General features: G+C 35.9%; 1 pseudogene; it reads right to left on the bottom strand.

Moving 5' to 3' along the window:
* Window positions 1–25,939: 25,939 nt before the first annotated feature.
* Window positions 25,940–99,808, bottom strand: LOC132680328 (histone-lysine N-methyltransferase SETD2-like; annotated as a pseudogene).
* Window positions 99,809–119,801: the final 19,993 nt, after the last annotated feature.

Below are 119,801 nucleotides of genomic sequence, written 5' to 3'. Positions count from 1 at the left end.
CCATTTTTTTTCCTAGTAGCATTTGCTCACTTTGTATCTTTGCCACATTTTGGTAATTCTTGCAATATTTCAAACTTTTTTATTGTCATTATATTTATCATGGTGATCTGTGATCAGTGTTTGTGACTTGCTGAAAACTCAGATGATGGTTAGCATTTTTTAGTTCAGTATTTTTAAATTAAGGTATATACCTTGTTTTAGGCATAAGGCTATTGTACATGTAAGAGACTACAGTATGGTATAAACATTACTTTCATATGTACTAGGAAACTAAAAATTTATTTGATTATCTTGATTGCAGTGGTCTTGGAACCAAACCCACAATATCTCTGAGGAATGCCTTTAAGTAAGTTTTGGATTACAACCCAAAGCATAAAATAAATATTCATGAGTCCATATGGATATAAGTAAACAATTAAGTAAATAAGTAAATGGGAATGCATAGACAACTCACCTTCCCAGAAGAATCCCAAGTAATGAATGTGTATAGTCCAAGCTCTAGGAAGTGGAGCATAGCTCCCCATTCCCTGAAAATGAGCTGCAGATGATGATTTCCTTCTGAGGAGTACATAAGAATGGAAAAATAAAGGGGCACCTGGGTGGTTCAGTCGGTTGGGTGTCCAACTTCAGTTCAGGTCATGATCTTGCAGTTCGTGGGTTTGAGCCCCGCATCGGGCTCTGTGCTGACAGCTCAGAACCTGGAGCTGCTTCGGATTCTGTGTCTCCCTCTCTCTCTCTCTGCCCCTCCCCCACGACTGCTCTGTCTCTCTCTGTCTTTCAAAAATAAATAAATGTTAAAAAAAAAATTAAAAGAAAAAAGAATGGAAAAATATAACAGTAAGTTTACAGTCGAAAAATCTGAGAGACTCTTAACACAGCCAGGTCAACATCAGCAGTGATAGGTCATGCTGATAGATCATATCTATCCTTGCTATGATGTGATGAGAATAGCACTGTACCTCTGTGGTCTTCCTCCCCCAAACTCCTATCCCCAGACTGATCATGATAAAAATATCAGATGAATCTTAATTGAGAAAAATTCTAAAAAATACCTAACTACTCCTCCTCAAAACTATCAAGGGCATCAAAAATAAGGGAAGTCTGGAAAATTATCACAGCCAAGAAGAGCCTAAGGAGACATGAAAGCTAATATAATGTGGATAAAACTTGGGCACAGAAAAAGGACCTTAGGTAAAAACAAAGAAATTGGAATAAAATACAAACTTTAGTTAATAAAAATGTATCAATATTTGTTCATTAATTATGATAACAGTACCATACTAGCATAAGATGTTTAAAATGTGTTATGAATTTGTCATATTAACACTTGTTAAATGGAATGCAGGGTGTTGGATGTTGAGCAGTTCAATAACAGATAACAAAGGAAATAGAGAAGTTTATTATTCACAGGTCCTAGATGAAGTATACACTGTGTCTTGAGGGACCACATGGGGAGGTCAAGGCAGAGTGCAGATATAGAGGCTGGATCTGGGGCATATGATTTTATTGGAGCTGTGGGTAGAGTGCTTTGGGGTTCTCAGGCTAAGGCCAGATTGGTCAATTCAAACTAAAAAGCTGGTTATGGTAAGACACAGAGGAATCTTATCTAAGGGCCATAATGGGAAGGTGCTGGACGCAGGGGAGGCTTAATTACAAGAGCTATTGGAGAGATCATATCAGAAACTTAGGTTGCTTGTGACTCTCTGTGGGCTGCTGTCTAGGGTACATGCTTGTATGAGGAAGGTAGTGTCAGTTTAGGTTCATTACAGCCTGCTTGGCAAGACAAAATGGTCACAAAGCCTAAGTACCGTGCAGTAATTTAGCTAAACTCTAGGCATAAGGGAAACCGGGACTGGGAACTCTCTGTATTATCTCCACAATTTTTCTGTTACTCTAATACTGTTTTTAAAATTATTTTAAAGTAGTTATCAAGAAGGAAATAAAATTGGCATCTGCAAACTGTAAATCTTCAACTATCTTAAAAATAATTTGAAATGTACAGTTCTTTCAAGAGTGAGAGAATAATAGGCATATTTGAGAACAAAGAGAGTCCCAGAAAGTTTAGTGCATATGGACATTTTAAGTGTTTTTTAAAAAAAACAGTTTACTATTTATTTATCTATTTATTTATATTTTTATTTATTGAGAGGGGGAGAGAGAGAGGGTGCAAATGAGTGAGGGCAGAGAGAGAGAGAGAGAAAGAGAGAGAGAGAGGGAAAGAGAAAGAGAGAGAGAAGCAGGGCTCACCGGATGCAGGGCTCAAGTTCACCTGATGTGGGACTCCAACTCATGAGCCAAGAGATCATGACCTGAGCTGAAATCAGATGCTTAAGTGACAGAGCCACTCAGGTGCCCTAAATATATTTTAATTGAAGATGTTGTCAGTAAAATTTAATTTAAAAAATCCACAATAGACAAGATTTTGATGTAAAGAATCAGTGCTATTTGAGGAAACAAGTAAACTTATACCTGAGACTAAATAATTTTTTAAGATAATGTAAAAGAAATTATCGAAATATAAGATGTTCCAAGGTGCTGTGTTGCAGCTTCTGATGTATTCAAGGGATTTAATTCTATGTGTTAAATATTAAAGGTTACCAGTAATAGAAAAGTAAAAGTGTATGTAACTTCCGAATAAAAAGACATGAACAAACAACAACAGAACACTACTGGGTCAGTCAAATGAAGGGTGAGAGAGAAAGAGAATAGATTTTAAAAAATAATGAAAAGAATATACAAAGTAAAATGGCCAGACTACCTATAAGCACTCATTAATATAAAAGTATTAATGAATGAACTCCACTATTAAAATACAGATATTCTTAGAATATGTTAAAAATATGTTAGAATATGTTAAAAATTCCCAAACCAAAATTCGCTTGCTCTACAAGAGCCATGCTTGAAATTAAAATACATAAAAAAGATTGAATGCAAAAAGATAGAATTATGTATTACCAGCAAATATTAATCAAAAGCAAGGAGATGAAGAAATGTTATTATCAGACAAAATAGAATTCAAAGTGAATGACTTATATGGGGCAAAGGGAAATATTTCATAGCAGTACAGCAAGGTGATATGACAGTCATGAACTTTTCTGTGTACATAGTTAGAAAATACATAAAGCAAAGCTTCTGTGTGTATGAGTATATCACATGTGTATGCATAGATGTATAGATATATTTTCAAAAAGGATAATAAACATTTCTTTTCAAACATACATGGAATATTCAGAAACATTCATTATGTATCAGAGCATGTAGAAGACAATTCTGGTTGCTCATCTAACAAATTTAAACTTTCCTCACCCATTCTTTTTTCCTGGCTAATTAAAACAACAAGGACTTTAATTCCAAAAAAGAAAGCATGAGAAACTTAAAGTGGACTTCCATATAGAATGTTCTTTTTGTCATTTTAATACGCCATGGAGAACAGGAATATAAACCAGTAGTTTAAAGAGAGTGTGGGGTTATGGAAGGTGTTTCTTTCAGTTGGAAGATAATATAGATTTTTATGCTAATGGAATAACCAATTAGAGAAATAGAAATTGGTGAGCCAGGCTATACAAGAGAGGTGTTGAAGTGGGGTCTATCAGAAGGCAAGATAGTAAGGTCTCAAGAGTATAAGAGGAAGGAAGCTGAGGCTTTTGATAGAAATGGACTTATATTTTGAACAGTGACTATAGGATGCAGATTGTTTAAGACAAATTTCTGTCACAGGATTGTAATACCAGTTAAAGTAGCCATGCAGCAAAATTGTAATGTTGGCAAGTTGGAAGTTGCTGAATTAGGAAGAAAAATATATATATATATGTGTGTGTGTGTGTGTATGTGTATATATATATATATATATATATATATATATATATATATATTTAGTATTTTCCTTGAATCAAGGAATTTATGACAAGACTGTATTCTTACCTATTATTTGCTTTATTCACTTGATAAATATTACCAAAGGATGTATTTTTACCACATGACTGTGGGAAAGAGAGAATCTTCCAGCAAGGATTATGAAACATTTTATTAGAGCTGAATACAAAACATCTAGTTGTAGATTAATTGAAAAATAGAGAATTGATAATGAGCTAGGGACTTTAAAAGATTGTTATGCTGAAGACTATTTCTGAAAAAAAAGTAGATAGATCAGATAGTGCTAAGGAGGAGGGAAACATGGATTACAATTTAAAGCTTGTAGGTTGTGGAAATATCCTTTGACTTCGTTTTCCCAGTGGTACTTTCTCCACCTGGACAATGACATTGAATGGGATCACAATTCTTATGTCTTCATGGCTGTTTTTCCTTTTTCTTTCAAATGAATGTGGGGAGGAGATGCCTTTGTGGAAATGAAAGAGAATGAAGAAAATGTCCAGAGAGATGAATTTGATACGCTATCTTTGGCAGTTTTCTTGGAAGATGTTACTCTTTTTTGCTCTTTTTATATTTCCTCTTCATTCATTTTCTTCTCCTGTGTTAGATACTGGTTATAAAGCTTAGACATATATAAAATGCTAGACCTGGATGTTCTTCAAAATGTTAACTGCTGAGTTCAGCAACTTGAGTTGTTGTCACTGAATTACTTCTTTACGGAGAAAAGAAGAGGGCAAAGGAAAACAAGGAGATTGACAGACTGCCCTGAAATACAAATTTGCCTTCTGAAGTCACCAGGAGAGAAACTAATCATTCATTGTAATTAAACAATAGCTGAGTCGCCTCTAGCAGTTTTACCTTGCCTAGTTTTGATTTCTGAAGAACTCACATAAAGGTGGAATGCTTTCCAGAATTAGCTCAACAACCGTACACATGGTTCAAATGAATGAACCATGACTTTGCTGGAGCTTCCTTCTGTCTTTCCCACATTGTCTTACTTTTCTCTGATGTAGAAATTCTCATTTTTCACAAAAATCTATGAGTCTTTTTTCTTTGAAGTAAAGCTTAGGCTCACAATGCCCATCTCTTAACGTTTCATCTGGTAATATCAAACTATCTACAATCTATAGATGACTCTTCTCTTGAAGTCTTTCAGGGATGGACAGCAAGGATGAAAGTGCAGCTAAAAAGGGGAAATGTTTCAATGCTAGAAGTGAAATTTGAATTGAATGTGAATTGAGGTATAGAACAAATAGCTGTGTGTGGGAAGGTTGACACCACCACGGTTTTAGAGATTCTAAATACGCATCCGGAAGAACTCAGTGAAGACAAACATTGACCCTAAAGAAGAAAGTGATTGTGACAAACAGGGTGAAGATGGCCTAGAGGAAGGTGACACTAGCAAAAATATGTTTCTTTCTTTCTTTTTTAATATTTATTTATTTTTGGGAGAGACACAGAGAGAGCATGAGCAGGGGAGGGGCAGAGAGAGAGAGAGGGAGACACAGAATCTGAAGCAGGCTCCAGGCTCTGAACTGTCCCCACAGAGCCTGATGCGGAACTCGAACTCACAAACTGTGGGATCATGACGTGAGCCAAAGTCGGACGCCCAAACGACTGAGCCACCCAGGGGCCCCGCAAAAATATGTTTCTGAGACATTTCACAACATTGGAAGTGCAAAGGATAAAATGTTGAAAGCTGACCCAAACTTAGTTAGAATTATGCAAATTCACCAAGGCATGGAGAAGATGCTGATTCCACATGGTAAATTGTAAGTTGAAAACAAAAGCCAAATACTCTTCAAACTCATCTTGATAATTTTTTTAGCAAGACATAAAACACTTTAAGTCTCAATGGTATAAGTTATAGTGCGTAAAATAAATATTATTTATATATATTTTCCTGTCCCTGTACATTCATAAATGACACCAAGAGTTTTCAAGGTTTTGAAACAGGTTTTACAGGTCACAGCACAATCGTAATTTTTCCCATTAATTATTTAAGATCGCTTTGTCTGGTTTGGACGTTCATTTTTATGCTCTCACACTACTGTGCTAAGTGAGGGCTGCCTGTATAAGGAAATAAAGCCTCCTATTTCAGGGTCTTTGTGTAATAAAGATTATTTTATCTGGTGTTTTTGAAGTGTACAGGTGTCAGAAAATGCCAATTGACTTCCCTTCACTTGAAGGAAATCATTCAGGGATATGATGAGCTATGGGTGGTTCCAAACCAAAACTGAAAGTCTAGCGCAATTAAAGTATGACACCCAGGGACCAGATTTCTCAAACCAATTTTTGCCTTAACCGTTCTTCTCAGGGCCCACCACAAAAATCAAGCTTATTTTGTTGATTAAACCTAATTGGGATAAGTAAGTGGGAGCTGGCAGACTTATTTTAGTGATGCATAGCACGAAACCAAAAATTTTTTTCAAATCCCACTTTTAAGTTACTTCTAAAAAATTAAAAGTAACATATTTTTGAACATTAAAGCACGATTTAAAAAAATCTCGGATTGAGTATGTAAACATTATAAATTAACATGAACAAAATAACTTTCGCACTTTTCTCAGTTCTTAAAGTGTCCCTGTATCTAATACAATGCCAGTCTTTTTAATAAAGAATACAATCTCTGGCATATGGAATATAGTCAATACCATTGTGATAAATGTTTATGGTGACATAGGATTGCTAGGCTTATCATGACGATCATTTCATGATGTATATAAATGTCTACTCTCTATGTTGTACACCTGAAACTAATATAATATTGTATGTCAAATATACTTCAATAAAAAAAATATAATCTGTAATAAGTCTTAGTTTTTTTCATAAAATCAATAATCTTGAAAGTTAAATTTTTTGAATAATGTATTTAAAATTGTAAATAGTCAATTCACTCATATAGGTCAATTACAATATTTTATATTTTATTTTATATATTTTGTAAATATTTTATAATATTTTAATTGAAAAAAATACACTATAGTTAAAGTTCCTGGTAAATTCAGAGAATATGCTGCTAAATGGAGATTATTACAAATATTACCTTTTTAATTTAAACATCTGAACATCTGAAATAAGTTCACATGTACCTTTTTTTCTTTGTTTAGAGGAATTTCTTTGGCAAACAAGGCAAATACATTTTGAAATAGGTTCTTTTATGATTCTTCACTGTCTATTGTCAAATTCCTATAAGGATCATAGGGCTTTCCCATTTCATTCAATTTTTATATAGATTATAATATTATCCAATTAAAAATAGTGAGAGGGAGAGAAAGAAAAGGAATTTTGACAGCTGTAGGGCCCATTTATATTGGTAGGATATTGTAGCTTTGGGGAACAATTATGGATTATATCGTATCTACCAAAATTAATTCCAAGAGCATCCCTGCTGTAAAGCTTTATAATTTACAAAGAGCACTGCTTTAACAATGTGTTCCGTCAGAATTTGGGTTATTATTTCAGCAAAATATAATAATGAAAATACTTTTAACTTTAATGTTGAACTTTTGAACCAAATTTACAGTAGCGTTTATAATAATGTCAAATGTTTTTTCTTTAACTGAAAACAATTGCAAATCTTTATATTATATACAGAAATATCAAAACACTATGTGAATGAACTGATTTCTAGACAAAGACATCTATGTCTTTGATAAAAATCTGGTATTCTTCAATTCTTTGTGGAATTCTTATACTGATAGAACCAGCCTGTTAATAGTTTTATTTTTTGTCTATGTACAAAACATGTCAAACAAAATAAAAAATTGATTTAGAAGAGTTATTTGATCTAAACAAAAAGTTATGCTTTATAGAGTGATAAGTAAACACACTTTTGAAAATACATATATTCAATTGTTATTTTTCATCCCAGACTTCTTAAGTAAAATAGTTACTATCTTTTGAAATAACAAATGTATCATTCTTTAGCATATTTGTCTCTTCTGGCTTTTATATCCCTGTATCACTACCACTGTAAGAGGAGAGAGTGTCAGTAAACATTTTGTGCATATTACATGTTCAAAAAGATATTTCAGGGGCACCTGGGTGGCTCAGTTGGTTAAGTGTCTGACTTTGGCTCCGGTCATGATCTCCTGGTTTGTTGAGTTCAAGCCCCCGTGTAGGGCTCTGTGTGGACGGTTCAGAGTCTGGAGCCTGCTTCAGATTCTGTGTCTCCCTCTCTCTCTGCCCCTCCCCCACTCATGCGCTGTCTCTCTCTCTCTCTCTCTCTCTCTCAAAAATAAATAAGCATTAAAATTTTTAAAAAACCCAAAATGATATTTCATGAGCAATGAAAATTTTGTACTTAGTTCTTTACTAGCTTGTACTTTCATTTTCTTAGAGTTCATTGCTGCTCAGGCTCATTAGAGCTCACTGAATTTCATTGCAAAATGAAAATGTGGGACTAAAAAGTAGTTTTAGATAGTTTTGGACTCACACCATCTAATAAATGAAAAGTTTGACAAGGGGTTTGAAATGTTCTTTCTGAACTGTGCAGCAGTGCAGTTTGGTCTCAACTTGCAGGCATATATTCCATGCATCACTAATCTACTACCTTTCACTGAACACTGGTAGCCCCAGTGGCTCTAGGCATTACAGATTTCAGGACTTTTCCCACCATCACCTGAGACTGGATGGGGTTACTTGTGTCTAACTGCTCAGACCCTAACTCAACCTCATTTTATCAGCAGCCTGGGTTCTGTCCTGAAGGAAGGTATTAATTATCTTGCGCCTGGAATGGGTCAGGGAAAAAGAGTTGGTTTATCACTTCTTTCAGATACAGCAACATGTTCTATTTGAAGCAGTTTACCAAAATAATATGTAATTAAAATTGTGGTGGGTTTATAAAAGAGAAGGACAGGGTGTTAGGAGAAAGACTAGCAGGGGGATGATTCAGAATAAAGATCAGAGTACCGGAATCAAGCGTGCTTTAAAAAAAATAACATAAAATGTTCCCAATTTCAGAATTGAAATTTTTTTAAAAAAATGAGAGAGACAGAGAAGGATATTTTTAACGTTTATTTATTTTTGAGACAGAGAGAGACAGAGCATGAACGGGGGAGGGTCAGAGAGAGAGACACAGAATCCGAAACAGGCTCCAGGCTCTGAGCTGTCAGCACAGAGCCTGACGCGGGGCTCGAACTCACGGAGTGTGAGATAATGACCTGAGCCGAAGTCGGCCGCTCAACCGACTGAGCCACCCAGGCGCCCCAAGAGAAGGATATTTTTATGAAAAATGTTACATTACACAATGAAGGTCTGCTGTGACTCTCTATATTTCAGAGAGAATAATTTCAAAATAATTTTTTTCAATTGTAGGAATTTTTTTTTTAAATTTTTTTTTAATGTTTATTTATTTTTGAGACAGAGAGAGACAGAGCATGAACAGGGGAGGGTCAGAGAGAGAGGGAGACACAGAATCCAAAGCAGGCTCCAGGCTCTGAGCTGTCAGCACAGAGCCCGACGCGGGGCTCGAACTCACGGACCGTGGGATCATGACCTGAGTCGAAGTCGTATGCTTAACCGACTGAGCCACCCAGGTGCCCCACAATTGTAGGAATTATAATAAAATATTCTGAAATATTGAAAGACTTGAAATGACCTCTCAGGCCTTAAAAATCAAGTTGGCAAAAACATATAGACAGACAATAATAGAAGAATGATAATGAAGGCTTAAATTCACATAAGCTGTGAACAAGCCATTAAATGTTTTAATAATTTTTAATGATGGTTCAGTGTTCATGATATTAAATGAAAAAAGCAGGACATGAAGCTATACATATGGTGTCAACTTAACTATGTAAATGTTTGTGGATCTGTATCAAATAAAGAAAACAGAATCATATTACTCTGGCAATTTGTTTTGTGGGGTTTTTTTGTTTTTTTTTTTTTAGTAGGAAGGATCACAACAGTTAGTTCTTATAATAAAGTACAGACATCAGGAAAAAGATACCAAAGTTCTGTTTACCTGTATGGTAGATGGACTATAAAACTGAACCCAATTCTCACTCCTCTCTTTATTAGCATGCTTTACAATTTGTGTTTGCAACTTTTCTCATTAAGCAATGGTGTCTCCTCACCTTAAAACTAGCCTGGACTTTGACTAATTTTTAAAAAAAAATTTTTTTTTAACGTTTATTTATTTTTGAGACAGGGAGAGACAGAGCATGAACAGGGGAGGGTCAGAGAGAGGGAGACACAGAATATGAAGCAGGCTCCAGGCTCTGAGCTGTCAGCACAGAGCCCGACGCGGGGCTAGAACTCACGGACCACAAGATCATGACCTGAGCCGAAGTCGGCCGCCTAACCGACTGAGCCACCCAGGTGCCCTGGACTTTGACTAATTTTAAGAAGCAGAAGTGACTGTGCACTATTTATGACCCTGGGGCTCACAAATGCTTCTGTTTTTCTTTTTCTTTTCTTGTTTGTTTTTTGACTTTGGCTTTGCCATGAGAACGTGCTTGGGCTGGCACATTGGTGGGATGTGAGAGGTACATGGAGAAGAGTAGCCAAAAATCAACCAACTGCACAGATCTGAGAAGGCCCAGTGAAGATCAGCAGAACCTTCAACCCAACTCATAGCTCACTGCAGACTTATTAGTCAAGACCAGAAGGACCACACAACCTATCTATAGCTTTGTGAGCAAATGATAAATCTTTATTGTTTTAAGACATTAAGTTTAGGGGTAGTTTATTATAAAATCGAATGTGACAGCAGATAGCTGAGATAGAAATTGATACTTGACAGAGGGTGCTATCATAACAGAAATTTGAAATAGGTGGCATTAACTTTGAGACAGGATGCAGGTGGGGGTTGGAAAATGGTAAGTAAACTGTTAACAAGGACTGGGGACATGGTAAGGAATTGTAACTGGAGTCTGGAAGAATGATGATCCAGGTAATGTCATCACAAAATAATTGACAAAACTGTTGCCTGCAGTAACTTGGAAGATGGAAAATATATCTAATGAACTTTTGGATTTGCCTAAGGATATCTCCAGGCAGAATGTTGATAGTGTCAGCTAGATTTTCTTAATTGTGTGTGGTACAGCAAGAAAGTGATGAACTAAGAAAAACCTGACTAGCTCCTAAGTAGAATTTAGAAGGGAATACAAGAGATAGACTTATGGGCTACAGAATAAAACAGTTTCTCATCTCTGGTCCTCCAGCCAGGAAAAGATTATCAAAGTAAAATATAGCCTCTGGGCTTAGATCAAATCATCAATATGGCTTAAGACACTTTGTTAAGACCTCTGAAGGAATTAAGGAAGTGCTTAGCTGGTCCACTCAGGTAGACAAAAGGGCTGGTAGGGAGCGTCTCCCACAATTATCTGATATTCCCCCAATGAGTGTGATTAAAAAGAATTTGTTGAGTGCAATAGACACAAATCACATTATTTGAAAGCCCATAAGAATGTTCTCAGGAGTTGTGTAGGCAAAAGTGGCTTCTTCATCCTGGCTTCAAAGATACAGGGATTGTTCACAATGCAAAAAAAACTTCTGAGTCCCCATCCTCCTAAGAAGAGAAGGCCCATGGGGGGCAGAGGATATAAGTCTCCCTGATTTATTCAGAATGGATGACGTGAGAGATGGAATAGGAAGGAGGTCCCAGTGGCTGTGAAGAATGGACGAGGAAGCCTCTCCTAGGGGCAGAATGGAGGCCAAATCTGGGAACATTCTTTTCTCTCGTATCAGGGCACCTGGCAACATTTACCCAGTTAGATTTCAGGGAGTTCTGTATGCCTCCCATTCTTGCCTTTTGAATGACCGTGCAGTTTAATGCAATTTTTCTGTCCTTGTCACTATTGTATTTTTCCTGTTCTTCTCACTACTATAGGCTGGATGGAAATGGTTAAAAATAAATAACTTGTCTTTCTGGTTCAGAAGTCTCTAATCAAAATGTGCCACGTCTGGAGAGCCTTATGTAGACTTGATATAGACCATAAGATGCTGGACTTTGAGGACAATACGGTAATTGGAAGAAACTTGGGGGCACTGTGGGAGGGGGAGGGGCAAGTGTGGTTTGCATGTGAGAAGCATATGGAATTGAGGCCAAAGGATGGAAGACCAGTAGCTATTAGTAACCATGGCCCCAATCCTTCACCCCTCCCTGAAACCACACTCTTTCAATATGACTTTGAGATCCTCTCATCAAGAGGTGGAGTTGATTTCACTGTTGCTTGAATGTTGGTAGGCTTTCTAATTTTGTTTTGCAAGTAAAATACAGCATAAATAATTGTGAGTCAGTTCTTAGCCTAGCCTTAAAGAGGGCTTGCCCACTTCTACTTTCTTTTTCTTTTACCTCTGTCTCATCATATGAACATCCTGGGCTAATTTGCTGGAAGGATGTGACAAATATATAAAGAGCTAAACCGGCCAAGACCTAGCAGCCACCAAACATTTGATCAGCCAACATTAGAAGAATGACCTACTCCAATACAGCTAATAGTAGGTCTGTACGTGAGCCTAGGAGAAGTCAGCACTGCCCAGCTGATCCACACAGATCTGTGATTAGTAAGGTATACTTACTGTTTTAAGGTTCTGAGTTGTGGGGTGGTATGATACACATTAACATAACAATAGGTAACTGATACAACCTGCTGTAGTAATTCTGAGTTCCCTTGAACCTAGTATTGCAGATTTCAAGTTAATGATCACTAATGGAGTGACTGGAAATTAGATAAATTACTTTTCTAAAGGAGAAAGAATTACTCTCCTCTGATTAGAAAAAGACAATCAATGGGATCCCTATTGTTGTGGTATAGATGCAGGTGACACTGAATTTTCTTCCTGTTCTGAATTCTGTCATGTCAGTTGGAAGTGAGAAGAATATAAGAGAGGTAGACACCTCTGGGGAATTACTTCGGTAGCCAAGCAAGGAAGACACTGAGGTAGCAGGCAGCTGCCACTGTGATGGAGGCTACAGGGACTTAACCAGATTCTGAAAATCTGTTTACAAGATCAGGGACTGTTGACAGTTGAGAGCAGTGTTTTCACTCTTTGTCTCATAATAGAAAAACAAAAAATAGAAGAATTAAAAGTTATAATAATAAGGCAACTTTTCCCAAAGAGGAATATTCATTGATTTTATTTGAAAGCAGGGTTCTATGTTCAGGAAGGTTTGGAAAACACTGGGTCAAACAAAGTGAAACACATTTTTTTTAACTGCAGGACTTCCCAGACTCTTTACTATACCATTTGTATTGTGAATTCCCCAAAGGAACATAGGATATGCAATATTCTCCAAGTTTATTTGACCATAGGACTCCTTTTTTCACAGGGTATTTTGTAGGATTATATTTTCACCAAGTACACTTTGGGGAATGCTGAGTTCATGGTTTGTAGAGTGTGTAATTTTTACTTCCTTTTTTAAAGTTTTAAAATCTGTTCTATGAAGCTAACCTTTTCACCAGTGTTTTAATGTTCATACTTACTTGATGAAAAAAAAAAAAAAAAAAAAAACCTCCAGAAGCACAACCTAGTGAAAAATCATGGCATTATATTCATAATTTCTTTTTGGTTCTAAGGTTCTATATTATGATGTCACATCTTTTAACACTTGCTTTAATTATAGGTCAAAATAATGATAATAATTTATAAACATTCACATGTTGAGAAACTTACCATATGTCAGGTACTGCGTGAATTGCTTTACATATGTCATCACAAGTACTCTCAAGAAAAACTCTGAGTTCAGTACACTTATACTGTGTTTAAAAATGATGAAATTGAAGCTTAGAGAAGTATGGCCAGGCCGCAAATCATCTTGTTTAAAAGAGACAAACTAAGATTCATAGAGTTCTACCTTATGCCACATCTGCTCACTTGATGACTGGGCACCATTAACCAGTAGGCATACCGCTGGGTTTTAGAGGAACACAGATGTACCGAGAAGACCACACTTGTTAGAGGACAATCAAAATGCATCCAGGTTAAGGAGGTAAGTGGGTTAGTGAAGCTGATGAAAAAGAGCATATCTGAAGACTATTTTGAGACTCAGCAGAGTTTAGTGTTGATTAAACATAGACCCTGAGGTTACAGACCTAGTGTTAAATGTGGAAATATAACAAATGCTTTGACTCTACTGGAATGTGTTATTTTCCCAAACTCAAAGTTTATATAATTTCTTTTTTGGTGATTTTTTTAAATTAGAATACAAAGTTTTGAGTAAATTATCAGTCAGTTATTACTATGAGTAAACTTTGGACACAGAAGCAAACATTTGAAAAGAAAGAAAACAGTTGTTGTACTTAAAATATTTTGGCAGATGTGAGTACTAGTTGAGGTATAACCAGTAATTTTTTAACAGCTTTGTAAACATAATTGTGACATGCAATAAACCACACATATTTATAGTGCACCATCTGATAAATTTTGCTATGTTTACATCCACAAAACTATCATTATAATAATCAGTATGTATTGCCTCAAAAACTTGCTTATGTTCTTTTGCAATTTCTCTCTGCCTCCTCTCCCCATTTCCTAAGTACTGGGGCAACCACTGATCAGCTACCACTATAGATTAGTTTAGTTTGCATATTATAGAAACTTACATAACTAGAAACATAATACACCATCATTATGTACTTTGTCTTTTTTCATTCAGCATAATTATTTTGAAATTCATACGTACTGTTCTATGTGTTAATAGTCCACTACTTTTTTTAAAATTATTTTTTAATGCTTATTTATTTTTGAGAGAGAGAGAGGGGAACACAGCGCAAGCAGGGGAGGGGCAGAGAGAGAGGGAGACACAGAATCGGAAGCAGGCTCAAGGCTCTGAGCTGTCAGCACAGAGCCTGATGTGGCGCTTGAACCCACAAACTGTGAGATCATGACCTGAGCTGAAGTCTGGAGCTTAACTGACTGAGCCACCCCCAGGTGCCCCAATAGTCCACTACTTTTTAAAAAAATGTTTGTTCATTTTGAGAGAGAAGGAGAGGGACAGAGAGAGGAAGAGAGAGGATCCCAAGCAAGCTCCCCACTTTTATCACTGAGCCTGACGCGGGGCTTGATCTCACTAACTGTGAGATCATGACCTGAGCCGAATCCAAGAGTTAGCCGCTTAACTCACTGAGCCACCCAGGTGTCCCTTGTCCATTGCTTTTTATTGCCAAGTAGTATTCCATTATAAACTCATCATAGTGTGTTCATTCACCTATCAATGGATGTTAATGTGTTGTTTCCAGTTCTTGGCTATTAAAAACAGAATTGTGACAAAGATTCATGTACAAGTCCCATATGGACATATGCTTTCTTTCATCTTGCTTAAAACTTTGCAGTGCAGTGTGAGGATAATATGATAGATGCACGTTTAACTTTTTAAGACACTGTACAAGGTTCCCAAAGTGGTTTCATCCTTTTACATTCCCATGAGCAATATATGAGAGTTCTTCCATATCCTGCCAATGCTTGGTATGGTCTAGCTTTTTAATATTCACAGTCTAGTAAGTCTCTAGTATTATTTCATTGTGGTTTTAATTTGCATTTTGACTAATGATGTTGGGCATCTTTCACATGCTGATTTGCCATTCATGTATCTTTTTTGATGACGTATCTGTTCAAATATTTGTCCATTGTTTTGTCGGATTGTTTGTTTTCTTATGTTTTGAGAATTCTTTATATATTCAGAATATCTGGTTTGCTTGGTCATTTTTCTTACAATGAAATAAGGATTTTGTTTAATTTTAAATATTGATTCATTTACATGGTCTTTCTAGTCAGAGAGTTCAGGCAGGAATCTGACTTGCTTCATTTTTCCTTTCTATTTATTAAAGTGTTCCTCAGGTCCTCACCGTCTGGGCATCCAGGCATGTTTCCAGTATGGGACCCTGGCACCTCTAATACTTTAGGGTGTTCTTTTTTTCTCCTTCTGTAGCCTCAAGGAGTTTCCTTACATGCCAAACAGTATTCAGTTGAATAATCAAGGGAAGGAGGGAGTGTCTTCTGCCGATCTCTGGAATCCTTTCTTTGTGCAATTCTCTCATCTCTGGCACTCTGTCCAGCAATTTTTAGCTCCTGTTATGTCCCCAGACCCTCAGTTCCATCTCTTTAACTTGGAGAGTTAAGAGAGTTAAGCCTTTAGGGCTTCACTTAAATTCCTTTTTCCGAAACATGGTCTAAAAAGTCTCTCAAGGTAGTAAGTGGTGCTAATGTAGGGTCACCTCATTTATGTTCTGCTGATCAGGGATCATTGCCCTTTATTGGGTGATGCCCAGTGTTCTGAAATTGTTTTCACATATTTTGTTATATTTATTTGTGCTAGGTCAGAGGGTAAAACAGGCCCCTATTACTCCATTTTGACTTGAAGAAGATGCCTTATTAACAGTTTCATTTTTATTTATGACCATGATACTTATTTTTAAGCCTACTGATTTCTCTATTTTCATGTATTATTTTCCCTTCATTGGGGTAGGCTTTGTGTTTGCCTTTGTTTTATTCCCTTGGATTGTTTTTCATTCATCATGTGGTCTCTTAGCTATTTTTAGAAAATATATTTCCATATTTATTCTGTAACTGATGCCGTGCTAAAAGCTGTACTTATAGACATATGAATGACTTCTCTGCTTCTCTTATGGTTTAGGTTAGAAGGAGAGGCAAAAATACATAATTAAAAATTACAAAGTATCAAGTACTTGCTTTGATTCCTTTGTGATTCTTAATGATTGGTTTTTATTTAATGTATTCAAGGGCAGGGACTGCCTTATTCAGTGTTAAAATTCTAGTGCCCAGCCCAGCATCTGGAACCCATTAGATGATCAAGACAAATATATAATTACAAACCAAGGGGATAAGTGTATCAATTTCAATAAGTATCAATTTCTTTTCGATTCTTAACAATTGGTGTTTATTCTGTGTTTGTGTGCAGAGACCTTAATTTACTGTTGAATCAATGAATTAGATGGATATTCATTGTATTATCTAGTGGAGTTAAGGACACCAGTCTGGGAATTTAGAAAAAAACATGGAGGAAGTCTTTTGAAATGAGACCTGAGAGATGAGTATAACTTCTCCACAAGGAGAAAGGTAGAAAGGGTTTTCAACAAAGCCTTAGAAGATAGAAAGAGGATTATTCATTGAGGAACATTGAGCAGCTCAGAGTGAACAGAATAGAGGTGTTTTATATCACATGTGTGTGTGTGTATGTGAATAGAGGTGTTATATATATACATATATGTTTGTATGTGTGTGTGTATGTGAATAGAGGTGTTATACATACACACACACACATATATATACACACACATGTGTATACATATATATATACACATATATATACATATACACATATACATATATATATATGTGTGTGTGTGTGTGTGTATGTTATGTATATACTACATGTTTGTGTGTGGTGTGGTATGTGTATGTGCATGTGCATGAATGCACAAAGGGACTTTGCAGCATGGAAGAAGGGGGATAGAAGGAGTAGGGAATAAGATTGGAAAGAAAATAGGTACTGTATTGTTAAGGGTCTTGATATCATGATAACTTTGACCTGTAGTATGTAAGGTCAACTTGAATCCTAAATTAGGATGTACTGTTTCTATATAATGGGCAGTAGAACAGTGGGTGTGTTGATAATCAGAAGACATGAGGCAAGAAGATTAAGTAGGAGGCTATTGTATAGGAAATATATATATCAATAGAACTTATAACCAAAATCTACCTAGGATAATATGTTGAATATTCCAGATTAGCATTAAGCAGGGCATTAATCATAGTGTTGGAGGAAACTTTAATAGGTCAGGCAATTGGAAAACTCATTCAGAGAGGAAAGAGTATAATTTATATAATCTGAGCAGCGGAATGACTTGACCTTGTAAATATGTTTTTCTTTACATTTAAGATTTTTTAAAGTATGTATTTCAAAACTGTGCGATACCTGGCTACTATAGATCCATTCAAGATTATCTGGTAGAACTCTTTCATTTTATCTCTTCCCCACACTGACAAATGGTAGACCTCAGTAGTATCCTCTTATCCTGTTACATATGAAAATGTATGCATATATGAACACATGCATGTATATAGAAACATATTAAGCTGATATTCTCTGCTCTCTTCATCTTTGGCAATATAATATGGCAATTTTTATTTATTTTTATGTTACAAATTATCAGAGAAGAGCATCTGCTTAAAACTTATGGACTATTATTTGATGGATATCATATTTCTGAAGATAGTTTGATTCTTTACTTTGACTTTCTAAAGATTCTCATAAATGTTTTCAATTCACAGTTACTTACAATTTTCATATTGAGATACATACACTTTATATACATAAAAACTATTACTATTCAAATATTTAGCTGGTCATTTGAAATTGTAGTGCATCTTTTCTAGACTATCACTCAAGTAGTGCAGTTTCTAATAATTTGAAATTAGAGAACAACTTCATACAAAATTATTCTTCTAAATGTTATGGTAATAATATTAATTTATGCTACACTTTAAAAGTTACAGATGTTTCCTTAACGTTGGTAAGATTTTTAGTTACTTAACAATCATAACTTTTCATAAATAATTATGATGAATGAAATAATCCCCAAACCCTCTGTAACCTAGTGTTATTTATACATACTCAAACAATTTATCATATGATTTTATTCTTGCATTTTGAAAAGCCCTGAATTTTTGTAGCAGGTTGACTTTATCAGTTTTTTATAATAAAATGAGGCTTTTGTTGAACTTTTAATATTGATTCATGTGCATGGTCTTTCTACTCAGAGAGAGAAAGCAAGCCCTAGAGATCCAGCTTGCTTCCTTTGTTCTTGCTATTTACCAAAATATTCCTCAGGCCCTCACCATATGGGTTTGGGGCATGTTGATGATCTGTAGGAGTTACCTCAGAGATTAAAGATTACAGTGGAAATCCTGAAGAGTTCCAGCTTCAGACCAAGCCTTTAGCTTTTGTCTTAGAATGGTCAAGCCAGGGGCGCCTGGGTGGCTCAGTCGCTTAAACACCCAACTTCAGTTCAGGTCATGATCTCACAGTCTGTGGGTTCAAGCCCCGTGTTGGGCTCTGTGCTGACAGCTCAGAGCCTGGAGCCTGCTTCAGATTCTGTGTCTCCCTCTCTCTCTGCCCCTCCCCTGCTCATGCTCTGTCTCTCTCTGTCTCAAAAATAAATAAAAACATTAAAAAAATTACAAAAAAAGAATGGCCAAGCCAAATATTATTACCGAGAATCAAAATTTTGTTTAAAGTATAAGATGAAAACCTAAAACTAATGCTATTTTGTCCAAGGTAATCATCTTTAGATAGCCTTAAAATTTGTCTCCGACTTATTTAGTAAATAAAAATATGTTTCTCTTTTATATATGTCAGACACTTTGATAGCTGCTAGGAACAAAAAATATATAAATTATTTGTAGGAATTCAAGAATAAAAATATCAGATATTTCACTCCAAAATAAGAGATATTTTCTTTTAAAACATTATAATTTTTTTAACGATTTATTTATTTTTGAGAGACCGAGAGAGACAGAATGTGAGCAAGGGAGGGGTAGAGAGAGACAGAGACAGAGTCCGAAACAGGCTTCAGTCTCTGAGCTGTCAGCACTTAGCACAACACAGGGCTCAAACCCATGAACTGTGAGATCATGACCTGATCCACCACCAAAGTCGGACACATAACTGACTGAGCCACCCAGATGCCCCAGGGCATTTTAATTATAAAGAATATACATTCTATATATAAATAAGGAAAATTTGATAATTCCAAGCAAAACAACAATATTAAGAAATAGCTCTTTTTCATGGTTAAAAAAAATTTTTTTAATGTTTATTTTATTTTTGAGAGAGAGAGCAGTGGAGAGCAGCGAGAAGGGACACAGGATCTGAAGCAGGTTCTGTGCAGACAACAGAGAGCCTGGTGTGGGTCTTGAAGTCATGAACTATGAAATCATGGCCCCAGTCAAAGTTGGATGCTTAATGGACTAAGCTACCTAGGCACCCCCAAGAAATAGATCTTTAAACACAATTGGTTTCCTAAATTCACATAATCTTTTTCTTTGTTCATAAATTTTATGTATTTTTCAGCAGAAAACCTGAAAGAGTAGCTTATCGCTTTCCCTGTCTTACTAAGCCACTGCCTCTGTGCTTGCTGTTTTTGCCTTGATGTTTTTCTTTCTTGTTACACTTGATCTCTGCAATTTATTGCAGCTGTGGTGGTAGTGGTGGTGGTGGTGGTGGTGGTGGTGGGGTGTGTGTGTGTGTGTGTGTGTGTGTGTGTGTGTTTGTGTGTTTATGAGGTGGTGATGGGGGTATTAATAACAATTCTCAGGTTATTTTCATTTCCAATTCAATTCTCAGTACTGCTTGTTGGGTATAGGACCAGAGTTAGTATATAAGCTTCACCATGCAATAACTTTCTGTTTCTTTCCTTGGCTAGTAGTTTCTAAGGTTTATGGCATGAGCTTGAATGGTTGTGTGGTTGTTAATGTTGAATTATGGGTTCTTTTCCCTCCACTGCCTCTGTTCTTATTCACTTGATAACAGTTGAAGAAGGGAAACTATTTGCTTCAGCTTTACTTTTCCATCTTTACCTAAAAATCTGGCCTTGCTTAAGAAATAACTATTACAGGGACGCCTGGGTGGCTCAGTCGGTTAAGTGTCTCTGACTTCAGCTCAGGTCATGATCTCGCGGTCCGTGAGTTCGAGCCCCGCGTCGGGCTCTGGGCTGATGGCTCAGAGCCTGGAGCCTGCTTCCGATTCTGTGTCTCCCTCTCTCTCTGCCCCACCCCTGTTCATGCTCTGTCTCTCTCTGTCTCAAAAATAAATAAACGTTAAAAAAAAGAAAGAACCATTACATTTTTGAACAACTTAAAGCTTAAGTTGAATGTAATGAAACATTTAAAAAAACAGACTTTTTCTTTTGTTTTTTCTACATAATGAGTCCTTTAAGAAAGCATGTGTTCCAAGAGAGGGCAAAAGTGAAAAAAGCTAAATTTCTTTTCACCATATTGTGACGTGAAAGTACAAATATCACACACTTAATCAATCTATCAAGCCGAATCAGACTACCAACACTGAATTAGATTATATAATAACCTATATATAAGACATGGCATTTTTCAAAATGAATTTTCCTTTTACTTAAATTTTTATACAAGTGATGCGTAATTCAATTAAAAAATTGTCAGTGGGCAGGGGTGCCTGGGTGGCTCAGTAAGTTAAGAGTCCGTCTTGGGCTCAGGTCATGATCTTGCGGTTTGTGAGTTTGAGCCCTGTGTCGGCCTCTGTGCTAACAGCTCAGAGCCTGGAGCCTGCTTCAGATTTCGTGTCTCCTCCTCTTTCTGCCCCTCCCATGCTCATGCTCTGTCTCTTTCTGTCTCTCAATAATAAGTAAACGTTTAAAAAAAAAAAAAAATGTCAGTGGGCAGCCCAGAGCCTGCTTGGGATTCTCGTCTCCCTCTCTATCTCTGCCCATCCCCTGCTCTCATTCTCTCTCTCCTTGTCTCTCTCAAAAATAAATAAATAAACATTTTTTGAAAAGTTGTCAGTGGGGAGAATCTTTACCAAGTCAATGAAATGGATGAGAATGAATTCTAGGGGTTGTTCCTTTGTTTTCCCTGCTTTCCCTGCTTTCCCTTTTCAAAGGTTTTCTCTGCTTTTAAAGCTGATGGACATTGGCTTAGAATTCCCTGTTGTTTTGGGTGGCCATTCATTCAATACTGCCATCAAGACTAAATTAACTCAGCCAGAGATCTAAAAAGGAAATGATAATAACAAGGAAGAGAAGTGGAAATGAATGTCTGCAGGACTTATATTTCAAATGCCTATGAAATACACATATTTTAAAGTGTTCTGAAAATGCATTTTAGATAGACTTGTTCATGAATGAGTTTCTGGTTATATTTTATATTTAAAATAATTTCTGGGTATTATGCCATTAAAAATAGTTTTTGTGGTTGGCATAAGAAGATATTTCAGTTATGCTTCTTGCTTTATTTTTCTCTAAATTGTTGGAAGTGAATCTCCAGAACTCAATACTTTGAAGAAGAAATAAATTCCTTTCTTTTCATCAACACTTTTATCATTATATATACTTTTTTTTTTTTTTTCCAGGAAAACATTTGTTTCTTAGGCATAGGATTGGATTTATCCTTTCAATTATGTAACTATTGGGCAAATATTAATGAGTATTACGTGCACAGCATTGTGTTGGACATTTTAGAAGGAATTTTTAATCTAGTTGAGCAAACCAGATTACATTTATAACGAGATGTTGTTACATTGTCGGTGTAAATTTCAGAGAAGGAGGCTATCACTATCGTATGGAGCAGTCTAAGGAATGAAATGTATTTGGAATAGCCAAATGGAAATGACCATTTGATAAAAAACGGGATGGTGGTGGGAAAGCAAAGGTACTGACATATACAAAAAAGCCAGACATGTTGAGGGGCTGGATGAGATTTGACTAAAAAAAATGAACCTTTCAGGTGAATGACAAGAAATACTATTCTATGTGTGGTCGATTGTGCTTATAGTTAATTTCAGGCTGCAGAGTTTCAGCTTGAGGCAAGAAGAAGTAGACGATAACTAAAGAGTTAGTGAAATTAAATTATGAAAGGCTAGAATACTTTTCAAATAATTTGGGTGGAGTTTAGATTTAAGAAGATCAGCCAGGATTATGGTTTAAATATGTCATCCTGACCGAAGAAAGGCTTTCATTGGGGTGGTGGTGGAGAGAATTAAAAAGTTTAGACTTTGATGGACCTGAGATGAATCATTACTCTCATTAGGGTATTTCTAAGCATGGAGATATAAATAATGGTGAAAAACAGGAAGGAAGAGCAGACTTTTCCTCAACATTTGAAAAACAAATATCTTTGAGGGGAAAGAGAGTCTTAGGAGTTATGAGTATTTAGGAATAGCCTAATTATTATTATGGGATATTTGCTATGACTATGTAATAATTACTCTGCTAAATATTTTATATTCATTATTTAAATTAAAGACCATGAGTGGTTTTATAGTGTTTTGCTATCAATCAAACATGGATATTTTCTCTCATTTTAAAAAGATATTACCTACTGTTCATTTTTTGTTTAAGTATTTAGTAAATTGTCTCAACAACACATATTATATAATTCATTTGTTATCTTTGACTTAAAATATTCTTCCTAACATATACTAATTAATGTTTTAAGCCAAAGTTAGTTTATGAGCTTTTCATCTTGTTCCTATGATTAATCTTTCTGTCCTATTTGTATATTCATTTATTATTTAAGGTTTATTAAAACTTATTATGATTTTTATTTTTATTTATTTATTTTTTTAGTGTTTATTTTTGTGAGAGAAAGACAGAGCATGAAGGGGGGGGGGGGGAAGAGCAGAGAGAGAGGGAGACACAGAATCTAAAGCAGGCTCCAGGCTCTGAGCTGTCAGCAGAGAGCCTGATGCAAGGGCTGGAACTCATGAACCATGAGATCATGACCTGAACGGAAGTTGGGTGCTTAACCGACTGAGCTACCCAGGAGCCCCTTTTTAAAATTTATTTATTTATTTTAGTTTTAAATTTTTTAGATGATTTCTAAATCATAGTAGAAATATTATTTAAAACATTTCATAATCATAAATAGAAAACCTATTGACTTATTGATGTGTTCTACCTTCTCTAGTGAGCTCACAAAACTTTCAGTAATTATGATCATTTCTAGTTGATTTTCTTGTTTTCAAATCAGCAAATCTGTTTTTTACAAATAATGATACAGTAATCTCTTCCTTTGAAAAATGTAAACTTTATTTATTTTTGTCTCACTAGCTTGGCTATGACTTCTAAAACTATACTGAATATATTAATAGGCATTCTTTTATTAGAAGTATATGTACATTAGGAGTTAAGCATACTCATAGTTATTGATTTGAGATATGTATGGTAAGTAGTATATATACATTTAATAATAATTTCTGAGACGTTGGACTTTTTTATTTAAAAAGGATATTTACTTTTATTATACGACTTTCTGACAGTTAACAAGATGATTATGTTTTTCTTTTTTTTACCTGCTGAGATAGTTAATAATAGTAAGTGTATTGCATTTCAAACAACCTTCAAATAAAGTCAAGTTAGTCATGGTGTGTATTAATTTAATGTATTACTTGGATGGGCTGTCTAGGGCTGAGATTTCCTGTCATTGAGTTCTCTTTTTAGATGATAACGTCAAAAGTCACACTAGTGAAGTGAATCTCAAAGCTTACATTCCTATAAGGTCTAGCACTCTTGAAATACAGTTTTTTGAAGATTTTCAAAGAAGTAATTGATAGAAGTTTTTTGTTTCTAGCAACATTTTTGGAGCAAATTCATTGGTCAAAAGTTGCTTAATGTCTTTCAGATTTTTGTTTTCTTATTGAGTTACTTTTGGTTATTTATATTTTCCAGAGAAACATCCATTTCGTGTTATTTTTTCCAATGTTAGTATGGTATTCTCTTCTTTCTGTCTGTATACAGAAGGTTTAGTTTAATATCTCTGTGTGTTTATATTGTCTTTCTTTATTAGATTTTCCAAAGGGTACTCTGTTTTATTGGTGCCTTCTATAATTGCATTTTTAATTGTTTTCTAATTCATTAATTCTACTTTTAATTCATGCTATTCTTGGAATTATTTTGTTGTTCTTATTTTAAATACTGTATTTGAGTTAAAAGTTTAGTTCAATTATTAATTTCTTTCTGGTCTAATAACAACAATGTTGATAGATATAACTATTAATTTAAATATGGTTTGTTTGCATTCCATAAGTTTTAATGTACAGTATAGTTCTTATTAGAGTCTATAATTGCAACTTTGGTTTCCTCGTTAAAATTTACATAGTACATTTGAATTATCAAATGATTTGATTTTTACATTGGGTAATTTTTTATTTAATTCGATACTATTTAATTGTGAACAGAGGATATAGTTTATGTAGTTAGAAGTTTTCATTTTGAAAAAAAAATTCATTCATGTGGATATTCACTAACAAACAAATAGCTGGGAAAAGTAACCAAAGGTTGCCAAACTTTATTGAATGTCAGAATTATGGGAGAGTTTATTAAAACACAATTTGCTGTCTCCACTCTTAGGGTGGCCACCAACCATGGGCAGCTGGGGCAAGCAGGCACACACAATGGCAGGCAGGAGGAAGTTAGCTTCACACAGATCAGACAGCCTGTGGCAAGGTCTCACCATTAACTGTGCCTCAGGCAAATGTTGGTCCACGGGGAGAGGTCTGGCAGGGAGAGAGCAGTGTGTGCTGTTGTAGGATAGGAGGAAGAGAGAGGCCACTTCCCCAGAAATAAGGGACCAACCAGCCTACATGCCCAAAGGAACCATAAGGTTTGCTTTATCAGAAAAAACAAAGCAGTACAAGATAATTTACTTAAACATGCATACTGCCTTCAGCACCAACTTAACCATTTTCACAAAAGCCCAAAGGGAGGGGCAGTCGCCAAGATAGAAAAGCTGTTTTCTGAATCCTATTTAGTAAATCATTCCTTCAAACATAATAATAAAGGAAAGCTACATCAATGAAAAGAAGGTAAATGTTGTTATCAAAGGATGTGCATGCCATGTGTTTTATGTCTGTGGATTAAATTCTTCCCAGCATACTACCATTTGTGTTGATATTATCCCTTAGAAATCTTTTACTTCTGAAAATGTACATCTGGTAAGAAAAACTGAGTCAGTGACTTGTGCATACATAAATCACTTCTTTCTTCCTCTTGGAGGCAGTTTCAGTCTGAAGACCTCCCTTGGAAAAAATAAATAAAAAGTAAATGAAATTAAAATAAAAAGGGAAAGTAGAAAAGTTAGAAAACACAGCCCAAATGACAGTAAATGTTAATGGTCTGATCACACACGCCAAAATTGTCCTTCAAACTGAAGTGTGTATTAAATAGTAATGGATAGATATACTTCTCTGTGAGATCTGATTTGTCTAGCAAATCCTTACTGACATATACTCTCATTTACTACTATATAGCCTTTTGAAAATGCCATTCCAGCAGAGCATAAAAAAGGTTATTTAGATTAAGTATAGTTACAAGATAAGCAGTATACTGAGTTCATTGGGCTTCATGCACGCTCATTTAATATCCACCGCTCCATTACTCTGAATCAAACTGTCCCTGAAAGAACAAGAAGAAGGAAAAGGGCATTAAAAAACACAAATCACAAGGTAGAGAACATTCTTCTTAAAAACGAAATGGTCTCCATGTGTTACCATTTAATACCATGGAAATACTTTCCTGACTTTTATAGCATGCAAAGAAATTGCACCAATCTATTAAAGAATGCAATAAAAAAAAAAAAAGACTTTGAGGTGGGTTAACATTTTCCAGGTCTTTATCATTCTAGATGGGCTTGGAACTTCAAAACACTGTAAAATATTATAAATGGTATCCATTTGCATCTGTGTGCAGCTTATGGCATAATGAATGCATGACCACTTAACCATTTATTGAATACAGAAAGAAATACGATAAGACCTTCACTGATATCTTTTAAAACAAGGCCCAAAGCCAAGTTTTAAAGAAAGACAGAGTGCCAAAACAGTTTTTCTTTTTCTTTTCCCCTTAACTTTAGTGCCATTAAATGGCTTTTTGGACTTTGTTTGAAATTCAGGTAATTAATATAACTGGAGAAAATAATTTTTAGAGGGATAAGGTATTGTGATAAAATATAAACAAGAAAAGCCTAAAGTTTAGAGGACAAAATGACAGTGCTAATACCAAAGTTATACGGGGTGATTTAAGTCATTGTTAAGGCCTTTCACATGTTCAGTTTGCATTTGACAGTGGCTGAACTTTATTAGCCTTTAATGGCCTTCATTAAATTATATTTGGTATCTAAGAGGCTATGCATTGAATGGGGATCATGAGGACATTCTCCTTTAGAAATATATATACCTCAACTAAGGAGGTACCACCCTGAGCATCTTGTTTTAGGGAATAGTGTCCTATCTTATTTCAGACTGTGGACAAATGACAATTTTTACAGATTTTCTTTCAGTGGGCTCCTTCCCAGTAGCATTTAAACAGTCTCTCTCTTAAATTAAAAAAAAAAAAAATCCCTTATGGATACTTCATCTTCCCACGGTTATTGCTCTAGCTGCTATTGTTCTTTGTCTCCTCCTCGCAAATAGGAAAACATTCCGTGCATCTTCTCACCTCCAAACCTGTCCCCAACAGACTGTAATCTAGCTTCTTCACTGACCTTCCCCTGCTCAGCTCACACCAAGGTCGCTAGTACTGACGTGTAGATAAATCACATTTGAACTTTCAGTCACTGTCTTCCTCTTATCAGTTGCTACTACATCACCATATTTTGTAAAGGAAAAAAAAAACCTTCCTTTTTAAATGATTTTTGCACATTGGTCATAAATATGTAGGCTCATCCGGGCTCTTTCGTAAATCTGATTCTCTTCTAAACCAGGACTTATTTCTAGGCAACTCATTCCCTCTCCAGCTTTGTTAAAGACCCCGAAATATGTACCAATAGCCAGACTATAAATAGTAGGCTGTCAGTAAACATCGATTTCCTGGCTGGCTGACCCACCATCCTTCTGTTCCCTAAGCCCACACAGCAAACTCACTAGAGGGCATTTTTAATTGGAGGTCTCTCTGTTACCTAGAACTCAGAATTTCCTAAAATGAATGTATCATCTCCACAAACTACTCCCATCCTATCTTCCCCTTTAAGAGGTGGGGAGACAGACCTTGCTTCTTCAGTGTGCTTCCTAATTTACTTCATGGTGTCAGCTGCCACCTGGTTGCCCACGTGAGTACCCTGGGAGTCCTTCTTAACTCCTTTCTCTCCCTCATTTATTTCCCAGTGAGTCACAATATCCTACCATTCTAATGCTGCCTTATGTCCATTTTCACCGTCACCATCATGTATCAAGGAACAATTACTATTTTATATTTAGACTCCTTCCGCAGCCCGCCAACTTCTTTCCCAATCTCCAGTTTTAATCCAAGATTTTTTCCTACTGGGTAAATTTCTTCTCCAAAATCAAGGCTAACTCCACTAGTGGAATCCCTTCAATTTCTTTTTACTGCCCTTCGAGAGGAAAAGAAGCGCCTGCTTTGTTAGGATGATTTAAAAGGCCCCAACTTACACCTTTCCCACCTTCATTCATACCAGTCCCCGTTGCAATAATAAACCCCAGTCACAGTAAACTTTGTTCACTTCTTCAAATCTCATATCTGGTTTGGAATATACATACACCTTTTCCATCCATTGTATTACTCATTATTGTTTATGTTTCAGTCAAATTTCACTTGGACCAGAGAGTCAGCCCTGATCCATGGCCCCCACTGCCCACCTCCTCTATGCTATTTACTCCCGTTCAGTTCTGTAGCATGATGTGCCTTTCTTTTAAGGCAGTATTGCTGTAAGAGCAATATAATAAAAACAGGCATTGCCATTTCCTCCTGATTATCTTTCTTACACACCATAAGCTCAGTGAGTACAGAAATCGTGTGTGTCTTGCTCACTGTATCTGATACAGAAGTAATACATTGCATATGCTCAATAAAGATTTAGAGCATAGGAAAATAGTGCATGCCTTAGCAGTATTGGGAATCCCTGAGGTCATCATGGTGGACCCTATCAGAAATTTCAGCAGGGTGCTGATCCTTTTTTATAAAGCTCAGTCTTTAAAAAAGAGGAATCCTCTTTTTAATCCTAAAAGGAGGAATCCTCATTTGTTGACTGTTTATAGAGGCATGGGAATTGCTATATGTGTTAACATTAATCCTCTCCATAGTTTTCTTGTCAAAAATGATTTATAAATTACTCCTAGTCGTGCCCTGCCTGGGGAGGCTGCAGTTGTCTCAAGGTTCTGTATACTTAACTGGCAGTTTATCATTTAAACACTCATTAATTTGCCCAAATTATTTGGTTTTCATTTTTATTTCTGACTATAACACTTCTTTCTTATGATAATAAATCCTTTTGTTTATCTTGATTCTCTCTTATTCTAATTCTAAGGAGCTGTGTCTTTTATTTGTATTTTGGTGTTTGATGAAGGAAAAGATGATTTTCTTAAACAGTAATACACAAATTTACAGAGCAGTTAACGTGGTCCCTCTTCATTTTCCAGAACTGAAGAATCCAGTTATTTGTTTTGTCTTCATATCAAAGTCCACAGTCATCCCACTCTTGCAGTTATTTAAGTCATCTTAATCTCTGTATTTGAGTAACTATCAGCTCCATTCAAATTGATTTTTCACACATTATCCGTGTCTGGATTTTGTCATCATGTTAAATCTTAAATGTGGCCAACCAGTGTCTATGTACCCTGATGGTCTTTTTTTTTTTTTTTTTGGTGTAGGGCAATAACTTGACTATTTCATTGTTGTGTCTTCTTTTTTATTCCTATGGTATTTGAAGTTTAACAGAATCCTCACAGAGGACTATGATGAATACAAACAAATAACTCTTTATTCTTAAGCATTTTGGCACACAGATGGTGAAAATTGTATTTTGCCAGTACGATTTTCCTTGGAAGATTCCAACCAACACAACAGGAAATCTCCTCTTGCTTACATATAAACATGGCTTTCCTCAGAATTTGTGTTAGTAAAAGACAATGTGGTGGCATAGCTAGGAAGCATCTGAGCTTTTAAAAACTGGTAATATCCTTCTAAAGAGTTGCTGGTTTATTGTATAATAGTGAGGATTCAGGCAAAATTTCCCATGGGTAAGCATTTAAAAAAGACATAATTTTAAGGCGAAGACATATTTAATATAAGAAATACCATAACTGAGGCATGAGCCACCTAGCTATCCCCCAAGTCTTTGGCTCACTTGAGTAGATGGAACTTGTAAGATACGCATAAAATTGTCTTGCATACCCATTTCCCCAAAGGTGGAAGCCTGGCTTAGCTCCCAGTATCTCCAGGGATTTGGGGTGGGGGCTTGAATTTCCTGGCCCCAATAACTTTTTCCGACCAAGCTGATCTCCAGACGGTCTGTCACCAATGCATATACTATTCCATTTCCACAATAGATCACCTTGCTGCACACCACCCAATAACTCCTGAGAAGAACTGCCACTATAGGCAGCAGGTGGAGAAGGGTTACTATATAATAAAGAATCCAGAGCATTATTGAGCAAGCTTGGGAGTCATTGATTAGGAAGTGATACATCCCTAATACAACTAAGCATGTCTGTTTGTATAACCATGAAAATAGAGTTTTTAATGTTCAAATCTCCTATTTTTTCCCCTCAACTGACAACATCTGAAATTTCCTAGATCTTGAGATTCAAAATTAAGAAGTTGCTTGTCATTATAGTGGATATGGGGTCATCTATAATGTTGTCTAAATAGCCTTTACCAATATGTGAAGTATTTGGGGGATATTACTGAATATGGGCATGATTTGGGAATAGATAGAATTGTTATTATTAAAGATAGCTACATACACATTTGTGGAGTATATCTTTCTTTATTCAGTAGTTGATACATAACATGATGTTCAGGATCACATTTCACGCTTTCTGGATAGTCGTTTTCAAAATAGTGACAGAACATGAAAATTTCCATGATGTAACACATTTAGGAAGAAATTTAAAAATTCTTATAAACCTGTAAGTTCTCTTTTGAATATATATGAATAAAGTGTAAAAATGATTTGGGGAACATTTAGGAATCCCAAGATAATCTGATCTTTGTGTGTGTCCAATTTACCAGCTGTGTAATGCATACAGCTAACAAGTCCTCAAATGAAATATATACAGCTGAATGACAAAGAAAAATCTCAATATGTATAGAATAAGATATCTATGCAGCATCTCAACAACAGTATTATTAAAAAAATGTTTAAAACTGTCAGTATGCTCATTGTTCAGAAAAATAAAAAGAGATGCAATGAAGTCATTTTTATCTAAAATCATTTTAATTTTTTTTAAGTTTATTTATTTATTTTGAGAGAGAGAGCACGTGGGGAAAGGGCAGAGAGAGAGTGAGAGAGAGGATCCCAAGCAGGTTCCATGCTGTCAGCACAGAGCCCGAAGTGGGGCTCTATCTCATGAACCTTGAGATCATAACCTAAGCCAAAATCAAGAGTTGGATGCTTAACTGAATGAGCCATCCAGATGCTGACAGCATTTTAATTTTTAAATTTTAGTGGTTTTGGTATTCAAAAATTTTAGTCATTCCTTTGCTGTTTCTACAGCTCCAGTTTCTTTTTTTCCTTAAAAATCACCACCCCCCTCCCCACACACACACAGCCTCAGTCTTATCTGAATCTTATAGTCATGAGGAATTTAACTTCATTTTCAAATTAGGATTTGTTCTTAAACCTGGTAGAAAAATAACAGCAACATCGGTTGTTTATAATTACTAGTTATTATTCTTCATTTAATTTGGAGACTCCAAAATTTGCAAATAGTGGAAGTAGTGATTTAGTAGAGAATCTTTGAACAGTCATATTTCATTTTTTGAAATAAAAAACTAGAGAGGTGTACTTACTCTGGAATCGTTCCCTTGAGTTTTACTTGGAGATTTAAAGCATATAGAAAATAACAAAGATAATATGGCATACAGCCATTTGCTCACCACCCTGCCATTTTGTTTCCAATTTTATACAGTAATTATTAAAAGTAAACTTGGATTTTCTGTCCTTTTCTAGTCCCCATTAGCCTCTTTCACTGTCAAGAAGTAGCTATTATATTTTTAATTAATACAACTTCATAAACTATATGTATTGCATGTGTTTCATAAAATACATGTAAATGTCATAATAATTTTTGCATTCTGCTTAGTTTTTACTCAATGTAATGTTCCTGAGATTACATTTTATAGCTGTAAATTAATCCATCATATAGATATGTTTAGATGTTTTGAATTTTCCTCACTTCCTTGTTTTCTTGAATTTCATTTTAGATTTACTCTTATACCACAGAGTTCATACAGTTTGTTCTATGATGAAGATATTTGGCTTTGGTCTTCATTTTGGATAAATGCTGATTTCAACATTTAGCCCTTAGATATTCAACTAAAATGTTTATATTGCTTATCTGTTGATACATATGTATATTGACTTAAATTAATATTCTTACACATAAATATGTATATTGAAATAGATCTTAAAAGGGAGCTATCAATCCTACTCTCTGAGAATTTAAAAATAGACAGTTGTGATGCTATTCATCCATTTGTTCATTCATTTCTTTCCCCTTTGGTTTCTCTTTTGTATTCAATAACATTCATATCCCATGATGATCACCAATAAAATAGAACCTTGCATCAGGAGATATAATGCAAATTGCAGACAATTCTCCATTCCTCTTTCTGCAGTTACCTAAAGATCATTTTGAATTTCGTGTGTTTAAGTGCTTTTCAAAAGAAATGTGCTTTTCTTTGATTACATCTTGAAAACGCTGGTGATAGCCACTCACCATAAAATAGTATTTAACTTCTCATGTCAGTTAAGTGTCATTTTCTGATGAGAATTTTTATTTAACAGCATCATTCTATAGAGTAGCGTCTATAAGGACTGTTCCATTTTCCCACATCCCTATCCGTAGGGACAAAGGAACAGAGAGAAGTAAGCAACAACATACTTGTTTCTATGACCCCAAAATTAGTCTGAATTGGAAATTGTATTCCAAATACTCGAGATGGAATTGAACCTTGGCTTTTTATAAATTCCAAATGCTGCTGCAGGTTATTTAAAAACACTTCACTTTTGACTCATCACCAACTGAACTCAGGAATTGGTTGAAGGATGACTTTTTATTTTCTATAGTCAAACAAAAATGTCAAGAATTTAGATATGTGCCCAATGAGAAATGTGCAAAATATTCTGAGTAGTATAAAAATAACAAATAATAATAAAAAAACCCCAACATTTATTAAGTAGTATTTCTACGGCAGGCACTGTAGTTATCTCCTGTATTCACTGTATTCATTGCAACAACTCTTCATGAGTTACATGATATTGCTATTTGACCATCACCATTATGCAGAAGAGGAAACTGCTTCTTTGTACCAGTTTATACAGTTACTTGAATGATAGATCTACGATATAGATTTATGTGACCTTAAAGCCAACTACCTATCTATCTTCTTCTACTGCTTCTCTTTAAATTGATAATATCCAGGAAACATGCCTGTTAATTTATTAAAAGCTAAAATGTTTTGAATCTAGTGGACACCATAAAGATAGGTTCAGTCCCCTAGTTTTATAATTGAGGATACTAAGTTATAGAGAATGTCAGCGATTTGAACAAAGTCCTGAACAAAGTTAACAAGGGGTTTTTAAACTGCAGTGCATAACATATTGTGCAAAACGTATTATTTTATGTAATATTTTCTGCAATTCCATGTCTTCTTTACAGATCTTCCTTGACTTACGATAGGGTTATGTCCCAATAACCCATTGTAAGTTGAAAATATTGTAAGTTGAAAATGCATTTAATACAACTAACCTACCAAACATCATTCCTTAGCCTAGCTTCCACTAAACATGCTAAGAACACTTACTTTATAAAGCCGACAGCTGGGCAAAATAATCTAACACAAAGCCTACTTTATAATAAAGTGTTGAATATCCCATGTAATTTATTGAATACTATACAGAAAGTGAAAAACAGAAAGATTGTATAGGGATGGAAAGGATGTAAGCAAACAAGTTGTTTACCCTCATAATCACATGCCTGATGGGCAGCTGCTGCTTGCTGCCCTGGTCTCATCACCACATGTGCTAGCCCAGGAAAAGATCCAAATTCAAAATTCAAAGTGCAGTTTCTACTGAATGCATATTGCTCTAGTATCATCATAAAGTAAAAAAAAAAATCATAGGTTAAACCATCATAAATTGGAGACCATCTCTATTTAATGGGATCTTATCAAAGTTGACATAGCTGCTCATTTTGTCTGCACATTGTTCCTCTTTCCATTCTTCTGGCCACAGTACTCCTTTCACTTTGAAGCTTGTCTCTTCTCTGTGAGTAGGGTTCTGGTTTATGTGGTTTAGTCATCAGTTTTCCAGCTCCTGCCAACACATGGGTGGGCGTGTGACACATACCTAGCAGCCAAAACTCCACTATTCTGGTCAGAGTAATGAGCCCAGAAATGGACACAAAACCCAACACAAGTAGATCCCAAAGGTTTGTATAAAGGCACCGGGAAATAAAGTTTCTCTCTTTATTCAGTAGTTCTCCAACTGAATTCATGCAAGTTTGAAGCTTTTTTCAGCCATTTCCTTCAATTCTTTAATAAGAAACAATAAGATCAACACACAGATAAGACACAGATAACAGTGCAAAAAAATGCGCAGAAATGAAACAGATAAAAGAAACACTTGTGCACGCATACGTGCGCTCGCGCACACGCGCACGCACACACACACACACACACACACACACACACAGATTCAGTAAACTCTAAAATAACTCCATCTCCTGGGTTTCCCATTTACTGGGGCTAATGAAATGCATTTTTGTTTAAACGAATTAGAATATTGACTTAAAATAAAACATTTGGGTGTGGACTTTAAACTGATAAAGACAGATTGCATATTTTGTTTGTTTCTTTTTTTTTTCCTTTTGGAAAACTGTGGTACCCTATATGTTTTTATTTATTTTTAATTTTAATTCCAGTATATTTTGCTTATTTCTTAAACAATTTCTATCACTTTTCCTTTAAAGGCACTTTAGGAGGAAAGGGTAATGACAATGTTAAATTTATTGCATAGTATTGTTTACCTATTTACATCACTTATTTCATCTAGTAAGTTTTCTAAGATATTTTTCAAAAGTTAGTTTTCTTTAATGTATTTCATTTAATATTAAAATCAAGTGCCATGTGTGATTATAGAATTGAATTATTATCACATTGTTACATAGGAAACAATAGTTAAGTATAATAAATACAGTAATGAAATTTATTCAAGTAATATGAGATATTTAAATTTTATTTTTTAAGCTGTCACATAATTTTAGGAATATGTATTTGCCAACCCAAGTATACTTTGCTTTTTAAAAACAAAAGAGACAATTTCTGAACGTGTATTAAAGATTCACTGAAGTTTTATGTAGGTTTAATACTTAATACCATTTTTAACACTATCTTCAAAATTAAAAAAATGATAGAACTCTTTGTAAAATGGATCATTATACAAATACAAGTAGGTCAAAATTTATATCAAGAAATATACGTGTAACAGAAAAATTTAGCATAATAAATATGTAAGGTTTAGATGGTTGTTTCATATTCTGATATTGCTAAAGGATGATAGCATTTTCTGAACATTACTTTCCATTATTGCTGGTTCATATGTCAATACTTGGGATCAAAGAGCATTAAATTAAGAGTGTTAATGGGTAATATAATCATTTATATTTATGGAGAATTTACTGTCTGTGTTAAGCATTCTACATGCTTTATCTTATTTATTGTTCAAAATCCCTGTAGTATAATATGGTTTGTTTCTCTGCCTTACAGTTAGAAGATGAGTTTACAGAGGATATATAACTTGACAGTGGTGGAGTCTGGTTTGCACTGAGGTCTAATGACCATGCTCTTAACTCCTAAACAGTATTGTAGCCCAAACATAATCTTTGCCTTTAGACCATGATAGATCCACGTTTTAATCACAACTTCTTGTCAGATTTAGAATAGAAAGAAGCAGCTATTTTCAATTCAAGCACTTTACCTAATTAAAAAAAATTATTCTCTAATATTTGTATAGGTGCAAATGTACGTGATTGTGTAATGGTGAATACATATCCTTAATATACATGTTTAACATTTAAAAATGCATATCAAAGCGTTCATCTCTTGTATAAGAAATAAGAATTGTGACACTGGCCATTATAAGGTATTAAAAAATTCATGGCAACTTTTGAAAAAGGAGGAATGTTATTAACCTTGGTGTCTTGACCAAATTACAATTCGGGTAATTACATTTGTCTTCCCTAATCTCCTTTTCAACTTTCAATTGGGTAGTGTATTCTTAATGGATTTCATTACCAAGCTTCCCTTAGGATTTAAAATAGGACTTATCTTCCAAGACTGGGTTCACTCCAAATTTATGTTCTCTAACTTCAATTGATCTGTCACTGAAACTTCAGTGTGCGTGCATATGTCTTCAATTCATTCCTCTTTTTTTTCCTGTTACTTGTTTTTTGTTTTTTACTTTTTCATTTGGCTTTTCCAAACCATTTCCATTCTCTTCAAGACCCAAACATACATTTCAGCTCAGCAATTATTTTTGAATGCCATGTATCCAACTACTTTCCTATTTGCTAAAATACTGAGACCAATTAAGTGTTGTTCTACTTTCCATGAACTTCCATAGCAGAAAACATTGCTCTTTTAACCCTTTGGAGATGAATTTACTGGCTACTTCACTGAAGAAGCTTAGTCATCCAGGGAGTATTTCTGTAGCCTGTCTCTTCCTTGTGAAAATATCTTTTTGTGACCACATCCTTGACTCATGAAAACTCCACCATATCATTCTGCCATTTCTTTTTTCCTCATTTCTTGTTGTTTTGAAGAAAGATATGTGCCTTTTTTCCTAAATGGCTCCCTTCACCTATGTTCTTGATCCCTCCTTTTGCCTTCTCTCACTCTTAATCACTTTCACTAACCATATTCCAAAAACATGCAAAACATCTTTTTTCTTATTAAGGGAAAAAAGCCCATTTCATGTTGGTTTCTCCAACCCTCAGGCAACTACACACTCCTCCCCCATTCTTTTATCACTATGTCCTTGGTTCCCATTTTTTCATTAATTCCCCACAATATGATTTCCGCTCCTGCCATTCTGTTAAAACTGTTCTTTGAAGAAACCAGCAAATTTCAAATTGCAAAATCAATACCTTTTTCTTAGCACTCAAAATTTGTATTTCTCTGTTGGCTTTAACATTGTTGACTGCCCCTTATTTATAAACTCTATGTACTTTGCACTTCCCATACATTTTTCTCATCTGATTTTCTCCTCCTGCCTTTGTGAATTCTTTGCTCTCTTGCTTGTTCTCTTCATTTGTCCAATGTTTTGCTGTTGGCCTTCTTTTCTTTCTGTAATTTCTTTATTAGTGATCAATTTAACTAGTTCAGCTGAGGGAGAAAGGAAAAAAAGGTAACAACATAGCATTTGTATACTTACTATATACTAGCCACTGGACTGAATACATAAATAATTTAATTTATTCACTAAAACAAAACCAGGGATATTGTTTATCAGCATTTTATAGGTAAAAAGATCAAAGTTGAATATGACCCAAACATATTTTAAAAAGTACCTCTTATATACCTAGCTTTGTATTTTTCTTGCTGAATTCAATTTATTCAGTGATCTCAGACTTAGTATTACTATCTCTAGTGGATAGTTGCAGTATTTCAGACAAAAGACGATGAGTAAGCTATCCATTGTTTCATAGTCAAATTTTATAGTAGGTTCATGATACAAATTCATGTATATCCAAATCTAAAGTTTATGTTCAGTCCTTTACAGCATTTTGCTTTGAAATGATTATTTTGTCATATACTTTCACTTATGAAATGTCTTTGGAATAGCCATTTCACTTTTCTGAATAAGCATTAGTCACATTTACATGGGCATCCTACTATCATTATATATTCCACACATGTAAATAGCTTAATCCTATTTTTTCTAAAAACACACTTTTCTGTTTGATATCACTGACTTGCTTTTTCTTTCAAGGAGGGCATGCTTTTTATATCAACATTTGTGTTTCCATTTGCAGTTCTTAACCCTATAACTTCATTTAGGAACTCATGTGACCACATATCAGTGACACACAGGCCCAGAAAAGGAGTTGGGGGAAGAGTGAGCTAAGAATTATGGAATATTTACTTAATGGTTTAAAGATACACATCTGCATAATATATTGTGTCAAGTAGATGGGTGTGTCAAATTGATGTCCAATGATGCATACTAGTGTCTTACACATTAATAGATTGTCAGGGAATTTATTGCAGCCTGAATGGCTTAAATTTTCATTTCTAAGAGTCTTCATACTTTGCACAAAGAAACAGGGTGCTATGGACTGAATCATTTTCTCAGAATTCTTATGTTGAAGTCCTAACCCCCCATATGTCTATATCTGGACATAGTCTTTAAATGATAATTAAGGTTAAATGAGGCCATAAGGTCCTAACCTGACAGGACCATAGTCTTATAAGAACAGGAAGATTTCTATCCTCATTCCTCTTCCCCCACCACATGAGGAAATAGCAGATGGCCATCTTCAAGCCAGGAAGAGAGCATTGATCAGGACCTGACCAGGCTGGCACATACTGGCAGTACTGTGAATATATTTCATCTTCCTTATGATATCCTTAATAATATATTCTTTTTTTTTTTTTGTAAAATTTTTTTTCTTAATGTCTTTATTTATTTTTGACACAGAGAGAGACAGAGCATGAGCAGGGGAGGGGCAGAAAGAGAGGGAGACACAGAATCTGAAGCAGGCTCCAAGCTCCGAGGTGTCAGCACAGAGCCTTATGCAGGGCTCGATCTCACAGACCGTGAGAACATGACCTGAGCCGAAGTCGGACGCTTAACTGACTGAGCCACCCAGGCGCCCCAATAATATATTCTTTTATTTAGCTTACTTTATTGTAAGAATACAGTGTATAATACATATAACATAAAAAATATGTTAACCAGCTGTTTATGTTATTGATAAGGCTTCCAATCAATGGTAGGCTATTTATAGTTAAGTTTGGGGGGAGTCAAAAGTTTTGACCTTGCAGGGGATACTGCACCTAGCCACCCCCCGCCCCACCCCCACAGCATTGTCCAAGGGTCAGCTGTGTATCAAAACTCTCTGAATGAATTTTTAAAAGATACATGTATATATAGCGATCCTTTTATAGATTGAAATAAGCATTTTCATTTTATAGTTATTTACAGCTTTTTCTTGAAGTATATTTGAACCCACATCATTCCCTTTGATGCTATATACAAATTTTCTTCAAGTTCTATTTGTGATTATCTAGACTTGTGGCAATGAGTAAAACAGGGAAGCAGGTCTCTGTGAGTGAGAAATTTCCCACAGAAAACTGTTATGCTTATCTCTCCTCAGAAAATAGGAATGAAATCATATTGAAGATATTTGTGTTCATTTTGAATTTGTTACAGTTTGAAAATTTTAGATGAGTCAGGAAGGAATAAATGTTTTGATTTTGAGGTAGTATTTAATTTCGTATCACTAATTATTTTCTAAAAATTGATCCAGTAAGTAAAACAAAACATTTCAATTTTTCTTTCTTTCTTTTGAAGGGGGTCCATTTATCGTCTACTATTACTCATAGGTTTCTAGTAAAATCGTGAATCGTTATTTATTTTGGTAATTGTCTGCCAGCCTTTCTTGAGTACAAGCTCCACCAGGGAAAGTGTCTTGGTGTGTTCTGTTCCCCCATGGAACAACTCATGGTCAGTGTCAACATGTACTGAATGAACAAATAAATGATTAGCTCCATTCTCCCTTGCCAAGGTCTAGGGAGAAATAAGCCCTGGCCAATGTGCTTGGAGAGGTAGAGAAATGAGAACGTCTGGTTCTGAAGATCCAAGAACTCATGAGAGGATAGAAGAGGAGAAATCGAAACTTGAGAAGACTTGTCACAGCCAGTGATTTCTGTGATACCTGCTTCTATTACACTGATTCTGTTATTATGAAAGTCCTTAGGAGTAAGCAGAAGATTAAAATACTGCAGGATGGAGTAAATTATGACCCCAAAAGGGTTAGCAATCCTTTATTCAAAATCATCAACATCCATCCTTAAGATTCTTAGAACAGAAAGGGAAAGGGGAATGTTTAACTGTTGCTTTGTCTCTTTTTATTGATTGCGGTATCAGCAACAACACCCCCCCTTATCCCCCCTTACAGGGCTCTATCCTTTTTTAAAAGAGCTCCCTTGAGTTGAATGGTAAGTGAAATATAAGGAGGCAGAAGCTGGTCCTTACTTTCTGATTCTATTCCTAAAGCCTTTCTGCACTTTGTCCTTATAAAACATCAGCAGAGGGGACACATATTATTTCCCTGAAACTGAGCTGAGCTATGTTAAGGGATGTACACAAGTTTAGATGGCTTGGAAATTTGGTGGTGGGTCCACAAATCCCGAATCCTGACTTTACCATCTCTCCTGTATTCTTTTTTCAGATCTGTCTCATAACTTACTAATTCTTTGAGTTGGGTTCTATCCTTTCATTCACCCTGTATTCTTTTATTTATAAAAATAGTTGAACAGGGGATTTAATCATAGAATTTGGGAATCAGTGTTCCTGGGTTCAAATTTGGGTCTTCCATATGAAATATAGACATTGAGATAATTATTCAAGATCTCTGTCACTCTCTTTCTACATCTGTAAAATATGGATAATAATAGACCAGCAGACATTATTATTGTTTCAAGTCAGTTGTTTTAAATTTTATTCATATCTTTATCATTTTCTGTGTTCATTATTATCTCTTGAATATCTACTCTTCCTTCTCAGATCAGTTTGCTTCTGTCTGAAGCATATACTGTAAAATTTATTTTGTTATGAATGTGCTGATGGCAACATTAGTCTTTATTTGCCTGTTCTTGTTCTTGAAATAAATTTTCACTGCTTACAGTATATTGAATTGAGAGATATTTTCTTTTAGCACATTGAAGATATGATGCCACTGTCTTCTGGTTTTCACTGTCACGTAGGTGAAGACAGCTGTCAGTTCAGTCATTGTACCATTAGAGCAAAACAGCTTCATTCTGCCTGCTCTTATGATCTCGTTTTTTGGATATTCTGTTTAACTATATGTATATGGGGATAGATATTTTTTTGTTTATCTTGCTTGAGCTTTGTTGGGCTTCTTGAATTAGTGGTTTTCTGATTTCATCAGTTCTGGAATTTTTTTAACATTATATTTTCAAATATCTTCTCTGTCATAGTCTCTTCTCTACTTCTAGAACTAATATTACATACTTTTTAAACCTTTTTACTTCTTCATTTATCAACATCTTTCTTATTTTATCTTTTTAATCTTTATTTTTTGTTGTACTCTTTCCTTATAGCATAATCTAGTTCAATAATTCCATACTTAATCTATGTAAAATTTTCCCATTGCTATCTCATTTCAGTTATTCAGATTTTAATTTCTAAAAGTTTTATTGAGATGTTTTTCAAATATCTTTGATTATTCTTTGTTGTTTATTGCTTGCTGTATATATTTCAAGCTTAGATTTTATGTCACTAAGCAAAATCACTAGTTATTTTAAAATCTCTGTGTGTAATCCAATTATCTAAAATTTTCTGGATAGGTTTCTTTTATCAGTTGCTGGCTTTTGTTCATGGTGCCTTATTTCCTTCTAAGTTAATTTTTTCTACTCTTCTTTCCAAGACACAGGGAGAGAGAAACATAGAGACAGGGAAAAAGATTGCAGTGTAATGGAGAGTTTTCCAGAGAGGATTTGGTTTTGGTTTTTAGGACTAGAGTGTCAATTGATGCAGCAGATCTTCATGGGGTCACGTGTGGTTTCAAATCCTTGGCAATATTCCTTATTCATACTCTCCTGCTTTGAGTCAACCTGGCTGTTTTTTACGTAATCCTTTGCAAGGACAGGAAGCAGATTTGATATGATCCACCTTGAGAGGGTGGATCTCAGATTATTGGATTATTGAAAGGATTATCTCCCAATGTATTCTTTGGGAATGAATCAAGACCATGAAATCGAAAGCTCATATCCATCAGGTGTGCAAATACCTAAGGACAAAAGCAAGTAGCCTTGCCCCACTGACCCTCAAATTTAACGATAAATAGCCTACTATTGACTGGAAGCCTTACCAATAACATAAACAGTTGATTAATGGTTGATTAACAGTTGATTATATGTATATATATACATACATATGTATATATATAAAATACTGTATTCTTACAATCAGTTAAATAAAAGAATATGTTATTAAGAAAATCGTAAGGAAGGTAAAATACATTTACAGTATTGTACTATATTTATCAAAAACAATCTGCATATAAGTAGACCCACAAAGTTCAAACCCATGTTGTTCAAGGGACAATTATACACACACACACACACACACACACACACACATACATGTACACATACATGTTTGGAAGATGTATTATTGTTTTGTGACTGCTGTAAAAAAATCACACAAACTGGGTCAATAAAACAAAATTTATTCTTTCACCATTCTGGAGGCCATATATCTAAAAACAAGATGTTAGAGGGACAGTACTCCTTCTAGAGGCGCTAGAGAAGAATCCTTCCTTGCCTCTTCCAAGTTCTCCTGGCTGTCAGTATTTCTTGACTTCCTTGGTTTGTGACCACATCACTCCAATCTCTGCCGGTTTTCACATTGCCTTTCTACAGGGTGTGTCTTTCCCTTTTCTGTCTATGTGTTTCTTTTTTTTTTTTAATTTATTTTTATTTTTTGAGAGAGAATGTGAATGTGCCATCAAGCAGAGGAGGGGCAGAGGGAGAGGGGGAGAGGGGGAGAGGGAGGATAGAATGAGAGGCTTCAGGCTCAGGATGGAGCCTGGTGCTGGGCTGATCTCAGGACCATGAGATCATGACCTGAGTAGAAATTAAGAGTTGGACACTTAACCGACTGAACCACCCAGATGCCCCCTGTCTATGTGTATCTTATAAAGACACTTGCCATTGTATTTAGGGTTGTTACTGATGGGAGAGTCTGTGTTGTGTGAATGGAAGTCCCGGTTCTTGGATTCCTCACATAAGATTTATGTGAGGATCTGTGCTTCAATAAAGACAGCCAGAAAGAAGATAGCAAGCACAAAGCAGTTTATTAAGACATTACACTCTCTGGGTTCCTGGGTGGTGCAGTCGGTTGGGCATCTGACTTCAGTTCAGGTCAGGATCTCATGGTTCGTGAGTTAGAGCCCTGTGTCGGGCTCTGTGCTGACAGGTCAGAGCCTGGAGTCTGCTTCGGATTCTGTGTCTCCCTCTCTCTATGCCCCTCCCCCATTCTCTCTCTCTCTCTCTCTCTCTCTCTCAAAAGTAAAGATTAAAAAAAAAAGAAATCTAAAGACATTACACTCTCAAGGTGGGAGAGTGGGCAGGCCCAGAGATGGCCACCGCCCAAGCCTACAGGGCTCTTTTCTTTTTATGTGAGTAGGGTCTTAGGTCATGGACCTGGACAAGCACTGAGTGGTCCCTGATGGAGACTGCTTCTGATCATTTGGGGACTCCTCCCACTGGTCTGGAAGGGTTTTTTGACCCTACAAGGTTTGTACCTGAACTATCATGGCAACCTTTCTCCCTGGGGGGGAGGGGCTGAAACTGCAATGCAAATACATTATAATGAACCTAAGGGTCACCCTGGGGCAGAAGTTGAAGAGAAGAGTGCAAGTTTCACACCTGTGGCTCTTAGTCTGTCAGCCTAGGGTGTTAGAAGTCACAAAGCCAAGATGTTGAAAGCCACAAAGTCAGGATGTTGTACCCTCAGGCTTCTAAGGTGTAACCTATTTATCAATGCCTTTGCCTCCAGCTCAAGTCTAGCTAACTGCCTATTCTATCAGGCCTACCCAGATAATCCTGTAAAATCTTTTCATCCAGGTTCTTAATTTAATTACATCTGGAAAGATTCTTTTTCCAAAATAGCTAACATTAATAAAGTCTGTGATTAGCATCTGAGCATATCGTTTGGATGTCTACTATTCAATCCATTAAAGGGGGCTTTGACTTTTATTTTGGTAATTGCATTTTTAATTTCAGTGGTTTTATAGCTTAAAATCTTTGCCATGGTTCCTAATTATGCTCTATCATATATGCAATGAAAATATTTAAGAAAGTAAAATACAGAATAACAATGCAATTTTATAAACTGTAACAGGCACCATCTGGAAATATTGGCTGAATTTTATATTTGGGGGGGATAATTGAGTTAATTTTGATGGAAACAGAAACATATCTTATGCTATCAACTTGATTTTCTTCACTCCTGCCATGAATCCCATTAGTTACTTAGACAACCTTCTGTTTCTGCATAAAATTAAATGTTACATAAAATATCAGTAAGAAGTAAAAGGTCAAAGTGATACCTTTTTTTTCTTTTTTTGTCACAAAGGACAAAATTAAAAGGAAAAGGTCTAGAAATATTGAAGCATTGATAAAAGAAAATAGGAATGAAAAAATAAAGATTTTTAATAAAAGAAAAAAGAAGCCTTTATGCAAAACAGCAGACATTAAACAAAAACATGATGTTGAAAAGGGATAAGGCATAAGTGAAATAGGTATTCGAAAACCTGATGAATATATAGGGCTGTATGTATCTCAGATTTGCTGGTATTTGCTGCTTCTATCCTGACATCCATGTTTCTGGCCTACCTGTCTCAGAGAATTCTGGGTCTTGGAAAACTCTTCTGCCACTCTGAATATTTCAAGCCTCTTCTCAACTCCAGGACAGTGATCTATTATATACCAATGGCAAGTCAAAATGGCCATTAGTAAGAATACAGAAGACCCTCTGACAACATTTACTTACTAGCTGCTACACTGTTCTGAGCTGATCATTTCCTTCACTCTTAAAACTTGCCTTTCAGTGCTGCACTGAGGCCCATTTTCCTCTCTAAGGAAGCTGTAACGCATTTGATTGAGCCTCCCTTTCTCTGAGAGTGACCAGTGTAGATTTATCTGTTTCCTCTCTTCTTTCCCCTGTGTAAGGTTGTACAACTTTTCTGCTCCAAGTACAAAACTGCACTTGGGTCCTTTGGTTCTCTCTGTTCTTGAACGATAAAGAAAGATATTACCTCGATTCAATAACAGATTAAAAACAGAAAAGCAAAAGCAAATTTGTTGACTTAAAAGTCATCATTTATCCATGTCCTTTTTTTATGTCTTTCAAAAGAGAAGGAAAGTTTTCTGGCAGAAGAAAATAGGTGATCCCAAGGGGATTTGGGGCATGTTTAATAAAACCAGCACTGTTTGATCAGTTGGCTTCTGCATAATTGAGAGGAAAAGCTTTGCTGTCAGTCTCATCCAGGTTTTATGATGGCTCCAAAATATCTTCATAAAAATCAACCTTTTAAAATTATATAGCCAAAGCCATTGCATCCTACTTCATTGTCTGTATTCAATAAAGGTTTAAAAGACAAATGAAAAGATCATTATTCAGTTTTCATTCTCACCTGAAATCATTTGCTGGGGGTAAAATCGGTCAATGTGACAGGGATGAGTTCTAACAGAGACTGACATTAACTCACTGTGAGGCCACTAAATCAGAAGTAACCAATCAATTGTATTCTGCATCTCGAGTTCGATTTTTCCAACTTATATGCTACATCTGATTGTCATTCTTTCCTTTGTAGTGAGTACTGGATTGGAATTTAGTAATAGAATATAAAATATTAGGTAATCTCTGAGTGGCCAGAGAAAGCTAGTGTAACTTGATATTCTATTTCTAGGATAATTTTTCCCCCCTGCCTGGGAGTTTAGGGAGTTTGGGACAAAGCATGTGAGAAGATGCTATAACCTTTGGAGGAAAAACCCAATCAAAATTTAAGGGGGTGTTATCTTGGGCTTGAAGCTCTTTGCAAATCTACTTTAAATATTTAGCTATTTTGTTAGGTAATAAGAGTATTACAGTTTTAATCTCTGCTGTGATTTAGAAAGGAATAAAGAAGTAGTGATCTGTTTACAGTACATATTAACTAAATGCATTCATTTGCATAATACCTCTTTAGGGATGGACTACATCATTCAGAGATTTCTATATGTGGAACTACAGGGATATTTTAGGCTTCAGTGACACTGAGGTCTTAACTTAAAGTCTATTAGATTAGCCCGACAACATTTCCTGATTAAAAATTCCCATTAGTGGTGAGACAGCTTCTGAGAAGCACTTTTCACCTTATGGTGCCAGCCACTGGGGAGAATAAATATTCTTGTTTGAAAGTGAATTCCATACAGAAAGGCATGTGGTTGTTTTTAGAGATATGAAAAGAAACAGTTTTTGATGTGGAGGAATTCAAATGTTCTGGAGGAAAAAAGTCCATCATGCAACTCCATGCTTTTTAAAATATTTGAATTCCAAAGTTTTAATTGAAAATCTGAAGGCAGTGATGTAAAAAAAAAAATGAATTCTGTGGCAGATTTCAATTTTGATACCTTCATTAAAAAACAAAAATTGTTGATAGCTGTTGATTGTAAACTCATAGTCTAGTAATTGTGTAGATATTGTGGTAGATTACCTTCCAGTTTCCAAATGTTTCTTTCCTTTCCCTGTGAAAACACCCTCCCCCTCCATAATCAGGCTTGGTCATATGATTTTTATTAGTTTCCCTTATGAGAAGATTTTTTTTTCTATCCATTGACTGAAATCTTACCATGTGACTTGGTTTAGCCAACGAGTTGTGAGTAGCAGTGATGAATGTTCCTTTCAAGAAAAAAGTTTAAGAACCACCAGCAATCTGCCATATCTTTTTCTCTGCCATGGAAATGGCAATATCCTAGACTGTAGTAACTTTCCATCTAAAATGTAGCAGAACACAACTTAAATTTTACCTCATAAACAATAGTGTTCCTCATATGTATTACTTTCAATGCAATCAATACATGACTAGTACTGATCTCTCGACCTAATTCATTACTGTCCACTAGCCAAAGCATAGTACTTCCTTAAGGCCAGTGTTAACATATGGCCAAGGATGGTGACATTAGGGGACAGAGCAAGCATTTTGTATTTATTAAAGAATGGAGTTGCTTCCCATGCCTTCCTGACTGCTTTGAATTTTCAATTATTTATAATATATGTGTATTTACTTGATGTATTTGTTTAAAGTTTTGGCTCTTATTTATAGGCTATACCATATTAAAGTAAAGGCATTCATAGCATCTAAATTATGTTGCTCCAAAGTGAAATAAAAATGAAGAAAGTCTGCTATGAGGAAGAATTAGAATCAGTTATATTAGACAGAATGAGAAATGAGAATTGAAAGAGAATGTAAAATCAAAGAAAACAAGAAGGAAATAAGAAGGCCATGCGAAAAGAAAAAGGAAATGATTTTAGTCATTAGAATTTTCTAGTGATATGATTTTAAAACAATGGCCAAGTGTTCAGCAGATGCATAATTCTGAGAACATAAAGAAAAGAAGCTCAGAGAAATGCAAATTAAAAATATCTCAATGAATATGGAGACAATTGAGAAAATGAGAAAAAAACAAGAAACTACATTTCCCTCTCTCCCATTTAGGTCTACTCTTTCAAAGCAAGGTCTTTGAAAAATTTGAAGGTGATGTAAAATCTTTGAATGATTCTCTGTTCTCTGAAATCTTCAAATTATGCTTTCCAATGTTATGGAATTCAAGGTCTTTCCTAGAGAGGAAGTTGTAGTCATTCTGTAGCTTGGATAAGATAAAATTTCTGAAGACAACATTCATAGACATCTCTAAATAAGTGAAAACGAGCACATTCGTATTCATATTGTACTGTCATATTCTGCATTTTGTTTTTCTGCTTAGACAATATAGCCCATTTTACTTTGTCCATTTTGAGTAATCAAAAACATATTGCAATTCTCTCACCTCTGCTTCTGACTGTAATCTGCTGCCCTCCTACAAGTGTGGGATACGGAAAGTGAGAAATGAAGAAATATGTTGAAAAATATTAGCACCTTGACAAGGGGTGAACGTTTTAACTGGCATGGAACAGGCAGTGACCAGTCAAAATGGGATAGTGCACAAATTAACACTAAGAGCTGTATCAGCACTTATCAGTAGAAAATCAGTTCTGAACTTGTCAATAAGACCTCTGAGATGGAAACTGGCTTACTGAGAAGCTGAGAGAGTTCATCAATATGGCCACAAAGTTCTCATATAATTTGCTTTAACTTTTTCTTCTTATAATTCCAGAGTAAAAATATCTTTGTGTCCTTTCTCATCAGCTCACTTTCTCAGTTGAGTTAAAATAAGAACGAGTATGGAGTAGAACGAGTATAAATAAATAAAATCAGTCATTTATATGTTAGTGGGACTTCACATCTGAACTGGGTCTAGCTCATCTAGTAGTCCATTTCCAGGAACCTCAGAGGCCAGAAGAATGTCAGTAAGAGGAGGATTTGGCAACTTGTCTGAGTCAAAGCCAAAACCTAAGACTGTCCTTCTGAGGTCAAAGTGTTTTCATTCTCCTGGGAAGCAAAACATTGTTGTGGTTAAGAGCATGATCTATGCAAACTAGAGTGCTTGAATTTGAATCTGCCCATCTGTATGACCTTGCCAAGCTACTTAAATGTTCTGTATCTCAGTTTCCTCATCTGTAAAATGGGAAATATAGTATTATCTACTTCATAGTGTTTGGGCAAGAATTAACTAAATTAAATATGTAAACAATTTTTAGAAGTGCCTGGCACATACCAAGTACTACATACATGTGAGTTACTAATGTGTTAATGGTAAAGGTCTAGAGCTTTTTTTCCTCTGCGTTTTCCCCTGCAGTCTCTTGGCTCTGGCTTTAATGTCCATTCTTAGTTGTGATGAAAATATTCTCACCTGTAGATTGGCCATCTTCAACTCCTCTCACCAACTGTTCTTAGCCTGAGTTCTTCTAGCAACTAGGTGAAGGCAGAAAGCAAGCATATGTGCTATTTAACTCTCCTTCAGAAAAAGGAATTAGAGAGAGGACTCAGGGAGACATTTCAGGTCTTGGACATTCTGGGGACAAGAGAGTAAAAAATCCAGGTGAAGCTGGATATTATTAGAGTATATATGTATGCATTGCAGCCATTAAGATGAAAGTTAAATATCACATAGAATGAGGAAAATTATCAACAGCAGTGTTTATTTTAGAAACTACAAACTAAAATAGCATAAGAAAGCTGTAGAAACTTACATAAATTTTTTTAAAGTATTTTTTTTGTAAACTTCTTACATCTATTTTGATTATATCACGACTGAAAAGATTGTGTCGTGCTATAAATTGGTTAATAAGACAGATTTTCATGGTTGTTCAATTTCCAATTTATAACACACCTTTCATTAAATGACACTATTTACTACATTGGTCATTATTTTGCCAGGATGTTGCCAATTTCCATCCAAAAACACATAGCACCCAGAGTGACTTGTCCTGTTACTTCTTTTAGAGACTGGTTTCCCACTTTGGCAGGAAATATAGTCAAATCCATATGACACTAAAATATATTTCAAGAAAGCTATTTTTGAAAAGGGGAGGCATATGACTTAGTGAATTTTCCTTTCTCTCCGGGATGTCACTCCTTCTTCTCCTTACAAGTCTACGTTGCTGGTTATTTTTTATTTCTCTTTTTTGGATTCTTCTACTGCCCCTTTTAACATTGATGCTATTTTCAAATGTCCCCATTGTCACCTATTCTCTTAAACATACTTTCTCCATGTTGTTTTGTCCAACAATGCTTCCACTCCTGTTTTGTTAATAAAATAGACAGATGCTTTCTGAAGAACCATTCCAAAATATTTGAAATGTACCAAAATGACTTTGAGTCATTTCTATGGGCAACAGAATGTTGACCTTCATAATCCATAGCAATAGAGACCCAAATATTTGAGTAAAATTCTCACCCCTGAAATAGTATGAGGAAACTCAGTTGAATCTTGTTATAGAAAATTTTGGAAATATTTTTCCTATTATTGTTAAAAGTAGATTTTTTAAAAAATCGGTTATCAGTTTTCGATGAGTTATCCAATTGAGTAGGTTTATCTTAAAAACTTTTGTCTGTGAGTGATGGAATTTTTAAGGTTTTAAATTTTAGTGGCACCAGTGTCTATAGATATTTGAGATAAAAGAGATAAATGAATTTTTTTTTTATAAAGAAAAAGAAAAATGCAAAGAACAGGGGATAGGAAGGGACAACTTTGTAGAATTTCTGAGAAAAGGCACAAGGCACTGTCAGAAGCTTCATGTTGTTTAGTAAAGTATTTCCTTGAAGTTGATGAAGCTATATGGGGGAATGTGTGAAAAGTAATTTGGAGAGAAAGGGGACACACAGCTTCTAATTGATCCAAAGTCTGTACAGACATATATGCTGTCCCTTAAATTATATCTTAGTAACTAAGCAGGTTGAAGAGATAGAATCAATCATCAGAGAGAATGCTATGAGATGAGAGTCCAGAGAATAAACTTTCTCTGTCATCTACCCTGAGGTCCTAGACATGTTAGTTGTCCATGGGGATATGTTCTATGCAATAGTTCCAATGTGCTTTAGAAAGGCTATTATGCCTAAAGTTTGGGGGATGTACTAAACTCAACAGTAGTTAAGAATGGTTTTAAATATATCCAATAATATCTAGGCATATGTTTCTTTCTATCATGATAAAAGCATGTGAATATTTGTACCACCATTTTTTCAACTTAAATAGGTTGTTTTGTTCTCGTGAAAGCAACCCAAGACCTTAACTAACTTACGTAAACATGGCTGACTCCACACAGGGAAACTTATTTACAAAATGGCCTGATTTTACAGGTGTGCTTCAATAAAGAAATATATATTAATAATGACAATGGAATAGAATGGGAAACGGAAATAAAATCCATGAAGATAAAAAAAGAAAACAGGGTTTTTCTGTCCTATTATAACAATACTTTCTTCATTCAAGTCATAATACTCCCTGCCCTCCTCATTGGCAACCAGTAAAATATGTACAATCTGAGGCACATAGGCAAGAAACTTCCAATGTAAACCAGCTGCAAATGCAATTTTGAGAATCACTGAGAAAGATCCAACCCCCTTCCATCATTAATCATTTAACAACTATGCAAATAACCATTTTCTTTATAAATACGAATCAGGAAGAGATTGAACAGATTTATATTTGTATATGCAGTCTATATACATATATGTACAAATTCAGTCACCTCATATGATATTAAAGCTTTCTAGGTACAAGTATTATATTCTTAAGAATAACGAAAACATAAGAATGTAAGTGTAATAAGATCTAACACCTGAAAGAGGAGATTTGGCACAAATGCAAATACCTAGGATACACTATAATATGTAGCTAACATAAGAAACTATAATTAATTGAGGGAGGTAGGGTTAGTAAAGGTTTTTGAGTCAATACTTAGCAGTGAAGGACATTTAGTTAGTATATGTGCTGCCGAAGCGAGCACGACGGACATTTAGTTAAATACAATGACTGGCTAAATAATTCTAGGCAAAGGAATAATATAAATAAAGGCGTAATGGAAAATGGATGAATGAATATATGGAGAATTTTAGCTTTATTTATAGAAACTCAACACGATTGATCATGGTTAAGTAAGGAGAAAATAAGAATGGGTATGGGGTGCTGAGGAAAAGGCATGTACAGAGATGTTCTCCAGAAACATTAATATGCCTACTATGAGTTGAATGAGAGAGGAGAAGGTGAAATAGTGCTCCTAAGTTTTTGACCAGCTTTGTTGGAAAGAGAAAGATCTTTAACAGAAATCTTGGGAATTATTGAAGATATGGATTTGGAAATCATGTATACAGTAGTAACATCAGAAGCAATGGGAGGTAATCAGAGCATCATTTATGATAAAATTAACTGTCATTTGTTAAATTGTATTTATGTTCCACTTTGCTTTGTGCTTCACATGTTATTAATTCTCACAACCCCTGGAAACAGGTATTAACATTTGCATCCCTACCCCATTTACAGAGGTGGAAGTGGTGCTCACAAAACATAAATAACTCATTAAAATTTATTCAGTTCATAGGTGGTAGACTGGAGATTGAATAAATGTCTGTCTAGCCCAAGACTTGAATGCTTTTTGCTACCGCTGTGTGCTTCTCTCTCAGAGCAAATAGTTTAGCAAGATAAGGAAAAAGACAAAAACATGGGGATTCTCATAATTAAGTGGGATGCAGGAATTTAGATGGGATAGGGAGGAGGCAACTTAAAGCTAAGAACCTAGTAGGAGACATGAGAAAAAACCCACACATTTTGTTTCATTATTTCATGGGAGGAGGGAGAGAAGCTCCACTCTGCTTGAATGGAGTGAAGTGAATAATAGATATAGATAGAAATGTCAAGAGATATAGGTGAAGTGAGGGAAGATATAGTAATATGATTCATGAAAGCAGTCGTTCCTAAATGGCCTTAGATGTTTTCATAGAGCTGTTAGAAACCTGTTGAGGTATTGTCACTTTCAAAGACAGTTCTTCGGGGGGCACCTGGGTGGCTCAGTCTGTTAAGCATCCAACTCTTGATTTCAGCTTAGGTCATGATGTCACAGTCCATGCTGACAATGTGGAGCCTGCTTGGGATTCTTTTTTCCTGTCTCTCTGTCCCTCCCCCACTCACAGGCTCTCATGCGCATGCTCTTTCTCTCTTTGTCTCTCTCAAAATAAATAAACATAAAAAAAAAGACAAAGATGGTTTTTGGTAATACAGATACCAATTTTAAAATTTCCTCATAGAAAAAAACAGAAAAAGACTACAAAACATATGGATAATATGATCTTGAAATCTTGATGGTGATTACATTTAAAAGCAGATAAACGATGAGCATTTTGCAATTTAAGTAGGTTGTTTTTGTTATTTTCCAGCAAGAAATCTAAGATTCTAAATAATTTATCCAAATAGAGATAGCAAGCTTATTTATAAAATGTACACAGCAAACTTATTTATAAAATGGTCGGTTTTGAAATGTGTGCACCAGTAACAACAGATAGGCACACACACAGTTTTTAAACTATAATAAATACATAAGTTTCAGTGATATTCCAAATATCCATGGTATTAGCAAAAGCTGAGCTGTGTTGAAATTATGGCTGATGTATAATCAGTTATACTCTTGCCTCGTCTTGCAAACTGATCTTGGAGAGTTTGAAGCCAGACAACAGATAGGATTATAACAATGGTAGCAACTATGTGGTTTTAGAGAAAGACTGAGGCTTGACCTGGCTTTGCTCTTTAGTAGCTAGTGACTGCAGGCACCCACTTAAATTCTCCATTGCTCAATAGATTCTTCTGTAAAATGGGAATGACAGTGCCAAGAATAAAATTGTGTGGTAGTATTTGTGAAAGTGCTTTGTAAATTGGGGATTATTTAAAAAATACTTTATAATATTAAAAAAATATATTAAAACAATTTTTTGTTACTGTCTCTACATAACGGTTTCTCTCTACTTTGTTTTTGTTGTTCTTTATGTAATCAAACCATGGTCTTAAAGCGAAAATTTGAAAAATAAGACCGGCTATAAAAGATCCTCTTTCATATTTTAATTTTATTTTTCTTATGTAGTAGCTAAAATGTCCACCAGAGGAAAAATGGGTCAGTTAGAGAACATAGATTTTTTATTAAAGCAATAATACATTATAGGAAAAAAAATCTTCAGGGTTATAGGATCATTTTTCATTGTCAATAGAATTTTAATTTAAGGGTTTTGTGTGTGTGCGTGTGTGTGCATGTGTGTGTGTGTGTGTGTGTGTATGTGTGTGTTTCTTATTTTCTGAATCAGCTACTCAAACAGTAAGACTAAAGCTGACACATTACCCAAAGTTATAAATAAAGAGTATAATTTAGTGTGATTTTTCTTCTAAACTATTCATGAATTCTATAAAGTTTTTTTTTTTTTTTTAAATCACCCCAATCAATGTTTTCCTTATGTCAGGGAAAGAAAGAAGCCCTTGTAAAGTGCAGCTAGCATTTTACAATTTCCTTCTGCCTCCCTGACACTCGTGTGGCTGTTAATGTTGCTATTGAATGTTTCCCCCCCTGCGAAATGCAGAATCACGATGGGAAGTTTCATTGTTTGACTTTCTATAGCACCCTACTGAAGACAGTACACTTAATCATTGTATTTTGCAGATTAGATAAAGCTTCATCCTTGCTTTCTCTTTTCCTCCAGCAATTTAATATTGTAGTTGGCTTGCACACTTGTAATTAAAAAGTGACTTATGAAAGTGCACTGCGAACAAGGCACCCACACCCCTTAGCAACCAGTGCTGGTGACTAGTTGTAATAATAATACCATGTCAAAATAGTATGATTGTTCCAATGATTACACATGTTTTTCTTTCAAAAGGTGGATAAACATGCAGTTATGTTTGATATTCTAAGAAAAGTGGTAGTTGGAGCGGAAGGGTGAAAGAATGTTAATGTGCTCTGCAACTTTATGAAGAAAGGTCAGAAAGTATATCTTCCTATCCTTATGTCTTCATTTATCTCTTGGTGTGTGTCGCCATTTTGTTCACATGGCTTTTTAAGGTAAAGGACTTCTCTTAATAAATTTCATTTCCTATATTCTGTGGAACTTCACTAAACTCCACAGTAGGGATCCCTCCTAAATGAGGATCATATTCACAAATAGCAGGGCTGCCCTGACCTAGTCGGTATTGTTGGTTAGATGAAGTTGTTCTTCAGCATGCTCAGTATTCCATATATGAGATTCTTAGCTTTGTGGACTTCTTCCACAGGCAGTAAAATTTCTTGCAGTCTCTTTATATCTCCTTGCCTTTCTCACTTTCATTTTATGGAATCACACATAAATAAAATTCATTCCAGCCTGGAAGTCATTATTATACAACTGTACCTCCGCCATGCATGGAATTGGATACGGAGGAGAACTGATGATAACAATGGGGAAACAAACATGTGAACAGCCACAAGACAATCAGAGGAGGGGAGGTCCTGACAGTTGAGGAATATATGGTTCTACTGGGGCCCAGAAAGGACGGGATTGGAATAAATTCATGTGAGTATCTTAACAAGTGTTTTCAAATTAAACTCTATTATTGTAATCAAAGTCCTTGGTAAACAACACCAAAAATTAATAGGTATGTCCAGTAAATTTTAGACGGCTTGGAAACCGAGGTTTCTACTCTGCTATGGAGTGTAGTGGTCAGTCAGAGCGCATGAAAAGAAGGCATGATGTGGAGTGTGAGTCCCAAGGACTAGGTCAGGAATCAGGACCAAGGACATGAGTTCTGACGTGCTTTCAGTTTATAGTTCTGCGGTTCAAACTGGACAGGTAGGTTTGCCCAAAGATACAAACAAGTTGGAAAATTTTAGAAATGGTCTATAAAAGTCTTTTCAATGTGGCAAAGTTTGGGTGATGGTAGTATTTAGATACTGAACTGGAACACCCTTCCGGAGTAAAAGGGTATGCTATTAGTAATTACACCAGACGAGTAGCAATAAACAGGAAATGACCCTGGGCAAATTGGGACAAAACCAAGGGCCCAATGTCAAGCTGTTTGACATTGGCTTTTCCACTGCCTTGTTTTACTCTCCTTTCTGCCTCCCCTCAGTGATGATAGAGGCCATTTCTACATCAGATATACCTCTGATCCCCCGGGGAGGCACAGAACAATGAGCTAGGGCTTGAGCAGCTGGCTGGTCTTTGCCTTTCCACTTCAGGAGATACTGCCCTCTGCTTCTCCACTTTGTCCTCAAGCATGGGATCTTCTACATTTTCCACAGTTGACCTAATAACAGCAATTCATGTTTTTATATTTAACTAACTATATTGAGCTGTAATTTGCTTACAATTAAATCTTGTGATTTTAAGTTCAAGGTTCTGTGAGTTTTGAGAAACACACACACCAACATATGTACACACCAGAAGATACAGAACATTTCCAACACCTCAAAAGCTTCACTCATCTTTACAGCCCCTGTCCTGTTTTCTAAAATTACACATTTACCCTTAAACAACACAGGTTTTGAACTGCATGGGTCCACTTATACACATATTGAAAAAAAATTTTTTTAATGTTTATTTATTTTCGAGAGAGAAAGAGAGACAGAGTGTGAACAGGGGAGGGGCAGAGAGAGGGGGAGACACAGAATCCAAAGCAGGCTCCAGGCTCCCAGCTGTCAGCTCAGAGCCCACTCTGGGGCTCGAAGTCACGAACTGTGAGATCATGACCTGAGCTGAAGTTGGATGCTTAACACTGAGTCACCCAGGTGCTCCCCCCCGCCCCTTTTTTAATAAATACAGTACAGTACTATAAATGTATTTTATCTTCCTTATGATTTTCTTAACAGTTTCTTTTCTCTAGCTTATATACTATTACAAGAATACACTAGGTAATGTACATAACACACAAAGTATTTGTTAATCTACTGTTTATGTTATTGGTAAGACTTTCAGCAGCAAGGTCTTAGTAAATTTTTTGGGGAGTCAAAGTTATGGGTGGATTTTCAACTGCATGTGGGGGCTTGGTGCTTGTAACCCCCATGTTGTTCAATGGTTAACTCTACATTAGTTTGCTATTCTATGCTTTAATATAAATGTACTCTTTTGACTTTTGACTTCTTTGTTCAGCAAAATGATTTTGGATTCATCTATGATATTGATCATATCAGTAATTCACTCCATATTATTTGCTCAGTAATACTCAATTGTATGGATGTATCACAATATTTATTCACTGGTGGTTAGACATTTGGTTTGTTTCTAGTTTTTGGATATCGTGAATAAAGTTATTATTAAGATTCATGCACAGGCCTTTATGTGGATATATGTTTTCATTTTTCTTGGTTAAATACTTTGAAAAGAGATTTTGGAGTTTTATTGTATAAGAAACTGCCAAATTGCTATCCAAAGTGGTTGACAATTTTATATTCTTTCTATCATAGTATGAAATTTTCTGTTATTCCAAAACCTCATCAACACTTTCTATCATCAGTCTTTAATTTTAGCCATTCTTGTAGCTGTGTAGTGGTATCTCACTGTGTTGTTTAAAAAAAAAAAATTAACGTTTATTTATTATTGAGAGACAGACACAGAGCATGAGCAGGGGAGGGGCAGAGAGAGGAGGAGACACAGAATCTGAGGCAGGTTCCAGGCTCTGAGCTGTCAGCACAGAGCCCGACGTGGGGCTCGAACTCATAAACCACGAGATCATGACCTGAGCTGTAGTCGGACACTTAACTGACTGAGCCACTCAGGCGCCCCTCACTGTGTTTTAATTAACCTTTTTCTGACGACTAATGATGCTGAACATCTTTACATATGCTTATTTTATCTTCTTTTGCAAAGTCTGTTCCAGATCTTTATTCATTTTTCCAAAGTCTTTATTATAAGAGCTCCAAAAATACAGCAAGTTTTAAAGAACTTTACAGTTAATATGTGTATATATGCCACCTACAGCCAGTCATTACATTTCACTGCAAGTTTTAGAAATCATGTTCATCTAATCATCCTTCTATCTATCCATCAAGGAGTATTATTATTATTTTTATTCGAGAGTACGTTGTTTCCCCCAATACCTGAATATGAAATTCATTAACTGTATTGTAATATGTTCACAGTTTTGATGTGACTTTTGCAAGAAAAATGCATATACTTATATGACACACCCATATAAATACATAGATTTTTACCTTCATCCTAGAATATTCCTTCATGCCATTTTCCAGTCATTTCCAACTGCAATCACCTTTCTTATTTATTTATTTTTTTTGCCATTGACTCATTTTTTTCTTTTCTGGAATATGATTTATAAATTTTAGAATACTCACAATTTTATATTTAGATTTTTAACTCAGCATAATTTTTTTGAGATTTATTCATGTTGTTATATTAATTCCTTTTCTATTACTGAGTAACATTCCACTGAATATTTATCAATCCATTCTCCCACTGATGGATTTTTTTCCCATTTGAGCCTTTTAGGAATAAAACTACTGTAAATATTCTTGTACAACGATTTGTTTGAACATATGTTGGCATTTTTCTTTAGTAAATCTCTAAGAGTGGGATTATTGGTTATAGGGTATGTTTACATTTAGCTTTATAAGAAACTGTCATAAAATTTTCCAGTTCCACTTTCCACTTCAATCAACAATGTAGAAGATCTCCAGGTGCTCCATATCCTTGCCAACATTTGATGTCAGCCTTTTTATTTGTAGTTATTCTGAGGTATGTGGAATGGAATCTCTGTCATTTTATTTTACTTTTCCCTGATCACACTGGCACTGGGCACTTTTCCATGTGATTACTGGACAACTGCGCATTTTTTTTTTTTTTTTTTTTTTAAATATCAGCTCGAAGTTTGTTTTCCATTTGAAAAAATTGGTTGTTGTCTTTATTATCGATTTTTACTTCTTTGTAAAAGAAGTCCTAGCAGTCCTTGTCAGATGTTTTCTTTCAATTTGTGGCTTGTTTTTCTTTTCCTCTTTTCTCTTCCAGGCTAGATTTTGCTTTGGATGGAGTCCAATTTATGATTTTTTTTTCTTTTGTGATATATGTTTTTTGTGTTCAATATAGGAAATTTCTGACTATTTCAAAGTCAAAAAAATCTTCTCCAATATTCTGTTCTTAAATTTTTGGTTTTAATTTGTAAAGTTAGGTCTAAGATCTATTTCAGGTTCATTTTGTGTATGAGGTAAGTGGGTCAACATTCATTTTTTTCCTTTTTTTTTTTTTTTTTTTGAGTATGGTTATTCTGTCATTTCAGTAAAGAATTCATGATTAGAACTCTTTAAAAACTTGGAGGATTAAATAAGAGAATTATACCTAAACAACAATTTATGCCTCAGAAGTAAAGACTAAGTTAACTCACCATTTAAAAAAAAATAGGGGTCCTGGGTGGCTCAGTTGGTTAAGTGTCCAACTCTTGATTTTGGCTTAAGTCATGATGTCACGGGTTGGTGAGTTAGAGCCCTGCATCAGGCTATGTCTTGGCAGTGTGGAGCCTGCTTGGGATTTTCTCTCTTCTTTCTCTCTGCCCTTCCCCCACTTGCATGCTCTCTCTCTCTCTCTCTCTCTCTCTCTCTCTCTCTTTTAAAATAAATAAAAACTTAAAAAAAGACTTTAAAAGAAATAGAGTAAAAAAAAGCCTCTATGACTAGACTTGCTAATAGTGTGAGGCAATATTTGGTATAGGACTTGTTTTAAAGTGCAGGTGTCCTTAAGCAAGCCTGTTGAGCAAGCTTCAAGGTGTCTTCTATATGATATCTACCATCATATCAGCATGGCTGCCATGTACCAGATTTGAGACTTTCTCCCCGTGTAGGTCTCAATCCATCTTCCAGTTCCAGAGATTGCTTTCTCTCTACCTGCTGACAGCACTCATTAATAATAACTAGAATCCTCAGAGTTCTAGTCCAAGATAGCAAAACCCAGAGGTAGTAAGGAGGTTCTCTCTTTCCCCAGTCTCAGTCTACTTTGCAGTGACTCAGACTTCTTGCCCTTTTCCTGCCTGTATCTCAAATTTTTCCAGGTGATTGACAAAAGGGCTGTACATTTCCTGTAAAGGATTCCTCCACATCCTAGCTACATGGGTGCGGTCTGTTTGTTGATTCAAACAAAGCAATCATTTCAGATTACAGTGGTTCAGTTTACATACAGGAGATATATATTGGTGGAAGAGGGTTATTTTCTTACCTTTCTTCCTTGTAAATTTTGTAATAAAAGAGCAGCTCCTTCACTGATAAGAATTTACTGGACTCTGGGTTATTTACTCTGAATTTGTCAAATGTAACAACAGCAGTGGTACAGACCAGGTTGTTCCATGCCAGGCCAAGAGAGTTTCTTTTATAATAATACTGCAGTATGAAGGAACGACCACTCTTTGGCCATTATTTTGACAGCCTTCTCTAGCTCAACTCCTTATTTCCTTTGTGCAGGAACTTAAATAAGTGCACACATTTTCCAATAGCACACAAATACTTTGAGCACAAAGAACACTGTAAACCTACATGTAAATAACATTTTTTTAGTATGGTATGCCAACTCCATCAATGTTTTAAAGACCCCTTCGTCAACTTATGCCAAAGTTTCAGCTCTCAGTATCTTTATGATATCACATAATGTGATCCCAGGTCACATTTTTTTATGATGCCCTGAAGTCTCGGCAAGAACACTTTTCCCAAACATGTGACTTGGGGATGAGATCTTAGCCCTAAGCTGATAATTGAAAATACTTTCATCTTCTTCCTATAAATTGAGGAATTATTGCTTTTTCCCTCTGCAATGGAAAACCTGAGATTTCAGCCAAGTCAGTATCCAGTCTTTTTTCAGATACCATTCATAACTCTGACCATATGCACTTATTTCTGCTATCCAGTGATGACAAAGAAGTTATGCTTAATGTAGTCTTTATTCCTAATCAGTGAGTAATTACTGAAAGAAAGGACAATCTCTAAGAAATATAAATTTTGATTTGTTTTGTCATTGAATGTTGCTTCATTCAGACTGATTCATTACAGCTTAAGAAATAAAGAATATTAATGTTTAGTGATGCTGAGCATCATGATTTAATGAAACCATATTGGGTTTATATTTCACACAAATTCCTGGAGAGGGGCATACAGGGCACTTACCCATTTGCTTTAAAGAAATAAAAGTAAACATATAAGTACTTGTGTTTTCCACTCTGTCTCTTATATTAGCCATCTGTGAATTCATACCACTTCACTTCAGCAGATAGGTAGATATTGCATACATTATACAGATATATAGTATATACAGATACAGTGATGTATAAGTCTCTATCTATGTATCTATCTATCTATCATGCTTGACCCTGATCTGGAAGCCATATTTGTGCTCTTATGTCAGGAGGACACAGGCAATGTAGGAGTCTGGTCCTAAAAAACAAAATCCGCAAAGAGTTCTTTAGAAAATGTAATAATTTCAAAGTTTCTAGGCCCACGGGTTATTGTTTATTATTATTATTATTTTTTGCTTGTTTTTAGGAGAAAGAATAGCTTGGGGAAATTGTTACACTTAGATTGAATAAAAAGGCCAGGTATTCCAACCCAAATGTCCAGGTGTATCTGGTTATTTATTTTCCTTGGTGCAACTTGTCTTAGCATGGCACAGGGAACATATCCATCTGAATATTCTTGGGTACTTTGCTGAAATGTAGATTTCTTAGCCACATTCAGACCCTCTAACAATCTCTGGGTAGAGATATTAGTATCTGTATTTTTCTAGCAAGCAATCATGATAATTTATAGTTTGGTGGATATAAAAGATTTTGCTAAGCTCTTAATCCTAGGCAAACAGAACCACAAAGAGGTTAGGAGTTTACTTGGCATAGGGTATTTCAGCTGAGGTTAAGGATTCCCAGTTATAAGAAAGATTTTAGGAGTTAAACATTTTAAGAGTTGGTGGGGTAAAGGAAGTTCATTTAGGGACAGTAAAAATCATTAGCTGATCAATCGGCGTAATCCTGTTTGTCTCTGAAAGAAGTAAAGAGGTTGTTCAGGACAGCCTTTATCTTCCCTCAGATGGAGATGGGTCCCATGCTATTCCTGAAGGAAATAAATATCTCTGCAGAGAAATAAGAGAGATAGGAGCACATTTGCCCTTTAATTTTGTATCAGTCAGGTCTATTCATAAAATAGAAAATATTCTACATATATAAATCTCAGGTAATTTAAGCAAATGATTTTTAAAAAAACTGAGAAGGTGGGCAGGACAATGGGACAACTAAAATTCACAATAATGGGACATTGGCAATCCTAAACTAGAGGAACAAAGGAGGGAGATGATATGAACAGAGCCTAAGGGCTTGGGGTCACTCAGAAGAAGCAGAAATACTGGTGAGCCTTCTCAGGGGAAGTTGCAGCCATTTAGAAATACAGACATTGCCAAAGATACTTCCAGGGACAGAAAAGTGCTACCTTCCAATCCCAAAGACTCAACTGGCCAAATTGTAACTTAACTGGGTCAGTCCCTCGGTGGCACAGAGCAGAGGAAAGATGAAGTGGACCTGAAGGTAAGAAGGCTGAAGACTGGTGCCTCTGCATTTTACCTGGTCTAGAGAACATAGACTCATTATTCAAGACCTGTTTTATTTCTCATCATCATTCTCCTCTTCATTTAGAATTGCCTCTCCTTTCTATAAATAGAACCCATGTGAAATTGCTGATCTTCAACTACTCTTGAATTACAAAACCACAGTGTCATATGATTCAGCTTGACATCTTCCCCTAATAATACCTACTCACAACATTTAGGGTTTAAAAGGTATAAAACAAGATTGTCGGGGTGCCTGGGTGGCTCAGCTGGTTAAGCCTCCGACTCAGCTCAGGTCATGATCTGATGATTCGTGGGTTTGAGCCCTGCATCAGGGGCTCTGTGCTGACAGCTCAGAGCCTGGAGCCTGCTTCGGATTCTGTGTCTCCATCTCTCTCTGTCTGTCCCCTCTTTGTGCTCTATCTCTGTATCTCTCTCTCTTATTCAAAAGTAAAAAAAAAAAAAAAAATTAAAAAATTGAAAACACACCAAGATTGTCCTCATATATTTACATATATCTCCCTCTGCTAAGCTTTAAGAGCTTTGATGTCTGGATTGTGCCTTACTTAATTTTGTATCTCCAGTGCCAAGCACAGAATCTGGTATAAAATGGGAATTTAAATGTTTATTGTATGAATGAGGGGAGGAAAAATAGTTTTCCAGTACAACCTAAGTTATCAAATTAGACAATGTTACATAAGCAAAAGGTCAGCATTCAGTAAAAAACATATTTAAAAATAATGTATTTTTTCATGTTAGAAGACTCAAATTCAGAACTCTGAATATGCTAAATGGTTAAGCTACAAAGTTGGCCTTTACTGATAGATTTGTTTTATGTACTCAAGGAAGTTTTGAAATAATGTAGGTATTGACACTGAAATGAATCTAAACTTATATATGTTATACATATCATATTGTGCAAGCCTTTTTACTGCATACTTTCCAGATTTTTAATTTTTAATTTTTAATTCTTTCATACAATTTTTCATTCTTTGTACAAAAAAAGATGAAATAAGCCATCTCAGAGTTTGAAACTTATTGTCATATGGGTAAAATATGAATATCGTATTACAGTGGAAGGTGAAAAGAAAATACAAAGTTTTAGTAAAATGGGTTTCTCTTACTTTAATATGAGACTAAATAGCTAATAAACACATCTTTAGAATGACTGATAAAGCTGTATACTCACCCATAAAATAATTCACTCAGCAAAGTTGTAAATAATGAGCTCTTTCCTTTAAAAATATGAAGCATGAGGCAACTAAGACAATGATAAAAATTAACTGGAGATTTTTTTCTTCCCAAAAGTTCATAATTTTTATGCTAAAGAAAAAAAGCATGAGATGGGAGTTTTCTGTGAAAAAGACAAGAAAATTAAAAGGTAGAAGCAGTACTTCATGACTTTTTTGTTTGTTTTTGAGAGTGCATTCTGTAAAATGCCTTTACCACAGTGTAATTACCATATTAACTGAGGCCACAATCATTATTTATCTACTATAGAAAGTCACTGAACCCATAAAGATTTCACGATTTGTAAACAATGACTCTCTAATCAGAGAAGGAAAATAACGGAGCTAGAACTGTATAGAATAGCACAGGACAAATAGAATAAAGATCTTTGCTTCATGGTTATTAAAACATAGGGATCCATGAAAAAAATGGTCATCTAATTATTTTTTTCTGAGTCTGGAAAATTTGGGAGCTTATATTATATATCCCAAAAGATTCCAAAGGATCAATTGGGGGGTGAATAAAAAGCTATCTCTTGATTTGATTCACTCACTCATTAAAGATTTATTGAAAGATTCTTTTTTTATGTTTATTTATTTTGAGAGAGAGTGCAGGCAGGGGAGGGGTACAGAGAGAGGGAGAGAGAATCCCAAGCAGGCTTTGCACACTGTACATGGGGCTTTATACGGGGCTTGCCAGGGGGCTTGATGCAGGGCTGGAACCCAAGAACTGTGAGATCGTGACCTGAGCCAAAATCAAGAGTTGGAGTCTTAACTGGCTGAGTCACCCAGGCATCCCTATTGAAAACTTCTTATGTGCAGAGCTCAGTGGGAGATGCCCTATAAAAAGGTAAAACAAACAAATGAACAAACAAACAAATCTGAGCCCCATATAGATAGTCCAATTACTCAAGGAGATTGCTATCTTGATAGGGAAGAAAGACTAAGTGGTACCTATATGAGTAAATGATGCAGAAGATGCTGATGGGCCATGTTTTATGTACATAGAAATAGTTAACTCAAAGTCCAAATTTCTCATTAGCTACAGCAATGAGATAAGCATAGACTGGTACCTGAAGATCAGTAAAAATCGAATCTTAGTAGATGTGCTGTGGAAAAGAATAATATATTAGTTCATGACTGGAAAGGGATGAGACTGGTGGTCTGGAGTATACAATCATGGAAGGGAATAGGGAGAGAGAAAGCTGGAAATGTGAATGGACTGCAGATGGCTACAAGTTTCCATGATAAGATCAAATGTTTGAACTTAATTTAAGTTAAGGAAAGTAAGGGAGAATTTTGAGCCAGGTGTAAAGTGAGATACAATCTGAGCTTGGATTTAGGCAAATACAATAAGAACCCTGGATTAAATATCTTAGACCCCTTGAAGCTTTAAAACTGCATTTTCCTATGATTCTGTGTGTTTTGGGTAGAGATTATAGAAGAGTTTGAAGAAGGTCTGTCTGCTAGAGGTTTTCTGGGTGTTACTCAATGGGCATAGGAGTGGAGGCAGAAGTGTGTGTGCTTTGTTCAGGGAGAATGGGCACAAAGAGGTTTTGTAGCAAAATTGAGGGGAACTGAAAACTGCTAGCACGGGAATGAAGGAGAGGGAGAAGTTAAAGCAGTTTTGAGTTCTGTTGGCTTGATTGTGTCACTATGGAGAATTGAAAGCTTGAAAGAAATGGAGTAAAGGAAGGCACATTTTGAAATTTTAAATTTAGATATGTTAATTTTTAGGCATTGACAAGACATGTACTTTTTTTTTTTTTTTATTAAGGCATGTACTTTTGAAACCACATGACTCAAGTTCTAAAATGTGCACACAGCCAGCATCAAATCATTGATAAGACATGCAGAACACAGAGGGAGGGGTCCAATCATCTTAAACAATAAAGTTGAGAGGCAAGCCTGATAATGAATCAAGTGCCAAGAAGTAGTTGTTAACTCTGAGTGAGAATCAGAATCCAAAACTCAAGCTGTCTTTATCACTGGCAGAGCATGGTGCAAAAAAGCAAAGGAAATGAATTTTAATACATAATTGTGCAAAGAAGTTTGAAGGCATTATTCCTATGTGGTCCCTTTAAAGCCATATGTCCTATCCCAACATGCATCTGCTATTCTTAAAGAATCATTAGCAGAATTATGGAAGATCACAACATGGTGTTATGATTATAGAAGTTGTTAGTAAAGTGAAGAGTCAGATTCAAACCATTTTGATAAAAAAAGTGGTCTCTTATCAGAAAGGAAAACAATTGTCCATTCCAACCATTTCCATAGTTTATGATAAATGCTAGTTTTAATTTTGTGATGATCAAATGGAAAAATGCATGGAACACCTTTGTATATTACATGGAAATATACAGCTTAAAATAATTAGAAATAAAATGAACCATTGGGACTTCATCAAGATAAAATCGTCTGCACAGTGAAGGAAATAACCAACAAAACTAAAAGGCAACTGATGGAATGGGAGGTGATATGTACAAATGACATATCAGTTAAGGGTTAGTGTCCAAAATCTATAAAGAACTTACCAAACTCAATACCCAAAAACAAATAATCCAATTAAAAAATGGGCAGAAGGCCCGAATAGACATTTTTCCGAAGAAGACACCCAGATGGCTAACAGATACATGAAAAGATGCTCAACATCACTCATCATCAGGGAAGTACAAATTAAAACCACAAAGAAATAGCACCTCACGCCTGTCAGAATGGCTAAAATTAGCAACACAAGACACAATAGATGTTGGCGAGGATGTGGACAAAGGGGAACCCTCTTACACTGTTGGCGGAAATGCAAACTGGTATAGCCACTCTGGAAAACAGTATGGATATTCCTCAAAAAGTTAAAAATAAAACTTCCCTATGATCCACCAATTGCCCTACTAGGTATTTACCGAAAGGATACAAAAATACTGATTCAAAGGGACACATGCACCCAGATTTTTATAGAGTGTAATCAACAATAGCCAAATTATGGAAACAGCCCAAATGTCCATCGACCAATGAATGGCTAAAGAAGAAGTGGTATACATATACAATGGAATATTGTTCACCCATCAAAAAGAATGAAATCTTGCCATTTACAATGACGTGGATGGAACTAGAGTGTATTATGCTACGCAAGCTAAGTCAGAGAAAGACAAATAACATATGATTTCACTCACATGTGGATGTAGGAAACAAAAACAGATGAACATGGAGTGGGGAAGAGAGAGAGACAGACCGTAAAACAGACTGTTAACTATAGAGAACAAACTGAGGGTTGCTGGAGGGGAGGAGTGTGGGGGATGGGCTAAATGGGGGATGGGTATTAAGGAGGACACTTGTGATGAGCACAAGTGATATGTAGGTGATGAATCACTAAATTCTACCCTAATATTCTACTAATAATACAGTGCATGTTAACTAATCAGAATGTAAGTAAAAACTCGAAACAAAGGAAATCAAAACAAAGTGAATTTGTTTCCTTACTGCACCTCTTCCAATAGTCACTAATTTCTATCAGTAATATATTTTTATATATCTTATAGTACTAGTACACATTCTTTCATCTAGATCTAGATTGTTTAGATCATCTAGAAATAGATCAGCAAATTTTTTTCTATAAAGGGCCAATTATTAAATACTGTAGGCTTTGCAAGTCAGTGTCTTGTCATATCTACTCAGTTTTGCTTGGAGCAAGAAAACAACCGTAAACAATATACAATCAAATGGGTGCAATCTTATGAACAACACAGTATTTTTTTTTTTTTACTCTAGCTACTCATCATTATTTAATCACTATAACACTAGAAAATGTCAGGAACATGTAGGAAAAATTATATATATAATTATATGTGTATATAATTTATATAATTACACATATCATTTTGAACTAGGAGAAAGGACAACTTCATGGGCTCTAAATAACATTTTTTCAACTTCTGCTTCAATGGTTGCTTCTATTACAATTCATATGTATTCCAAAGGTATTTTCAGACAGGTAGGAGAGGCAACTGAAAGCTGATTAATAGTATAATGGTCCATAGCAAACTTTCAATATATGCTAGCTACCTACCATAATCATTATCAATATTATTTTTGTTATTTTTATGTTCACACAAAATCCAGAAACAAGTGATAGGGAAAAGGACATGTTTAAATATAAGGAAATGATTAAGAAGAGATCTTTCTGCAACATTGAAGAATCTTACTTATGACTTTATTCACTTTCCTTGCTATAGTCTTGTGAATCTTATTTATTTAAATGGATATATTTTAAAAGATGGAAACTTTAAATCCAAATTACTGTTTTCTAATCAAAACATCCATATTACCTATAGTTCAATATGTAGTAATAGAGAAACTAGGGGAGTGACATTAGCAAGATGGCAGAGTAGGAAGTCCTGGACTCTTTTTCTTTCCATAAACAGAAATATTCAGCAGTAATTCACAGAAAAATTCTTTCTGTGAGAAACCTAGTAATGAATTGAAAGGCTCTTACACCCTGGAAAAATGTGAAACCAGACTCACTGAAGCCAGTAGAGAGATTCAGGATATTCTCCAGAATCCCTATCCCTGATACAGAACCTTACAGTCAAGAGACCCACTAGTTCTCAGCTTCTCCCAGGGATGGGAAGGGGTTGGTTTCTGCATATAACACTCCAGCTTTTCTGAGGGGGCTTCTCAGAGGACTGGCTTCTCTTGTTCCAGTCTTGGAACTTAAGTGGTACCGGCATATTTTAGCTACCTGGAGGAGAAAGGAGACAGTTCCTTTGGGTGGTAGATGCCATAGGTCCTTCCCCCTGCTCAGCAGAGTGAGTGGATGAAAAATTCAGCTCTCAGATTGTTCTGGAGAATAAAAGAATTGATCCACATCCCAACACCCCAACTTTTCTGGGGCTGACCAAATAGCTAGATTGATCTTGTCAGTCTTGGAGCTTTGATGGGTCTGGAGAATAGCCATCTCAAGGGTTCAAAGTAGACATCTACATGATTGTGAATAATTTTGTGCTATTTAAAAAATTTGTTATGTTTTCCAAATGCACTATGTTAGAATATGGATTGCTTTATAGATAAAAATAGCACAATAAATTTTATTAACAAGAATGCAATACATCATGTTCTGGTGAAAAGGAGAAATTTTGTTTTGTACTTTTATGCATTTATTATTTCAGTTTTTTAAATTCTATTGGTACATGTGTACTTCAAAATAATCTGAGCACAGTATTTTGCTTTACCAGTATTTTCTTATTTCACTGTGAATATCATTTGTGAAATTGTAAAGATTACGTGTATAACTACTTAATGTATAATATAGTTGAAATCCAGTTAAATTATTTCTTTTTTTAAAATAATGTTTATTTATTTTTGAGATAGAGAGAGACAAAGCATGAGTGAGGGAGGGGCAGACAGAGAGGGAGACACAGAATCTGAAGCAGGCTCCAGGCTCTGAGCTGTCAGCACAGAGCCCGACGTGGGGCTCAAATTTGTCAACCGCCAGATCGTGACCTGAGCCAAAGTCGATGCTCAACTGACTGAGCCACCTAGGCGCCCCTAGTTAAAAGATTTCTGGTATAATATGATCATTGAATTAAGTATTAAAAGTACAATGATATTGAGTTCTGGTCTTGCTACAAAGAGGATGTTCTTCATTATCCCAAACAAATTGATCCATGAAAAAGCCCATTTGATGTGAATCTAATTAAGAGTGTCCAAATTTTATGTAAGTAATATTTAGGCTCTATTTCCAAAAATAAAACTAAGGATCTGAAAATAATGTTGTTTTTAATAAGATTTGTATTATAATAAAAATTATGAATAAATACAATGAGTAAATGATAAATCTTATGTGTAGTAAGATTTTCCCATTTTTAAGCCCCCCATTTCTTGAACAAATCAGGAGACTATAGATGCTGGAGAGGATGTGGAGAAACAGGAACTCTCTTGCACTGTTGGTGGGAATGCAAATTGGTGCAGCCACTCTGGAAAACAGTGTGGAGGTTCCTCAAAAAATTAAAAATAGACCTACCCTATGACCCAGCAGTAGCACTGCTAGAAATTTATCCAAGGGATACAGGAGTACTGATGCATAGGGGCACTTGTACCCCAGTGTTTATAGCAGCACTCTCAACAATAGCCAAATTATGGAAAGAGCCTAAATGTCCATCAACTGATGAATGGATAAAGAAATTGTGGTTTATATACACAATGGAGTACTACGTGGCAGTGAGAAAGAATGAAATATGGCCCTTTGTAGCAACATGGATGGAACTGGAGAGTGTTATGCTAAGTGAAATAAGCCATACAGAGAAAGACAGATACCATATGTTTTCACTCTTATGTGGATCGTGAGAAACTTAACAGAAGGGGAGGGGAGGGGAAGGAAAAAAAAAAAAAGAGGTTAGAGTGGGAGAGAGCCAAAGCATAAGAGACTGTTAACAACTGAGAACAAACTGAGGGTTGATGGGGGGTGGGAGGGAGGGGAGGGTGGGTGATGGGTATTGAGGAGGGCACCTTTTGGGATGAGCACTGGGTGTTGTATGGAAACCAATTTGACAATAAACTTCATATATTGAAAAAAAAAGAAGCTCCCCTTTTTTTCAGTTAGTGATAAAGACTATCGTTAACTTTACTTTTGACTTTTTAAAAAATATATGTTTTTTTAATCTTTATTTCTAAGAGAGAGAGAGAGACAGACAGACAGAGTGTGAGTGGGGGAGAGGCAGAGAGAGAGGGAGACACAGAACCTGAAGCAGGCTCCAGCTCTGAGCTGTCAGCACAGAGCTGGAGGTGGGACTTGAACTGGTGAACTGGGAGATCATGACCTGAGTCAAAGTCAGACGCCCAGCTGACTGAGCCACCCAGGCGCCCCAACTTTACTTTTGACTTTTGCAGAGAGTGTCACCATGCTGATAGAACTTGGCCACCAAAATTAACATGTCATGGAGGGAAATCTACAGTGCACCAATGGGATATCTTATAAAATTGATTAGGTGACATTAGAGACTTGACATTCATTGGCATACTTGGAACTCTGTTCTCTTTGCATCTGCATACCCAGTTTTGTTTCCAGCACTGACTGAGTTCAAGGCCCTTATTTGCATTCTGAGAGCTCTTATGGTATGAGAATTATATTCTATATCACTCCCAAGTTACTGCTTGATCATCAATGCAGAGATGGACAGCTGCCCAAGGAAGATTTCTGCATGATCATTCAAATTATTATTGATTTTGTCATTTTAGAATAATAGAGTGTTTGTTTCTGCTTTCCTATGCTATTTTGAAAACTATTCAACGGCTTACACTAATGGCAAACCAAATGCTACTGGGGATCATTATCCAAAAACACTCTGTTATTATAGTATGGTTGAAGTTGGTCAAACATAGACATAACCTCAATTTTTCACGCCTCCAACAGACTTGAGAACATGGTAGGCAGATAGTTTAATGATAAAGCAAAACTTTAGATGAGTATATGGTGAGCAAAAGGGGACCTTGAATGCAACATGTTGCAACAGTCTTATATTAATAGAGTCATAAAATTTCCTTAGAAGACAGGCATTTATTATAAATGGATTAATTTGAGGCACATAATTAAGTTCCTTTCCAAATGGCAATTAGCCAATCAGAGGTAGAGCATTTCTGACCTTCTTTTCTCCTTTGTCTTTGACTTTCCAACTGGTTATGAGTCTCACAATTTCCTATTTTATTAGCACTATGTCTGGGAACAACTAAATCACAGAGATTATAGATTCCAGTTACAGTTTTCCTGTATTTTAAACCCAATTTATTTAATTAAAAAAAGATAATGATGTTTGCATGTTGAAATCCTATCTTTAAAAACAGTGTTCATTAGTAAGAATCAAAAGATTTCAGTTTGTATCAGTTGGGTAAAAGTAAATTTTTAAGTTTCCATAATTTTCATGATTTGAAAAATACTTTTTCTGCTAATTGTGCAATTATTTGTCTTGACCTACATAATCCCAGTACTTATGTTTCTCACATTACTTGCCCTAATCTTTACTTTTGTTGCAAAGATTCTGAGTCCTAAAGAATCAAATGTTTGCATATTCAAAGATCATTGATTGTCTGAAGACAAAGTCATCCTCACTCACCTCATTTTTGTGACTCACCTTTACCACACTTAGAAATATGGACCACTTAAAAAAAAAGCCTTTAGTAAATCTGGAAAATTCCAAATTTATAGGCGAAACTGAACTCTTTATATACATAACTTATTTTGCTCATAAGTGCAGAGTATAAAATCCAAAAGGTAATTATGATATCATCAGTCATAAGTATATATACTGTTTCCCAAGGACCATTTATGGCCTAAAATTAAACAAGATGCTGATTTCATAACATGTAGGAATACTTTTTCATGATACTTATCTATTTTTAAACTTTTGTTAGAAAATATATAAATGCATTATTAATAACTCAAATGTATATGTTAAAATAATTGTCTAACTGTGGACTAGACCTGAATAGGAGAAATCTTGAAAAGGTTTTAGACTTTGGAGCTCTAACTAGTGAGGCCTTATATAAGCCTAATGAAACTCCTGCACATGGCAATACATAGCAGGCAAACTGCCTTTCTCTAGGGAATGTTACAAAGGACATTCATTATCTGTTAATGGTGTCAGATTCATGGTGAGGACTGTAGATATTTCCCTGAAACAAGGAAACTGTTTCAAAATTACATAATTTGGATTTAGAATAAAATGTCCTATTCTGTTCCCTGAGTACCTATTTTAAATATCTCTTTCAAAAACAAAACATTTATAAAATAACTGAAGAGAATTTTAAAATAGATATGATTGCATGTCAAAACAATTTGGTAACTTTGTTTAAACCAGAATAAGTTTTCCCCTTATTTCCAAACAACGGCCAAAAGTTTGAATAGCACTTTTATTGCTACCAAATTATTTCAAGGATGAATGCAGGTGTTTCTCAGTTGGTATTCCAGGGAACATTGGTTCTGGTGAATGCTGCTAGTTTATTGGTTTGTTTGTATCGTGTATCCTGTAATAAGTATCCTGTAATAAATTTGAAGAATGTAAACGGAAAAGGGTTTGGATTCAGAATGTACCAGTATTGTGATTATGTATCCTCTTCAGAAAGTCATTAATAGTTTTGGGGTTTTTTTTTTTGTTGTTGTTGTTTTGAACTAGATAGAGAGGAGAGAGTGTTGTAGGGGAAACAGAGTGAGGTGAGAAGTAAAAGCAAAGAGAATCTGTGTCCTAGCTCCTTGAAAGTTCAGCAGAAAAATGCTTCTCACATGACTACAACCAGCACAGACCCAGCAGTGAGAGCCATTAACAGGACATAATGAACCAGTGATGGGGGGGTCCTGCATGGCCTCATCATTGAACATCAGAAACAAAAAAGAACACCTCAGAAGATGCCACCTTTGGTAGACAGTGACAACTTAGACAGGATTCCTCCTGTCCCCTAGGGGCCTTGAGTAATTGAAATTGTATTTTTACAATCAGATGGAATGGAGACTCAAATTAGAAATTATGCTTAGTAAAAGAAAAGTATAGAAAATTGTATTCCTTGCACATCTAAGTCTGTGGCTTGAAATTTATTTTCACTGTAGGAACATTTTTTTTTTTTTGAACTAAGATTCCTAGGAATATACTTTAGAAAACAGTAATCAAGTTAATTAATTCCTGGCAGTACATATATTTCATACTTACTGAGTTGAACAAATTTATCTTCAAAACACAAATTATTTAATAGGTCTGATCTACTTAAGTATCATACTAGATGTATGAGGTATGGAATATTGATAATTATCTTAATCAATGAGGAAAAAGAAACAAGGCATGTCTAAATGATCTGTGACATTTTCAGTCTTGACCTTGGCTTATCTTAGCCCTCGTTCATACTGTTTCAGCCTGTGGATCTTTGGTGCGGCTATAATTTATGAAGAATAATTATTTTTCATTTAAGAATGTATTTTTTTCAGTCTAAGTTGTCCTTTAAAAACAATTCTTTTTGGGGGCACCTGGGTGGCTCAGTCGGTTAAGCATCCGACTTTGGCTCAGGTCATGATCTTATGGTTCGTGGCTTCGAGCCCTGCATCGGGGGCTCTGTGCTGACAGCTCAGAGCCTGGAGCCTGCTTGGGATTCTGTGTCTCCCTCTCTCCCTGTCTCTGCCCCTCCCCCACTCACACTCTGTCTCTGTCTCTGTCTCTGTCTCTGTCTCTGTCTCTCAAAAATAAATGAAACATTAGAAGGCACACATTGAAAGAAAAAAGAAAAAGCAATTCTCTTTTTCTTCTAAAAATTACTGCAACCAAACAAGACAAAGTAGCACCTTAAAAAATTTCTTTAGATTTCTTTTATAAGCTACAATCAAAACTCTGTTGTATTACTTTAAATTTACATGTACTTTTAGATCAAACATAGTATTACCTAAACTCATCACTATGTAGAATTTAGTGATTTTGGAAAGTTTAACGAACCATATCTAGTCTTAAAAGTTGAAAATTGGTTACTATTAAAAACATCTCTTGTTCATAGTAGGCATGAACTGGTTGAATAAATGTACTTGGTGAATAAGTGAAAAAATTATCCCGAAGAATATACTCCAGGTCCTTTATGCCTTTTCAAAGCCTAGTGTATCCAGTTTAATTGTTGCCTACTTATAAGGCATTGCTCATCAACGTTCTTCTTTGCTTTCTTCTATTATATTAAAGCTAGCTATAAATTAAAATCAATATAGAACATTTATTTATACTTTTATTTATTTTATTCTAGTTATTTTTGAGGTAAAGTTATATAGGTAAGGTTAAGATATTATTATTAAATTTTAATCCTACACAGTATTTACTTAGGTGTGTCAATAATAGTTAATGTATTTGGCAAAACTTTTTATCATTACCATTGTACTTGAATTGTCTTTTTTGATTTTCCCTCAAACTTAATCAAGAGAGATTTTTTCAGTTACACGAAAAAAGTGTGGGCTAAAACATATTTACATTGAAAGATACTATAGAGGATCATGTCAGTTATATGTGCCAAATGGCTGAAAATATCAATAGGTTGTTGTATGATTATTTGCCAAGTAAGTAATAAAAGAATTCCCAGCAGGAAATGTGTTCTACATATAGCAGTGCTATATATCTATTTATATTGTTTCCTAAGGCAATTATTGGTCTTATTTGATGTCTGCAAAATTGTAGAGCATTTATATTTTTATTCATTTGTGTAGCCATGAATCTTAAGTGGGGATTGCAAGGTTATGTTAAAGGTTCTGCGAATGCTGCCGAAGTATATGCTCATTAAGGGTGTAAATGTATCTGTGCAGTTAGTTGCGTAGAAAGCTGGGCTTTTATCATATGTTCATTGATTACTAACAAAGTTAGATCGAGATTATTGTCAATTTCTGTATCATCTAAAGTCTCCATAATTACAATTCAGGTTTTATATATCCTGTGATTAATATTTTGGCTTAAAAACAACCATCTTGATTCCGACTTTTACATTCATATCAATCAACAAACATCTTTGGTGATTATAATGGGTTGTTCACTAGGTAGTGCCAAGCTTTAAGAAATCACAGTTTAAAGAAGGAGGATAAGAAGATAAACATTGAGCCAATAAATAATAAAACAATAGAAAATCACCACAATCAAGTGCTAAATTGTGTGGCAAAAGTTACAGATATTATAAGAGTTCAGAAAAGTGATTTCTCCATAAATGTGCATAAGCTGAGAAGGGCTTCAGTTTCTCAAAATAAGGAAACTGAAATAAGGAGAGAAGCTTAGAATGAATTCTTTGTTTCCCAGCCTTGGAAAGCTACCTTTTATTTAAAGATTTTAGTTTCAGGTTTTAAAGCCCAGCATTGAATTTCATATTGGAATATACAATATTTTTAGGAATCTCAATCAATATACTATGAGTTGAAAATGCCAAGAAAATCAGTATTCTATTATTATTTAAACTGTTCATACAATGTTTTTTGGAGGGCTTTTATTGCCTTGCTTTCCTATAAGCATCAGAACAATTGGGTCATCTCTGTTAACGTATTAAGTACTGTTTGGCACAATGGCCAAGAATGTTTATCAGGGCCTAAACCTTTGACTTCATTTGTAAGAAGATGTCTTAATGTTTTACTAATTGTTTTTCTTTTTCTTTTTTATGAGATTTATTGTCAATTTGCTTTCCATACAACACTCAGTGCTCATCCCAACAGGTACCCTCCTCAATGCCCATCACCCACTTTCCCCTCCCTCCCACCCCCCATCAACCCTCAGTTTATTCTTAGTTTTTAAGAGTCTCTTATGGTATGGCTCACTCCCTAACTTTTTTTTCCCTCCCCTCCCCCATGGTCTTCTGTTAAGTTTCTCAGGATCCACATAAGAGTGAAAATACATGGTATCTGTCTTTCTCTGTATGACTTATTTCTCTTAGCATAACGCTCTCCAGTCCCATCCACATTGCTACAAAAGGCCATATTTCATTCTTTCTCATTGCCAAGTAGTATTCCATTGTGTATATAAACCACAATTTCTTTATCCATTCATCAGTTGATGGACATTTAGGCTCCTTCCATAATTTGGCTATTGTTGAAAGTGCTGCTATAAACATTGGGGTACAAGTGCCCCTATGCATCAACACTCCTGTATCCCTTGGGTAAATTCCTAGCAGCGCTATTGCTGGGTCATAGGGTAGATCTATTTTTAACTTTTTGAGGAATCTCCACACTGTTTTCCAGAGAGGCTGTACCAGTTTGCATTCTCACCAACAGTGCAAGAGGATTCCCATTTCTCCACATCCTCTACAGCATCTATAGTCTCCTGTTTTGTTTATTTTAGCCACTCTGACTGGCATGAGGTGATATCTCAGTGTGGTTTTGATTTGTATTTCCCTGATGAGGAGTGACGTTGAGCATCTTTTCATGTGCCTGTTGGCCATCTGGATGTCTTCTTTAGAGAAATGCCTATTCATGTTTTCTGCCCATTTCTTCACTGGATTATTTGTTTTTCGGATGTGGAGTTTGGTGAGTTCTTTATAGATTTTGGATACTAGCCCTTTGTCTGATATGTCATTTGCAAGTATCTTTTCCCATTCCGTTGGTTGCCTTTTAGTGTGGTTGCATGTTTCCTTTGCAGTGCAGAAGCTTTTTATCTTCGTGAGGTCCCAATAGTTCATTTTTGCTTTGAATTCCCTTGCCTTTGGGATGTGTCAAGTAAGAAATTGCTGCAGCTGAGGTCAGAGAGGTCTTTTCCTGCTTTCTCCTCTCGGGTTTTGATGGTTTCCTGTTTCACATTTAAGTCCTTTATCCATTTTGAGTTAATTTTTGTGAATGGTGTAAGAAAGTGGTCTAGTTTCAATCTTCTGCATGTTGCTGTCCAGTTCTCCCAACACCATTTGTTAAAGAGACTGTCTTTTTTCCATTGGGTATTCTTTCCTTCTTTGTCAAAGATAGGTGGCCATACTTTTGTGGGTCCAATTCTGGAGTTTCTATTCTATTCCATTGGTCTATGTGTCTGTTTTTGTGCCAATACCATGCTGTCTTGATGATTACAGCTTTGTAGTAGAGGTTACAGTCTGGGATTGTGATGCCTCCCGCTTTGGTCTTCTTCTTTAATATTACTTTGGCTATTCGGGGTCTTTTGTGGTTCCATGCAAATTTTAGGATTGCTTGTTCTAGCTTCAAGAAGAATGCTGGTGCAATTTTGATTGTAGATTGCTTTTGGTAGTATTGACATTTTGACAATATTTATTCTTCCAATCCATGAGCACGGAATGTTTTTCCATTTCTTTGTATCTTCTTCAATTTCCTTCATAAGTTTTCTATAGTTTTCAGCATACAGATCTTTTACATCTGTGGTTAGGTTTATCCCTAGGTATTTTATGCTTCTTGGTGCAATTGTGAATGGGATCAGTTTCTTTATTTGTCTTTCTGCTGCTTCATTATGAATGTATAAGAATGCAACTGATTTCTGTACATTGATTTTGTATCCTGCAACTTTGCTGAATTCATGTATCAGTTCTAGCAGACTTTTAGTGGAGTCTGTTGGGTTTTCCATGTATAATATCATGTCATCTGCAAAAAGCGAAAGCTTGACTTCATCTTTGCCAATTTTGATGCCTTTGATTTCCTTTTATTGTCTGCTGATGCTAGAACTTCCAACACTATGTTAAACAACAGCAGTGAGAGTGAACATTCCTGTCGTGTTCCTGATCTCAGGGGGAGAGCTCTCAGTTTTTCCCCATTGAGGATGATATTAGCTGTGGGCTTTTCATAAATGGCTTTTATGATGTTTAAGTATGTTCCTTCTAGCCCGACTTTCTCAAGGGTTTTTATTAAGAAAGAATGCCGAATTTTGTCAAAGGCCTTTTCTGCATCAATTGACAGGATATGGTTCTTATCTTTTCTTTTATTAATGTGATGTATCACATTGATTTGTGAATGCCGAACCAGCCCTGCAGCCCAAGAATGAATCCCATTTGATCAAGGTGAATAATTCTTTTTATATGCTGTTGAATTCGATTTGCTAGTATCTTATTGAGAATTTTTGCATCCATATTCATCAGGGATATTGGCCTATAGTTCTCTTTTTTTGCTGGGTCTCGGTCTGGTTTAAGAATCAAAGTAATGCTGGCTTCATAGAATGAGTCTGGAAGTTTTCCTTCCCTTTCTACTTTTTGGAATAGCTTGAGAAGGATAGGTATTATCTCTGCTTTAAATGTCTGGTAGAATTCCCCAGGGAAGCCATCTGGTCCTGGACTCTTATTTGTTGGGAGATTTTTGATGACTGATTCAATTTCTTTGCTGGTTATGGGTCTGTTCAAGTTTTCTATTTCTTCCTGTTTGAGTTTTGGAAGTATGTGGGTGCTTAGGAATATGTCTGTTTCTTCCAGGTTGTCCAGTTTGTTGGCATATAATTTTTCATAGTACTCTCTGATAATTGCTTGTATTTCTGAGGGATTGGTTGTATAATTCCATTTTCATTCATGATTTTATCTATTTGGGTCATCTCCCTTTTCTGTTTGAGAAGACTGGCTAGAGGTTGATCAATTTTGTTTATTTTTTCAAAAAAACAACTCTTGGTTTAATTGATCTACTCTACAGTTTTTTTAGATTCTATATTGTTTATTTCTGCTCTGATCTTTATTATTTCTCTTCTTCTGCCGGGTTTGGGGTATCTTTGTTGTTCTGCTTCTATTTCCTTTAGGTGTGCTGTTAGATTTTGTATTTGGGATTTTTCTTGTTTCTTGAGATAGGCCTGGATTGCAATGTATTTTCCTCTCAGGACTGCCTTTGCTGCATCCCAAAGCGTTTGGATTGTTGTATTTTCATTTTCATTTGTTTCCATATATTTTTTAATGTCTTCTCTAACTGCCTTGTTGACCCGTTCATTCTTTAGTAGGTTGTTCTTTAACCTCCATGCTTTTGGAGGTTTTCCAGACTTTTTTCCTGTGGTTGATTTCAAGCTTCATAGCATTGTGGTCTGAAAGTGTGCATGGTATGATCTCAATTCTTGTATACTTATGAAGGGCTGTTTTGTGACCCAGTATGTGATCTATCTTGGAGAATGTTCCATGTGCACTTGAGAAGAAAGTATATTCTGTTGCTTTCGGATGCAGAGTTCTAAATATATCTGTCAAGTCCATCTGATCCAATGTATCATTCAGGGCCCTTGTTTCTTTATTTATCCTGTGTCTAGATGATCTATCCATTGTTGTAAGTGGGGTATTAAAGCCCCCTGCAATTACCACATTTTTATCAATAAGGTTGCTTATGTTTGTGATTAATTATTTTATACATTTGGGGGTTCTCGTATTCGGTGCACAATTTATAATTGTTAGCTCTTCCTGATGGATAGACCCTGTAATTATTATATAATGCCCTTCTTCGTCTTTTGTTACAGCCTTTAATTTAAAGTCTAGTTTGTCTCGTATAAGTATGACTGCTCCAGCTTTCTTTTGACTTCCAGTAGCATGATAGGTAGTTCTCCATCCCCTCACTTTCAGTATGAAGGCGTCCTCATGTCTAAAATAAGTCTCTTGTAGACAGCAAATAGATGGGTCTTTTTTTTTTTTTTTTTTTTTTTTTTTATCCATTCTGATACCTGTCTTTTGATTGGAGCATTTAGTCCATTTACATTCAGAGTTATTATTGAAAGATATGGGTTTAGAGTCATTGTGATGTCTGTAGGTTTCATGCTTGTAGTGATGTCTCTGGTATTTTGTGGTCCTTGCAATATTTCAGTCACAGAATCCCCCTTAGGATCTCTTGTAGGGCTGGTTTAGTGGTGATGAATTCCTTCAGTTTTTGTTTGTTTGGGAAAACCTTTATCTCTCCTATTCTGAATGATAGACTTGTTGGATAAAGGATTCTCGGCTGCATATTTTTTTTCTGTTCATCACATTGAAGATTTCCTGCCATTCCTTTCTGGCCTGCCAAGTTTCAGTAGATAGGTCTGCCACTACTCTTATATGTCTTTCTTTGTAAGTTAGAGCCTATTTATCCCTAGCTGCTTTCAGAATTTTCTCTTTATCCTTGTATTTTGCCAGTTTCACTATGATATGTCATGCAGAAGATTGATTCAAGTTATGTCTGAAGGGAGTTCTCTGTGCCTCTTGGATTTCAATGCCTTTTTCCTTCCCCAGATCAGGGAAGTTCTCAGCTATGATTTGTTCAAGTATACTTTCAGCCCCTTTCTCTCTCTCTTCTTTTTCTGGAATTCCTATGATATGGATACTGTTCCGTTTGATTGCATCACTTAGCTCTCTAATCCTCCCCTCATACTCCTGTTTTTTTTTAATCTTTTTCTCAGCTTCCTCTTTTTCCATAATTTTATCTTCTAATTCACCTATTCTCTCCTCTGCCTCTTCAATCTGTACTATGGCCGCCTCCATTTTATTTTGCATTTTATTTTATTTTTTTATTTTAATTTTATGACTATTAGAATATTAGAGTAATTTTAATATTATTCTAAATTCTTGTTCTGTTATATTGCTTAAATCATTTTTGATCAATTCATTAGCTGTTGCTACTTCCTGGAGTTTCTTGTGAGGAGAATTTTTCCATCTCATCATTTTGGATAGTCCCTGCGGTGGCTCCCAACTGCAGGGCACTTCTCCTATGCCCTCCGGAGTAACTCCTGTTGGTGGGCGGGGCCGCAGTCAGACCAGATGTCTGCCCCCAGCCCGCTGCTGGGGCCAGGGTCAGACTGGTGTGTACCTTATCTTCCCTTCTCCCAGGGGCAGGACTCACTGTGCAGTGGTGAGGCCCCTGCCTGGGCTCTTGCACACTGCCAGGCCTGTGGTGCTGCTTTGATGGGATCTGGCGTATTAGCTAGGGTGGATCCGCAAGGTGCACAGGGGCGGGAGGGGCAGGGTTAGCCTGCTTTGCCCTGTGTGGTTCCCTGTGGGAGGGGCCCCTCAGCACTAGGAGGGAGGCATGCCCATCGAAGGGATGGATCCACAGAAGCACAGTGTTGGGTGTTTATTGGGGCAAGCAAGTTCAGTGACGGTAACTGGTTCCCTTTGGAATTTTGGCTGGGGGATGGGAGAGGGAGATGGCGCTGGCCAGTGCCTCTATTCCCTGCTGAACTGACCTCTGTCTTCCAGGGCTCAGCAACTCTCCCTCCCGGTGTCCTCTCGCCCTCCTCCTGTCTGAGCAGAGCTGTTGACTTTTAACATTCCAGATGTTAAGTCCCACTAGCTGTCAGAACTCACACAGTCTGGCCCCTCCACTTCTGCAAGCCAGACTCAGGGGCTCTGCCTTGCTGGGCAGGCCACCCTTCCACCGCCCTGGCTCCCTCCCGCCAGTCCCTGTAGCATACACCACCTCTCCGCCCTTCCTACCCTCTTTTGTGGGCCTCCTGTCTACGCTTGGCTCCAGAGAGTCCATTCTGCTAGTCTTCTGGTGGTTTTCTTGGTTATTTAGGCAGATGTGGGTGTAATCTAAGCGATCAGCAGGACGAGGTGAGCCCATTTTCCTCCTACGACACCATCTTTAGCAGTCCCCTCTGTTTTACTAATGTTAACCAAAAATTAACTTCATTCATGATGGCTTTCCTTTTTATCAAAATACTTCTGTCAATTGATTCTTTTTGCAGGTCTTTTTTTTAAAGATTTTATTTATTTATTTATTTATTTATTTATTTATTATTTTTAATAAATAAAACTCGAACTCACAGACCGTGAGATCATGACCTGAGCTGAAGGCAGACGCTCAACCGACTGTGCCACCCAGTTACCCCAAAAATAAAGGAGGTTTTAAAGTGTAGCAGTAGCACAGCGGAAGGCGTATAGAAGAAGAATGATGGAGGAGAGGAATTGCAGCTGGAATATGGAGTCTGCTTAGCAAAATCCACATGGGCTCCTGATTCAATGGGTAATGGAAGGTAGCAGTGAGAAGATAGGCGAGAAATAGGAGACTAAGGGAGGATACCAACACAAAATAGTTGACTCTCCAAGCACTACATGTGAAAAGAATATAGCTAGATATTTACAGGCAAATAATAATAAAAATTCAAATGTGCATATATTAAAAAGATATTTCTGATAAAAAATATAAGCATTGAACTGAAACTAATATTACAATTAACTGGAATTTAAATTAAAAAAAAAACAAGCAATTATGACATGACACTTTGCCCGTGTGGGTATTTGTGCTATAAATTAAAACCTCTGTATTCCATTTGGGATCAGCTGCCTAACACCTGTCCCGATGCACTTTCTGCCAGTCAACAACGCCCACTCAGACACTGAAATATACCAGGAGCCTTTCTGTTGCCTCATTCTTAAATTTGAATGAATTTTAAAAATCTAAAAAATATTTGAAGAAAAAATAAAAGATCAGCATAATCTGAAAACCAGCCCTAGTGCAGACAGAGATAATTAAGAGAACAGAAATAAACTTAAAAAAAATATCTCATGATCTCAGTGAAATTTGAGATGCTATTTTTTTGGAGAAACACAAATATTAAAAATAATCCATATAAAATGTAGTATAACTAAGTTATTAACTCATTATATGTATGATAATACCAGAAATACAAAATACTAAACAAATTTTTCAAGAAAGGAAATGTAATCATAACACATTGCCTGACAGTACATTAAACAATAATTATAAAGTCACAAGAATGCATATTCTGGCTTACTGAGTTTTCAACATTTAAAACCAACAAAAGAACAAGGAGACATTCTAATTATGATTATGCAGCAGAGTATAAGTTCTGCCGCTGATGTAAAATGATAACAGAAAAGATATATTTCCTAACACCTTAATTTTATCAAGGGTCTATTAAAATGGAACATCCAGACAGGGCTATATCAGCATATTATTTAGATATTCAAAAATAGCTATCAGAAAAATGAAAACATGTAAACAGTTAATAGTAATTCTTCAAGTGAGAGTAACAGAGGGTGAGCAGTGGAGAAGGAGGGAGACCATTGGCTTTTGAGCCCATAGGATTTTAAATTATGAGAATGTATTATTTTAATAAGAATAATAAATCAAACTTAGATTAAAATATGGATCATCTCTCAAAAGACTTTGGAAAGATATATAAGAAGTCTTCATATATTTTCCTTTTAGAGGTTGAAATTATTTAATTCCATCCTTCTAATTTCAAATTTAGGAAGGTTCATACACTGTGAATTTTGAGTACAGATATACTCCCTAACTATTTTTTTGTATCCTCAGCCTCTAGTACATACTTTGTATAGCACAGGTACTCAAATGTTGGTACTTCCCATAGAAACAAGCACTCAAATGTTGGTAATGCATCAGAAAGACATGATTAATTGAGATCACATTAATATTCATTAAAATCTATTTACTAAATTAATAATAAGATAGTTGGAGAAAGATGACTGAAGTGTGTACTATGTTCTTCTGTGTAAAGTTCTCTCCTTGCAAACAGGCATATGCACCATACACATATTTATTCACACTGAAATATGTATTATGTGTGGATATTAATTTAAATCTTTTATATTTTCTTTATGTATTAACATCAGTCATTGATTTTTTTTAATTCAAAAGATAATTGAGCTTTCTATAGAAAATATGTGGAATTTCATGAGCTCTCAATCATTCAAGTTAAAACTGTTATCTGAAGTTTACCTAAATCAATTATTGGCATTGATACCTTACTTTAAGTAGAGACAAATGAATGTATCAGTAATGATTCCAAACAAGAAGTCTTAAACATAGCCTGGGTCTTCTCAGAAAATTTGGTTATTTTTATTTTTTGCATGCTTAATAATGCACACTAATCAGATTTTTTTCCAGCTTTGAAAAGAGTAAACATACGCTTATTCTTTTATTTTTCTCTTTTTCAGGGTATGCTTATCTTAGTCACAATTAACCTGGATCACTGGTTTATTTCCTTGTGAATCCTGAAGAGGAATGATCATAGTCTTCCTGGACTATTATCTTTGTATTGTCTATTATTAGAGGTCCAGACTTGCCAAATATTAAGCCATCCTTTATTAGGATGGTAAGCAGATTTCCATATGTGAAATGAATCATAGGTACTTCTGTCTTTTAATGAAAATACTGTATTTGCCCAGGATCCCACCAGTAGAACATGTTTTAACATGCGAGATTAGGAAAGAAGCAAGAACATACTGTCAAGATTTAAGGGAAAAATAATTTTCTCACTAAGCCATCAAACCTAGGAGAGTATTGTTTGATAGAATGTGCATGCAAATAAGGTCACTTGCTCATAACTTTTATTTTTCCTGAGGGCTGCTTGCTTGACTTCTAATTCTGTATCCCTACAAGACTGTGACTTTCTGAGGGGAATTTCTGCCTCTTGTTTCATGGAAAGATTGAGGTAGCAAAATAGTTTGTAATAAGAAAGAATTCAACCTTTGCCCTGAACACAAAATAAACCTTCCGCATACTTTCCAAAGCTCAGCAAAACTTGGATACATTGTTTAAAAGTGTGTGTATAGGTGAAACTCCATAACTTTTAATTCTGTCAGCGTCTGGAGACAATCAATGTGAAAAATGTGCAGAAAACGATTCTAGAAGAAATTTTTAATCTCTCTAGATGTAAGAATGAATGCACGAACAGTGTCTGAGCTCCTGTTTGGATTAAATAATATTCTTCTGATTTGTTCCATATTTAATAAGAGAGGTAAATAACTCAGAACACAATGCCAACTTTTCCTTTCAACCCCAAGATCCTTTGAGGATATGTGCAAAGTGGTTACATTCTTTTAAATTTCTATTTATTAAACAAACTTAAATTGAAGTATTCACGTCTATTCTTATTAAAAGCTACGAATAGAAAAAAAATGTCCAGGGGTGCCTGAGTGGCTCAGGCCTATTATTATTATTTCCAATTTCTTGTCTCCCTCTCTCTCTGCCCCTCTTCCGCTCATGCTCGCTCTCTCTCTCTCTCTCTCTCTCAAAAATAAACATTAAAAATATTTACAGAAGAAATCATATGTCATTTTCCGAAATCTAGTTATCATGTAAGCAAATATGACATCTGACAATAATTGCAAATGGGCAGAAAAATAATATATATGGGAAAAGCTTTATTTAAATTTTTAAAAATAATTTTATCCTTATCACACACGTAGGTAGATGTATACACAGTATAAAGACATATGGGATTAAAATCTAAGTCATTGCTTAATTAAAGATGAATAATCAAGTTATTTCTTATCATTCAATATACTGTAAAACCTTGGTTTGGGAGCATAAATCGTTCAGAAACATGCTTGTAATCCAAAGCACTTGTATATCAAGGTGAATTTCAAGAACCATTGGCTCAGTTGTGATCATGTGACCTTTGGCATCATGTACTACTTGTACTGCAAGACATCACTCGTTTATCAGGTTAGAATTTATTAGAAATGTTTGCTACAGGGGCACCTGGGTGGCTCAGTCGGTTAAGCATCTGACTTTGGCTCAGGTCATGATCTCACAGTTTGTGAGTTCAAGCCCTGTGTCAGCCTCTATGCTGACAGCTCAGGGCCTGGAGCCTGCTTCTGATTCTGTGTCTCCCTCCCCTCAGCTCCTCCCCTCTCACACCCTGTCTCTCTCTCAAAATAAATAAAGATTAAAAAAAAATTAAAAAAAAAAAAAAGAAATGTTTGCTCCTGTTGCAGAATACTTAACAGAACAAGTTACTCACAGTCCAAGGTTTTACTGTATTTGTTTCCATGTATGTGATAATGCTTTAACTTATTAAAAATAGGTCAATTTCTGTAGCTAGAACTTTATAGAAAGAGAAAGAAAAAAAGACAATCACTAGTTGGGAATGGAATGGCATAATAAGAATAGCAGGGATATTTAAAATTTTTTTTAAGTTTGTTTATTGATTTTGAGAAAGACAGATAGCAGAAGTGGGGTAGGGGCAGAAAAAGAGGGAGAAAGAATACCAAGCAGGCTCTGCACAGGCAGTTTGGAGCCTGATGTGGGGCTCAAACTCACAAAATTGTGAGCTGAAACCAAGAGTTGGGTGCTTAACCAACTGAGCCACCCAGGTGCTCCTGATAGCAGGGATATTTTAATGTAAATAAGTAGATCTTATTAACAAATAAAAAATGTAAATAGATGGAGAATTAATACAATTTCCATCAATTCGCAGATTTTTTAAAATTTTAAGTGAATTGCTAATTATCAAGTTCTATTTTTCTTTCTGTCTTATTTCTAGGGTTTCATATATAAAATCATAGTATATTCTCCTTTGGGTCTGACTTCTTTCACTCTACAATACTTTTTTTTTTTTTACTTTTATTTTTTTTAAGTTTTATTTATTTATTTTGAAAGAGGAAGAGAGCATGAGCATGGGAGGGGCAGAGATAGAAAGGAAGAGAGAGAATCTTAAGCAGGCTTCGTGCAGTCAGCATGAAGCCTGATGCGGGGCTTGAACTCACAAACTGTGAGATCATGCCCTGCGCCAAAATCAAGAGTCTGATGCTTAAGTGACTTAGCCACCCAGACTCCCCTCACTCTATAATACTTGTATATGCATCCATCTTTTTGCATGATTAATAGTTGTTCATTTTTTTTAATGTTTATTTATTTTTGATAGAGACAGGGAGAGAATCCCAAGCAAGCCCCACGCTGTCGGCACAGAGCCAAATACAGGGCTTGAACCCACAAATGGTGAGATCATGACCTGAGCCAAAACCAACGAAATCTGGAGATGAACACTTAACCCACTGAGCCACCCAGGTGCCCCAGTAGTATGTTCATTTTCCTTGCTGAGTAGTATTCTGGATTGTTATTGAGCTATGGGATTTATATTATTTATTCTTAACAGTGTTTTACAGAATTCATAAAGGTATGGGATTTTCTTTATATGCAGTTTTTCATTACAAAATCAATTTTGTTGATAAATTGTACAGCCATTTAGATTTCCTATTTTATTTTCGAGTCAGTTTTGGTAATTTGTGTCTTGCAAGTAGTTTGTCAGTTTCCTTTAGATTGCTGGATTTATTGGCATGATTTATTATATTCTTTCATTATCCTGGTAATGTCTGTTGGATCTGTAAATCTCTCCTATTCCTGATATTAGTAAGTTGTGTCTTTTTTTTTTTTGATGATTTTTAACTACAGACGTATAAATGTTTTTAATCTTTTCAGAGAACTACATTTTGGTTTTATTGTTTTCCCCCTATTTTTCTTTGTATTTTCTGTTTTCTCTTTCATTAGCTTCTCTTATTTATTTATTTTCTTTTTTCTACTTATTTGGATTTAATTTGCTCAAATTCTTCTAAAAAAACTAGAAAAACAATGGATTCTTAAATCACTGATTTTAATTTTTTTCTTATTTTCTGATAGGAGTATTTAAAACAAAACATTAATCACTGTTGTAACTGTCTCCCACAGACTTTGATATGTTGTGTTTTTATTTTTTACTCAATTCAACATATTTTTAAAAAAATGTTTTTAATGTTTATTTTATTTTTTAGAGAGAGAGACAGAGTATGAGTGGGGGAGGGGCAGAGAGCGAGGGAGACAGAATCTGAAGCAGGTTCCAGGCTCTGAGCTGCCAGTACAGAACCTGATGTGGGACTTGAACCTATGAAACATGAGATCATGACCTGAGCCAAAGTCAGATGCTTAACCAACTGAGCCACCCACGCACCCCTAAGATATTTTCTAATTAACCATATGATTTCTTCCTTGATCTATGATTAATTTACTTTTCTGTTTAAATTTTAAAATATTTATAATTTTCAAGATATCTTTCCGTAACTGATTTCCGATTTAATATTATAGTCTGAGCACATTCCTACACAATTGAATAATTTTGGAACTATCCAGACTTTTCAATTTTGTCAAAAAGTCTGTATGCTACTTGGAAAAAAATGTGTATTACCCTGTCATTAGACAGGTATATTAGTTTTTTCAGGCAGTTGTAACAAATTACCACAAACTAGGTGACTTAACAGAAATTTATTTTCTCACCATTCAGGAGACCAGAACTCTAAATCAAGTGTGACAGGATTTGCTTCTTCTGAAGGCACTGTGGGAGAAGCCATTCCATGCCTCTCTTCTAGTTTTGGGTGGTTGCCAACTGTTGTTGGTATTCTTTGGTTTATAGAAGTAGCTTTAACCTTATGCCTCTATCTTTACATCATCTTATTCTCTTTATCTTCCTCTTATAGTCTTTATAAGGACAATGTCATTGGACCAAGGCCCTGTCCTGATCCAGGATGATCTCATCTTAAGATCCTTATCTTAATTACATGTGCACAAGCTCTTATTCCAAATAAGTTTACATTTTGAGGTTCTAGGTGGACGTGAATTTGGTGGGGACACTATACCACAGACTATAGTGAGTGGGTGCTTCATAAAGGCCAGTTAGGTTCAGTTGGTGGATGGTATAGTTCATGTTATTTATGGTTAGGTTCAGTTAGGTTCAGTTGGTGGATGGTATAGTTCTCCTTATTTATGTGTCTACTTATTTTACCAGTATTAGCTAGTGAGAGAAGTGTTAATATCTCCAACCACAACTGTAGATTTATTTCTTCTGTCAGTTCTTTCAGTTTTTGCTTCATGCATTTTGAACATTTAGGTTTATAATGTCTATCCCTGTTATTACTCCTTGTCCTGGAGTCTACTTTCTGATATTAATCTTACCACTCATATTTCTTTTGATTAGTATGTGCATGATATGTCTCTTTCTATTATTTTACTTTTATCTACTCCTTGTCTTTTTTGCTTAAGATGTATCTCTGTTTAGATGACAAAGAGTTCTGTCTTGCCTGTATCCAATCTTACAAGGGCTACCTTTTAATGGATTTATTTAATTATTTTCATTGTAATCATTGGAATTTAGAGGTTGAAATCTACCCTCTTAGTCTTTGTTTTCTATCTGTCTCATTTATTATTTAATTCTTATTTCCTCTTTGCCTTCATTCATTTTTTGTCATTTCTGGATCTGTCTGGTATTTTCCCCCTTGATGATTATGGGTCATGTTTGTTTTTTTGTTTTTGTTCATCTGGTATTTTTTATTGGCGTATTGCCATTATGTACTTTATATTGTTGAATGTGCACGGTTTTGTTGTTGTTGTTGTTGTTTTGTTTTGTTTTCCTTTAAAGAGTCTTAGACTTTGTTCTTGCGTTTAGTTAGGTTATTTGTAGCAAGTCTGATCCTTTTAACATTTTTTTAAGCCATTAAAAGATGGTCTGTTATAACCTTTACGCTAGGTTAATTTAGCCCCAGAACTAAGGCCTGGCCTTTCTGTCATCTTGCAGTCAACAAGGTTTCTAGTTGAAGCCTTGGCTAGTGAGAATTTAAAGACTCATTGGCTTTTAGGGTAGTCCTGTAAATTATTCAACTTATAGCTCTCCTATAATTGTTCTTTCCTTGAAAGTTGTTCAATATTCAGCATAATGGGATTTTACTCGAATGTACAGATTGTTACTCAACGAAAGATTCAAGGAAGCTCCTGTGAATATTTTAGAGGGCTCTCCCTGAAAACTCCTCCTTTGCACTCTTACAGTCCTACAAATTCTGCACATTGAATATTATTGTCTTAAGTGACTATTTAAACATTTTCCTTTTTCTCCATGCCTTTTGTCAATTATCTTCTCTTCATTACCAGCTGCTGTCTTTGTTTTCTAGATTATTGAGAAAACTTGAACAATAAGAAGGTAACTTTGGTAAGCTTTTATGACCACAATTGCCTATACTTAGGCATCTGAACACATGTGCATTGTCTTCTGTCTTATTACCTTGAATGAGTGGTCTATGCTATTCACAATGATATATGGCTGCACGTGTGCAGTAGGAGTCATCTACTCGCACTTACTCAAGGACATTGCTCCAGTAACTGTTCCGTCTTTCTTTTGATTCAGCAGTGCCTTTTTTCCCAGCATACAATATCCTACACTTAAAAACAAAGCAACCCATGCCCCTCCCATCAGTCCACGACCATCTCCATCAATTGCTCCCATTTCCCTGCTTCTCTGTATAAGTAAATTCCTCAAAAGATAATCTGTATTCCTCTTTATTTCCTCCTGTCTCACTTTCCTTTGAATTTAGTCTAATCAACCTTTTGTCTTTACCATTCCATTGAAACTGTTTTTGTCAAGTCACCAGTAACCTCGAAATTGCCACAATGAATCTAATGCAGGTGAGGGTAGCCTAAACCCTGAGCCCACGGTATTCATCAGTTATCAGAATTTGCAGTAATTGATCAGCCTCTTTTTTCTTGATACACTTCTTTCACTTGGCCCCCAAGACAGTTTTCTATAGGCCTTTACCCTACCTCACCACCTGCTCCTACTGGGTCTCCTTTGCTGATCTCTCCCCTACAACTCTTCACCCTTAGAATGCTCCACGGCTTATTTCTTGAAGCTCTTCTCTATATTTACTCTCTAAATTGTATCATCCTATTTCATGGCTATGTATTCTATTTATGAGCTGATGGCTCCCAAATTTATATCTCAAAGCCAGACTACTCACTAAGTTCCAGGCTTATATGAAGCTGACTATCCAAAAGATTTATTTGGATGTATAATAAATATCTCATAATTAACATGTTTGAAATCAAAGTCCTGATGTTGCTTCCAGACCTCCTTCTCTCTTCTTATCACCTCAACATTCAACACTCCCAGCTCCTGAGACCAAGAGCCTGGAAGCAGCCTTGACTTTCCTCTTTTCCTCACTACGTATCCAGTTCATCTACAAATTCTGATGCTTCTGCCTTCAGAATATACCTCAAGTCTATCTCTTTTCTGCTGCTTGTGCTGCCACTTCTCTGGAAAGGCTACCACAATTTCTTCTACTCCACTGAAATAGAGCCTAGCCAGTTTCCATGCCTCTTTGTCTCACTCCTCCTTTGCTGCTACTTTCCACATTACAACCAGAGATGCACCTTGTAAATGAGGCCATCTTTCTGTTGTATCGGTCCAATATCTTTCCTCCGTATTGAGAGTAAAAACCCAATTTAGTGTACGTGTTACCTCCTGTTCTTTTCTCCTGTCACTTCTCTTTGATTGTTCCTTTCTATCCACAAGCTCACGTCCTTGATGTTTACCAAACATACACTCCTGTCAGCACCGGATATTCTCTCTGCTGGACTTATTAGGCACACAGTAAATATTGACTAATTGAAAGAACTAAAGTAGGTGGAGTATATAACTTGGCTAATAAAGCACCCCAAGTTTAGGGCAGAATAAGGACTAGTAATCTCTTTCTACAGTATTTTTCTCTAGATACCCCAAATTTAAAATTCAAACAATGAATGTATTTTCACAGTAGAAACATGTTATATATTCAGACAGACATGGGTTTTATATTTTGACTTTCTGATTAATTCTGCCTTACAACCTATTTATTCTCAAATCCTATCTGTATAGTTTTAGTATTTTCGAAAAAATGTCTTATGTGATCATGGATGCTACTAAAGATCTTTCCATAGATTCCTCTTGATTGTAGGGAGAAATTTAAATTGTGCTAGTTTCTTATTAAAATAAGAAACAATAAAACAATCTGGCTATCTAAAGTTTTACTCAGAAAAATACGCTAAAAGGAAGTATATGTAGATGATTTACAACATAGGATTAAATTCTAAAGAAACACATTCAACATGACTAGCATAATTTTGGCACATAAGAAGGTGGTGTTTTATTCTTTAACTTCTGTAAAGAGTTAGCAATGAATTTCTGTTCATTTGGATGGTACCACAATTATATCATTGAGCAGTTCTTCCTAATTCCATATCACCAGCTGAAAAGAACAAATTGTATTTCAGTGAGAAAGAAATAGCTACACCCTTTCTCAATTCTGCCATAATTCAATTTCCTCTGCTGGCTGCTCTAGTCCACTCCTGACTGATGGTAGGCAGCAACATATGGCGACATTGAGAGAATTTATAAAATAACTCTGCTAATGGTAACAAACAAATAAACAATCAGGAAGACCCAACAGTCAGGGAGAATTAATAAAGCTGGCAAATGCTTGGTTAGTAGAGCTTCTCACAGGGAACAAAGCCAAGTGTCTGCACATATCTTGGTTGAGCTTTCTCTCATCAGGCAGAGCATATTAATTTCCAGGGCTGCACTCAATTTAATATAGTTGGAAATATAAGCACTTATTACTAAGGCCTCCATATTTCTTTTGCTCTGAGTGATTTCCCAAAATTGAACTCCAAAAACCAAATACATAAACTATGATACTCTTAGCAGAATGCAAAATCTAATTATTTCGTATTGCAATGCAACAAACAACTAACAATAACAAAAAATGGACAATCCTTGCCCAAACATTTTGAGGTTGAATGACTAGAATGTGCCTTCTATGTCTTATTAACAGTAAGTCATTTTAGACTTCTAATGGTTCTATTATACAGTAAAAATAAGTGTATGCTTTGAAAATTAATTTGCTTATACCAAACTAGTTTCTACGTTCCTCTCTCTGTCTTTTTAGTGACAAGTACTCCTTTAAGTTTTTTTTTCAATTTCTGTTATCATAATACTTAGGAAAAAGATTAAAATTTTCCTAATCAAAAAATACAAGAAAACAAAGGAAAATATCATTATTTTAGAAGAATAGATTTTCCTTCTTTGGTTATGTGCCTTCACTTTTAACTTTGTCTACTTCTTCTAGACTTTACAGGTTAAGAAAACGTCTTATCTTTTTGTCTCAAACTAGAATTTTCAGCTCAGACACACCATATAGATCTATTTCCTTTTCCAAATTGTGATGCTTATTCTCATGTGGTTCTTTGCAATGTGGAGTTGTTTGTTCTGGGTTTCTAGGTTTTTAATGTAGTTTGAGTCTATTTAAAATTATCAAAGTTTCAGATTTTATACTTCAATGAATATCTTCATGTTTTTTCTTTGTAAGATATGAACTTACTTCCTCCTTCTATGATGAGGGAAAGGATTATCAATTGTTCTCAAACTTAAGTTCAGATGCTGATCACCAAAGGGAATTTATTTTTTTATTTTTATTTATTTATTTTTTAACAAGGGGAATTTAAAACAACAGCAATAACAACATCAGCAGCAAAACAAACTAAAATTGAACTCTAGATAAATAGTAGTAGACTTCAGACAAGTGAAAATTGTAATCTTTGAGACTGACATCCAGGTAGCAGCATTTATTTTGAAGTTTATAGGTGACTCAAGGGTTAAAGCACAGCGAGGGTTAAAACCACTGAGTGGGAGGTTGTGTGATGTTACAGCCTAAGCTTACCATCCCTTTGTGTGTCACCTATGAGGTGACAGAGTTTGGGGCTTCTCAAACTTCAAGCTTCTCACAATACAAGTTGTGAAACCCAAAGCTTCCTAGCTTCCAGCTTGGATTTCCTCGTTAGTTTTTCCCCATTTCCTTCTAGCTGGGGAGGAGTGTGTTAAGGCAAACCAAATAAATTCACCAACATTCAAAGGGATCGCTGGATGAATGTTCCAAAGTTTTAGTCTTAGCACATCTGGAGCTTTGAGCTGAATGATTTGAATCTTGGAAGGAATTTAATCCTGGGTAGCATTCCACCTCAATTATCTCTCTTATGTATTATACTTCAGGCTCCTCTGTTCAACAACAATCTCCTCTAGTCTTATATTGACTTGTCTTTCATTATCAGCAGGATAAACTATAAGGGCAAGAGTTTTGAGGAAAGAAAGACCTGTTGTGATTTCTTTTTTTCCCCCTGAAATGTGCTTTCTAGCTTTGTAGAAGAGGTAGCAGTACCTTTTCCTGGGATCGCTTCAAGGACAACACAAAGCCATGCATGTGAGATGCCTGGTATAGAGTTTGATACATAAAAATGACTATCCTTTCTAACCTGCTGCACACTCATGCATCCCCAAGAATATAGGCCCTTTTGTAAGCTGACTTCCCCATCCTGAACCTTTTTTGTCTCCACCCCCCAACCCCCATCATAGACTCTTCATAATCCTGGCTGCCACTAAAATCAGATTCTTCTCTAAAATCGCAGTATCCCTGTGGTCTTCCTAAGTGGTGATGCTCAAGTTCCCATATCCCCTCTATTATTTTCATATTACATCTCCTTGAATAAATATGTAAGCATATTAGAAAATTTATGATACTTCAAAACAATGCAATTGAAATTACTAAACGTATTTGGATAACTAACTCTTTTTCTAGGCACTTGTTCTGTGCCCAGAGGTGATGCTTGCAATCTAGAAGTTGGCCCAAGGACTAAAGCACTGTAAATGGTCAGCACTCAGATACAGCTGGTGGTTGCAGTGTTACTGATTATATTCTGCCTAAAACCTAAATGTGCTTTTGTCCATGCCTAGATTTAAGTGGATTTCCTAACCAGCCAGAAAGACCCTTACTGATGCTGTGGATTTATGTACTAATAGGATTTACCACTTCCCCCAAATTAAAAACAAAACAAAACAAAACAAAACAAAACAAAACAAAAAACTGATTCATTCTCAGATCATTAAAGCTGTTATGGGTTGAGATAGCATGTTCTACTTCATGGTATATCCCGTGCAGAAAGGTGGGCCAAAGGACAGCTGAGGGTGCCCAGGGCGAATCTCTCTAGGAAGTAATTCTGCAATGAAGAGAAAAGCTGACTGTACCCTGAGTCGGAAACCTTACAATTAGGTCTGGTATGTCCATTACCTGGCTATGATGACTCAAATCTGTTTGTTAACTCTGAAGGCCAGACAGTTCTCATCTGTAAGCATTCATGTAATGTGTGCCTTGTGCCCTAAATTCCATTAAACACTAGAAAGTATAGCTATAAAGTTTAAGGAGTTTATGATTTAACTGGAGGGAGGCCTTCAGGCATGACAAAGGACAAAATAAAATGGTATACTTTCATTCTACTTATTTGCTTATAAACTAAGTATTATTGAAAAAGCACAAAGAGAGCAACATCGTTGCTAGCAGCTGTCGTCAGTGACGACCCACATACCACTACAAAAGATTGTTGGGAGAATTAAGTTGAACAAAGGGTTGCTACGGATTTTAAAGTGTAGATGTTCAAAATGAAGTGTAAGATATCTTTGTAAACATAGTTATATGATTAAATGCTGTTTTTCTATGAAACCAGAAATCTATTGCTGAGATTTTTATGTTAGAGCCACAGTTATTTCCTTTGAATTGAAAACATATAAGAGTAAATTCACCAATGAGTCAGTCTGCCTTTTGTTCTCTGAAATAATCACCTAGAAAGCAGGTGGCCTTTATGGGGCTTTATGGTTTCTTCCAGTGTTATGTGATGTGCTTTCATCATTCACTGTCTATTGCCACAAATCCATTCAGATTTAGTTTCTTTGGTATAAAATTTTTTATCTTTTCCATTAAACAGCAAAGGTCATTTGACAACAAAATTTTGGACAACGTCCAAATATAATTCCAGGCAAATTACCAACATTATGGGCGAGGCACTGAGGGTCTGCAGATCCTTCATAAATGGTCAAAGTCAGATCTGTGATGGAATTGATTAATAGTTTGCATTTGCATAGGATCTTCAAGGCTGTGAATGCACAGAGTTTGCAAACTTTGCCTGTCATGAAGGTGAAGAACAGACCTGAAACATAACAACCATATGCTGGCACATAGGGATTTGTTAGACTGAAGTGTTACATTTAATTGAAAATATAAGAGAATGTTAAGTAAGAAGAGTGCAATTATGTGAATTGGAATAGTGTCAGTGCTGAGGCTTACATGTGAAGGACACCACGGGAGCAACTAGTCACAGGGGACAGTTATAAAGCGAGAGTGGGGATTTTATTTCTTACAGTGAGATGGCCCTTCATCTAGATGACAATACAATCATAGGGTGGAGTGACCTAGAGAAAAGATCCCTGTGTGAGCACTCTTTCCATTTTATTCTTTCATTCGAAATCTCAGAACTGACTATGAAATTTGGCTTAAAGTTTACAAACTGAAGTATTGCCCAAATAAAAATAATATAATGTAGGATTAAGGAGAGAATTCTGGAGTACTAACCACTTCCAATGAACTATACATATTTCCAACTAGCTGCATATATTTTAGAGGCGAATTACTCAGGAGACAGGACAGATAAGTTCACTTTATATTTTGGAGCTGAAGAAAATACATATGAAAGAGTAAAGGAAAAGGGTACGGCTATAAAGAAATACTTCATGTAGACCATGATCCCAAAGGCAGCTTTACTGTTAATATTTTCATAGCATTTTTCTATTTTAACATTTATTTTTACATACTAATGTTTCCTTTCTCAGCTCTTTGATATGGCAGCTTGACATGAGTGTACATGTACTGCTGAAAATGATGGCACTGATATAGTTTTATATTTTATTTCCATTCCAATCATAAAGAAGCAATGGAAGCAAGAAATGAACTGACTGGACAGTGGCAGTGCTATGTCGAGAACCTTAGGCTTGGATGAGAACCCTAGGGTCGGACTAGGGTACCTTTTTTCCTGCACATTCCTTTTCAAATGTTGTTGTATTGAGAGCTGCTTTCTCCTTTCAGAATTCTTTACATCTCAGGTGTACCTTCAAGACACAGCTTCTCATCTCCCAACTTTTTATCTTTATGCTAGTGCACTGATTGGAGTCCTTCATGAATACTCTTCTTATTTCTTGCTTATGCCTTATTGCATAAGCAAGAAATTGGGTTGCAGCCCTAACCCGCATTTGGGTTGCAGCCCTAACCCGCATTTTGACTTTATTCTGAGATAAGGTGTTTAGGAAGTAAATAAGGTTAAATAAAATCATAAGGTGGGGTCCTAATTCCATAGGACAGTAGAGTACTCAGAGGAAAAATCATTTGGAGATAAAGAGGCCATCTGCAAGCCAGGAAGAGAGCTCTTACCAGAAGGTGATCCCTTGCCAGAATATCAATCTTGGACTTTCCATCCTCCAGAATTATGAAAAAGTAAATGTCTGTTGTGGAAGCCACAGTCTGTGGTGTTTTGTTATGGTGGTTCGAGCAGACTAGGACACTTGTGTCACACACATTTTCCTTCTCCACCTTATCCTCAACCCCAACTGTGCCTATTTCCAAAATCAGAGATTGCATTATCCTGGAAAATTGATAATTAGAAGCAAAAATCCCAATCAAGATGCGAACTCTTAGAGACAGAATTTTCACCACAGTGTTTACTTCTTGGTCGAATTTATATGACCCAAAAAACTTAGCATTTTTCTGCGTATTGGGTCATAGGATTTCAGTGTTGGGAAAGAAATAGAATGCAGGTGGGTTCTAGAAACTGCAAGAAATCTAAGAAGAGCGTAGTCCATACTGTGACAGAAATCGTGTGTGGTGCTTTGCATTATCCACCCCCACTGTTTCTGGGACTTGCTACGGGAAGTATATCTCCTACCTCCCTGTCCCCTGGTCATGTTGACCTTTGTCCTTCACTTGTTTGATCAGTGAAACATGAGCAGAAGTAACAGTGTGCAGTTTTCGCAGAAACTTTAATAGCCACTGTTGGTTTTTCCAGTTTTCTTGTTCCTTTCTCTATGACAAGAGAATGTTATGTCCTGAGTAGGGTTGTTTTTCAGACTGGATCCTGAAGTGAGAGGCTGTATATAAAAGAACCAAAACTAACCCATCGCTACTGACGTTTGCTGGAAGCCACTGAGACTTAGGACTTTGTTACCACAGCCTCGCTTACCAAAAGATAACTGATATTGTGTATTATGAAGTGTCTGGACAGCTAGATCAGATCATGGAGGGTCTTGCAAACTAGTATTTAGATTTGATTTGACTGGCAAGAGAAAAAGCACAGAAACATTTTAAGGAGGGAAGTATGAGTTTTATTTTACTTTTCTTTAGTTTACTTGGTCATTTTTGTTGAGTTATATTGAAGGTACAAAGGTAGATGACTCAAAAAATTAAATAGTACTAAAAGCCTTATAATGAAAAAGAGTGGTACCCTTTCCAGAATGTAGGTCCGATTTCCCAGTGGCAAAGAAGTTTAATGATTTATTTTGCACATCACATCATATATCCTCCATATTTCTTAAATGTTTGTTCGTAATGTCTTCTTTACTCATACATTTTAAATATTATTATTACTTTTACTTAGATAGATGTGGCAGTTATGTTTTTTAAATGGCTGAAAAATCTTTGACATTCTTCCCATTGAAAATCGGGGTCTATGTTTCCTCAGGAAATCTGGGTAAACTTACAGCTTGCTTGTAAAGAATGCCATGTAACAGAAGGTGCATGACTTCGGACGCTAGGTATGGCCACATGAAAGTGAGTTTCAGATCTCTTGCTGTGGGGAGCGGAACTGAAAGCCGGGCTCAGCCTCTGCTGGATGCACCTCAGTGTTCTCCCTGAGATGATGCTTCCCATTTGCTGCTCTCAGCCAGTGACTGAAGGCAGTAGGGATAGTATTGACGGCTGCTTCCTGTCAGAGGTGGGGCTCCTTTGATAGGCAATTTTGGCTGAAAGACTTCCCATCAGCTTGCTCTAAAGCTTCTTCAAATTGTCCTGCAGTCAGAGATTCTGCCTATCTGCCTTCCTTCTTTCCCTCCTTTATAGAAGTCAGACCTGCATTGCCATCTGAAACTCACTGTGTCATTGGCTTCCTCCACGTTCCACCCCCACCACAGATATTATCATCCAATAAATAAATGTCTTGCACATCTAATCCTCATCTTGATGTCTGTTCCTTAAAAGCTGCAAATTAACCACTGGGTCAGAAAAGGCAGTGTGGCTTTCTCCTTGTGTACAGGGCCCCTCTTTGGGAGCTCTGATCCACCATGTGTGAAGTGTGGCTATTCTCACACTGCTATGCTGGGTAGCAGAAAATGTAAAACATGGAGAGACAATGTGAAGGTTCTTCATTGACTGCCCCAAGTGAAGGCTTAGCTGACATCTGGGCTCAATCACTAGACGTGTGTGAGAAGATGCGGCTACATGATTCCAACTCTTGGCCGTTGAGTTACCCCCAGCTGTTCAGTCTCTCAGAGACTCTAGTCATTGTATATTAAAGGGAAGCCATTTCTTTCCTTTCTTTCTTTTTTTTTAATTTTTAATGTTTATTTACTTTGAGAGAGAGAACGAGCAGGGGAGGGGCAGAGAGAGAGGGAGACAGAGAATCCCAAGCAGGCTCTGCATTGTCAGCGCAGAGTCCCATGCAGGGCTTAAACTCACCAACCATGAGATCATGAGCTGAGCTTAAATTGAGAGTCAGACGCTTAACTGACTGAGCCACCCAGGTGCCCAAGAGGAGCCATTTCTGCTACGCCATGCTGAAATTCTTGACACGTAGAATCAGAATCAGAATAAAATTATTTTTTAAGCCACTAATTTGTGATTGGTATTTGTGCATTGTAAATTTAGCGAAGTTTACCTAGGGAGAGGATGTGTCCTTGTGCCAAATTTTGCACTTGTATCTTTGAGGTACTCCAGGGGCATGTATATGGGGATATTTCTTTTTTTTTCTTCTTTTTTTCTTTAATTGATTTTATTTTCTACATAAAAAGTTCAGTAAAAATTGGGTAATGTAAAATGATTTTAAGCAGTAAATCAATCTTATCAACATTGCACAAGGCTGGCAGAAACCACAAGGCGGCCTGCTTTGGAATATTTACATGATAACAAATTAAAGTAGGAGAACTTAAACCTTCATTACAAAGTCGTCCTGTGATCTAGCACATAGAGGCTAAAAACAAAATGAAAAACAAACAGAACCAGGAAAAAATAAACCAATTGTTTTCAATATATTCATATGCACATTAAAATATAATACAGATCATCTGGGTGAGAAGTTGTAAGTGGGGATGCACATGGTCTGTGTGCTGACAGCACCTCCAAGGAGGAGACCCAGGTTTGGGACTGGGGCTGGGCCTGGCCAGGATCTTAGCAGGGTCATTCCCTAAGGCCTTGCCTGCGATGGCCTCCAACACCCCAACAGCTCATGACTGGAGATGGCTCGTTTTTGTGGCTTTCAATTGAAATCTGCAGGTCTCAGTTTCCCAGGGCAATATGTCACAGTAGCACAGCCCTGACCAGAGGGGTGGGACAGCGGGCCTGCAGGGTTTCTTCTCCAGAGACTCTCCTACCTGCTCGCCGGTCCTCCCACCCTGGTCCCACAAGTCACTAATTCAGTGTCTTCTTTGGGTTTGTAAACACCCCCAGTCTTATGACATACTTCTTAAGTACTCCTTGGTTTTATGTTTCACGTTCTCATTGTACTCCAGGTCCCTAGGGTTCTTATGGTACTTAGCACTTTATTCATAATGCTGTGGGTCAGCTTGTGAGCTAGGTGTTTGAAGTCTTCAGTTGTGGTAATTCTTCCCACTTTGCATTCAGGTTTCCAGTAAGGGTTCAAGTACTGGACCATGAACTGGGGCATCTCTTTTCTGAATACTTCTTGGCTTTTCTTAGCCAGCTCACTGGAGGTGTCTGCTTCTGCTGTCTTAGGCTTTTCTGAGGTCTTCATGGGGTTTTCATCATGTTGAGGTTCCTAGGTCCATCTCAGCTTCATGCTCAAGCCTGGCATCATCTGTTGGGCTTTCCCAAGTAGGAGGATCCCACTGAGTTTGCCTTGTGATCACATGGTAGTATAAATCTTCCCTTCTGGATCTTGGGATGTCTTCCAGTTGGGAGGCCTTACAGTTTGTTTGGGAGGAGAGGGAGTTGGCAGATCCAGGAGATAATTTGTCATTACCATTTTAGGTGGCTGTAAAGGCCGAGCCTGCCTTGTTGAAACTATTGTAGTCTTGCTGCGGGTGGCTATCCCACTACCCTTTGTGGGTGAGCTCTGAAAATTTGTTGTCCCTGGATACACTGAAGAGTTGGCTGGACATAACTCTGTAAAACCAGTGGATTTATCTATGAATAAGGTGATGTCATGCCATAGACAGTTGGACAAGTCTGTCCTTGGTAATATATGGTTGCTTGAGACCGTAGGAGAGTACTGTTGCTGGACACTGACATACTGTTGGTTTGAATCTCAAACACCATAATTCTGTGCCTGCACTGGGCCTGGGGCTGGCACTGGCAAGACGGTGATGCCGGAATCTTGGGGAACCACCATCACTTTGGATCACACACTGTGAACCAGAAACTTCCCATGGGCTGCCACGTGTGGCACACTGGCACAGGTGGAGGGGCAGTGAGGGCTTCTATACAATGTTCCACCAAGGGCTGAGAATGATCGTAAGGAGCAGGAGAACACACAGGGTCCATACTAGGGGTGGGGAGGAGGACCCTTCCAGCATTAGGGTTGCTGGGATCCACATAGGTCTGCATGGATAACCTGATCGGTAGCCAGCAAAGGGGTGATGAGGAGCTTTGTAGCCAAAAGATTCATAAGGCAGTGGAGATGTCATTCCCAGGTTCTACACCTGCTGCTGCTGTTTCTGAGTTTCCACTGAGCCACCTCTTGCTCAAACAACTTCCAGTGCTCCTCTGTAGAAAGTTCATTGTGGTCTTTAATTTGTACTTTCTTTTTAGAAGTTGATATTTCATATCTGCCGTCTGGTCTTGTTGTTCCCACTTGTAGGCAGAAGAAGGTGGATAGAGGGAGCCCCTTCATCTCCTTTTCTCTTCTTTGAGTTTCCTTGTCTAGATCTATATCTCTTGACTTGTTAGAAGTCTTGGGGTGGCTGTTTGATCTCTGAAATCAACAACATCCCTTCCTTTTACAGTTATTGTGTTCCCCTTTTCAGTTTAACTTTTCTTTGGCATTCAATATACCTCCATTAGGTCTTCCAACTGTCCAGGAACTTGGCCAGATCACTTATATCTACTGTTTTACCAGTCCGTTCTTGGCCCTTCTCACTCTCCGCATCAGACATACCCTCCTCTTCATCTAGGGTATATCTCCTTAGCAATGGTGTCTTCCAGTTTTATACTATTGCCTTCTTAGGCTTATTGGCTTCCATGGCGATTCACTTTCAACTTTAGATTCAGGCAGCTGTTGTGGCTATTGTGACTGTACCTCTTCCTCTTTGTCTGCAGGGATGCTTTCTAACTAGATATGGGGCTATTTCTGATCTTAGTCTTCAACATGCTGCTTCTCAGAAAATGCATGTGTGTGTGTGTGTGTGTGTGTGTGTGTGTGTGTGTGTATATATACATACATACATATGTATATACACACATACACACATATATATACATTTCACATTTATATGTGTATATATGTATATGCACATATATATGAATTAAGTTGGTGGTTATATATATATTTTTTCCACACCAGAGACCATTACAGCCAGAAACCTCTACTGAAGCAGTTCCAATGTTAGCCGATATGCTTACCGCAGGATTTTTTGTTTGTTTTAAATTGTTTTCATGTTACCTATTGGTAGAAATGGAAGTGGTCCCTAAAGTCGATGATTGATTTATTAATGAACTTTTGGTTGAAAATCATTTTCTCTCAGAAGTCATTATTCTATTGTCTTTTAGCACTAAGTATTGCTGTTGAGAAGTCTGGCTATTCTGAACATGGACCTTTTTCTAAAATGTTGCCCTAGCCTGGCTTCCTCTCCTTCACCATTCTACTCCCACTTTACCCTTTACAATTTTTCCTAGGAACCCACCCTTAATCAATCACTTATATACGCCTCCAGTTCTCAGGGTTTGCTTCCTGAAATCACAGGTAACACAGGTGGTAGGGTCAAATGTTTTATCCTCCAAGAAATAGGCATTTCAAAGAAGAATACAAAGCCATTGAGGTGCAGAGAGGTCACTAAGTAAACCCATGATTCTTGAAGTAATTCGAGAAGGAAAGGATAAGAGAGCATAAGAAGTTTCATTTGAGAAGGCCAAAGAAGTGCATTTTTAAATCAAAAACATTGTAGAGTCTCTATGCTGTTCTTTCAGACATCTGCTTTTGGGGCGAAATTTTGGCTTCTACCATCTCATATATACTAGCTTGACACCTTTGTTCTTGTCTCAACTTCTGGAATAGCCTTTGCATTCTGATAGGTTATTGTTAATAACGTAAATATATTGCAAAGTCTAATCAAATTATTCAGTGTCTTGCTTTTTGTTTATCAAATAAAAGATCACAAGCTTCAGATACAAGAAATTTATTGAAAAGCTTTCATGTGCATCTAAACACCTACTACTTCATTTTCCTCAGGACATTAATCTTTCTATTTATCATCTTTGCTTTTTCATACATTCAGACCCTGGCACGTTATCACAAATTCATAAGAACACAATAAGAACAATGCTTGCTTATGCCTGTGCTGTGACAATTTGTTACCACCTCCCCAAAGAGGAAGACACTCAAAGGTTCCACTTTAAACCATGTTTTCAGTAATATTCTTCACTTGCTATTATCTTTTATTTTCAGTATTCATAGTTGCGTATGGAGATATTATTCCCACTGTTCATTACAGTTCCTGCTGTGCTTGAAAGCTAGTGTCTGACAGTTCACAGTCACTACTGTGAGAAGAAACTAGGGCTCCCAAACTCTAAAAGGCCTGCTCAAGAAGAAAAATGCTTATATGTTTTATTTCTACCATCTTCCAATGTTCCCACTGCTGATAAAAGATAGAAAGAGGACAAACGAAGGATGAATTTCATGATTACATTTTGGTGCCGGTGCAGATCTCCCACTGGGATGTATCTCCCACCTGACAGGTGGTCTATTCTGCTCAAATACCACTGAGCTGGTGAACTTAAGCAAAAACATATGACCCATCTCTCAGACCTCAGAACAGCAGGGTTCACATAGCCATCTGAAAATCTCATGTTGAAAATCTCTTCTGTAATATCTTTATTAACTGGTGCATCTGATCTGTCCACTCACAACCTTCTGTGGATGATGAAGGCTCAGATAACAGAATGAGCCCCCTGTTCCTCATGTTTTCTCGGAAAATCTCTCACCAGTGTCTGAAAGACTTCCAATGGGCTCTGATTTTAAACTTAAGAAAACCATACTTATATCAAGAAATAGCACGTGTAATCTTTCTTTAGATTAGAACCATTTTTAGTGTTAGTTTCCTTTGAGAGTTGATAATAAATACATGTTAAAGCTTCTCATTACAGGAGAAACAGAGAGTTATTGGCAAATTTCCAAAGTATTAGGAAAAGTGAGAATCTCTTCTTTGTAATAATTACATATAACAGTAATTAATGGTCTGGGACTTGTGTGATTAAATAGATCTCATACCTAGATTTTTCTGTAAGTCAATACACCTGAGTGTTTTCAGTTTCTAAACAGATCTACTTTCTTAATTCATATCGACCCCATTTCTTTTAAATTGTACCTCCAAGTATTTGAAGTTCTCCAAAGCGTATCTATTTTATCCTCTTTCCAACTCACCACAGAAGACATGTCAAGGTAATTAACTTCGATAACCTATTTAGCATAAAGTTATTATAGGTGAACAAAGAGCACAAAAACTTTCCAGAAAATCACCCAAAATCTTAAGATTCTTATTTAGAGCACACTTATTTAGATTCTTATTTATGAAGTTGCCATCTTCAAGTCTTGAATAATATCTATTGTGACAATATAAATAAGGTTTTAGGTAAGTTCTTGAAAAAGTTTTATTTTTTAATTATTTGAATGAAGACATATTTTGAATACATTGTAATGAAGAAAAAAATTCCATAGATGGGCTTGATCATCAGGTATTAATTGCATAATTATAAGTGAATATTTTTCAGCCAGAGATCATCTATAATTTCAACTGTGCTAATACTTTCTGAAGTTATACTGGGTTTGATGATATTGGGTCTAACAGAAGAAGCACTCATTTTTGAGAAAGCCCTCAAGCTTTTGGTTACATGGCAACTTTACCTATCTATATCTCTATCTTCTCTCTCTCTCTCTCTCTCTCTCTCTCTTTTTAAATTTTAATTCCAGTATAGTTAACATATAATGTTATAATAAGAGTTTCCTGTGTACAATATAGTGATTTAACAATTCTATACATTACTCAGTGCTCATCATGAAAAGTATACTCTTTTTAAGTTTTTATTTAAATTCTAGTTTGTTAACATACAGTGTAACATTAGTTTCAGATGTATGATATAGTGATTCAGCCCCTACATACAACACTTGGTGCTCATCACAAGTGCACTCCTTAATCCCCATCACCTATTTAACCCATTCCCCCACCCACCTCCCTTAGTAACCATCAGTTTATTCTCTATAGTTAAGAGTCTGTTTCTTGGTTTGCCCCCCTCTCTCTCTTTGTTCCTCTTTGTTCCTTTGTTTTATTTCCTAAATTCTACATATGAGTGAAATCATATGGTGTTTGTCTTTCTCTGACTTATTTCACTTAGCATTATGCCCTCTAGATCCATCCATATTATTGCAAATGACAGGATTTAATTTTTATGGCTGAGTAATATTCCACATCTATATATACCGCATCTGTTTCCATTCATCTATTGATGGACCCTTGGGCTGCTTTCACAATTTGGCTTTTGTAAATAATGCTGCAGTAAACATAGGAATGTGTATATATGTTTGAATTAGTGTTTTTGTATGCTTTAAGTAAGTACCCAGTAGTGGATTAATTACTGGGTTATATGGTTATTCTATTTTTAAGTTTTTGAGGAACTTCCATATTGTTTTCCACGTGGCTGCACCAGTTTGAATTCCCACCTGCAGTGCATGAGTGTTCCTTTTTTTTCCCCACGTTCTCACCAGCACTTGTTTCTTGTGTTTTTGATTTTAGCCTCTTTGACAGGTATGAGGTGATACCTCATTGTGGTTTTTATTTGCATTTCTCTGATGATTAGTAATGTTGAGTATCTTTTCATGTGTCTGTTGGCCATTTATATGTCTTCCTTGGAGATATGTCTGTTCATGCCTACTGATCATTTTTTAATTGGGTTATTTGTGGGGGGTTGGTGTTAAATTGTATAAGTTCTTTATATATTTTGGATACTAACCATTTATCAGATATGTCATTTGCAAGTATCTTTTCCCATTCAGTAGGTTGTCTTTTAGTTTTCTTGATTATTTCCTTTGCTATGTGAAAGCTTTTATTTTTTTGTAGTTCTAATAGTTTATTTTGATTTTGTTCCCTTTGCTTCAGGAGACATATCTATGTTGCTGTGGCTTATGTCAGAGAAATTACTGCCATGAACTTTTCTAGGATTTTTGTGGTTTCAGGTCTCATATTTAAGTCCATAATCCATTTTGAGTTTATTTTTGAGTGTGGTGTGAGAAAGCAATCCAGTTTCATTCTTTTGCATATTGCTGTCCAGTTTTCCCAACATCATTTGTTGAAGAGACTGTCTTTTCCCCCATTGTATATTCTTGCCTCCTTTGTCAAATATTAATTGACCATATAATGGTAGTTTATTTCTGGGCTTTCTATTCTGTTCTGTTGATCTGTGCATTTACTTTTGTTCCAGTACTATTCTGTTCTGATTGCTACATCTTTGTAGTATATCTTGAAATCTGGGATTGTGATACTTCCAGTTTTGTTCTTCGTTTTCAAGATTTCTTTGGCTACTTGAAGTCTCTTGTGGTTCCATACAAATTTTAGGATTATTTTTACCAGTTCTGTGGAAAAGACTGTTGGTATTTTGGTAGGTATTGCATTAAATCTGTAGATTGCTTTAGATATTACAAACTTGTAGCAATATTTAGTCTTCCAGTCCATAAGCATGGAATATCTTTCCATTTGTGTCATCCTCAGTTTCTTTCATCAGTATTTTATAGTTGTCAGAGTATTGGTCTTTCACTTCCTTGGTTAAGTGTATTCCTAGATATTTTATTGTTTTTGGTGCAATTGTAAATGAGATTGTTTCTAATTTCTTTTTCTGCTACTTCATTATTACTGTATAGAAATGCAAAGGATTGCTGTATATTGATTTTGTATCCTGCAACCTTAATGAATTCATTTATCTGTTCTAGTAGTTTTTTTTGGTAGAGCCTTTCAGGTTTCCTATATATAGTATCATGTCATCTGCAAATAGTGAAAGTTTCACTTCTTCCTTACTGATTTGGATGGCTTTCATTTCTTTCTCTTATCTGAAAGCTGTGGCTAGGACTTCTAATACTACATTGAATAAAAGTGGTGAGAATGGACATCTTTGTCTTGTTCCTGACCTTTGGGGAAAAGCTCTCAGTTTTTCCCCATTGAGTATGATGTTAGCTATGGGTTTTTCATATATGGTTTTTATTATGTTGAGTATGTTCCTTCTAAACCTACTTTGTTGAGGGTTTTTATCATGAATGGGTGTTGTACTTTGTCAAATGCTTTTTCTGTGTCTCTTAAAGTGATCATATGGTTTTTATCCTTTTCCTTCATGTGATGTATCAAGTTGATTGATTTGCAAATGTTGAACCACTCTCACATCACAGAAATAAATATCACTTGATTGTGGTAAATGATTTTTTTAATGTATTGTTGCATTCAGTTTGCTAATATTTTGTTGAGGATTTTTGCATTATGTTCATCAGAGATATTGGCCTGTAGTTCTCTATTTTTTTTTTTTTTTTTTTTTTTTTTTTTTGTGGTTTTGGTATCAGAGTAATGCAGGCCTCATAGAATGAGTTTGGGAATTTTCTTTCTTCTACTCTTTAGAATAGTTTGAGAATAGGTATTAACTCTTCTTTAAATGTTTTGTAAATTCACCTGGCAATCCATCTGGTCCTGGACTTTTATTCATTGGGAGATTTTTTATTACTGATTCAATTTCATTGCAGGTAATTGGTCTGTTCAAATTTTCTATTTCTTCCTGATTCAGTTTTGAGACATAGTGTTTCTAGTAATTTATCTATTTCTTCTAGGTTGTCCAGTTTGCTAGTATATAATTTTTTAGAATATTCTTTTATCATTCTTCATATTTCTGTGGTATCGGTTATTATTTATCGTCTTTCATTTCTGATTTGGGTATGTTTAGCTCCAACAGTGTCTCTGTCCTTCTCACCCTCTTTGATGTGGCCTCTTCTCTACATTTAGCTGTGGAGAGTCTGTTCTGCCAGTCTTCAGGTCGTTTTCTGGGTTATTTGCCCTAATGTGTGTGTTACCTAGTTGTATCTGTGGGATGGGGTGAACTTAGGGTTCTCCTACTCCACCATCTTCCCTGGTAATCCTACTACATGACAATTTGGTTTAGATTTCTATTTCTTAAGTTTGCTTCTTTTTAAAATTTTTTTTAATGTTTATTTATTTTTGAGAGAGAGAGAGAGTGCAAGTGTAGGAGGAGCAGAGATGGGGAGGTGAGAGAGGATCTGAAGTGGGACTTGCACTGACAACAGAGAGCCTGATGTGGGGCTCAAACTCACTAATTGTGAGATCATGACCTGAGCCAAAGGCTCAGGTGCCCCAATGTATTGATTTTGTGTTGGTTTGTCCCTCCAGTGATATATTAATTTGCTTTGAAAATCCTAGCTGACTGACTTCCAGATATTAGAAGGAAAAAATAAAGGTTTCCTCTTTAAGCACGTTTTATACATAGGTCAGTATTTAGAAATTCTCACAAAATTATTGAAAAGAAGGCAGCTGAGAAGACTGTCAGATAATGACTAGCTATATGTGTTTATGCTGTGATTTATGTCATCTGCACAGGATAACTTCAAATATCAGCACATTCTTCTTGGATTGGGAAAACTAAACTTTCTTGCAGCTACTAGATAGCTAACCAATTCTCTATGAAAGCATAAGCCAGATAAAATTAAAACTTCTGTTTGCTTGTTTATTTATTTTTTAATTTTCTGTGTTTAGAACATTGCTAAGGGTTTTAGGTAAGATAGGGAAGTTTCCAGGTGGGAACAGAGAGATTGATTAGAAAATTCAGTCCAAATTTTCTTATCTCAGAGCTTAAAAGAGGCAAGGGAAATTGATATTTTGTAATGAAAACTTTGAGGGTTCCTTCCATTCCATCTCAAATACTAGAACTGTTTTCTAGAGAAGAAAAGAAATATCTGATGATATCTTTATACATTTACCAAAACTAAAATACGTACAATTTTGAAATTTTGGATGAATATCATTGTTGGCTCTTCTGTTAGATTTATTTTCTGTACCTTTGATGTATTAAAACCTAATGTGATAGTAGAAAATTGCCTTCTAAAAAAAGTTTTAACTTACCAAAAATAAACTGTAAACATAATCCAGATATGAGGTATTTGGGTTATTCAGATCACATTAAAATGACAATTAAAATAATTAAAATTATCAAACGTTGACTTTAAAATCTAAGGGTGCATATTCACATTCTACCAATTTGAATGTATCTGAAGTTATTGAGAAAGCCAATTGTTTGAGATACAGTGTTTGAAGATCTAACTTTGAATGGTAAGTCTGATGTCTTATGTTAGCATGAAATGCTGCCATTCGACAGAGGAAAGAAGGAAATACATAGAATTCGTTGCTAGCATGTACCAAAACTGAGACCTAATTCCCTAGCATTTTTGTTTAATGCTGTTCCAGTTGGAGGCATGAAATGAGCTGGATGCATCATCTGAGAATGGCGGCTCCACAGGCATCCACTAACCTGCTAAAAGGCTTTGCATGTGTTTATTTATTTTTGGGATTGTATTTCTCAGTTTATGGATGCTTATCCAGAACCAGCTTTGTACACTGGCAAGCAAAAATGAATGTACTTCGAGGGGGTGTGTGTTCTAGTCCTATTGACATACTTTATTGGGAAACTAAATACTATTTGTTGATGAAAGTGGGGTCGGGGAATCTGGGGATTTTAAAAGAATAAATATTAATCAGATATGCTTACATAAAACCTAGCTACTGCCTAACAGATAACCGAATGAAATAACTTTGAGTGATGGAAACTTATTGTGTAATACATAAGCAATTTGCTATGGGAAAGATAATGTTCACATGTTAAAAAAGTCAATATGCAAATGAAAATGAGCATGGTTTTCCTCTCCTGAAATCTGGCAGGCATGCACAGCATAGTGAATTTTCTCCCTTGATTCTTTTCGGTTCTTTTATGTCATTGTACAGACATGGTCATAAATAAGACCAAGCAACTGTAAGACATAGATAGGCAGACATCAGCAGCAAATCTGTGTCTGGAAAAGTTAAGAGGCTTGTTGTCTGGAATGAAGATCTCTATAGTTGTAAGGAAACTGCAGAGACCACAGGGCAAACTGGATGGACCAACCTCTAGGCAGAAACACCTTAATAAAATTTTGGTAGTATTTTATTTATAGAAATAGATTCAGATATTTCACATTTCTCAGTTGTGATTTTTGTTATATAAATGTTTTTTTCCCCTGAAACTTATTGGGCTCTTATTTTAGCCTTTTCACACTCAGGTCTCAGTTCTTCCTCCCAACTTTGTCCTTCAACATCTTCTCTACATTCCTTTCTCCATAAAAATGGATCCAATTCACAGTCTCTTGAATCACATCTAACTTACCCAGGCCATTTTTCTCACCTGTCAAATTTCCTCCTTTCTCTACCCCTCTGTACTTACTTAAACTTCACATGGACACTCTCCTACCTCCCAAAGGAATTTTCTTTGAAAACTCTGGGCAGAATTGACTTATCTGTTCTTTGAATTCTTTCCTTCACCTTTTTTTTTTTTTTTTGGACTCTGTGTGTGTGTGTGTGTGTGTGTGTGTGTGTGTGTGTGTGTGTGTAACGTGTTGATGGCATGTTGTTATATTAGTTATCTATTGCTGACCTAACAAATTATCATGCATTTAGCAGCTTAAAATTACTAATTTATCATTTCGTTATTTGGTGGTCAGAATTTCAGGTACATGGTGGTGGTAATGGTTGGGTGGTACATACTGATTCCTAAATCACTGAGTAATCATTGAGTCTTAAACATTAAATATGTACAGCTTCCTACACGTCATTGGACTTCAATTAAGTGTTGCTGTTATTGTTGTGGTTGTTGTTGTTGTTGTTGTTGTTGTTGTTTTTAAATAAGTTTAGGCACAGAATGATGTGGCTTGTTCTCTACTTTAGAGTCTCCCAAGGCCAATATCAAAGTGTCAGCAGCATTGCTTTTCTTTCTGGAAGCTCTGAGGGTGATGCTTCCAAGTTTATACAAGTTGTTCACAGAATTAATGTCCATATGGTCATTATAGATGAGGTGTTTATTTCCTTGATGGGCGATGGCCTAAGGTCCTTCGCAGCTTCTAGAGGCTCCTTTGGTTCCTGGTAGGTGGCCTCATTCCTCCACCTTCACAGCTACATGAGTAGGTTGAGTATGCTTTGAATCTTTTTGACCTCCCTTCTGCAGCATCTCTTCTGACTCTAGCCAGAGAATTTTCTCTGCTTTTAAAGGCTCATATGATTAGATTGGGCTCATCTGAATAATTCAGGGTAATATATTTTAAAGATCATAATCATGCTTCCATACCTTGGCTATTGTGAGTAACGCTGTAATAAATGCAAGAGTGCCTATATCTCTTTGAAATCCTATTTTTATTGTTTGGGGGTGAGTATATATCCGGAAGTGGAATTGCTGGATCATATGGTAGGTCTGTTTTTAAGTTTTTTTAGGAACCTCCATTCTGTTTTCTATAGTGATTGGATCCATATCAGTGGATGAATGGATAAAGAAGATGTGCTACATATGTATTATCTATATCTATATATCTATATCTATTCCTATCTCTATGTCTATGTCTATATATCTATCTATATCTGTATATATATCTGCATTGGCTTCTTGATTTGACTCCATATTCCCTGAATCATGGCTTCAGTTGGCCAGTCTTTAGCTTCATCTTGGTCAGGTTGCTATGGCAGTGCTGGTCCCAGGGCTGGTCCCAGAGGAAGTAGCTACCCTGCTGAGCTTTTTCTCTATACGTGAAGTCTTTTTAAGAGGCTCAGGCTAGAAAAAAAAAAAGAAAAGAAAAGAAAAGAAAAAAAGAGGCTCACGCTAGAGCATACTTCTTTATTTTAGGCTTTTGTAACAGCCTATTCTCTTGTATTCTTCTTTGTGTTTTGAAACGCAGTAGTTTATGGTTTCTCTACTGAACCCTGCCTCACACAGTATTTGATGCTAGGAATAAGTGCAACATAAGAGATCCTTAAAATAAGTGGCTTTGGATTAGTGGTCAGGTATAGAGAATCTGATGCTACAGGTTAGGACCTTGTGGGTCCTTGGCCAAACGTTTGTTAAAATTGTCATATATAGTAACGTGGGAGGAAAATGTTCCACAGAGGGAGTGCCTATAGCTTTGAGGGAAGTAGCTCTATAAAAAAATAACGTTGGTATATTATATCTGCTTCTGACTGTTTTTAACAAAGTATTATATAAAACAGATGATCTGTCACAGGCAAGAATTTTTGAGTGTGTGGGCAGAGATAGAAAGATATGAAAGATCTACAAATTTGGGGCTTCACGAGACAGAAAAATCTTCGGCTACCTCTTTGCCCCAAGAGTGAGATGTTAAGGCCAAGCAAGGAAGCCAGTAAATAAGATAAAAATAATGTAATCACTAAGTTCAGACAAAAAGTTGGAGTATGATTATTGGCACATGAAATCAACTGCAAGCAAATAAACCAAATGCCTAATATATTCTGAGGTAATTATGTTAGTGAAGAAATCACAATTCTGGGCTGAAAGACCCATGTTTTTTTTCAACCCAAAAGTAATCCTCAAATTTCCATTCATGAACAAGCAGAAAATGGACAGGCAATGAGATGGGTAGCCTCTAGGGGGAAGTTACTCTCTAACATGCAGTTCATTTTTGGCCACAAGAGATGAGAGAGAAGAGGTGAAATGACCTCTAAGAGGGCAAAAGCCTGAGAGGGCAGCAGAAGATCCTGGAAATGTGACATTCCCAGAATGCTAAGGCAAGGTCTGTATGATGAATCCACTTCATTTCCAAGAAATAAGTTTTGTAATTCTAGTCACCAGAACCATTCTTCACCAGTGACCAGTTGTTGCTGAGGGTCTTTAACCCCCCTGCTTTTTCGAAAGTTTATATTAACTATGTTTATTTTGTTCCTAATTCATTCATGTATCTCACAGTTAAAGAACTTATTCTGAAATCATATAGGTGAAATGAATTATTATAAATCTATCTTAGCCTAAGCATCTTTTTTAATGCAGAGGGAACAATGAGAGTGATCAGTTTTATGTCTTAGTTATGTTTCTAGTTTAGAAACATTGCAATTTTATACTCAATTGCATAATTTATACAAGAGTTAAATTATCCATTTCCTAATGTAACCAACTTAGTGTTATGAATAAATTTTAATAAATTCCTTGAATTATTCTGTGCTTTTCATATTCTGCCAAATTTCTGTAGTTTGTGTAAATCATGACAAATGTTTCCTCCTTATTTCCTAAATAATTGAGAAATAGTGATAAAGAGATCTAACCTTTAGGTGAATCCAATATCATTATAATAAAACAGAATTTTTAGCTATTTGCATATTAAATACAACTATCTTAACTATTTGGTAGCTTCTACAGTTAATTTTTGTCCCAAGCTATGGGAATCAGGATGCAATCTTTGATATAGTAGGGGTAAATAAGTGTAAGGTTTTATGCCATGACTCCCATTACTTTTGGAAACTTGAAAAAACTGTGTTTTATTATAGTGATGTCTTATTCATATCTTCTCTAAAAATCCTTTAAAATTATTGTTGAAGTCATAATAAAAATAATATATATCAATTTTATCAACTTCAAAGTTCTAGGCATTTTGCTAGGTATATTTGTTATTATTTATAATATACTAGTACCCTAATATTATTTCAAATAACATAGTTGAACACAACTTAATAATTTCTAGAGGTACAATATGAATCGTTAAAATAAAACAAACTTTAAGAATGATAGTAAATAGGAATGCAAAATTTTTAGTAAAGATGAGAAAGACATTCACCTGTAGAGAAAATATATACTGAGTTTATATTTTCTTTTTTTTTAATTTTTTAAATGTTTATTTATATTTGAGAGAGACAGAGACAGAGCATGAGCGGGGGAGGGGCAGACAGAGAGGGAGACAGAATCCAAAGCAGGCTCCAGATTCTGAGCCATCAGCACAGAGCCTGAGGTGGGGCTTGGCCCACGAGCTGTGAGATCATGACCTGAGTTGAAGTCAGATGCTTAACTGACTGAGCCACCCAGGAGCCCCCTGAGTTTATATTTTCTTATAAAACTACTCCATATCCACAGAAAATTATACAATAGACCTCCCATCAGTTAGAAAAAAATTATCAATATTTTGTCAACTGTGATTTATTTATCACCTCCAGCTTTCCCTACACCCCTTTAAATGACAAAGAAATCTAGATATCTTGACCACATCACTAAGCCAAATTTAGTATAGTGATATAGAGGGGCTTAGTTACCTATGATTTCATATACACATCTTGCAAAAATTTTGAAAAGACATTTATTTTTTTTGACAGAGAGAGAGATAGTGCAAGTGTGGTGGGGGCAGAGAAGGAGGGAGAGAGGGAATCTTAATCAGGCTCCATGCCCAGCACAGAGCCCAACTTGGGGCTTGATCTTACCACTGAGAGATTATGACCTGAGCTCAAACCATGAGTTGGTCACTTAACTGACTGAGCCACTCAAGCACCCTGAGAAGACATTTTTAAAAAGTTATTCGCCCTTGAAATTTATTCATTATTTCTTGCCTAGTAATTTCAATTATAGTCAATATCTGTCTTTCTTTATTCACATTTGAATACTTATTTCTCATTTCTGTGGAATGTGTCATTTTAGCAAAGAAGAGAAGTTTCATTCCATCTCGAATCATATGCCTCTAGAATCCCAGGAAGAGGAAAGGTGCACTTATGTTGAAGGCTATTTTCTCATTTTTTAGGAATTGGGGAGGTCTTCTCACTTGAGTAGGACCAATAGGTCCAAACAAAAGGACTAACAATAAACCAAATATATGTATTTATTTTCAGTTTGTATTCTGGGGTGCCCGGGTGGCTCAGTCAGTTAAGCTTCCGACTTTGGCTCAGATTATGATTTTGCGGTTCATAAGTTTGAGCCCCCATCGGGCTCTGTGCTGACAGCTCAGAGCCTGGAGACTGCTTCGGATTCTGTGTCTCCCCCTCTCTCTGCCCCTCCCCCACTCATGTTCTCTCTCTCTCTCTCTCTCTCTCTCTCTCTCTCTCAAAAATAAATAAACATTAAAAAAATTGAAACAAATTTTCAGTTTGTATTCTAATAATTATGGAATTTAAAAAAAGATGTTACTTCAACTTGCAAAGTACATGGTTAGTAAATATCAATGATTCATTCATTCATTACAAAAATATTAGGCCCCTGTTATGTTTCATGTATTATGTAATATAATAGATATAAAATCTTAAAAGGCATATTTACTCATTATTTCCCTTGGCAAACAGTGGATTACAGGAGTGAATAAGGCCCTGGTACTGTCCTAGAACAAATGGAACCAAGAGTAATAGAATCAGATGCTGTGTTAAAGACAGGGGCGCAGTGCGGCTGGGACCATAAAAAAAGGCTAAGAGAAGCACTAATTTTGAAATGAAGAGGGAGTGATAATTGCCATTGTGACAGGTGTGAGGTGATATCTCATTGTTGTTTTGGTTTGCATTTCCCTGATGATGAGTGATGTTGAGCATCTTTTCATGTGCCTCTTGGCCATCTGGATGTCTTCTTTGGAAACATGTCTTTTCAGAGTCTCTGTCCATTTTTTAATCAGAACTTGTTGTTGTTATTGTTTTTATTGTTGTGTTATGTGAGTTCTTTTAATATTTTAGATATTAATCCCTCATCATATATATGATTTACAAGTATATTTTCCCATTCAGTAGCTTGCCTTTTTATTTTCTTGATGCTTTTCTTTACCGTGAAGAAGCTTTTTAGTTTGATATATCCCTATTTGTTTATTTTTGATTTGTTGCCATTGCCTTTAGAGTCAGATTTAAAAAAATCATTGTCAAGACTGATGTGTGGGAGCTTATCACCTATGTTTTCTTCTAGGAGTTATTTGTTACTGGCCTTACATTCAAGTCTTTCATCCATTTTGAGTTAATTTTTGTGTATGGTGTAAGGTTGTTGTCCAGTTTTCATTCTTTTGAATGTAGCTATCCAGCTTTCCCAGCACCGTTTATTAGAGGGACTATTCTTTACCCCATTGTGTATTCTTGCCACCTTTATGTAAATTCATAACAAGCGTTGGAGAGGATGTGGAGAAAAGGGAATCCTTGTGCACCTTTGGTGGAAATGTAAACTGGTGCAGCCAGTGTGGAAAACAGTATGGAGGTTGCTCAAAAAATTAAAAGTAGAACTACCATAAGATTCAGCATTACACTATTGGGTATTTACTCAAAGAAAATGCAAACACTACTTCCAGAAGATATATGTATCCCAGTGTTCATTGCAGCATTATTTACAATGGCCAAGATATAGAAACAACCTAAGTGTTCATCAATGGACGAGTGGAAAAAGAAAATGTAGTGTGTGTGTGTGTGTGTGTGTGTGTGTGTGTGTGTGTGTGTGTGTTTGTATGTGTGTGTGTGTGTGTGTGTGTGTGTGTGTAATGGAATACTATTCAGCCATAAAAAGGAATGAAATTTTGACATTTGTGATAACATGGATAAAGCTTGAAGGTAGTATGATATAACTGAAATAAGTCAGAGAGAGAATGACAAATAATGTATGATTTCACTTATGTGTTGAATTTGAAATCTGAAGCAAATGAGCAAATGTAATAAAACCTATAGATATAGAGAACACATTGATGTTTGCCAGAAAGGAGTAGGGTTGGTGGCTAGGCAAAATTGATGGAAAGGATCAAGAGGTACAAACCTCCAGTTATGAAATAAATAAGTCATGGGATGTAATGTACAGCCTGGTGATTATAATCCATAGTATTGTATAGCAAACTTGAAAGAGTCAAGCAAGTAAATCTTAAAAGTTCCCATCACAAGAAAAACATTTTTTTTGTAATTTTGTATGGTGACAGATGGTAACTAGACTTATTGTGGTGATCATTTCACCATGTGTACAAATGTTTAATCATTATGTTGAACATCTGAAACTAATATAATGTTGTATGTCACTTATACTTCAATAAGAAATAAATGGAGAGGATGTGGAGCAGGTGGTGATGTGTAAGAAAAGTTTTAAAGAGGAAATAAAAACTGATCTATGTGGTTTAAGGGGCAGAGGATAGTTTGGCAGAAGAATCTTCAATGCAGACAAACTGGAAAAAACACAGTGTTAGTATGATGAAAATATTTTAGGTTAGAAAGGATTTGGAATTACATGCTGTGGAAGCTGGACTTCAATGTATTAGAACATAAAGAAAGGAATTACATGATCGTATACAGTTAATTTAACCATAGTTCATGTGCCATGTAGTGCCAGATACCCACATTGTCAGATGTGTATCACTTGCTGAGCCAGATGATGAAATTAAGCTCAGGGTGAAAACTACATATATTCCACTATAATTTAGCTGGCTTGATTTTCCCATGTTTTTGCTATTGAAGCCTGTGACCACAGCTAAAACCCTGACAGAGTAGGGACATTTTCCTCTTTCCCTCCTCGAGTCTCTGCTCAATTCAGGTTTATTCTTTAGTGGAGGAAAGAATTGCTGATCAGCATCCTGCAGCCTTGGGCACAGCTGGCATCTGCAATACTTTGGTGTGTGTCCAAGAGCCATGCAGAGAAGTGACATACCAGGGGGAGGGGGGAGCTTAGAAGTGATTTCTCCACTCCCTGGAGAAGTCTGTACTCAACACAGTGGCGGGGGGGGGGGAGTGAGGTGGGCACTGGAAAGGGAGCTATGGAAAGTGATTTCTGCAATGACACATAAACCTGCACCAAGGTTTCCATCCCAAGATTTGGGCTAGTCTAGTGTCTGATTTCTTGGGTCAAAATATCAGCTCGATTTTTTTCCTGTAATTACTATTGTGGCCATAGCATTAGCTGCAAAGATTGCATTTACATCATTCCCCTTAGGCAAGTCTATGGGTTTGTTTATCGATAGTTTCTTAGATAGGGGAAAAAAAAATTCCTCCTGCATTCACGACTCTGGTTTGTAAATGCTGTACCCATGTGACCCATTGTTCTGGAGTTTCCCCGGTGAGGAAGAAATTTCATTTGGGTGTAATTTTGTCAGAGCTCTGGAAGTGCTTACCACTTTTGACATGTGAGACATCACAGCTCTGGGAAAGAGCTGATTACCAAGTCATATTTGTTATGGCTTTCCAGGTGGCTGGGTATTTCTAAAGCATCTTGCCTCTCATACAGCTGTACTCACACTGTTTCTTTAGAACACAGAGTCTACACTACACAGCAGCATGCGAAGAAGTACTGCCAGTTGTGCAGATCATTTATGCTTTATAATTAGGAGAATCAGAAAGGCAGTAGAGTGCAGTGGTTCCACTCAGTGGTTATATCGGATTATCCTTGGACTAGTCATTCTTCAATAGTATTGTTGTGGGCAATTTACGAAGCATTTAAAATAAAATTTCCATAATATGTAAAAGGGGTTAGCAAGAGCTCCCTCACAGACATTCTTTTATGCTATTTAAAGTTGTTTTTTTTTTTAAATGTATGTAAAGCATCTATCATCATCTATCAGGTAATTACTTCTCATTAATTAACGGCTCTTATTGATATATTACATAAGTCTAAGTTTCAATCTGGAATAAAATGTGAAGAATAAGAAATTTATGAGCTACTGGAACACGTATTCACTTCCTTTGTAAAGCCAACTTCCATTTATTTGCATTCTTCATTTTTCAGAAAAGAGGCATATCAGATCTATAGTCTATATAGAAAGTCAGTCAATGCATCCCATTCTTTGGTCTTTTTCAAATAAAAACCTTTCATACAAGTGGAAAATTTTTGTTTACTTCCTTTGCTCAAAATGCAGTCCACAATTAGTTTTAAATTACTTATTTTGATAAATGGAAGAGTGAATTGCTAAAATTTTAGCAAAGCAATGCACCAATTGTGATCCGTTAAAAGAAGTTTGAGCGTTATTGAAACAATCCTTTAACGACCACAGTAAAACATTTGTTAAATTGCTATCATTACTATTAATTTTGATATCATTTTGACATATAGCATAGGGTGTCTGGAACTTGACTTTATTGATGTGTTAGAGGTAATTTACTTTCCTCAGTGCCTTCCTTGATCAATGAATTTAGAACTAGAGAGCTTACATTTAATTCTGTAAGCCTGTAAATCTGTGTGAGTGTTTAAGCGTTGAGCATTTAAATACAATTAACTGGTTGGCAAGAATTTGGCAGGCTTTGATTTCAACAACCATTTATTTGTTTGTGTGTTTCCAGCTGGAATTGTATTGTATCATACCAAATGGTATCGATCAAGTCAGTTGTGTGACTAGTAGCCGTCTGAAAATAACTCATCTCATACCCAGCACTGCTTAGCGCTAGATCATTCATCATTGTGCACAGAGCATGAATGTCTGGGATTATTTTGCTTCCTTTTTGAGTGATAGTACTCTACTTAAATGAATAGGACAGAAGAAATTATCAGACTTTCCTCTGTGAAAATCTAAGTAGTCATTACCAAAATTACTGATCAGTCCTGAATCAGGAATAAGTAAATGTTTTAGAAATCATGATTAAGATGATATAGTCAATTGCTATTTCAGATTTGAAATATAATGTAAATGTAATATCTAAAGCCCCAAGAATTACACAAGAAAAGTAACCAAATGGGCTATCTCCAAATAACTATTTTATTAGTATCTATTACTTAATATCTAAATATTATATTTCACCAAACTATCATGTAGCCTATAGATATTTTGGGGAAATTTAGAGAGCATAATTGTTTATTTTCTTTTTTGAAGAAAGAAAATACCCCTGAGCTTAAATTTTCATCTTCAACATGGAGATCATAATACCTGCTCATAGGACTGTTGAGTGTTAAATGAGAAAACATGTATCTGGTTCCTGAGAGACAGGCACAGGAACTATTTTTTTCCTAAGCATTTTTACTATTTCACTCTAACCTTAAAACCCTGGGGTTCATATCTTTTTTAATACTTCCCTCATCACTCAAAATCCACACTACACCAAGAAATGAAAACAAAAAAAGAACAAAAATGATGTGTTAAGTGATTAAAGCCAACAAAAGTACTTCTTGCTCATAGGCAGGCAGAGAAATGCAGATGAGATATCATTGGACTTTCTCCTGCTTGAGAAAGTTAAATTCAAGTTAAGGTGTCGCTTGATGCTTGATGCTTGATGCTTGATGCTTGATGCTCTTCAGCATCAGTCAGACTGAACCTGATGTCAATGCTGGAATGCCTCTGTGCTCCAAATGAGTTCTCAGACTTTAAGAATCTCCTATCCCCTCAACTGGTGATGAGTTCATAATAGGACTTAATGAAATTTTAAGAAGCCCTGTAATTTTTCAACAGAGAAAGATTGAGTAAGGAATAGACTAAGAGTCATTTTAAAGGCTGGAGGACATCAGTGATGACTTATTCTAGTAATTGAATGATTTTTATACTTTTTTTAAGAGAAACATTAAATAGAGTTTGGAGTCCATAGACTATGAAGGTCTATGAAAAAAATCTGGGCAACTCAGGACCACTTAAGATGTTCAAGATAGACAAGACCAAAGCTGGGTTTGGAACACAGGAATTCCCAAGCAATAAGTGAGGTGGGACCGGCGGACAGAACAAAGTCAGATGAACTTAAAAAGCTGACTCAGGTTGGGGCGCCTGGGTGGCTCAGTCGGTTGAGTGTCCAACTTTAGCTCAGGTCATGATCTCACAGTTTGTGGGTTGGAGCCCTGCAACCGGGCTCTGTGCTGAC

The sequence above is a fragment of the Panthera onca genome, chromosome A1 (assembly GCF_046562875.1).
Source record: "Panthera onca isolate mPanOnc1 chromosome A1, mPanOnc1 haplotype 2, whole genome shotgun sequence".
Taxonomy (NCBI): domain Eukaryota; kingdom Metazoa; phylum Chordata; class Mammalia; order Carnivora; family Felidae; genus Panthera; species Panthera onca.
Note: the sequence above shows the minus strand (reverse complement) of the source record. Positions and strands in the feature narration are given on the sequence as shown.